At 40.7% G+C, this 121911-nt stretch overlaps 9 protein-coding genes, 1 long non-coding RNA gene and 1 pseudogene across 21 annotated transcripts; 7 read left to right on the forward strand and 4 right to left on the reverse strand.

Moving 5' to 3' along the window:
• The first annotated feature begins 14088 nt into the window (after window positions 1–14088).
• Window positions 14089–69196, forward strand: LOC104416399 (putative disease resistance protein At3g14460). 3 transcript variants are annotated; one of them, XM_039300523.1, is made up of 2 exons: window positions 14089–18163; window positions 67411–69196. In XM_039300523.1, the coding sequence occupies exon 1, from the start codon at window positions 14234–14236 to the stop codon at window positions 18113–18115; it is 3882 nt and encodes a 1293-aa protein (XP_039156457.1). In that variant the 5' UTR covers window positions 14089–14233; the 3' UTR covers window positions 18116–18163; window positions 67411–69196. The 3 variants fall into 3 exon arrangements, with proteins under 3 accessions (XP_039156457.1, XP_039156459.1, XP_039156458.1); XM_039300525.1 differs by lacking the exon at window positions 67411–69196 and adding an exon at window positions 26354–26384; XM_039300524.1 differs by lacking the exon at window positions 67411–69196 and adding an exon at window positions 19342–20948.
• On the reverse strand, window positions 21779–22771 carry LOC104456692 (bZIP transcription factor 53). The gene is made up of 2 exons (XM_039299618.1): window positions 22697–22771; window positions 21779–22542 (listed from the first exon to the last, which is right to left on the reverse strand). The coding sequence occupies exons 1-2, from the start codon at window positions 22769–22771 to the stop codon at window positions 22099–22101; spliced, it is 519 nt and encodes a 172-aa protein (XP_039155552.1). The 3' UTR covers window positions 21779–22098.
• On the forward strand, window positions 47894–52690 carry LOC104416393 (putative disease resistance RPP13-like protein 1). Its single transcript, XM_010027794.2, has one exon. The coding sequence runs from the start codon at window positions 47993–47995 to the stop codon at window positions 50105–50107; it is 2115 nt and encodes a 704-aa protein (XP_010026096.2). The 5' UTR covers window positions 47894–47992; the 3' UTR covers window positions 50108–52690.
• On the reverse strand, window positions 56527–57743 carry LOC104456691 (bZIP transcription factor 53-like). The gene is given in 2 exon segments (XM_010071546.3): window positions 56527–57166; window positions 57169–57743. Coding segments are annotated over 2 exon segments (441 nt in total). The 5' UTR covers window positions 57260–57743; the 3' UTR covers window positions 56527–56816.
• On the forward strand, window positions 62504–67444 carry LOC120286994 (putative disease resistance RPP13-like protein 1). Its single transcript, XM_039299619.1, has 4 exons — window positions 62504–62990; window positions 63119–63789; window positions 63956–65184; window positions 67411–67444. Exons 1-4 carry the CDS (start codon window positions 62504–62506, stop codon window positions 67442–67444), a joined length of 2421 nt encoding a protein of 806 aa, XP_039155553.1.
• A 651-nt stretch (window positions 69197–69847) lies between the features above and the next one.
• Window positions 69848–71134, reverse strand: LOC104456690 (bZIP transcription factor 53-like). Its single transcript, XM_039300527.1, has one exon. It carries the CDS (start codon window positions 70608–70610, stop codon window positions 70167–70169), a length of 444 nt encoding a protein of 147 aa, XP_039156461.1. The 5' UTR covers window positions 70611–71134; the 3' UTR covers window positions 69848–70166.
• Window positions 71135–74111: 2977 nt separating this feature from the next.
• On the forward strand, window positions 74112–85923 carry LOC104456688. Of its 9 annotated transcripts, none has more exons than XR_005545755.1 (4): window positions 74113–74332; window positions 75534–75704; window positions 85255–85423; window positions 85500–85923. XR_005545755.1 is itself a non-coding variant. In XM_018860728.2 (4 exons), exons 1-3 carry the CDS (start codon window positions 74237–74239, stop codon window positions 85336–85338), a joined length of 351 nt encoding a protein of 116 aa, XP_018716273.1. In that variant the 5' UTR covers window positions 74113–74236; the 3' UTR covers window positions 85339–85380; window positions 85500–85923. The 9 variants fall into 9 exon arrangements, 5 of the variants coding, with proteins under 5 accessions (XP_010069843.1, XP_018716273.1, XP_010069845.1 ...); XR_005545756.1 differs by having other exon boundaries at window positions 85255–85400; XM_018860728.2 differs by having other exon boundaries at window positions 85255–85380.
• Window positions 79195–80932, forward strand: LOC120287600 (putative disease resistance RPP13-like protein 1). Its single transcript, XM_039300526.1, has one exon. It carries the CDS (start codon window positions 79228–79230, stop codon window positions 80764–80766), a length of 1539 nt encoding a protein of 512 aa, XP_039156460.1. The 5' UTR covers window positions 79195–79227; the 3' UTR covers window positions 80767–80932.
• Window positions 85924–96921: 10998 nt separating the features above from the next.
• Window positions 96922–100925, forward strand: LOC120285926 (putative disease resistance RPP13-like protein 1). Its single transcript, XM_018866639.2, has one exon. It carries the CDS (start codon window positions 97064–97066, stop codon window positions 100247–100249), a length of 3186 nt encoding a protein of 1061 aa, XP_018722184.2. The 5' UTR covers window positions 96922–97063; the 3' UTR covers window positions 100250–100925.
• Window positions 100924–103608, forward strand: LOC104429356. Of its 2 annotated transcripts, none has more exons than XR_005545759.1 (4): window positions 100924–100995; window positions 102277–102446; window positions 103091–103216; window positions 103336–103608. It is a non-coding gene; the product is annotated as an uncharacterized LOC104429356 (long non-coding RNA). The 2 variants fall into 2 exon arrangements; XR_005545760.1 differs by having other exon boundaries at window positions 103101–103216.
• A 7874-nt stretch (window positions 103609–111482) lies between these two features.
• On the reverse strand, window positions 111483–112844 carry LOC108953894 (annotated as a pseudogene).
• Window positions 112845–121911: the final 9067 nt, after the last annotated feature.

A 121911-nucleotide genomic window follows, 5' to 3' on the forward strand; every position in this document is an offset into this window, starting at 1 on the left:
TATCAAAAAATATATTTCAAAACTTCACCGCTACATATTTACAATACCCCGCAACATTACACGAGAAGTAGCAAGCTTTTGCTGTTCACATTCCCGTCTGAGCACCTGGGAAAGCCTACTCTCCCATCTAATACTGTACAATTAAGTTAGGTCAATAGATCCAAGTTCCATGATTTTAGGTATGTGAATGTGAATACACCAGTTGCCAAATGAAGGACACGAAAGAAAAAGGAAATAAGTTAACCACACGGGCAGGATTGAGAGATGCGTATTTTTGCAGGCTACGTAATGTCTCCGAATATATAGTCATGAGATACGGTCCACAAACATATGTATGACCATACAGTACCCATTTTCCCATTTGTGTTAGAAAACAGAGTGGAAGCGAGAAGAATGTCGAGAATAGAAGAGAATGTATTCTGTGCACTTCATTAATTGTTTCAATGTACAGGGGGAATTAAATAATACAAAGGATGTTTAATGAATAAGGAAGTATATCAAATCTAATCCTAGTATATCAGATCTAATCCTAGATTGATACAAAATAATCAATTACAATCTCGAGTATATATCCACCATAATCCGGCGTATCTTCGGCATATCTTCTAACACTCCCCCTCAAGTTGGTGGCTTGTATATGTCCAAGACGCCTAACTTGCTTAGGAGATATGCATGTTGCCTTTGACATAAAGGTTTGGTGAATATATCTACAGGCTGTTCGGTAGTCCCGATTTCTCTTGTTTTGATTATCCCTTCTTGAATCTTCTCTCGAGTAAAGTGGCAATCGACCTCTATGTGTTTTGTTCTTTCATGTACTATTGGATTTGCCGCAAGTTTAAGTGTGGAATCATTATCACAGAACAGTAAGGTTGGTCCCTTGACTTGTACTCTGAGATCTAGAAGTAAGCCTCGTAACCAAACTACTTCACACATGGTCTTGGCCATGGAGCGATACTCAGCTTCAGCTGATGATAGAGAGACAGTGGATTGTTTCTTTGTCTTCCATGAAAGTAACGATTCCCCATGTTTGATGCAGAAACCAGTGATAGATCTTCGACGCATATGATAAGTCACATAATCTGCATCACAGTAAGCTGTCATTTCCATGTTGCAATCACGAGAAAGGAGAATCCCAAGTCCTAGCCATTTCTTCAAATATTTTACAACTTTCAATGCAGCATTCATATGAGACTGTTTTGGACTATACATGAACTGACTCAGTCTCTAAACCGCATAATATATATATGGTCTGGTCATAGTGAGATAGATGAGTTTCCCAACTAGTCTCTGATAGCTTGATGGATCTTTGAGCAACGAGTCATTATCTGTAGATTGTAGACTTGCATCATAATTAGCAGTTGAGTCATTATCTGTAGATTGTAGACTCGCATCATAATTAGTAGTGGTCAACTTGACATTCTGCTCAATAGGGAAAACTACTAGTTTGCATCCTGATAGACCTACCTTCGATATAATCTCCAACACAAATTTCCGTTGGCTAAGTGAGATCCCTTGATTTGAACGAGCTATCTCAATTCCAAGGAAGTATTTTGGTGGTCCCAAATCTTTAATATGGAAAGTGAATGTAAATATTTCTCGAGACTTTTCATGGCAGATTCATCATTTCCCATAATAAGTATGTCATCGACATATATCATTAAGTAGATAGACAACATACCTTTTGTCCACATGAATAAGGCATAATCATGTCTGGACAGCTTGAATCCTGCTCCCATAAGTGCATCCGTAAATTTGGCATACCACTATTGAGAAGCCTGCTTGAGACCTTATAGGGATTTGTGGAGACGACATACTCTAAACTCCCCCTTTCTTCGTAATCCCGGTGGAAGGTCCATATAGATTTCCTCATCCAAGTCACCATGAAGGAAAGCATTGTGGATATCCATTTGGTGCAATGACCAATCACAAATGCAACAATTGCCAAGAAAGTGCGAACTGTAACATCTTTCGCTACTGGAGAAAAAGTTTCATAATAATCGAAACCTTCTCGTTGAGTGAAACCTTTGGCCACCAATCAAGCCTTATATCTTTCTATTGAGCTGTCGGCTTTATATTTAATCTTGTAGACCCACTTGTAGCCCATTGGTTTTCGATGAGACGGTAAAGGGACAATGTCCCATGTATGATTCTCCATTAAATGCATGCAATTCTGTCTCCATAGCTTTTTGCCATCGTGGGTCATTCATTGCCTCGTTATAATTGGACGTCTCTGTTTCTTCATATACACGACTGATGTAGCACATATGGTCTGACGATAACTAATGAAAAGAGACATATGAGGAGATAGGGTAACGAGTACCTAGAGAATTTGAAGCAACACAGACATAGTCTTTTGTCCATGTGGGTGGACGCGTAGCATGCTCGGATCGCCGTGGTGGATTATCCTGTGGTGCTGGCTGAGAGGGTACTGAAGAAACTGGCGATTCCTCAGTGGATGCTGAAGATGCTGCTATTGGTGAAGAAGTATGCTCCTCCTTACTTATGGTGGAAAAATGTATAACTGAAGTATCCACGGCTACTATTGGAGAGGAAACTGTACCTTGTGGCAGATATGTTGGAGGGGCAATGAGATATGATTGTCCAGGAGATCAAATAAAAATCGATGAGTATCCAAGCCCCTATCAGATTCATCGAGTGAAGATAATTCATCACCAAAGGGAAATACATTCTCATGGAAAATAACATCTTTGCCGACAGAGAAATCCCTAGTGGATGGATTGAAAACCCGATATCCCTTTGTGAGACTCGGATATCCCATAAATATGCATTGGCAAGCTCGTGGACTTAATTTATCTCGCGGCCCCACCGTAGTCACATAGGACAAACAACCAAAAACTCTCAAATGCTGAAGTTTGGTTTCTTTCCATAGAGCATCTCAAAAGGCGTTTTCTTGTTGAGAACACGACTTGGCATTCGATTGATCAAGTAAGCTGCAGTGACCACACAATCTCCCCAAAAAGTCTCAGGAATGGAAGCTTGAAATTTAATAGCATGGGCTACTTCTAAGAGATGACGGTGTTTACACTCGATAATTCCATTTTGCTGTGGGGTGTAAATGCAAGAACTCTCATGCAAAATTCCATTTGAAGAGAGAAAAAAAGCACATTCACTGTTGAGAAATTTCCTTCCATTGTCAGTACGAATACGTTGGATTGATTTTCCAAATTGATTTTTGGAGAGGGAGAAAAAAGTTCTTAGATGAGAAAGAACTTGACTCTTTGATTGCATGAGAAATACCCATGTGGACGTTTGCAATAATCGCAGTATAACTTACCTTTTCCTTTAAAATTTTGCCCATTATGCTTTGATGACGTGGCAAAAGGTGGCCTATTGGATGGTTTAAAAAACGAAGCCATCGCGACCTCATTTGGGCCGTTGGATCCATGTGTGGAAAAAGAGCTCTATGAGACGTCCGATCTTGTTGAAGAGATTCCTCGTGGATCATTAGATGGCGGACAGAGTGAGCCCTCGTGAACCGTTGGATCGCATCATTAGATCCTGGCCGTTCGTTCCCTTCTTGAAGGATTTAGGGTTTGCTCCTGCAAACCAAACTTGCGGCCACTTTCCTTTGTGTTCTCTGGTCGCAGCTCCTCCCCGTGGGTGATTTGCATGAGCTGCGAGTGCCATCTCGTCGCTGTCTTTGTGCAAATCGGAGGCAACAAGACGTTGGCTTTCCTCTTGGACGGCGAGCTGGTAAATCTAGCCAAGTGTCGGCATGGGTTCCATGGCCAAAATATGAGATTGAAAGGATTGGTAAAACTCATTCAAGATCAACAGGAATTTAGTGACTTTTTCCTATCTCTTATGGCGCAGTACTGCTGCAAGGTTAGATCTGGGGCTTCTAATTTCTCTTCGGCTGCTTCCAATTCGTTCCATAAAGCAGGGAGTTTGTTGTAGACCGCGGCGATGCTCATATTTCCTTGCTTTAGATCCGAGAGTTGTTGGGTCAAAGATAAAATTTTCACCCTGTCTAATTTACCATACATTTCTTTGATATTTTCCCACATTTTTCTCAAATCTTCTGTTGAAGGGAGTCTAGCCGTGACTTCAGAGGTGATGCAATTGCTGATCTAGGTTCGGACTAATTGATTGCATTTCCTCCATAGTCGCGCCATTCGCTCATCTGACGGAATCGGTAACGTGCCGTCGATAAAAACCTCTTTGTCCTTCGTGACCAACGCTCGCTAGAACTCCACTGACTAGCTAGAATAATTGTTGGGGCTTGACAGTTGTTGGGTGATGATTCGCAGCTTCGGTTTGTCGCCCGTCATCATGTAGAGCGGATCACCGGGCTCCGGTCGACCGATGGCGGTGACAAACAGGTACGATAAGAAACTGGGTTGGGATTTAGTCCCGAACCCGAAATACTCGGTTCGGACGAATAGCCCGCATTCGTTGAATTCAGCCCAGTGGTTGGGCTTGCCCCGAAGACGGTTGGTGGGCCTCCATTGGGCTGGACTGGTTCTCCGAGGCCTTAACCCATCAACCATGGGCTTGTTTGTGTGGGTCGATAGATCCATGGGCCAGGTGCCATTTGAACAGGCAGCTACTGGATGGATTGCCTTGAAGCATGCTGGGCTGCGATCGGTTCCTCCGAAGTGGCCTGGCCCGTGATGGGCTATCCTTGGTTCGGCTGGGCCTGAATTCTTTGCTCTTGGTCCACGACGTGTTCTTGTTGTACAGTTGACTCCTCTGGGGTTCTTCCTTCATAAGTCGATGAATCCTCCTTAACCATGGTGTTGGTAAGAGAGAAAACGGTAAGAAGAAATTGTTTTTTCTGATTTTTGAAGTGCTTAGATACTAATTCATACACCGGAGTGCTAACCTTGTTTTGCAGGTTTAGTATTCCTACAACAACGAAGGTAAGAAAAGTCCAAAAGGCAATCAAAAGGTGCGGAAATCAAAAGAAAAAGAATGCTCGCTCTAATACCATATCAGAAAACAGAGTGGAAGCGAGAAGAATGTCAAGAATAGAGAAGAATGTATTATGTGCACTTCATTGATTGTTTCAATGTACAGAGGGAATTAAATAATACAGAGGATGTTTAATGAATAAGGAAGTATATCAGATCTAATCCTAGATTGATACAAAATAATCAATTATAATCTCGAGTATATATCCACCATAATTTGGCGTATCTTTGGCATATCTTCCAACAATTTGGGACACATAATCAACTAGGCATATTGCTGCATTACTCAATTGCATTCATTTAACTATATGGTAATTTATTGTTGGATGACGTACACATTGCATTGTATAATGTACATGGAAATTTCAATATTGTTACCAGTATCCACATGATCTCATGAGATAATATTTCGAACAATCTTCTAAATCTTATTGATATATATGCCATGCACTTGGTACCAAACTAAAAGGCATTCTGCAACTCTCCCGCTATATAAACATAGTCGACTCGCTATATTACCATCTTTACGAGCTTTTGGAGAATCGAGGTCACAGTGTCATCCAATGGCAGGGGATCGAGGAGCAAGAAAAACATATTTAGCAAAGCATGGAACGTGCTTAAGGGGAAACAAGATCTTGAGAAGTCTCGTCGATCAGGACCTATCGGGACGTTGCCACATCCCCGGTGAGCTGGAGATCCTCGAGCAAGTCCCAGTCACGAGCGAGTTCTCGGAAAAGCTCTGAGAAGAGTCTCGGTGGAGATCCTCGAGCGTCAGCCAAAGCGACAACCATTATTACAATTCTAGTGAAGACGATCCATGGTGAGCAAGCTACAGGCATGGCGCTCTGGCCTATTCTGGTGATTACAATCAAGGGTGAGTGAGATTGTACCGGCGACCACTCCAGTAGGAATATGATTATTCTTATCACACTAGCAAGGGGCAGTATCATTCTCGGGGTCTTGACAATGTCAATAGTTATGTCCGCGACGATGAGTCAGTTCCATCATATCTGCCCCTGCATCTCTTATGGTTATCATTGTCCATCCGAGTCTCCCCCGAATAATTGTGCGATGGTGTGAGATGCCTAATATATTGTGGCTATAGTTGCTATTTACTAATATCTTGTGAAGTACGTGATGAGCTAGGGGCATGGTTGAGCCATTGGTTTGTTAGCTTTCGCTTGTGAATCTCAGGGAACTTTCTTGTTTTAGTTAATGGTTTCGAACGTGAAGGAGATTGATTGAAATGGCTTTGCCAGTTAATGAAGGTTATATAATTATTTTATGAGGTTTCATCTAGTTCGTAGATGCTGAAAAGTTCTATTAAAATTTTACTAAAATTAAGGGCACTTAATTCCATCTATTGTCTAGGGTTCTACTTCTATGAACAGATGTTCCCTAACCAATCATTTATCACAAAAACTAAACCAAATGAAAAACGATTTATAAAAATAGTTTAAAAAAGAAAGAAAAAAAATTGGCCACGCCATTCCTTGGAAATTCTTCATTCTTCGAGGAAGACCTTCGAGGATCAAGCTTTTTGTGATCATTCGTGTTCAAATTTGGCACGGAGGGACACTTAAGAGGAACACTTAAGTACCAAAAGTTAGGAAAGTGACACTTAAGTGTCAAAATCAGAAGCAAAATTGATTACTTAAGTGCTACTCCGACGAAAAAATCCAGCCAAAATGTTGACGTAGCGATTTTTGGCGAAATAAGTGCAAAACATCGTTATTTTGCATGTTGACGTGGCTTGACATGGCTAGATAATACAAAAATGACGTTTTGATGTTGACGTGGTAAAATATTAATATAAAAATTAATAAAATTAAATTTAAAACTAAATTTATTTAAAACATTTAAAAATAAAAATAAAAATATTACAAATAAATAAATAAATATTTAAAAAATAAAAGGGAAGGGGCGCTGAAGGTGAGCCCTCGTTGCCACCGCCGGGAAGGGCCGACGATGGAGGGGGTTAGCCGGGGTCGCCAGCCCTTCCCGGCGACGGTGAGGAGGTGGCGGTGGCGGTGGCGAGGCTCGGCCCTCGGCCGCCCATTCCCTTTTTTAATTAATTAATTAATTATAATATTTGTATTTTTAAATGTTTTAAATAAATGTAGTGTTAAATTAAATTTAATTAAAATTTATATTAATTTTTTACTATGTCAGCATCAAAACAACGCCGTTTTGCACTTATTTCACTGGAAACTTGCCACGTCAACATTTTGGCTGGATTTTCACTGGAGTGGCACTTTAGTGATCTATTTTGCTCCGATTTTGGCAAGTGTCAATTTCCTAACTTTTGATACTTAAATATCCCTCCGTGCCAAGTTTTGGCACTCCAAGTATCCGGCACTCCATTGAAATTCGTCTTTCCAAATGCTTATGGCATCTCCATTGAGATGCATATACTTGGAGGAAAATTTTTTCAAGCTCATCCATTTAAAAATTGGGCTCCTTGCTTGATGAAATTCTGTGGACGAAGACGAAAGAAAACGCTTTTAGTTAAAAAGATCAAAACCAAAAATAATCTCCACTCAGTCCGTCGAAAGCAATTGAATTGTTGATATATCAACATAATAATGAAGCAGGAAAGAGATTTATTTATTTCAATATCTTCTTTAGTGAAGATTATAGTAATATGTTTATCAATTTCATGAAGTGACTATCTGAAAAAACAAAATATTACACATATCAATGATGATCAATGAAAACCATTCGACGATATGCACAATCAAATGAACATAGTGCACAGTTCTGAGAGATATACAAAATCAATGGAGATCTAAAGAATATACTTTATATAAATACATAGAAGAAGTCAATTGCAGATTGGTGCCTTAGTGAATATATTAACCGTCTTATCAACCTATGAAGTGGAGACAAGATGCACAATGTCATGAAGCACGTGATAACACGTGAAACAATAGTCTCTTTCAATATGTTTGGTGCTTTCATAAAATAAAATAAAAAACATTACTATATGCTTTTTCGGTCCGATTGTCATAATAAATAAGTATTATGCCGTTAAGATGACACTTGTGACATCTTGAATTTTTGACCCCGTATCGATAAAATAAAATGGGCTTTTCACCAATGCGCCTATGGTCATTTTTCTCTGAGTTAATCACTCACAAGTTAACTAACTTATCAGGTGAAGCCGTTAAGGAATAATCATGATAAAATCCTTAAAAGCTACCTAGTAGGTTAGATTGGACTAAAATCGCGTTCGATCAATTTTAACCACGAAATTGAACTCGCTTTCGAGAATTGAACGTTCGAGCGTGTCACGATTTATTTTTAGGATCTCGTCTCATATTTTGAAGAAATTTCGTCGAGTCAGGAATTTTTATGGAAAATCGAATTCGTCAAAATTAAATGGGAGGAAATTTGAATGGGCAGAATTAAGGGATTTTTGGGCCACCAACTTGAGTTGGTTTGTGAAGAAATTAGGCCATTAAATGGAAGTTGTTTGTGATGAATTGAGAAGTAAATGGGTGGAAATTCGTATGGCTAGCCAGGGAGACATTTTAGGCCATCAAATTGGGTTTGTTTTGTGGAAGTTTGAAGGAAAATCATCTATTGGAGGGTTGGTTGACAAAGAGGGCAGAAGACTTATGTGCTTGGTCACTCAAGTGGAAGATATTTGGGCATGGAAGGCTATTGGCTGTGTGGGAGACTTTTTGGCCCTCTTGTCCCCTCTCTCCTCCCCCTTATGCGACCAAACTAGCCCCCTTCCCAGCAGAACAACTTCTATTTCTGCTTTGCTTCATCTTCTTCTTCCTCACTTCCATTTCCCCTTTCTCTAGATCTGTTTTATCTCATTTCCCTTGCTGTCTCAAACCACCAGCTCAAGGCCAGCAACAAACATCGCCACACGACCAGTAGCAACACTGCCACTCGACCAGCCAACCCCTTCATGTCTCACCACCTTTTTGTCTAGCTCGCCTCCTCCACGTTTCAGCTAGCCCTACCCCTCACGCCGTCGCTGCTTCCACCGCTGCTTGACCACCCGTCCCAGCTCCTCGCTGCTTGACCACTCGTCCCAGCTCCTCACGCCTCATGGTTCGCCTCTCCTCCACCTCAGCCCGAGACACCGACTTGCCATCCCAGCTGCACCACTAGCTCGACTAGTAGCAACAAAAACCAAAGTTCCAGTGGTAGCAGAAGCTTGCAAGGTTGCTTTTCAGACCATTCTAGGCCTCCTTTGGAGTCACTGTAGGCTTGGGTCTTAGGGTGCATTTGTTTGCGTTTCTGTTTAAAAATTGTTAGAGCAACGAAATAGAAAAAAGTGTTTTACATTTAGGGGAACAATTTTGAATAAAAATGCATTTGGTAAACTTGTTGGGAATAAAAAATAGAAACACATTTGGTAAATTTGTATAATTTTATTTTATTTTATTTTTTTCTTATTTTTCCTTTTTTTTTTTTCTTCTTTTGGCGGTCGTCGGCCTCGGCCATGGCCGGCGACCGGCCGACGAGGGCGGCCTCACCCATGGCCGGCGACCTCGCCCGGCCATGGCGAGGCTTGCCGACCCTCGGGCCGAGCTTGCCGGTGGTCGGCGGGGCTCGGCCTCGCGGGCCACCACCGGGCGGCGCCGGCTCGCCCCAGATCGGCGAGGCCGAGCTCGCCCGGCGGCCGGCGAGGCTCGGCCTCGCCGTGGTTGGGCGAGGCCGCCGGTCCTCGTCGGCCGATCGCCGGCCATGGCGGCCGGCGACCGGCGAAAAAAAGAAGAAGAAAAGAAGAAGAAAATAGAAAAGTGTTCCTCAAATGTGTTTGAAATAAACACAAATTTGTTGTTTCTTATTTCTGTTTTTTTTGTTCCGGGAACAAAAGAACAAAAAAACGAAACGCACCCAAACACGTTTCTGTTCCTTTTTTGTTCGAGGGAACAAAAAAAAAAAAAAGTGTTCAAAAACAAAAAAAGAAACACAAACAAACAGAGCCTTAGTTGCCTTCACGCTACCGTCGCCGTGGACTCGCCAGCTCACAAATCCGGTGAGTTAACCTCATAATCCTTGATTAGATTATTAATTACACTTATGAGGTTAGATTAGTGTTAATTAGCTTAGTTAAATTAATACTAAGTGAGATTAGCCTTAAGTTGGATTAGTGATAATCTAGTTTGGTTATATTAGTCTTAATATGGATTAGTGTTAATCTAATTGGTTAGGTTAACACTAATGAGGGTAGTTTAGTTTAATTTAGTGGATTTCTCTTGGATCTGTTTTTTGTACTCTTGTCGTTTGCCATTTTTGTGGATCGAAATGTGTTAAGATTTTGAGATTAATTCCTTATTAAAAAATGTTTTAGATATTTTCAGCTATGACATATATTTTATTCAAGATTTTAGGGATTTAAAAGAATAATATTTTGACTTCGTTAAAAACAAAACAGAACCTCTGTTTGTGCTGGAATTTGTGACCTTTTGGTGTTGCAAGGATTTTTATCAACTCTTAGGACTTGATTTTCAAAAGAATTTCTTCACAAAAGTTGTTTATCACATCTTGTAGTTTAATATAGTCAAATCTTAGATCAAACAGACAAGTTTTAGGTCTCTAACTAAACTAGTTTTGGAAAACAGACTTTCTAGTAACGGACACAATTTTTATAATGGTTTAGGCGATTTATTGCTCTTAATCTTGGAGGATTTGGTTAATGTGTCTCCATGAAATTTTTATTTTAAGTATATTTTATAACATATTCAAATTTTAGAATTTTATGAGCTCATTTAGTTAGGTTTTGGATTTAAACTTGGAGGTGCACAAGTGGCCCGGTTTATGCCAATTATAACCGATTATGATTTTGTGGTTGTTCTTGATGTTGTACTAAATAAGGTGTATTTAGTGATGTGCTGGACTTGTGACATGCTTAGAACTTAAGTATGATGATATGTGAGTGGTTGTGCTATGGTATTGGTTTATTGTTCTTGCAAAAGATGACTATTGAAAGATGAGGTGTTGTGTTAAGGAAATCAAGTGTGTTGTTAACGGGTAAAGGACTAAATGCTACACAACAATGAAACTTCGTGTGAGTCACCTCTAGAGCCTTGTAGTCAAGAGCTAAGTACTAGATGGTGACTTGAGTCACATGGGAGCCACCTCTAGAGCTTTGCACTACTGTCATGTATAGTCGAGGGCTAAGTGCTACACAATAACATAACTTCGTGGAAGCCACCTCTAGAGTCTTGTACTGTTGCTAGATGTGGTAAAGGATTAAGTGCTACACGATAACGTAATTTCATGGGAGCCACCTCTAGAGCCTTGAGTTTGAATATTGAGTGTGGATCAAACCATTGATATGAGATATTCGCGCCTGATTATGAACGAAATTGTGTGGCACGAAATTGGACGTGTCATAACGATTTGGCCTTATAATCGGGATCCTTGTGAATTGTTTGATGAGTGATATGATGCGTTCTAGTTAATGAATGCATTTATTGTATGTACATATTTTATGAGATGCACTAATGTGCAGGAAGGTGTTGAGGTGAGATAAGTTCTAAGTGGTGTATGTTTAAGACGCCTCTGAGTGAATTCTCGTCCTAATCGAGATTTAGGGTGTTGACTTGCTGAGATTTATTCTCACCCCCATTGTGGTTTAAATATTTTCAAGTCCCTAGTGTGGAGAACTCGGAGCCTGAGGTTGAAGGGTCCGAGCATAGGTGGCTTAGTAGTTTCTTTATGGAGACAGACTGGTGTATAAACCTGTAGGTTGAATATGATATGTTTATAAAGTGTAATTGGTGAAATTTGGTTGTCCTGCTTTTCTTTTACATGTTGTTGTTGTTGTTGTTGTTGTTGTCTAGGTATATGTTTATTTTGCTTTTGCATGTGCATAAAATGAAAGGGTCGGCGACGCATTCTAAGAACGTCGCAAAATTCTATCGACCATTGAAGGATGTTCATGTGCTCGAGGTTCGGGGCATGACAACACCTATATGTCCTCTAATAACCATTACAAATACAGTAATTTTGATGTTGTATTAGCAAAAGCATGATATTCAACTTTCATACTAGATGAAGCGACGATGGTCTATTTATTGTTATGCTATAAGATAAGTGAGTTACTTAGAAAGAAGTAGTAGCCTGTAGTGAAGTAATAATCAAGAGGGTCTCCTGCCTAATGAGCTTCAAATTTAGTTAAAAAGATTGAACCAAAAATGATCTCCACTCAGTCCATTGAAAGCAGGCAAATCACTTAGTTCAATGGAAGAACCACTACATGAATAATGGGTAAGGAGTTTGTCTCGGGGAATTAACTATGAATCCATTAAAGCTCCATTCGTTTCGCGAAACACAATTTTCATAAATGTATTTTTCAGATTTTTCGACATTCATTTCTTGAAAAATTAACTAATTGTGGAAAACATTTTCCATCAACAAAAAGAGTTTTCTAAAATAGAGAAAATGTTTTCCACTTTTCAAGATGAAGAAAATATTTTTCTTACTCATTTTCTCTTATCTCATACTTATGTTAACCTTTTCATCTTTTTTTTCTTGAAAAAAATAGAATTTTCAATTATTGTTCTTTTCTTTTTCTTGTTTTTCTCTTTAAAGCTTGAGACTCATTGGAATTTGGTGAGCCTTAAGCTCGCCTTCTGCTAGTCGCTGGCCATCACCGTGGTTGATCAAAGAAGAAGAATAAAAAAAGGAAGGAAAAGAAAAATAAAAAGAAAAATAAAAAAATTAAAATTAGAGTTTAAGAAATAAAATTAAAAAAAATATTGAAAAAAGAGTGCATGGAGGAAAACATTTTTCTTACTAAACAACAAAAAATATTTTATAATTCACTTTCAAATTTTAGCTGCACACCACAAAATATGGCTACCTTCTTGAAAAATGGCTTCCTAGAAAACAACTTCTAGAAACATTACATTTTTCATGAAACGAATGGAATTTTAATTGAAAAATGATTCATTTGAAATAGCCTGGAGCTAGGCTTCTTTGTCCATTGGGCAACCAGGAATGCAACCCTAAAGTGCCATTATTATTATTTTGCCCTCGATTTCAAATGCAAGTAGGCCTTCTATTTATTTTAGGGAAAATTCCAAAAAGAGGGCTTGAAGTGTTCCCACTTTCCTAAATGAGAGCTCGAAGTGGACCTTATTTTAAATAAATGTCTAAAGTGCCATCATTTTTATCAAATAAGGGATTGAAGTAAATCTTGTTTTAAATAAGGGTTTGAAATGGCTATGTACGTCGTAAATAAAGGCTTGAAGTAATTATGTCTGTTTCAAATAAGAGTTTTCTCTTCTTTTTTTTCTCTCTTTTTTTCTGGTTCTTCTTCTTCCTCTTCACCGATAGCCAGAGGATTGGGTGAGGGTTGCCCTTACCCAATTCAACAAACGCCACCTATGTCGGCCACAAGTGAGGAATGGCCTCACCTGGGTGAGGCCATCCTTGCCCTGGGGGAGGCCGCCCCTTGCGGCCATCTGCAAGGGCTCAGCGACCTCGTTGGCCGCAGGCGAGGGTGGCCTCGCTCATAACCGGTGAGGGCTTGCAGGCCCTTGTCGGCCATTCCTAGTGGCCAACAAAATCATTGACCCCTTGCAAATAAAAAAAAAAAGAAAAAGAAAAGAACAAAAAATCTGGATGAAAACTACTTGACTGGTTGGAAAATTTAGCCACCAAAGACCGTTGAAGTTAGGCCTTTATTTGAAACAACAATGGCCACATCAAGCCCTTATTTAAAATAACCAGAAAGGCTACTTGTCTTATTTGAAATAATGTCTATTCGGGTCTTTATTTGAAAAAATGAGACACTTCAAGCCATTTTCTGAAATTTTCCCTTTATTTTGTTTTATGTTGCAATCTTGCCCATGGACTGAACTAAAATATACTCTTTTTCCCCCTCTTTTTTTTTCCACTTAAAAAAGCCGCTTGATCAAATATTTTTTTATCTTGAGCAAATGCACCTTGAATCAAGGAAATGACTTCGCATTTCTTCAGAAGTCTTCCAAACGCAAGTGCTCATGTCAACATTTGCATCAAGATTTCTAACCTTTCTGTTTCGAAAAATTATAGTTACTGCGATTTTTCTTTTCGTATTTTATTAAAAAAAGAGTCAAAACCACACTGTGAATCACGTTGACCCATCATCAGCCAATGCATGCGGATCAGCAGGCGCTGTCCATATCCCGACCTCATCGTCACAAGCGAAGAATGTGAACCAAGCGATCAACCATCGATCTTCGAAGGAGAAGACTTCACAGATTGGCGCTTCTTCCGTCGGCGATCGTCCTCACTTCCTCTCCAATTGCTTCTGGCTTCTCCTGGCACCCTGAAAATTCCCCATGGCGAACGCGCTTGTCAGCGGAGCATTTCTCTCGGCTTTCCTCCAGGTGCTCTTCGACCGGATGGCCTCTCGCGAGGTCGTCGACTTCTTCCGGTCGCGCAAGCTTGACAAGGGGAGGCTGCTGCAGAAGCTGAAGGCCGTGCTCCTGTCCGCGAACGCCGTGCTGGACGACGCGGAGGAGAAGCAGATGACCAACGACCACGTCAGGGAGTGGCTCGACGACCTCAAGGACGCAGTGTACGACGCCGACGACCTGTTCGACGAGATTGCCACTGAAGATCTGAAGCGCGAAGCCGGGGTCGAGCCTCAGGCTCTCGTCTGTAAGGTCTGGAGCTTTGTTGCAGACGCTCGCAGGAGTAAATTGAGGGATAAGTTAGAGAGGGTTCTGGAGAGATTGGAGAGCGTAGTGAAGCAGAGAGAAGTGCTGGGCCTAAGGGAAGGTTTTCGCGAGAGGACGGCTAGAGCTTTGCAGACCACTTCGTTGGTCGAGGAATCGGGAGTTTTCGGGAGGGAGAAGGACAGGGAGGCGGTGATCAAGTTGGTCTTGTCAGATCGGGGCGAAAAGAACACCAGCGTGATGGCCATCGTTGGGATGGGCGGTGTCGGTAAGACCACGCTATCTCAAGTCGTGTTCAACGATGGTGCGGTGAAGGGGAGTTTCGAGCTGAGGGCGTGGGTTTCCGTGTCCGACCAATTCGACATCTGCAAGCTGACGGCGACGGCTCTTGAGGAGTTCTCCTCCCCGTCTAAGAAGGAGACCGAAAATCTCAACCAGCTTCAGCTCCAGCTGAAGAACTTCTTGACAGGGAAGAAATTCCTATTGGTGTTGGATGATGTTTGGAATGAGGACTCAAATCTTTGGGATGCGTTCCTAGTTCCTTTTACCTATGGAGCAAGAGGCAGCAAAATCGTCGTGACGACACGAAATGAGAACGTCGCATCGGTTGCTCGTGCCGTCTCGACATACCCTTTACAGAAGTTGCAAGACGATGAGTGTTGGGACTTGTTCGCAAAACATGCGTTTGACCAGCATAACTTCGAGGCGCGCACGAGACTTGAAGATATCGGGCAAAGAATTGTAAAGAGATGTGATGGATTGCCTCTTGCGCTGAAGACTATAGGTAGCTTGTTACGCTGTGAGTCTGGTATCAGGAAGTGGGAAATAATTGCAGAGAGTGACATTTGGGATTTGGCACCTGGAAAGAATGAAATTCTCCCTGCGTTGTTGTTAAGTTATCATTACCTTCCTCCACTACTGAAACGATGTTTTGCCTATTGTTCAGTCTTCCCAAAGGATTGCATATATAAGAAGGACCAGCTGATCTTACTTTGGATGGCTGAGGGCTTGATAAAACAACCTAACGCCGGCAGGACATTAGAGGAAGTAGGTGATCAGTGCTTCTGTGACCTTGTGTCTAGATCTTTGCTTAATAGAGTAAGTGATGTTGAATCGAGCTTCCCGATGCATGACCTGGAAGAAAGCGACGTCGCATTGACCTTTTCGATGCATGACCTGGTCAATGACTTAGCAAGATATGTAGCTGGTCGATCTTTTTTTAGCTTGGATGGAGGCAATGCACGCCAGGTGTCCTCAAGCACTCGCCATTTGTCATTTGTAAGAACTGAGTATGATGTCGCTTCTAGATTCAGAGTGTTAGCCGGGGCAATGAATTTGCGTACTTTCCTGCCGCTAAACGTGGGTCATGTGAGACTTTACGAGTACAATTTGTTGACTGATGAGGTACTGCATGTTCTGTTGCCGACCCTGAGTCGGTTAAGGGTGCTATCTTTGTCTCATTATCAGAAAATCTCAACGTTGCCCAGTTCAATTGGATGTTTGAAGCATCTGCGCTATTTGAATCTCTCCAATAATGCTAGTCTAATCAGATTGCCTGATTCAATTACAGCTCTATGCAACTTGCAAACCTTAATTCTTGCTTACTGTCCGTGTCTCGTTGAGTTACCGAGAAACATGGGCAGCCTAACCTATCTGCGTCATCTTGATATAAGGTGGACATCCCTGGAGAGAATGCCGTGGGGGATGAACAGACTGAAGAATTTGCAGATATTAACTAATTTCGTGGTGGCCGAAAACGGTGGGACCAGGGTTAGGGAGCTAGGGGGGCTAGAGAATCTTATGGGTACACTCTCCATACAGGGTTTGCAGAATGTTGATAGTTACCGAGATGCCGAGATAGTCAATTTGCAGGGAAAGAGGTACTTGAAAAAGTTAGTGCTGGAATGGGGTTGTGATGACAATATTACGCAGCAAAATAGCTTAAATGTATTGAACAAGCTGCAACCTCATTGGAACTTGAGAGAGCTCATCATTATATCCTATGGTGGTAGGTCATTTTCCACTTGGCTGGGACACGGTTCATTCTCTAATATGTCAGTCGTGCGTCTTGAATCTTGCAAGCACTGTGTGTCATTGCCTCCTTTAGGACAGCTACCATCTCTGGAGAAGTTGATAATCGAAGGATTCGATGGAGTTACAAGTGTGGGTACCGAATTCAATGGTAGTAACTGTATACCTTTTCAGTCACTTAAGTACTTGGAATTTGCTGACATGCGCAGCTGGAAAGAGTGGGCTTCTTTTGCAATAGAGACAGGTAGTCTTGCCTTTGCACATCTGCAGGAGCTTCGTATTAGAAAATGCCCTGAGTTGAGTGGAGGTTTTCCCAACCATCTCCCTTCTCTAACAGCCTTGTCCATTGAAAAGTGCCCACAGCTGACCTCTTCTCTACCATTCGCACCGCTTCTCCATAAGATCAATTTGGATGATTGTGGAAAGGTTTCTGGAGTTGAGCCTCTCCTAAATGGCATTGAGTTACGAGATATGGAAATCATGAATCTTTCGACCCTTCCCTTGAGGTTTCTTCCTCCTAATATGACAAGACTCAATCTTAGAGGCAGTTGTGAAATAGAGTTGCCAATACACATATGCCATGAATCTCTCCAATATCTAAACTTGAGCCAGAGCTGCGATTCGCTTATATCCTGTCCTCTGGAAATTTTCCCCTCGCTTAAGAATATTCAGTTGACGGGGATTAAAAAATTGGAACATCTTTCAAATTCAGATGGTTCATCACTTCTTCTCCATTCGATGGACATTAGTTTTTGCCCTGAATTTAGATCTTTCCCTAGGGGAGGATTGGCTGCCCCATGCCTCACTTCGTTAGGGTTGAATAACTGCCGTCATCTAAAGTATCTGCCAGAAAACATGCAGGCTCTATTTCCTTCGCTTCAGGCACTGACAATATCCTCATGTCCACAACTCGAGTCATTTCTCATGCGGGGTTTACCCTCCAAGTTGGTTGCGCTTTCACTCTCTAATTGTGACAAGCTTATCACTGGCCGCAAGGATTGGGGTCTTCAATCACTATGCTCTCTACAAACTTTTACCATTGGGCAAGAGAAAAATATAGAGTCATTTCCTGAGATAGGGCTTCTTCCAACCTCTCTTACCTCTCTGAATATATCTGGCTTTGAGAATCTGACGTTCCTGAACTCTAAAGGGCTTCATAGCCTGAGCTCCCTTGAAAACCTCTCCATTAGCAGATGTCCTAAGCTCCATTCCTTCCCAAAAGAGGGACAAATTCTGCCCGCTTCACTTACCACTCTGTCGATTTATGGTGTGGGTCTAAAATCACTGGATAACTTAGGGCTCCACCACCTCACTTGTCTCAAAGAATTTCGCATAAATAGCTGCGGAAGTCTTCGATCCATGCCAGCAGAGGGCTTGTCATCCTCCCTTTCCAATCTATTTATCTATCGGTGCCCTTTGCTGGCAAAAAGATGCCAGCGGAAGAAAGGGAAAGATTGGCCCCTAGTTTCGCACATTCGCTGCATCGTGATTGATCGTGTGCTCGTCACATGATCGTATATCTTGCTTTACAATCCCTCCTTTTACCAAGATCTCACTCAGGTATCTCCCTTGGCCCTACACTAAGTAAGCCATTTATTTATTCACGACATACTTCAGTTGCTTTGTGGTCAAGCACTAACATCTGGCTGTATTTGCCGCATGCTACTCTAATAATGCTCCACAATGGAGATTATTTGTAGTTTCACCAGCTTTCCATCGTTGTTCCTACGATTGGGCTGCATAATTTTTTTTATTGGTTGCCAAGTTATTTAGCTGGAGCGTCTGCTTTTCCCCTTCTCCATTTTCTCTATATAAATCACACTCCCATACTTCAGCTAAGCATCTGTCATGGTCTTCATAGTCTCACCTGGGAATGATTATTTCATTGCTACCTTATGTCGCCATCAGATTATTTCAGCTTTAAGATCTCGCTATTGTCAACACCTACAAATGCCAACTTATAGAACTGTTTGTGCATGAGCTAACAATAGTAAATAGAGCAAAGAGATTCATGGCTACCTAAAGAAGGCATAGCCTTGATTAGGCTATCCAGATGAAATTATTTTTTTCTCGAACTCTGGCACGTCCTCAAGTTAAAAAGAGAGAAAATTTGCTCTTATCAACAGATGCTTTCTGTTGTGTAAAGCCGTATAATATTGCGAGGGAGACGTAAATTCTTAAGACCAAGCATGATTCATAACTGACCTCTATTACGCTTGCCAGAACAGTGTGGTGTCATGGGTGGAGTGTATTTCTATTTGCTTTGTATGTTTATTTGTCAATTTCAGCTTAACATTACTCTAAAGTCATACGGTTTAACAATTTCCCTGCCTACATGTGGAATTCTGATCCATGGAATGTGAAAATGGAACAGTTTAAGAGATGCGAGTGACTCGGCATTTTGTAGTGGCATATCCACTTTAGTCACTGATTATATCGTGACATCAACTAAATCCATCGAACTGAAGGACTAAAAAAAAGTATGTAAAAGTTAGGTTTTTATTTGTTGAAGTTGAAAGTTTGCATCTCAAAATGCAATTCAATCGAAATATATGAACCTATTGTAATTTACCCTGTTTTGTGAGAATATAGTTTCTTTGAGGGAACTCAAGCATTTTTATGTGCACGTACTGTTGAGGAGCTTCTGTGGATGGAGATAGAGCTGGAAATGTATTGCTAGCTTTTAGCTCGATTAGAGTATCCTTTAGTTGTTAATACTTGTCTTTCAATCATTGCAGGTGGAGTGCTTCTAGATGGGGCTAGACTAACTAATGTTCCAAAAATACATGATGCATACACAATAAGCAATATAGGCACATGCTGTGTTGAGATGCATGTATGGATTGTGACGCAGGATTAGTATGGTGTCGAATAGTTGATATATCTTAGTTGGCCAAAGCGTTTGAGTAAAATTGGCCTAACTGGATATGTTAAAAGGTTTGGACTTGGGCTCTCTCTTGGCTTTTGCTACGCGCTCCCAAGCCAATTGTTGATTGGTGGCAACCTGTTGGTGCAAAAGAATGCTTGGATTAAGGGAGAAGTATACTGAACATTGAGCTTACACATAAGAGGGAGATAAGAATTGATGCAGTGTGGAGTAAGAGAAAGACAAGAATTGATATGGTATGGAGTACTTAATATCTCCTAGTTGGCCCATGATTCATTGACTTAAGCTTTTGAGTATATGTTGGGTCCAACTATATTTGTTGACAGGGTCGAACTTGGGTGGTTTCTTGGCGATCTCCCATGGGATGGCATTGAATTTCTGCTAGGCACTACCAACATGCCATGGTGGATGTTGGATGCTGCTTTGGATGGACCTATTCTTCTCCCACAATATCAAGATAGTTTCAGTTAGAGGGTTGTGAGGAAAAAAAAATGGTGCTCAGTGGACGAGTGAATTATGAGGATCATGAGCAACATAGGCAGTGGGATAGTGGAATTCGGCAAGGAAAACAAATCCATTCTTCATGCTGTGAGCAAGCCAAGTGATTGACTCCTGGAAATGTCAGAATCAAGGTCAATTAGGAGTATCGAAATTCCATTGTCAGTTTGCAGCTTGTGAGAAATTGTTTACCGATAAGTGCGAGTGCAGGAGAGGCACTCCAATGCAATTGCAACGTTTAGTTGAACACAGTGACATGCCATGTGAGAAGTACTTGCCTAATGGTTTGGTTGGATTGCTGATTTAGCAAGCTGATACTTGTCGCAATGGAGAAACAAGAAACCATTCAAGGTGAAACGGAGCCAACACATGGTCTGTAGAGGTACATTCCAGGCGTTCGATGTTGTAGCTTTGGAAGCAAGGATCATATCTGAAACCGATGATGGGCATGAGATGAGTGAGTTATGGAGAGATTGTTTGATACAACTTTTCGATCATACCTGTGGCCGTAAAACTGGATGCTTCCGCTTTCGCAAGGTAACATCTCAAAGCTATCATCTGGAACCAGAAAGTTGTCCCGTCTAGCTTACAGCTGTCTCCGTGTGTTACCAAATGATCGCAACTATGATTGTACCAAATGGTCCTTGAGTGGAGCTTCATAGCCTATAAAGGATTAGGAGGGATTGGAGGATTGATTGAGTGATACTTCTTTCTCTTTGGTTGAGTGGTTCTTTTCTTCAAAAGCACCTCTAATTCTCCGGGACACACTTAAGCAAAGAGCGGGAATAACTCGTGCATGCAAGCATATACCCGTTTCATGCTATTGGAAGGTGTAACATATAATGAATTTTGGGGTCGTGTACGAGTCTTATTTATCATGTTCAAGTTTGAAAGTCGTCACATGTACATCAAAAGTGGCTACGTATGTATATAAAGGATATATAAGGACGAGCATTCTGATTCGTATGTATCACATGGTCAAGAAAGATGAATCAAATAACCTTCATTCCAACTTCAAAATCTGTAACTGACCCAAAAAAAAAAAAAAAACTTGGAAATCTGTAAAGACGTCATTTCTCAATATGGCGAACCAGTCCAGAAACCTTGTGGCTACGCAATAGACAGTTATTTTGAAAGGATGTGGTGTATTATACTAATCAACACTGGCACAACTAGCAGTAGATGCCGATGCTGATTTAACTCCCACAAATTCAATGAGCAAGAAGGGGAGTTGAAGCATCTAAGACGAAGAAAAACTAACTCGCTTGCTAAATGATTTGGACATAGAGAACAACAAGAATTGTGATCTTCATATCACTAGCGTTCATCCGACCAAAATAACAACAGCAACTTGGATGCAGATCAGGAAAAAAGACCTACTGCAAGAGAAGATACAGGACACAAGTCATATCTCGCAACATAATATCTTCAAAGCAGTCAAAAAATAGCATCTCCTGGTCTCAACTCGTCCAACTGAGGAACAGCATAGCATGAACACTAGGCTAGACTCATGCCCATGGAATGAAGTCGTACATGATTGTGCCACAAACAGAGCACAACAAGAAAACCACCTAATGATCCAACGGAACCTCAAAAACAAAGATGGTTATGGGTACATAAAATCATGAGGCAAACTCCTATCAGATTGTTCGAAAATGTCCCTCTCGTTCAATAAAGTTCTACAGTTTACCGTATCAATTGATGAACAGAAATTTACAAACCAATCTGTGTACCCTAGGTCCCCAGCATTCCTGTGGAAGAAATGAAGAAATCATATCCTGGCCCTAGCATGAAAATCTGACAAACCATATTCTGCTGAAAGAAGCACGGGGATACAGCATGGCAACATGTCTTTGTCCACAAACTGCAAATATAGGTTTCTTACAACCATTCATCATCATGGAAATTTCGAAAGCTAATGAGGGTGAAAACGACACCCCCTTGTACAAAAAAGAGAGCAAATCCAGTCATCAGACAGGGAACCGACATTTTACAACTGCCAAGAAGTATGAACATCAGAGACATCAGACAATATTCACATCAACCACAGAGGTAAAGAGAATCTAAAATCCAAAGCGCTCTTTCCACATTTGCGACGGTAATCGATACATCAGCACTCAAACAGGTCTGCAGATGCCATTATGGGCTGTATCGGACGAGGGATCTGCCAGGGCTTCATCAACGGGTCGGGAATCTCGGGAATATCAATCGCGAGCCCACTGACCACCTCCACGATCTCAAGCACCGAGTTCAGGGACCGGAGCCTGTCGGTAAGTTGCATCCTGAGGACATTGTTGGCCGATTCAACCTCAGCATACTTCTGCGCAGCCGCATTGATACTCGCCACGAGCTGAGCGTTAGCCTGCTGCAGTTGCCCCACTTCTCCGACCAAATCCTCCAGCTGCTTCTGCCTCCTCATCCGGGAGCGCCTGGCCGATTCCCTGTTGGACTCCATCCTCTTCCTCTTCCTTTCATCATCGGCCACCCCACCGAGCCTCAGGTCGCCATCGGATCCCAGCTCGCCTGACGCCGAACCGAACCCATTTTCGAGGGCCTTTCCCCGCGATCAATCAATCACTCGATTCAGAAAGCGACCGATCAGAGGGTCTCCGCGTACCGGGAGTTAACAACGAATTCCGATGGAATCAAAGGGAGGTACGAATCGCGATCAATCGGAGAGAGAGAGAGACGGGCGTTCATGAGAAGACGTAGAACCAGTAGAGGAACACCACCGAGAAGGAGTGGACGATCCGCACCCGGAACATGAGGATCGCGTAGTTCATGACTCGGTTTCCCACATCTGAAAACCCTAGACCATCTCCCACAAGCGCTCAACCAGTACCCTCCGATTCTCAACCCAACGCAACGAAGGGGAAAACGAAAACGGCGACAACGCAGCGGAAAGACAGCAGAGAGAGAGAGAGACAAAGATAGAGAAGGAGGACCTAAACTTAGCCGCCGCCGCCGCCGCCGCCGCCGCCGGCGGAACTCGCGAACCAGAGAGAGGTCGACGAATGTTGGCCAAGGAGGGGAGAAAGGGATTATATAGAGGAGGCTCGCGGGCTTCGATTGGTCCGCCGGGAAAACGAATACTTTCGGAATCTTTTTTTTGGGTGTAATTTGGGGGTTTAATTTTTTTTTTTTTTTATCGTAAGGGGGTTTAATTTATTAGGACGGATTTTGCTTGGGCGTGTCCCGATTGCCCAATCACATTCGGAAGCGTGAGATTATATTTCTTTCTTGAAAAAAAACTGAAATTACCTTTTTAACAAATCGATTAAAGAAGAAAATACATGAGATACTCGAGGAATAAACGAATTTGGAAATCTATATTGGAGATGTGGAAGAATCTAGAGATCCTCTTCTGATTTTATTTTGTCAGTTGTTTTTTTTTTAATCTTTTTATTTATCCATGGGACAACTAATATCAGACTTAATCTATTTTTTACTTTTTAGTACTTTTTTTTTTTTTTTTTGTGTTACCCTCTTTCTTTACGCAACCGTGTTAACCACAATACATGGGGGGAACAGATGTTATTAAATTTTAAAAAAAAATTGGTGGGGGAGGAATGACGTCATGGCGCACATCTGATGTGGCCGTGGGATTGGTCAGATCTCGTCGTCATCGTCGTAGTTGGTGCTGCCCATGTAATGCGCACATTGTTTGGGACGTTAGCAAGTAGCACCACACCTCACAGAGCAGGCAAAAACCGTGGGTTTGACCGGGTCAAACATCGGACATCGGATCTTCTTGGGATACATCCCCCCTAGAATAATGCACGCGAGCGCCAAGTTGTGATACGGAGAGATATTTATTTTAACGTTTTCTGTTTTGAGACATTAATTTCGCGATACCTTTTAATTTTCATAAAAAAGGACTTGCGCAATGGAAATTAGTCGGGATGTGTGAAATACGGGCTAAATCTTGGATTTCTGAAATTGAAATTGGATGAAAAGAAAATGCATGTGATTTGGTGAAAGCAGTGACCGTTTGGAAATTGATAATGAAAATATGTAAGTGGGTTCTTTGTGAGAAAATAGGGATAGAAATCAAAGTGGATAGTGCATTTTGGGATTGCAAACATTGCATCATGAAATAGTGCTAGAAAAATGATTATTGCAATCGTTTTATTCCACAAAAAATAAATGATTTGAAAAAAAAATTATTCTTTAATCTGTTTATTCCACAAAAAAATGAATGATTTGAAAAAAATGAACTCAATGAACAATACTAATCACAACCAAGAGCCAACTACTGGCTCCCAAGGAGCAAACCTAGGACACTGTGCCCAAAGTTGCGATCTTAACACTTTAATCGAGAATGATATATTTCATATCAAGGTTAAAACTACATGGTATCGGCACAAGATGCAACAAACTCGAGATGCATAACATATATAAGGCCGAACGACATAAGATTTGTAATACTTTTTTTTTTCAATCGATAAGAGTTATAATACATTGGCTAATCATTAATGCTGCATCATCACTACCAAATTTAGGGTCGATGACTGGGTGAGACTTGCCTCGCCAGCCTTTGGTCATGAGGAGAAAATATTATATTCAATTTTGATGTCAATTCAGCAAAATATTAGTCCATTCATCTCATGGCACGTGTCACGCGTGAGCCACTTACTGTCATCACCCATGTTTGGTTGCTTTCTTAAGGGGAAAATATTTTATGTTTGGCAACAATTTTGAAAGCTACTTGGCCAAATGTCAGCATTCCCCCGTCTTTGCCCAATGCTAATGTTGGGGAGGACCAGCTTTGAGCATTTGATATTTCGGAAATGCTCGTTCACTATTCATCTTCTTCCCCATTCTTCTCCGTTCGTCTTCTTCGTCTTCCTCGCCGCTTGAGAGTTCGGCTTCTCTGGCAGCCGCCATCGCCACGTGGGGGTCTCGCGTCCTCGGTGACCATCGCCTAGGGTGGCGGGAACCGCGACTTAGGCGGGGTCGCTTGGCAAGCGCGAGCCAAGCGACACCACCTGAGGTCCGAGTGACCAGGCGATGCCACCTGAGGTTGAGATCTGAGGCCGCCAAATTTGGCTGTTCGGCAGCCAAATCTGGTGGTCTTGAGGCCAGATCTGGCCATCGGATGGCCATATCTAGCCTTCGCGACCTCAGGCCGTCAAATCTGGTGGTCCGGCGGCCAAATCCAGTTGGCTAGCGGTTGGCTGACCGTCGGAATTTGATTTTCTAACTTAAATATAAAATAAAAAATAGCAAAAGTCAATTACAAAGGTGAATTTTACCAAACGGTGTTTATGCTAAGTTGCTTTTCAATGTTACAATTTACCAAACGGTGTAACATTTTCGCAAACCTCTTTATCTCAAAGGTATTTGCGTTTCACAATGGCGTTTCGCCCGAGCCAAACGGGCACGCTTCGTCACGATCTCTCTCTCCACTTCCTTTTGACCCCTTTTCCCTTCTCCAACTCTCTCTCTCTCCCCCTTCTTTTTGACCCCTTTTTCCTTCTCCAACCTCGAGCCCAAGCCATCGCCATTGCTGACCATGGCAAAGGGCACGCTTGGAGTCTCCAACAATGAGCTTGCCGCCAATGGATCCCTATTTCTTTGTAAACCTTATGGTGGGGAACCTTGAGTTGAAGATCCCCATCACTACCAAGCCCGCTGGCTCTACCGTCCACCCATCGTCCTCTCCTCGCTTCTGCACCGACTTTGTTAAATGGACGGGAGATGGCAAGAAATTTTTTTGAGTGCGAAAAGCCTAAGACTTTTTGTTTTCGAAGTGATTATTTTTTAATCGTGAATGCATGACATGCCTGTGACACATTCGCATTGAGAAAATATCAAGTGAGAGCAAGATTTGATGAAAAATACTTCATCAAACCTTTTAAGTTGCATCCCAAAGATACTAAAGCCCAAAATATGGGGGCAAAAACAAGAGGAAATAGAAAGAAGCAGGAGAAAGAAGTAAAATTTGTACTTATTTTTGAAAGCCCATACCCTTATGAAGCCCATCGATCCTCATCTTGGGCCATGAGAGACCCGCCGTTCACTCGACCCAACTTGATTTTCTTCCTCTTACGTTTTCCCGGGAAAACCCTTCTTCCCCTCTCTAGCTTTCTCCCGGAAAATTTTCCGATCCGTTGCAAACCGTTCATCATCTTCCGTTCTATAACAGATCTCGATGACCTGCGAGGCTGCGATGGAGATTCGCATTGGAAGAGGCTACGCGTGGGCCATTGCCGCCGGATTCATGGCCGCTCTTGCAGCCATCTCCGCCAAGTTCTTCTCCTCTCAGGTAACCCAACCTCATCCACGCACTTGTCCGTGCGAGCTAATCCATGATTGTCCCCCGCCGTTCTGCTTTGTCACTTGAGATTGTGCGATCGTTCTAGCTAATGCAAATCGAAATCTGGTGTGTCTGTTGGGCCGTGTCCCTAATGTATCTCCGGCTGAAGCACTTGATGTTGCGTGGCGCAATGTGAGCCGCAGCCGATAGCCGGTGTGCGGCGATACGTCCAATTTTTGGTTGTTTGAGGATTAGCGGGAGCTCTAATTGAGGAAATCTCCTGCCAATTCAACTACTTCTGTGGAGAGTAGTTGAATAGATTAGCGAGAGGGGAGGAGGGAGGGCGGTGCGTCTGCTCCTCGATCCCCAGACATGCCCGGGGAGGAGAGGGAGTTATGGGCTAGCTTATAAGGCTTTGGTCCATCTAACTGTATATACGCGTTTTCTTGAGGTAATATGGGCTAGTTTGAGAAGAACAAAACCGTAAGGACTTAGTGTTCAAGGCGAAAAATGTGTACAATGGAGACCTAGCCATTACAACAATGTCATCCAATGGCAGGGGATCGAGGAGCAAGAAAAACACATTTAGCGAAGCATGGAACGTGCTCAAGGGGAATTGGGTATCGGGACATCGCCATGTCACTGGTGAGCTCACTGGCAGAGCCTCAACGGAACTATCGGGATGCTGCCACATCCCCAGTGAGCTGGAGATCCTCGAGCATGTCCCAGTCACAAGCGAGTTCTCAGAAAAGCTCTAAGAAGAGCTCATCGGTGGAGTCTCAGTGGAGATCCTCCAGCGTCAGCCAAGGCGACGACCATTATCACAACTCTGGTGAAGACGATCCATGGCGAGCAAGCTACAGGCATGGCGCTCTTCGCCTATTCTGGTGATTACGATCAAGGGCGAGTGAGATTGTACCCGCAACCACCCCAGCAGGAATATGATTATTCTTATCACACTATCAGGGGGCAGTATTATTCTTGAGGTCTTGACAATGTCAATAGTTACGTCCACGACGACGCGTCCGTTCCATCATATCTGCCCCCGCATACTTCTTATGGTTATCACTGTCCATCCGAGTCTCCCCCGAATAATTGTGCGGTGATGTGAGATGCCTAATATAGTGTGCCTATAGTTGCTTTTACTAATATCTGGTGAAGTACGGGATGAGCTAGGGGCATGGTTGAGCCTTTGGTTTGTTAGCTTTCGCTTGTGAATCTCAGTGAAGTTTCTTGTTTTAGTTAATGGTTTCGAACGTGATGGAGATTGATTGAAATGGCTTTGCCAGTTAATGAAGGTTTATATATTTATTTTATGAAGTTTCATCTAGTTCGTAGATGCTAAAAAGTTCTATTAAAATTTAACTAAATTTAGGGGCACTTAATTCCATCAATTGTCTACGGTTCTACTTCTATGGACAGATGTTCCCTCACCAATCATTTATCACAAAAATTAAACCAAATGAAAAACGATTTATAAAAATAGTTTAAAAAAGAAAAAGAAAATTGGCCGCGCCATTCTTGAAAATTCCTCATTCTTCAAGGAAGACCTTTAAGGATCCGAGCTTTCTTGTGATCCTTCGTGTTCAAACTTCAAGTAGCTTTGAATGTGCAGATATACATTGAAATTTGTCTTTCCAGATGCTTATGGCATCTCCATTGAGATGCATATACATGGAGGAGAAACTTTTCAAGCTCATCCATTTAAAAATTGGGCTCCTTTCTTGATGAAATTCAGTGGACGAAGACGAGAGAAAACGTTTCCAGTTAAAAAGATCAAAACCGAAAATAATCTCCACTCAGTCCGTCGGAAGTAATTGAATTGTTGATATATCGACATAAAAATGAAGCAGGAAATGTTAGATTAAATGTAAACTAAAACCTTATGATCCCGATTATCAATCACAGATAAATTCGTACAGAATTTGGGATCGATTTGCTGAAACGTAAAAATCAACATACCTCCAGTCATCGATAAAAATTTGCAAAAGCGGAAAACTTCAAAACCTTGGACGGATTCACGCAACACGATCCGATCTTCAATATGAAGAACACCAGATCTGTACGTCATGTTCTACTAGCCAATACCCCTCAAATCTGATGGTGCGTTTTCTGTAATGATAGGGTTTGAATTAGACGACTTGACATTTTATTCCGTTTATTATGTTATAGACATCTTCCATCAAGACCGTTATGGTAACATATTAACGAGCAAATATCACGTAATAGATGTGGGTGATAAACTGGGCAATAAATCGGAACTAATTGAGAATATAATATTGGGATCATATTTAGAATAATAAATATATTACAACATTCTCCCACTTGATCCCAATATTCCATTAAATGAAATATTAACTCAAACCCACATAAACTTCGTACTAAAATAAAACACATGAATCATGATAATGAGTCCTCTTAGAGTAAGTATTATCTTTCATGTATCACAATGCATTTCATTAGCTCATATGCGATCAAATAACTTAATGAATAAATCTTCTGTTTACTCTAGGTCAAATGTAATTGTTTCTCTCAGAATAATTGAATGTATACAAGTGTATTGAGAAAAACATTATAAATGAATAAAAGTCTCACAATTCTTTCATATAATTTTTTTTTTACCTAATTGGGCCAATACCCATTCTAAATACATGATTCTTATAACTCATTGGTGGCATGCCTTTAGTTAAAGAATCAGCTATCACCAGTCCAGTGCTTAAGTGTTCTATGATCACTTTCTTCTCTTTAACACGTTCTCTGATGACTAAATACTTGATGTCGATGTGCTTGCTTCAACTACCACTTTTGTGGTTCTTAGCCACAAAAACTGTAGCTGAATTGTCGCAAAATATTCTTAATGGCCTAGCAATGGAATCCACAACTCTAAGCTCCGATATGAAACTTTTCAATCACACACCATGTGAGGTGGTCTCAAAATAGAAAACAAACTCTGCCTCCATAGTGGAAGTGGCAACCAAGGTCTGTTTTGCACTCCTCTAGGATACAGCTCCACCAACAAAGTTTGAATTCGAGTAACCAACTACCTCCAAGGTGTTCGTCCGTCTATACATAAGTATGTATCCCTTTGTTCCTTGAAGGTACCTCATTACCTTCTTTGCAGCTCTCCAACGGTCCATACCTAGATTACTTTATATATACTCAACATTCCCATAGCAAAGGCTATGTCAAATCGAGTGCAAACTTAAGCATATATCAAGCTTCTGACAGCAGAAGCATATGGAATGTTCTTCATTCGTTCCCTTTCAAAATCGTCCTTTGGGCATTGGTTTAAATTAAACCTATCACCTTTCACAATCGGTGCTATATCTGGTGAACAATCTTTCATCCGAAACCTCTCTAAGACCTTATTGATATAGGTTTCTTGAGATAGTCCTAATATATCTCGAGATCTATCTCTATGGATCTTAATGCCAATGACATAAGACGCTTTATCAATATCCTTTATATCAAAACTCTTAGAGAGAAATTGTTTCCCTTCATATAACAACCCCTTATCATTGGTTGTAAGTAAAATGTTATCTACATATAGCATAGGGAAACAAATTTTGCTCCCATTAACCTTTTGGTATATACATTGATCAATGATATTCTCTATAAAACCGAATGAAGAGATAACCTCATGGAATCTTAAGTACTATTGGCGGGATGCTTGTTTTAAGCCATATAGAGACATTTTAAGCTTGCATACCAAATGTTCACCAATATTAGAAAATAATCATTCTAGTTATTTCATGTAAACCACTTCTTTCAATTTTCTATTGAAGAACGCCATTTTCGCATCTATTTGATGTAACTTCATATCAAAATGAGCAACTAATGCCAAAATAATACGAAGAGAATCTTTCTTGAATACAGGAGAAAACGTCTCCGTGTAATTGATCCATTCCTTTTTAGTGAATTCCTTGGCAACGAATTTGGCTTTGTATCTCTCAATATTGCCTAATGAATCATTCTTAGTTTTGAAGACTCATTTACAACTAATAGCCTTCACACCATCGAGCAATTCAACTATATCCCAGACTTCATTTGATGCCATAGAATTCATCTCTTCCTTCATGGCCTTGTACCATAAATTGGATTTATCACAACTCATGACTTGTGAAAACGTCTCGGGATCACTTTCAGCTCCAACATTATAGTCAATTTTTTGTAGATACACAATGTAATCATTAGGGATTGCTGATTTCTTCATTCTAGTAGACCTTCTTAATGTTGCATCAACATCCTCCTGAGGAGTTTGTTGTTCAACTGAAAGTTCAATAGTATCTGGTAATTGCTGAATAGTTGGGTCTATCGAATCAACATTAGTAAGTTATGGATCTTCAATGATTGATTGCTCAACGATCGGTTGAATTGAAGGTGTATTGTAAACATTAACCAATCAAGTACCTGAGGTAGAAGGTTGAGTATCTAAATGATCTTCTTCGGGAACAAAGTCCCTGAATTGATCGTTCCCATTAACCAGGGCATTCTCAAGAAATTTAACATTTCTTGATTCCACAAACCTAATGGTGTGAGATGGACAATAAAATCTGTATTATTTGGACTTTTCGGCATATCCAAAGAAATACTCATTTATAGTCTTTGGATCTAACTTTTTTTTTTCCTGTGGATTGTAGACTTTTACTTCAGATGAGCATCCCCAAACACGTACATGTCACAAACTCGGTTTTCAACATTTGAATAACTCAAAAGGCGTCTTTGGAACAGCCTTGGTTGGAACTCGGTTTAATATGTACACAACCGTTTTAAGAGCCTTAGTCCACAAAAATTTAGGAAGTTTGGAGCTGCTGAGCATACTCCGCACCATGTCCAATAATGTTCATTTTTTTTTCTGCGACACCATTTTGGTCTAGTGAACTAGACATAGTGTATTAAGCAATAATCTCATGCTCTTCAAAAAACTTCGCAAATGAACCAGGTGCTTATCCATCTTCAATGTATCTACCATAATATTCCCCACCTCTATCTGATCTTACGATGCCGCATTGTTTTTCTACTTCGGTTTTAAATACTTTAAAGGCATTTAACGCTTTGTGCTTATTACAAAGCATATAAATACATGAATCGTGAACAATCGTCTATGAAAGAAATGAAGTATCTGACCATTTGAGTCCATATCCGGACTACAAATATCTGTATATATGATTTTTAATATTTTTGTATTCCTCTTAGCACCTTTCTTTGACTTGTTGGTACATTTTCCCTTTATACAATCCACACAAGTGTCATAATTAGTAAAATCCAGAGTATTAAGTACTTTATCATTTACTAGTCGCTTAATTCTATCAATAGAGATATGTCCCAACCTCCGGTGCCACAACATAGATGAATCCTCATTTACAGCACATCGTTTTATACTAGCATTATCGTGAACATGCATCGCATTATTAATTACATTGTCTAGTAAATTAATTCGAAAGAGACCGTTAAACAAAATACCACTCTCAACAATTTCAGATTTATACGATAAATTGAATGTTGAATATAAAAATTCAAAGGAGTATCCCTAAGGCACAAGTCTTGAAACTGAAATTAAATTCCTAGAAAAACTAGGAATATAAAGGTCATTTCTAAAATTAAAACAAAACCACTACCGAGAACTAATCTGCATGTCCTAATAGCTTCCACGCGCGAGCACATCTTGTTTCTTGAATAGATGCTTTGTTCACTTTCCACTTGTTTCCACCGGTTCTAAAAACCCTACAAGGAATTCGAAATGTGGATTGTAGAACCAGAATCAATCCACCAAGTGTTGTGACCCACATCAACCATATTAGATTCATAACAAACAGATGAGAGTTGGTTATCTTTCTTTTTTAGCAGGCCTTAAATTTGGCACAATTCTTCTTCACGTGCCCCTTCTTTTTACAGAAGAAACGCTTGAATTTCTTTTTAATGCCAACTCGGGGAGGTAGAGGCATGTTACCTTTTCCCTTTTGCTTGCCTTGCTCTTTATACTTATCATGTGTTGTCATATGGTCATGAGTTCATTGATTGACCATTTAGTTTTATGTGTATTGTAAGAGATTTTGAAATGGGCATACTCTTGTAGGAGAGTATTTAGAATATAATATACAAGAAAAAAATATGATATCCCAACCTGAAGATTTTTCAGCTGAGCTGCAATGTCCCTCATCTTCATGATGTGCTCACGCGCACCTCTTACACTGGTAAGTTTCAAAGATGAGAACTTCATAATCAGGGTCATGGCATGCACCTTCTCTAAAGACTCAAATTGTGCATTAATAGCCTCCAGCAATTTCTTGGCATTGTTATGCTGAATGACTAAACCACGAATACTAGCAGAGAGTTTTATCTTTATGTACATCACACTGGGACGGTTGGACCGCTCCCATTGTGCATAATGTGTATGTTCAATATGAGTACTATTTTCAATAGATTCAGGTGGTTCGTCAGACCTTAGTACATAATCAAGATCCATGCACCCCAATTGAAGAAGAATCGATTCCTTTCATTCTTTATAGTTATTCCTATTAAGCTTGGAAACAATTATACCAGAACTAATCGTAGGTGGTAAAACTGCATCATAATTAAAGAAAACTTATGTATCAACATATTTGAGGCAAATAAACTTAAATAAAACATGTTATAAAATATGGATCACATAACATCAATAACTATCTGTGGGCTAAGTTTCTAATTTAAATTGATTCATAATTACTTAATGATGAAACTATCAAATTATATTCTCTTCTTTAATCCCTATGGGTAACTTAAGAAAGATAAAATAATATTTCATCATAATTAATCACATTAATATATTGAAAATTCCCGTGGGATAAAATTCATAATATTAATATGACTAATCACAATTATAATATTTGACTATATGTGATCCAAAGGCTTTTAATGTATATAACTTAATATAATCAAAGATGCTATGGCTAATCTTTAATTAATTAAATATATACGGATCACTAGACATTTAATTTTATGAGAAAATATTCATAAAATTGCACGTTAGGGTAAAACGGTAAAATCACGTGCAAAGGGGTAAAACTGGAATTTTGCACGCAAGGCCGGAATAGGAATTTTACTTTTAAGGGGTAAAATAGGAATTTGCACGCGCCTAAAGCCTTCTTTTCGGGCTTTCTTCTTTTCCGCCGTTCCTTCCGCCGCGACTAACTTTGTTCTGCTGCCTGGATTCCTCCCACAGCCCATGTCCGACCAAATTGATTGATGGGTTTCGAAGAGAACGTCGGGACGAACGAATAATTTCAAGATCAGGCAAAAACGACCAACATATTGACTGGAATTAAGCCTAAAACAATCTGCCCTAAAAACCCTAACCACCAAAATTTCACTGTTCGATTAACCTCCGATGATCAATAATATGCCGAAAAATTTAAGGGCTTTTCTTCCTAATGGCAGTGTGGCCATGCAGATCCATTATCGTGTGGTGGGTCGCCCAAATTTGGCCAAAATTTTAAATTCTGTTCTAAGTCATAAAAATCCGAATTTACCCATACATAATTCAATGAAAATAAATAAAAATTCCAAAAATTTCACCAAGGTAGAGATTGTAAACATGCTTTGATACCAACTATTAGATTAAATGTAAACTAAAACCTGACGATCCCAATTATCAATCACAGATTATTTCGTACAGAATTCTGGATCGATTTGCAGAAACGTAAAGATCAACATACCTTAAGCTCTTCACCAAAAAAAAACATACCTTAAGCCATCAATGAAAATTTGCAAAAGCAGAAAACTTCAAAACCTTGGACGGATCCACGTAGCACAATCGATCTTCAATATGGAGAACACCAGATCTGTACGTCATATTCTATTAGCCCATACCCCTCAAACCTAATGGTGTGTTTTCTGCAGTGATAGGGTTTGAACTAAACGACCTGACGTTTTATTCCATTTCTTATGTTACCGACATCTTTCATTAAGACCGTTACAGTAACATATTAACGGGCAAATATCACGTAATAAATGTGGGTGATAAATTAGGCAATAAATCGGAACTAATTGAGAATATAATATTGGGATCATATTTAGAATAATAAATATATTACAACGGGAAAGAGATTTATTTATTTCAATAGCTTCTTTAGTGAAGATTATAGTAATCTATTTATAAATTTTATGAAGTGACTATCCGAAAAAACAAAATATTACACATATCAATGACGATCAATGAAAACCATTCGAAAATATGCATAATCAAATGAACATAGTGCACAATTATGAGAGATATACAAAACCAATGGAGATTTAAAGAATCTACTTTATATAAAGACATAGAAGAAGTCAATTGTAGAATATATTAGCAGTCTTATCAACCAAAGAAGTGGAGACAAGATGCACAATGTCATGAAGCACATGATAACACGTGAAACGATAGTCTCTTTCAATATGTTTGGTGCTTTTATAAATAAATAAAAACATTATTATATGCTGTTCGGGTCCAATTATCATAATAAATAAGTATTTTGTTGTTAAGATGACACATATATGTCCTTTAATAACCATTACAAATACAGTAATTTTGATGTTGTATTAGCAAAAGCATGATATTCAGCTTTCATGCTAGATGAAGCGACAATGGTCTATTTATTGTTATGCTATAAGATAAGTGAGTTACTTAGAAAGTAGTGAAGTAATAATCAAGAGGGTCTCCTGCCCATCAAATTTAGTTAAAAAGATTGAACTAAAAAATGATCTCCACCCAATCCATTAGAAGCAGGTGAATCACTTAGTTCAATGGAAGAACCGCTACATGAATAATGGGTAAGGGAGTCTGTCTCGGGAAATAAACTACGAATCCATTAAGGCTCCCTTCGTTTCGTGAAACACAATTTCTAGAAAAAGTATTTTTGGATTTTCCGACATTCCTTTCCTGAAAAATGAACTAATCGAGGAAAACATTTTCCATTAGCAAAAAAGAGTTTTCTAAAATAGAGAAAATGTTTTCCACTTTTCAAGATGAAGAAAACATTTTTCTTACTCATTTTCTCTTATCTCATACCTATGTTAACCTTTTCATCTTTTTTCCTAAAAAATCCAATTTTTAATTATTTTTCTTTTTTTTTTTTTTTTTTTATTTTTCTCTTTCAAGCTCGAGACTCATTGGAATTTGGCAAGCCTTAAGCTCACCTACGGCCAATCACTGGCCATCACCGTGGTTGATCAAAAAGAAGAATAAAAAAAAAGAAAGAAAAAATAAAAATAATTTAAAAATTGATTTTAAGAAATAAAAAAATTATTGAAAAAGAGTGCATGGAGGAAAACATTTTCCTTACCAAATAACAGAAAATATTTTATAATTCATTTTCAAATTTCAGCTGCAAACTACAAAATGGCTATCTTCTTGAAAAATGGCTTCCTAGAAAACAATTTCTAGAAATGTTACATTTTCCGTGAAACAAATAGAATCTTAATTAAAAAATGATTCGTTCGACATAGCTTGGAGCTAGGTCTCTCTGTCCATTGGGCAACCAAGAATGCAATCCTAAAGTGCCATTATTATTATTTTGCCCCCGATTTCAAATGCAAGTAGGCCTTCAAAAAAGGGGCTCGAAATGTTCTTATTTTCTTAAATAAGAGCTCGAAGTGAACCTTATTTCAAATAAACGCCTGAAGTGCCATCGTTTTATCAAATAAAGGACTGAAGTGAATATTATTTTAAATAAATGCCTGAAATGGCTATGCCAGTTTCAAACAATAGCCTAAAGTAATTATGTCTGTTTCAAATAAGAACTTTCTCTTCTTCTTCTTCTTCTTTTTTTTCTGGTTCTTCTTCTTCCTCTTCGCCCTTTGGCCGAAGGGTTGGGCAAGGGTTGCCTTACCCAATTCGATGAGCACCACCCATGTCGGCCACAAATGAGGAACGGCCTCACTTGGGCGAGGCCACCCTTGCCCTGGGGGAGGCTGCCCCTTGCGGCCATCTACAAGGGCTCGTCGACCTCATCGGCCACGGGTGAGGGTGGCCTCGCTCACAACCGGCGAGGGCTTGCAGGCCCTTGTCGGCCATTCCTAGCGGCCAGCAAGATTGTTGACCCTTTGCAATGAAAAAAGAAGAAAAAAGAAAAGAAAATGTGGATGAAAACTCCTTGACCGGTTGGAAAATTTAGCCGGCCAACAACCGCCGAACTCGGGCCCTTATTTGAAACAACAATGGCTACATCAGACCCTTATTTAAAACAACCAAGACCACTTCAAGTCTTTATTTGAAACAAGGTCTACTTCAGATTTTTATTTGAAAAATGAGGCACTTCAAGTTAGGGGTGTGCATGGTCCGGGCGGGCGGTTCCCGATCTAGAACCGGGAATCGCTTTGCTAAAGACCGGTTCGAAAAATTGGAACCGAGATTCACTTGTTTATTGCATGGATCCACATGGGAACCGGACTGGCCAGTCCAGGTTCCCTGTGTGGATCCATGGAACCGGTCTTGACGCGAAATAATTTTGGTTTTCAACAAAGAACGACTATGTAACATCAAGGCAAGCCAAAGAAAGAAAAACCAAATTTAAGTACGTGGAGATGCGGACGGTGGGAGAAATAAACGCAGCAAAATGGCGATAGGATTAGGAGCCGAAGACGAAGGGAGTGAGATGAGATCTACGATTTATTTTAGTAATTTTTTTTTAATATTAAAAGGTTCCAGTCCGGTTCGGGTGGGCGGGCGGGCGGATCCGCCCATGGGAACCGGGAACCGGACCATTACCCACCGGTTCCCATAAAGTGGAACCAGGAACCGGACCAATTCTCTCAAGAACCGCAAGTTCCGGCAGTTCCGAGTCCGGTTCGGCGGTCGGGCGGTTCCGGGTATTTTGCACACCCCTACTTCAAGCCCTTTTTGAAATTTTCTCTTTATTTTATTTTAGGTTGCAATTCTTGCCCGTGGACTGAACTAAAATATACTCTTTTTCTCTCTCTCTTTTTCCACTTAAAAAAGCCGCTTGATCAAATATGATTTATCTTGAGCAAATGCACCTTGAATCAAGGGGAAATGACTTCGCATTTCTTCAGAAGTCTTCCAAATAAAGTCAACTATTATGCATCTAATTTTTTTAATCAATATTTGTTACTAATAGGTATTCCAAATAAAATCAACTTAATAAATTTTCTTATTTTTAATTAATATTTTTTACAAATAGGTATTTCAAATGAAGTCAACTCAATAAATTAGTAAAAAAATTACAGAAAAACGAAAAAATTAACTCAACCAAAATAGAATAACTACTCAAAGTACCTTTACTTTAAAATATAAATAAGAGTGCACAAATTGCCAAAACATCATTACAAATGATAAATTGAAGAATTAAAAATGATAAAATTGATACACCCCTTCCATACAAAGGGTGCTCAGACCGTCAACTTTTATTTAGAGATCACCGAAACAGTGCTTTACCCCTAGATGTCCTAGTGCGTTTAAAATTCTAAACTCATGGCAAAAGTGTAACTAAAATTTAAAATTTTAGATAATATAATCAAATCCGAAAATTTACCAAATTGAAGCAATCAAAATTTAAGATGCTTAAAATATTACTATAATATAAATCAATAATATGTGTTGTGTTGAATGCTAAACGCGAGACAAATCGTTGATGCATGATATCACTCATTGATTGTGTAGAATTTAGGCAACATTTTTTCTTTTTTAATTTGAAACTTAGGCAACAGTTCAATAAGCGGATTTGATAATTACAACGATCCCCATAATTGTTTCATCAATATGTGATGGATGGAAAGTGAAAAAAAAAATAGAAAAAGGAGTAAAAAGAGAATAAATACATAACATTTTTTTCATAGTGTGGTGTTACTGAACTTGATGTTGACCGAGAGCAACTAAATTTCCACAAGGTGTCCAGACTGCAGCATTAATTTTACTACATATTCTCCTTGGGAGAAAATATTGGTTGTGCAGATTGTGCCAGCGTAACAAATTGAAAGCTCATCCATTGAGCAACATGTGTTCATCTTCTTGCCCTCTCTCTATTCTCCCACTTTTTTGCAAGCCACGGATGCCTCTCTCCTCCATAAACCCCTTCTCCTTCGGCCCTCCCCCTCACTTGCACGGGGCACAACAACGTTATTCAACCCACCTCTCCTTCACTTGAGCTCGACCTTTGTGCCTCCCCCACCGACAACAGTTCCACCATTGAAATCTTCCACTGTCCCCGCAGCCCTTGGATCCAAGAACAAGCCTAAGTCTCCCGTGCTCCTTGTTATCACTCACGAGCCCAAGTCCCTCCACATCTTCGGGATTTGACAAGGGCTCAGTCCTTGCCAGATTCAGCACGAGCGACCCTTGCCCTAGCTGGGGGCGTCAACCTCATCGAATCCTCTTGTCAAATTCGGCGAGAGCGACCCTGGCTTGTGGGTCAAGTACTGGCCATAGGTCAAAGGGAAAGAAAGTAATTAAAAAAAAAGAAGGTAGGAATGGCAAAGAAGAAGAAGAGAAATGGAGGTGTGATTCTGCAAGAGGAGAGAAACAAAGGAAGAATAGTATGATAAGTAAGTTTTTTAGGGACACATATCACTCAATGGATGGGCTTTCAATTTGTTGCATTGGCACAACTTGTGCGGCCAATATTTTCTCCATGTCTTGATATGGTTTAAAAATAAGTAAATGCTCGGCCCATGAACGCATGCGTGTCCATACACATGTTTTCACAATTTTATTAGTATCAGCTATATGAGATTGTGCTATAAATATAATAACGCAAAGAGGCCTAAAATCGGAAAAGCTCACCTAGAGAAACCCCGCATTATCTTGAATCAATCCCCTGGAATGGGAATGGAAGCTTTCTTGGCATCGTTTGGTTGATTGGAGCGAGGTGGAATGGAAATAAAATTGGGAATAAATTCATTACTGCATTTTTCGTTGACACGTGGGAAAGTGGAAATGAGCGATAAGGCATGGGAATGAGTTGACAGTCAAGGGTAAATTGACATGTGCACTAAGCTTTGTATTTGGTTACTGTTGTTTGGACATAATATGGCAAACATACTTACCTAATTTACTATTATATAGCAATTTAAAACGATAAAATTCCACCCATTACTACATACGTTCTAATTCCAATGTATTACCAAATGCAGTGATCTTCAAATCAATCGCTATTCTGATTCACTACAAGCAATTCCATTCCCTTCAAATTATCTCTTGCTTATGTAACAAATGGGCCAAAGAAACAAGTTAAAACTCATATGGACAACATCCTCATCTAAAATTAAGAACATATCAAAGTGCATGAACCGCAAAAATTAAGACCATGAGCGCACGCATGTCTAGTCTGTCTAATTCTATATGTATATAGTGGTAGATATGTCCAATATGACCTCACTACGTACATCCAATTTCCACTCTGGAAAACGTAATTAATTGTTTAGGCTTGTTCTTCGCTACTTATTTTTCCTCCAATTGTCTTCATGTTACCTCTTTTGGAAGCATTCAGTTGATCTACATGCATTGTTTGGATATGAAGAAATGTTTTAATAGTTCAGTTTTCATAAAAATATACCAGCTCGAGATTATCAATGGTTCGTGTATATGTAATCTTGTGTACTCAAACTAGCTAAACTCGAATGATGTTCCAATTTGGATCTAAAATACCATTGCCGGATAATTTCAATGGAATGCCATCAAATTGTTTTCCCCTAATGCTACGTTAAAGTACGTATTGCATAACTTAGATACTTTTACCCAAAATCATTCCGAAAAAAATATATCAGGACAAATTCAGAAGTTTTATAGGCGATAATCGTGGATTAATATAGTTTCGTTCCATTCTTATAGGAACTATCCAAAGGAATTCATTTCTTCACGTGGAAAGCAAACTCTGCCTTTTTTAGTCAATTGTTGACTTGGCTTTTGATTAATTATACATGACTAAATTCATTTTTGCTCAAGGTTTGCTGTTTGACATATAATATCAAAAATATATTTCAAAACTTCACCGCTACATATTTACAATACCCCGCAACATTGCACGAGAAGTAGCAAGCTTGTGCGGTTCACATTCCCCTCTGAGCACCTGGGAAAGCCTACTCTCCCGTCTAAAACTGTACAATTAAATTAGGTCAATATATCCAACTTCCATGATTTTAGGTATGTGAATGTGAATACACCAGTTGCCAAATGTAGGAAACAAAAGAAAAAGGAAATAAGTTAACCACACGGGCAGGATTGAGAGATGTGTATTTTTGCAAGCTACGTAATGTCTCCGAATATATAGTCATGAGATACGGTCCACAAACAAATGCAAGACCATACAGTATCCATTTTCCCATTTGGGACACATAATCAACTAGGCATATTGCTACATTATTCAATTGCATTCATTTAACTATATGGTAATTTAGTGTGGGATGGCGTACACATTGCATCATATAATGTACATGGAAATTTCAATATTGTTACCAGTACCCACATGATCTCATGAGATAATATTTCGAACAATCTTCTAAATCTTCTTGATATATATGCCATGCACTTGGTACCAAACTAAAAAGCATTCCGCAACTCTCCCGTTATATAAACATAGTCGACTCGCTATGTTGTACTTAATTAGTACGTCTATAATGGGGTGTGATGAGAACGTACCATTTCGTCTTGATATGCTACGATGGAAAAACATATAAAAGACTCCTAAAGACAACCGTTAAGCGTGTTGACAGAACACCGTTGAGCATGTTGGCAGAATGTACGCTCAAAGAGAAAGTTTTCATTTTCTTGTCCCATTTCCATCAAAAGAAAAAGAAGCATTTCATTTCTCTTTTACGAGAACAATTGACATTTACGCTGTGGAAACTTTCCTCGTGATTGCATTTAGACCAACGTGAAGTATTTTTGTTCGTGATTCATTCGTAATTTAACGATTGTTCCGCAGTAAATTGTTGACTGCACATCGAGAATAGGTATGTCGTCTTCCGCTGACTTTCTTCCAACACGCTATATTACTATCTTTACGAGATTTTGGAGAATTGAAGTCACAATGTCATCCAATAGCAGGGGATCGAGGAGCAAGAAAAACATATTTAGCAAAGCATGGAACGTGCTCAAGGGGAAACGGGGATCTCACGAAGCCTCATCAAGCAGGACCTATCGGGATGCCGCCACGTCACCGGCGAGCTCACTGGCAGAGCCTCAATGGAACTATTGGGACGCCACCACGTCCCTGGTGAGCTGGAGATCCTCGAGCAAGTCCCAGTCACGAGCGAGTTCTCGGAAAAGCTTTGAGAAGAGCTCACCGGTCGAGTCTCGGCGGAGATCCTCGAGCGTCAGTCAAAGCGACGACCATTATCACAATTCTGGTGAAGAAGATCCATGGCGAGCAAGCTACAGGCATGGCGCTCTGGCCTATTCCGGTGGTTACAATCAAGGGCAAGTGAGATCGTACCCGCGACCACCCCAGCAGGAATATGATTATTCTTATCACACTAGCAAAGGGCAGTATTATTCTCGAGGTCTTGACAATGTCAATAGTTACATCCGCGACGACGCGTCCGTTCCATCATTTCTGCCCCCGCAAACTTCTTATGGTTATCACCATCCATCCGAGTCTCCCTCGAATAATTGTGCGGTGATGTGAGATGCCTAATATAGTGTGGCTATAGTTGCTATTTACTAATATCCGGTGAAGTACGGGATGAGCTAGGGGCATGGTTGAGCCTTTGGTTTGTTAGCTTTCGCTTGTGAATCTCAGTGAAGTTTCTTGGGAGATTGATTGAAATGGCTTTGCCAGTTAATGAAGATTATATATTTATTTTATGAAGTTTCATCTAGTTCGTAGATGCTAAAAAGTTCTATTAAAATTTTACTAAAATTAAGGGCACTTAATTCCATCAATTGTCTAGGGTTCTACTTCTATGGATAGATGTTCTCTCACCAATCATTTATCACAAAAACTAAACCAAATGATAAACGATTTATAAAAATAGTTTAAAAAGAAAAAGAAAATTGGCCACGCCATTCTTGAAAATTCTTCATTCTTCAAGGAAGACCTTTAAGGATCCAAGCTTTCTTGTGATCCTACGTGTTCAAACTTCAAGTAGCTTTGAATGTGTAGATATACATTGAAATTCGTCTTTCCAGATGTTTATGGCATCTCCATTGAGATGCATATACATGGAGGAGAAACTTTTCAAGCTCATCCATTTAAAAATTGGGCTCCTTGCTTGATGAAATTCAGTGGACGAAGACGAGAGAAAGCGTTTCCAGTTAAAAAGATCAAAACCGAAAATATCTCCACTCAGTCCGTCGCAAGTAATTGAATTGTTGATATATCGACATAATAATGAAGAAGGAAATGTTAGATTAAATGTAAACTAAAACACGACGATCCCGATTATCAATCACAAATAAATTCATACAGAATTCAGGATCGATTTGCAAAAACGTAAAGATCAACATACCTCCGGCCATTGATGAAAATTTGCAAAAACAGAAAACTTCAAAACCTTAGACGGATCCACATAGCACGATTGATCTTCAATATGGAGAACACTAGATATGTACGTCATGTTCTACTAGCCATTACCCCTCAAACCTAATGTGTGTTTTCTATAGTGATAGGGTTTGAACTAGATGATTTTGTTCCAACTCTTAGACATCTTCCATCAAAACCGTTATTGATAACTCTATAAAAATAGAGTTATTTGACCTATTTTAGGCAACAATTAATGCATTATCTATGAAAAAATATTTGGATTTCCTTTTGATTATTTGAATTTTCCTTGTTTATGCAGAATAATAAGATATGGAGAAGATAAGGAAAAGAATGGCAATTATCAGTAATTCAAATAAAAGCGGTAGTGGAAAAGTGGAAATATCAAATCAGGAAATTCTTGATTTTATTCCCTAATGTTATCTATAAGCATTGGGAGATAGATATTTTAGATTTCCTATAAATAGGAAGAGAGACAGCTAGGGTTTTTAGGGTTGGAGTTAGATCGTTTTTCATTCTTCTGAGAGTTTTTTCAGATCGTTTTTCATTCTTCGAGAGTTTTTTCAAGTATTTTGAAGAAAAGACAAAAGTGGTGACAGAATTCTTGTCCTTTGATTCAAGATGCTAGGTTTGATCTATATTTTTATTTTTATTTCTTATTCTACTATGTTCTAATTTTCTTTTGTTAGGCTACGATGTAGCCTAACCATGATAATATGAATTTCATGATTTTTATATTTTACAATTGATTTTATTCATGTGAGTTATATATTATTGCGTTTAATGCTTTTGAATGACTGGCCACCACTTGAATGATTTGATGTGCATGTTTGAGACGAGAGGTGATAATATGCAATTGCTCATTATAATATATAACCATGAATTAAACGTGGATAGAAATAACCGCGTTATTTGTGTAACTTTCGGTGATAAGGTGATCCAAAAGACTCATTGTAAACCGGGAATATTCATAGTTTTTAATGCACTCATGTTTATTTTAATTCACATAGAGATATAGTGGATTAATAAGCTGAGTAGGTTTGCTATACCTAGAGATAGGATAGTAAATAGATTAGGAAATTCCGCTATCACATGTTTGATATCGTTCTTGTATTCACAATAATCTGAAATTCATATCTAGTGGTTATGGTGAAATCGGATGCTTTAACATATTTATCTGATTGATTTTATTGCATTTAGTCTTCAAGTTTTGTTTTTAATTTATTCTAAATTATATTTTGATTTGTTAGATAAATTTTAGAATTAATCTATTTTAGTATTTCATTAGTTTATTAATCATCGATCTCCGTGGGACGATACTTTTTCTCATCATTATATTACTTATTCGATACGTGCACTTGCGTTTAGAATTTCACGAACAGTTATGGTAACATATTAACGGGCAAATATCACATAATAGATGTGGGTGATAAATTGGAAAATAAATCGAAACTAATTGGGAATATAATATTGGGATCATATTTAGAATAATAAATATATTACAACAGGAGAGAGATTTATTTATTTCAATAGCTTCTTTAGTGAAGATTATAGTAATCTATTTATAAATTTTATAAAGTGACCATCCGAAAAAACAAAATATTACACAAAGTAATGACGATCAATGAAAACCATTTGAAAATATGCATAATCAAATGAACATGGTGCACAATTCTGAGAAATATACAAAACCAATGGCTATGAAGCACGGACACGTTGCCCGTGCTTCGTGTCGTGTCGACATGTGTCGGAGCGTGTCGGACATGTCGACATGCTCGGACACGCCGGACACGCGGTCAACTTTTCTTGACACGCGTGTCAATGCGTGTCCGGGAAGACTCCGGGTGGAGGCGAGGGAGGGGAGGGAGCAAAGGCCGCGAGCAACGGTGAGAGATGGCCAGAGAGAGGAAGAGAAGAGGAAGGGATCGAGGCCCGAGGGGGCGGTGGCGGCGACGGCATCTCCTCCTCCTCAGCGTCGCGTCCACTCCATCGTCGGAAGTTGAGAAACGATACGAGGTGCGAAAGAGGGGAGTGAGGTCTGCTGTCTGCGTGTTTGTCTTGGTCCAATGTTTTTTGTGCGAGCAGTAGAAGGAGGAAAAAGAGGGTCGCTAGGGTTTGTGATAATGGAATAAAAATAATAAAAGAGGGGGACGATGGCGTGTCTTTTGAGTTTTGGGGGAGGGGAAGTGAGGCTAACAGCTTGTCGTCGGTGGTTTCGGGAGGGAAAAAAGTAAAATAAGTTTGGGGTGGAGGGAAATGGACAAAGAAAAGAAAGAGTGGATTTGGGAATTTTTTTTTTATAGAAAAATTAAATAAATGAAATTGAAAAATAATTTCGAAAAGTAAAAGTATTGAATTTTGAATAATCATAAATTTTGATCATTCTAAAAATCATGAATTTATTATTAGTTTTATCAATAACTTTTGTTAAAATTAAAAACATGTTTCGCCTTAATTATGAATATATCTTTCGAATTTTAAATGAATTGATTTATTAATATTATTAGTATAAATTTATTATAGGCTTTTTTTTTAATTAATTAATTATTTATGAATTTGAATCAAATTAATTAAAAATAAAAATATACATTTAATATTTAACGCGTCGCAATGTGTCGGAATTTTCTATTTTTTATAAATGACGTGTCGACGTATCGTGTCGTGTCGGACACTCATGTCGTGTCGCGTGTCCGTGCTACATAGACCAATGGAGATTAAAAGAATCTACCTTATATAAAGACATAGAAGAAGTCAATTGTAGAATATATTAGTAGTCTTATCAACCAATGAAGTGGAGACAAGATGCACAATGTCATGAAGCACGTGAAACGATAGTTTCTTTCAATATGTTTGGTGCTTTCATAAAAAAATATATATTATTATATGCTGTTCGGGTCCAATTGTCATGATAAATAAGTATTATGTTGTTAAGATGACACCTATATGTCTTTTAATAACCATTACAAATACAATAATTTTGATGTTGTATTAGCAAAAGTGTGATATTCAGCTTTCATGCTAGATGAAGCGACGATGGTCTATTTATTGTTATGCTATAAGATAAGTGAGTTACTTAGAAAGAAACAATAGCCTGTAGTGAAGTAATCATCAAGAGCGTCTCCTGCCCAATGAGTGTCCGATTTAGTTAAAAAGATTGACTAAAAACTGATCTCCACCCTATCCATTGAAAGCAGGTGAATTACTTAGTTCAATGGAAGAACCGCTACATGAATAATGGGTAAGGGAGTCTATCTCAGGAAATAAACTACGAATCCATTAAGGCTCCCTTCATTTTGTGAAACACAATTTCCAGAAAAAGTATTTTTTGGATTTTTCGATATTCCTTTCCTGAAAAATGAATTAATCGAGGAAAACATTTTCCATCAGCAAAAAAGAGTTTTCTAAAATAGAGAAAAAAATTTCTACATTTCAAGATGAAGAAAACATTTTTCTTACTCATTTTCTCTTATCTCATACCTATGTTAACCTTTTCATCTTTTTTCCTTAAAAAATCAATTTTTTAATTATTTTTCTTTTCTTTTTCTTGTTTTTCTCTTTCGAGCTTGAGACTCATTGGAATTTGGCAAGCCTTAAGCTCGCCTACGGCCAATCGCTGGCCATCACCGTGGTGGATCAAAGAAGAAGAATATAAAAAGAAATAAAAATAAATAATAAATAATAAAAATAATTTAAAAATCGATTTTAAGAAATAAAATAAATAAAAAATTATTGAAAAAGAGTGCATGGAGGAAAAATTTTCCTTACCAAATAATAGAAAATATTTTATAATTCATTTTCAAATTTCAGCTGCAAACTACAAAATATGGCTATCTTCTTGAAAAATGGCTTCTAGAAAAAAATTTCTGGAAATGCTACATTTTTCATGAAACAAATAGAATCTTAATTGAAAATGATTCGTTCGACATAGCCTCGGAGCTAGGTCTCTCTCGTCCATTGGGCAACCAGAATGCAACCCTAAAGTGCCATTATTATTATTTTGCCCCGATTTCAAATGCAAGTAGGCCTTCTATTTATTTTAGGAAAATTCCAAAAAGGGGCTCAAGTGTTCTTATTTTCTTAAATAAAAGCTCGAAGTAGACCTTGTTTCAAATATAACGCCTGAAGTGCCATTATTTTATCGAATAAGGGACTGAAGTGAATATTGTTTTAAATAAGGGCCTGAAATTACTATGCCAGTTTCAAATAATAGCCTAAAGTAATTATGTCAGTTTCAAATAAGAACTTTCTCTTCTTCTTTTTTTCTTTTTTCTCTCCTTTTTTTTTTGTTCTTCTTCTTCCTTTTTGCCAATGACCGAAGGGTTGGGCGAGGGTCATCGTTACCCGATTCAATGAGCGCCACCCATGTCGGCCACAAATGAGGAATGGCCTCACCTGGGCAAGGCCACCCTTGCCTTGGGGGAGGCTGCCCCTTGCGGCCATCTACAAGGGCTCGGTGACCTCATCGGCCACGGGCGAGGGTGGCCTCACTCACAATCGGTGAGGGCTTGCAGGCTCTTGTCGGCCGTTCCTAATGGCTAGCAAGATCATTGACCCCTTGCAATGAAAAAAGAAGAAAAAAGAAAAGAAAATTTGGATTAAAACTCCTTGATCGTTGGAAAATTTAGCCAGTCAATAACCGCCGAAGTCAGGCCCTTATTTGAAACAACAATGGCTACATCGATCTTTATTTAAAACAATCAAAGCCACTTCAAGTTTTTATTTGAAACAATATCTATTTCGAATTTTTATTTAAGAAAATGAGGCACTTCAAGTCATTTTTTGAAATTTTCTCTTTATTTTATTTTAGGTTGCAATTGTTGCCCGTGGACTGAACTAAAATATACTCTCTCTCTCTCTCTCTTTCCACTTAAAAGCCGCTTGATCAAATATGATTTATCTTGAGCAAATGCACCTTGAATCAAGGGGGAAATGACTTCGCATTTCTTCATAAGTCTTCCAAACGCAAGTGCTCATTTCAACATTTGCATCAAGATTTCTAACCTTTCTGTTTCGAGAAACTATAGTTACTGCGATTTTTCTTTTCGTTTTTTATTTTTTAAAAAAGTCAAAGCCACACGGTGCATCACGTTGACCCATCATCAGTCAACGCATGCCGATCGGCAGGCGCTGTCCATGTCCCGACCTCATCGTCATAAGCGACTAATGTAAACCAAGCGACAACCATCGATCTTCGAAGGAGAAGACTTCACAGATTGGGGCTTCTTCCGTCGGCGATCGTCTTCACTTCCTCTCCAAATCGCTTCCGTCTTCTCCAGGCACCCTGAAAATTCCCCATGGCGACGGCGCTTGTCGGCGGAGCATTTCTCTCCGCTTTCCTCCAGGTGCTCTTCGACCGGATGGCCTCCCGCGAGGTCGTCGACTTCTTCCGGTCACGCAAGCTCGGCAAGGGGAGGCTGCTGCAGAAGCTGGAGGTCGCCCTCCTGTCCGCGAACGCCGTGCTGGACGACGCGGATGAGAAGCAGATGACCAACGACTCCGTCAGGAAGTGGCTCGACGAGCTCAAGGACGCCGTGTACGACGCCGACGACCTGTTCGACGAGATCGCCGCCGAGGATCTGGAGCGAGAAGCCGGGTCCGACCCTCGGGCCCTCGCTTGTAAGGTCTGCAGCTTCGCTTCGGACGCTTGTGCGAGTGGACTAGGAGATAAGTTAGAGAAGGTTCTGGAGAGATTGGAGAGCGTGGTGAAGCAGAGAGAAGTGCTGGGCCTAAGGGAAGGTATTCGCGAGAGGACGCCTAGAGCTTTGCCGACCACTTCGTTGGTCGAGGAATCGGGCGTCTTCGGGAGGGAGAAGGACAGGGAGGCGGTGATCGAGTTGCTCTTGTCGGATCGGGGTGAAAAGAACACCAGCGTGATGGCCATAGTTGGGATGGGTGGTGTTGGTAAGACCACGTTGTCCCAGCTCGTGTTCAACGATAGTGCGGTGAAGGGGAGTTTCGAGTTGAGGTCGTGGGTTTGCGTGTCCCACCAATTCGACATCTGCAAGCTGACGGCGACGGCTCTCGAGGAATTCTCCTCTTCCAAGAAGGAGACGGAAAATCTCAACCAGCTTCAGCTCCAACTGAAGAACTTCTTGACAGGGAAGAAATTCCTATTGCTGTTGGATGATGTTTGGAATGAGGACTCAAATATTTGGAATGCGTTCCTAGTTCCTTTTAGCTATGGAGCAAGAGGCAGCAAAATCATCGTGACACCAAGAAATGAGGGCGTCGCATTGGTTGCTCGTGCCTTCTCGACATACTATTTACAGAAGTTACAAGACAAGGAATGTTGGGACTTGTTCGCACAACATGCATTTGAAGAGCATAACTTCGAGGCGCACATGAGACTTGAAGATATTGGGCAAAGAATTGTTAAGAGATGTGATGGATTGCCTCTTGCACTGAAGACTATAGGTAGCTTGTTACGCTATGAGTCTGATATCAGGAAGTGGGAAATAATTGCAGAGAGTGATATTTGGGATTTGGCACCTGGAAAGAATGAAATTCTCCCTGCGTTGTTGTTAAGTTATCATTACCTTCCTCCACAACTGAAGCAATGTTTTTCCTACTGTTCAATCTTCCCAAAGGATTGTAGATATGAGAAGGACCAACTGATCTTACTTTGGATTGGTGAGGGCTTGATAAAACAACCTAAGGACAGCAGGACATTAGAGGAAGTAGGTGATCAGTGCTTCTGTGATCTAGTGTCTAGATCTTTGCTTCATAGAGTAAGCAACGTTGAATCAAGTTTCTGGATGCATGAACTGGTCAATGACTTAGCAAGATATGTAGCTGGTCGATCTTTTTATAGCTTGGACAGAGTCAATTCCCACCAGGTGTCCTCAAGCACTCGCCATTTGTCATTTGTAAGAACTCGATATGATGTCGCTTCTAGATTCGGAGTGTTAGCCGGGGCAATGAATTTGCGTACTTTCCTGCCACTAAACGTGGATCACGTGACATCTAACGCGTACTTTTTCTTGACTGATGAGGTACTGCATGTTCTGTTGCCGACCTTGAGTCGGTTAAGGGTGCTATCTTTGTCTCATTATCAGAAACTCTCTATGTTGCCCAGTTCAGTTGGATGTTTGAAGCATCTGCGCTATTTGAATCTCTCTTATAATAGAAGTCTAGCCAGATTGCCTGATTCAATTACTGCTCTATACAACTTGCAAACCTTAATTCTTGCTTACTGTCAGTCTCTCATTGAGTTACCAAGAAACATGGGTAGCCTAACCTGTCTGCGTCATCTTGATATAAGGGAGACATTCCTGAAGAGAATACCGTTGGGGATGAGCAAACTGAAGAATTTGCAGACATTAACTAATTTCGTGGTGGCTGAAAACGGTGGGACCAGGGTTAGGGAACTAGGGGAGCTTGGGAATCTTATGGGTACACTCTCCATATAGGGTTTGCAGAATGTTGATAGTTACCAAGATGCAGAGATAGTCGATTTGCAGGGAAAAAGGTACTTGAAAAAGTTAGTACTGGAATGGGGTTCTGATAAAAATATTATGCAGCAAAATTGCTTAAATGTATTGGACAAGCTGCAACCTCATTGGAACTTGACAGAGCTTATCATTATATCCTATAGTGGTAAGTCGTTCTCTGATTGGCTAGGACATGGTTCATTCTCTAATATGTCAGTCATGCGTCTTGAATCTTGCAAGCACTGTGTGTCGTTGCCTCCTTTAGGACAGCTACCATCTCTAGAGAAGTTGATAATCAAAGGATTTGATGGAGTTACAAGTGTGGGTACTGAATTCAATGGTAGTAACTGTATACCTTTTCAGTCACTTAAGTACTTGGAATTTGCTGACATGTGCAGTTGGAAAGAGTGGGCTTCTTTTGCAATAGAGACGGGTGGTCTTGCCTTTGCACATCTGCATGAGCTTTGTATTAGAAATTGCCCCGAGTTGAGTGGAGGTTTGCCCAACCATCTCCCTTCTCTATCAGCCTTGTCCATTGAAAAGTGTCCACAGCTAACGTCTTCTCTACCATTTGCACCACTTCTTCGTAAGATCAATTTGGATGATTGTGGAAAGGTTTCTGGAGTTGAGCCTCTCCTAAATGGCACTGAGTTACGAGATATGGAAATCAAGAATCTTTCAACCCTTCCCTTGAGGTTTCTTCCTCCTACCATGATAAGACTCAATCTTGAAGACAGTCATGAAATAGAGTTGCCAATACATAGATGCCATGAATCTCTCCAATATCTAAACTTGAAGCAGAGCTGCGATTCACTTATATCCATTCCTCTGGAAATTTTCCCCTCACTTAAGAATATTCAGTTAGTGGAGATTCAAAAATTGGAACATCTTTCAAATTCAGACAGTTCTCCACTTCTTCTCCATTCGATGAACATTAGTGATTGCCTTGAATTTAGATCTTTCCCTGCGGGAGGATTGGTTGCCCCACGCCTCACTTCATTAGAGTTGAATGATTGTCATCATCTAAAGTATCTGCCAGAAAACATGCATGCTCTCCTTCCTTCGCTTCGGTCACTGAAAATATCCTCATGTCCACAACTCGAGTCATTTCCCGAGCAGGGTTTGCCCTCCAAGTTGGTTGCGCTTTCACTCTCTAATTGTGACAAGCTCATCACTGGCCGCAAGGATTGGGGTCTTCAATCACTATGCTCTCTTAAAACTTTTGTCATTGAGCAGGAGAAAAATATAGAGTCATTTCCTGAGATAGGGCTTCTACCAAGCTCTCTTACCTCTCTGTATATCTTTAACTTTGAGAATCTGACATCCCTGAACTCCAAAGGGCTTCATAGCCTGAGCTCCCTTGAAAAATTGTTCATTGGCGAATGTCCTAAGCTCCATTCCTTCCCAAAGGAGGAACAAATTCTGCCTGCTTCTCTTACCACTCTGTTGATTTATGATATGGATCTAAAATCACTAGACAACTTAGGGCTCCACCACCTCACTTGTCTCAAAACCTTTCACATAATTGACTGCCGAAGTCTTCGATCCATGCCAGTTGAGGGCTTGTCATCCTCCCTTTCCAATCTATTTATCTATGGGTGTCCTTTTCTGGAGAAAAGATGCCAACGCAAGAAAGGGAAAGATTGGCCCCTAGTTTCTTACATTCGCTGCATCGTGATTGAAGATGTGCTCATCACATAATCGAATATCTTGCTTTACAAGCCCTGCATTTACCAAGATCTCACTAGGGTATCTCTCTTGACCCTACACTAAGTAAGCCATTTATATATTCACAACATGCTTCAGTCGCACTGTGGTCAAGCAGTACCATCTGGCTGTATTTGCCGCAAGCCACTCTGGTAACACTCCACAATGGAAGTTATTTGTAGTTTCACCAGCTTTCCATTCTTGTTCCTACTATCGGGCTGCATGATTTGTTTATCGGTTGCCGAGTTATTTAGCTGGATCATCTGTTTTTCATTTGTTTATTGGTTGCCGATTTATTTAGTTGGATCATCTGCTTTTCCCCTTCTCCATTCTCTCTATATAAATCACACTCCCATACTTCAGCTGAGCATCTGTCACGGTCTTTATACTCTCAACTGGAAATGATAATTCCATTGTTACTTTTTGTCATCAAGTTATTTCAGCTTTAAGATCTCACTCATATCACGATTGTCAACACCTACAAATGCCAACTCATGGAACTGTTTGTGCATGAGCTAACTAATGTAAATAGAGCAAAGAGATTCGTGGCCATATGAAGAAGGCCTAGCCTTGATTAGGCTATCCAGATGAAATTATTTTTTCACAAACCCTGTGGCACATCCTCAAGTTATAGAGAGAGTAAATTTGCTCTTATTGACAGATGCTTTCTGTTGTCTAAAGCCTTATAATATTGCAAGGGAGACATAAATTCTTAAGGACAGGCATGACTCATGACTGACCTCTATTCCACTTGCCAGAACAGTGTGGTATCGTGGGTGTAGTATATTTCTGTTTGCTTTGTATTTTTATTTGTCCATTTCAGCTTAACATCACTCTAATGCTGTACAGTTTAACAATTTCCCTGCCTACACGTGGAATTCTGATCCATAGAATGTGAAAATTGAACAGTATTAGATGCAAGTGACCCGGCATTTTGTAGTGGCATATCCACTTTTGTCACTAATTATATCACGACATCAACTAAATCCAAACTGAAGGACTAAAAATGCAATTCGATCAAAATATATGGACCTATTGTAACTTACCCTATTTTGAGAGAATATCGTTACTTTCGAGTAGACCTCGTTAAACGGGTGGGTTGGGTCGGGTTTGGGTCGGGTCATAAATGGTCTGACCCAAATCGACCCATTTAACCCATTTATGACCCATTTATTATAGTGCAAAATTTTTGACCCATACCCGACCCGATCCATACTCGACCCATACCCGACCCATTTAATGAAACCAAAAAAAGCTTATATATATATTTTTAAAATGATATTGCTAAAATGGTTTTATACAACACAAATTTAATGGATAATTTTTATAATTTTTAAAATAATTATTTTAAAAAAATCGAATTTTAATTATTTTTTAATTTTTTAAAAAATTATTTTTTAATTATTTTTAATTTTATTTTTAAGAATATAATATTTCTTTTCTTTTTCTTTTTTTTTTTTTTCTTCTTCTTCGGTCAGCCGCCGGCCACGACGACGCCGGCGGCCGGCCACGGGCGAGCCTCGAGCTCGCCCGGCTCGCCGACGACGCCGAGCTCAAGGCTCGCAGATCCAGCCGAGCTCGAGCTCGCCGACGCCGGCGAGCTCGAGTCTCGCCAGATCCGGCGAGCTCGAGCTCGCCCGACGCCGGCGAGCTCGAATCTCGCGCCAGATCGGCGAGGCTCCAAATCCGGCGAGCTCGAGGCTCGCGGCAAAGACGGGCGAGCTCGAGCTCGCCCCGCCGGATCCGGGCGAGGCTCGAGCCTCGCCGGATGTCGGCGAGGCCTCCGCCTCGCGATCCGGCGAGCTCGAGGCTCGCCGGCGAGTTGGAGTCTCGCCGGATCGGCGAGGCTCGAGCTCGCCCGGCCGGCCGCCGCCATCGCCGCTTTCGGCGACCTCGGAGAGGAAGAAGAAAGAAAAAAATAAGAAGAAAGAAAAAATAAAAAATAAAAAAATATTTATAATTATAATTTCGGTTTTTATAAATAAAAAAAATTATAAAGTTAAAGAGATGAGAGAGATGGTGGGGTTTTGAGTTAAAATAAATAGGTTCATTTTTAATGGGTTAATAAATGGATCATAAATGGGTCAACTCTTTAACCCATTTAAAATCCATATATCTTAGTATTAACCCATTAAAACTCATTATATGTGCTTTATGAAAGAAAGCTTGACCCATTAATGACCCATTTAACCATAAATGGGTCTATAAATGGGTTATGCAACCCATTTAACACCTCTACTTTCGAGGGAACTTAAGTGGTTTTATGTGCACTAACTGTTGAGGAGCTTTTGTGGATGGAGATAAAGCTGGAAATGTATTGCTAGCTTTTAGCTTGATTTGAGTATCCTGATACTTGTCTTTCAATCATCGCAAGTGGAGTGCTTCTAGATGGGGCTAGACTAACTATTGTTCAAAAAATACATGATGCATACATGGTTAGCGAGATGTACGTATAAGTTATGTTAGAAAAAGTCCAATGAAGTGGGATTGTTATGGTGTGAAATAGTTAATATCTTAGTTGGCCAAAAATTCATTGCATTAAGTTTTTGAGTAAAAGTGGTCTAATTGGATATGTTAAAAGGCTTGAACTTTAGCTACTTTAGCTCTCCCTTGGCTTATGCTATATGCTCCCAAGCCGATTGTTGATTGGTGGCAACGTGTTAGTATACTTGGATTAAGGGGGAAGTATACTTAACATTGAGCTCACACGTAAGAGGAGATAATAATTGATGTGATATGAAGTAGTTAATATATCCTAGTTGACTCATGATTCATAGATTTAAGCTTTTTAAGCATATATTGGTCCAACTATATTTGTTGGCAGGTCAAACTTGGGCTCTCTCTTGACGATCTCCTATGCAGTGATATTGGTAATATTGGGTTTCTACTAAGCGTTAACTATAGTGGATGTCGGATGCAGCTTTGGATGGACCTATTCTTCTCCCACAATATCGAGATAGTTTTAGTAACAGGGTTGTGGTGAGTAAAAAAAATGGTGCTAAGTCTTCACAAGACAAGTGGATTATGAGGATCGGGAGCAGCATTGGCAATGAGATGGTGGAAATCGGCAAGGAAAATAAATCCATTTTTCACGCGGTCAGTAAGCCAAGTTATCGACTCCTAAAAACGAAAGAATCGAGGTCAATTTAGAAGTTTCGAAATTTCATTGTTGGTTTGCAGCTTGCGAGAAATTGTTTCTCAATGAGCGCAAGTGCAAGAGAGGCACTCCAATGCAATTGCAATGTTTAGTGTAACACAGCAACACACCATGTGAGAAGTACTCACCTAATGGTTTGGCTGAATTGTCGTTTTTGCAAGCTGATACTTGTCGTAGTGAAGAAACAACAAACCATTCAAGATGAAACGGAGCCAACGCATGATCTGTAGTTGTACATCCCAGGTGTTCAATGTTGTAGCATTGGAGGAAAGGATCATATCTGAAACTGATGATGGGCATGAGATGAGTGGGTTATGGAGAGATTGTTTGATACAGCTTTTCGATGGTAGCTATGACCGTAAAACTGGATGCTTCCGCTTTCGCAAGGTAACATCTCAAAGCTATCATTTGGAACCTGTCCCGTCTAGCTTTTAGCTGCTATGTGTTACCAAATGATGCAACTATGATTATACCAAACGGGCCTAAGTTGAGCTTCATAGCCTATACGGGATCAGGAGGGATTGGAGAATTGTGTCAGTGATACTTCTCTCTCTTCGGTTGAGTGGTTCATCTCTTCTTCAAAAGGACCTCTAATTCTCTAGGGGCAGACTTAAGCTAAGAGCGGAATTGACTCTTGCATGCAAGCGTGTACCAGTTTCGTGCTTTAGGAGGGTATCACATATGCTGGATAAGTGAAATTTGGGGTCACGTACGAGTCTCACTTATTATCCTGTTCGAGGTGGAAGTCGTCATACGAGAAAGATGAATCAAATAACCTTCATTCCAACTTCAAAATCTGTAAAGGCATCATTTCTCATTATGGAGAACTAGTCCAGAAACCTTGTAGCTACGCATTATAGACAGTTATTTTGAAATGATGTGGTCTATTATGCTAATCAACACTGGCACAACTAGCAGTGGATGCTGATGCTGATTTAACTCACACAAATTCGCTGAATGAGAAGGCGAGATAAAGCATCTAAGACACAGAAAAACTACCTAGCTAGCTAAATGATTTGGACATATAGACTAACAAGAATTGTGATCATCATATCACTAACGTTCATCTAACCAAAATAACAGCAGCAACTTGGATGGATGCGGATCGGGAAAAAAAGACCTACTGCGAGACAAGATACAGGGCACAATTCATATCTTGCAACATAATATCTTCAGAGCAGTTAAAAAATAGCATCTCCTGGTCTTAACTCGTCCAACTGAGGAACAACATAGCATGAACACTAGGCTAGACTCGTGCCCAAGGAATGAAGTCGTGTATGATTATGCCACAAACAGAGCACAACAAGAAAACCACCTGATGATCCAACGGAACCTCAAAAACAAAGAAGGTTATGAGTATGTACAATCATGAGGTGAACTCCTATCAGATTGTTCTAAAACGTCCCTCTTGTTCAATACAGTTCCATAGTTTACCGTATCACTTGATGAACAGCAATTTACAAACCAATCTGTATACCCTAGGTCCCCAGCATTACCGTGGAAGAAATGAAGAAGTCGTATCCTGGCCCTAGCATGAAAAACTGAGAAATCCATATCCTACTGAAAGAAGCACAGGGATACAGCATAGCAACATGTCTTTGTCCACAAACTGCTAATATAGGTTTGTTACAACCATTCATCATCATGCAAATTTCACAAGCTAATGAGGGTGAAAAACGACACCCCCTTGTACAAAAAAGAGAGCCAATCCAGTCAACAGACACGAAAACGTCAGAGACATGGGACAATATTCACATGAAACACAGAGGTAAAGAAACTAAAATCCAAAGCGCTCGTTCCAGATTTGCAACAGCAATCAATACATCAGCACTCAAACAGGTCTGCAGATGCCATTATGGGTTGTATCGGACATGGGATCTGCCAGGGCTTCATCAACGGGTCGGGTATCTCGGGAATATCAATCGCCAGCCCACTGACCACCTCCACGATCTCGAGCACCGAGTTCAGGGACCGGAGCCTGTCGGTAAGCTCCATGGCCTGGGCCCTGAGGACATTGTTTGCCAACTCGACCTCGGCATACTTCTGCGCAGCAGCATTGATACTCGCCACGAGCTGAGCATTAGCCTGCTGCAGTTGCCCCACTTCTCCGACCAAATCCCCCAGCTGCTTCTGCCTCCTCATCCGGGAGCGCCTGGCGGATTCCCTGTTGACTCCATCCTCTTCCTCTTCCTTTCATCATCGGCCACCCCACCGAGCCTCGGGTCGCCATCGGATCCTGAGCTCGCCTGACGCCGAACCGAACCCATTTTCGAGGGCCTTTCCACGCAATCAATCAATCACTCGATTCAGAAAACGACCGATCAAAGGGTCTCCGCGTGCCGGGAGTTATTTCGCTTTTGCTTCTCAGACAACGAATTCCGATGGAATCAAAGTGAGGCACGAATCGCGATCAATCGGAGAGAGAGAGACGGGCGTTCATGAGAAGACGTAGAACCAATAGAGGAACACCACCGAGAAGGAGTGGACGATCCGCACCCGGAACATGAGGATCGCGTAGTTCATAACTCGGTTTCCCACATCTGAAAACCCTAGACCATCTACCACAAGCGCTCAACCAGTACCCTCCGATTCTCAGCCCAACGCAACGAAGGGGAAAACGAAAACGGCGACAACGCAGCGGAAAGACAGCAGAGAGAGAGAAGGGGGACGTAAACTTAGCTGGCGGCGGCGGCGGCGGCGGCGGAACGCGCGAACCAGAGAGAGGTCGAAGAAGGTGAGGAAAGGAGGGGAGGAGGGGTTTTTATAGAGGAGGCTCGCGGGCTTCGATTGGTCTGCCGGGAAAACGAATATTCCCAGAATCTTTTTTTTTGGGTGTAATTTATTAGGACGGATTTTGCTTAGGCGTGTCCCAATTGCCCAATCACATTCGGAAGCGTAAGATTATATTTCTTTCTTTAATTAAAAAAAAAACTGAAATTGCCTTTTTAACGAATCGATAAAAGAAGAAAATACACGAGATGCTTCAAGGATGAACGAATGTGAAAATCTATATCGGAGATGTGGAGGAATCTAGAGATCCTCTTCTGATTTTATTTTGCCGGTGGTTTCTTTTTTTATCTTTTTATTTATCGATGGACAACTAATATCCGACTTAATCTATTTATAAAATCTCTTTCTTTACGCGACCGTGTAACCAAAATACAGGGGGAACAGATGTTCTTAAATTTAAATTGTTTTTGGTGGGGGAGGGAAAGAATGACGTCATGGCGCACGTCTGATGTGGCGTGGGATTGGTCGGATCTCATCGTCGTCGCGGTAGTTGGTGCTGCCCATGTTCAATGTAATGCGCACGTTGTTTGGGATCTTATCCAGTAGCATCACACTTTTTTTTTTTTTTTTTTGAGCAACAGTAGCATCACACTTTACAGAGCAGGCCAAAACCGTGGGTTTGACTGGGTCAAACATCGAACGTCGGATCTTCTTGGATACATCCCCTGGAAAAATGCTCGCGAGCGCCAAGTTGTGATAAGGAGAGATATTTATTTTAATGTTTTATGTTTTAAGACATTAATTTCCCGATACCTTTTAATTTTCGTAAAAAGGACTTGCGCAGTGGAAATTAGTCAGGATCTGTAAAATACGGGCTAAATCTTGGACTTCCAAAATTGAAATTGGATGAAAAGAATACGTAAGTGATTTGGTGAAAGCAGATAGCCGTTTGGAAATTAATTGTGAAAATATGTAGGTGGGCTCTTGGTGAGAAAATAGGGATAGAAATCAAAGTGGATAGTGGATTTGGGGATTGCAAACATTGCATCATGAAATAGTACTAGAAAAATGATCATTGCAATTTGTTTATTCCACAAAAAATGAATGATTTGAAAAAAAAAATTATTACTGCAATCCGTTTATTTCACAATAAATGAATAATTTGAAAAAAATGAACTCAATGAACAATACTAATCACAACCAAGAGCCAACTATCGGCTCCCAAGGAGCAAACCTAGGACACTGTGCCCAAACTTGCGATCTTGACACTTTAATCGAGAATGATATAATTCATATTAAGGTTAAAATTACATGGTACCGGCACAAGATGCAACAAACTCGAGATGCATAACATATATATAAGGTCGAACGACATGAGATTTGTAATACCATTTTTTTTTCAGTCCAATCAGAGTTATAATATGTTGGCTAATCATTAATGCTGCATCACATTAATGCTGCATCATCACTACCAAATTTAGGGTCGATGACTAGGCAAGGCTTGCCTCACCAGCCCTTGGTCATAAGGAGAAAATATTATATACAATTTTGATGTCACTTCAAAGAAAATATTAACCCATTCATCTTCATGCAGATGTCACACGCGGCCCCACTTATCCGTCACGATCTCTCTCCCTTCCTTTGACCCATTTTTCCTTCTCCAACTCTCTCTCTCCCCCTTCTTTTTGACCCCTTTTCCCTTCTCCAGCCTCAAGCCCAAGCCATTGCCATTGCCCACCATGGCAAAGGGCATGCTTGAAGTCTCCAACAATGAGCTTGCTGCCAATGGATCCCTATTTCTTTGTGCACCTTATGGTGGGGAACCTTGAGTTGAAGGTCCCCATCATTGCCAAGCCCATCGGCTCTGCCGTTCACCCATTGTCCTCTCCTCGCTTCTGCACCAACTTTGTTAAATGAATAGGAGATGGCAAGAAATTTTTCAGTGCGAAAAGCCTAAGACTTTTTGTTTTTGAAGTGATTATTTTTTAATCGTGAATGCATGACGTGCCTGTGACACACCCGCATTGAGAAAATATCAAGTGAGAGCAAGATTTGATGAAAAATACTTCATTAAACCTTTTAAGTTGCATCCCAAAGATACGAAAGCCCAAAATATGGGGGCAAAAACAAGAGGAAATAGAAAGAAGCAGGAGAAAGAAGTCGAATTTGTTCTTATTTTTGAAAGCCCATACCCTTATGAAGCCCATCGATCCTCATCTTGGGCCGTGAGAGACCCGCCGTTCCCCCGACCCGACTTGATTTTCTTCCTCTCACGTTTTCCCGAGAAAACCCTTCTTCCCCACTCTAGCTTTCTCCGGAAAAATTTTCCGATCCGTTGCAAACCGTTCATCATCTTCCATTCTACAACAGATCTCGACGACCTGCGAGGCTGCGATGGAGATTCGCATCAGAAGAGGCTACGCGTGGGCCATCGCCGCCGGATTCATGGCCGCTATTGCCGCCATCTCCGCCAAGTTCTTCTCCTCTCAGGTAACTCAACCTCATCCGCGCGCTTGTCCGTGCAAGCTAATCCATGATTGTCCCCCGCCGTTCTGCTTTGTCACTCGAGATTGTGCGATTGTTCCAGCTAATGCAAATCGAAATCTGGCGTGTGTTGGGCTGAAGCACTCGACGTCGCGTGGCGCGATGTGAGCCGCAGCCGATAGCCAGTGCGCGGCGATATGTCCAATTTTTGGTTGTTTGAGGATTAGCGGGACCTCTAATTGAGGAAAGCTCCTGCCAATTCTACTACTTCTGTGGAGAATAGTTGAATAAATTACCGAGAGGGCAAGAGGGATGGCGGTGCGACTGCACCTCGGTCCCAGACATGCCCAGGGAGGGGTGGGAGTCCTGGGCTAACTTATAAGATTTGAGTCCATCTTGCCGTGATGACTTAGTATTCAAAGCGGACAATATGTATAAGTAGAGACCCGGGGCGTTACAATAATATCATCCAATGACAGGGGATCAAGGAGCAAGAAAAACACATTTAGCAAACACATGAAACGTGCTCAAAGGGAAACGGGTATCGGGACGCCGCCACGTCATCGGTGAGCTCACTGGCAGAGCCTCAACGGAACAATTGGGACGCTGCCACATCCCCGGTTAGCTGGAGATCCTCGAGCAAGTCCCAGTCACGAGCGACTTCTCGGAAAAGCTTTGAGAAGAGCTCACCGGTGGAGTCTCGGTGGAGATCCTCGAGCGTCAGCCAAGGCGACAACCATTATCACAATTCTGGTGAAGACGATCCATGGCGAGCAAGCTACAGGCATGGCGCTCTTCGCCTATTCTGGTGATTACAATTAAGGGCGAGTGAGATCGTACCCGCGACCACCCCAGCAGGAATATGATTATTCTCATCACACTAGCAGGGGCAATATTATTTATCATGAGCAAATGCATAAGGGGAAAATGACTTCGCATTTCTTCAGAAGTCTTCCAAACGCAAGTGCTCATGTCAACATTTGCATCAAGATTTCTAACTTTTCTGTTTCGAAAAAGTATAGGCTTTGTTTGTTTGTGTTCCTTTTTTTGTTTTGAACACTTTTGTGTTTTCTTGTTCCTTAACAAAAAGTTTAACAGAAACGTTTGGGTGCGTTTACATTATTCCTTTTGTTCTTTGTTCCCAAGAACAAAGAAATAGAAATAAGAAACAATAAATTTATGTTTCTTATTTTCAAAGATTTGAGAAACACTTTTCTATTTTCTTATTCTTTTTCTTCTTATTTTCTTCTTCTTTTTTTCTTTCGCCGGCCGCCGGCCTCGACCATGGCCGGCCACCCGACGACGAGGGCTCGGCGACCTCACCCACCACCCGGCGAGGCTCGCCATCCCGGCGAGGCCGAACCTCGCTATAGGCCGGGTCAAGGCCGACTCGCCCGGCCGGCCGCGAGCTCGATCCGCCCAGATTCGGCGAGGCCGAGCTCACCCAATCGGCTAGCGAGGCTCGGCTCACCGGATTGGGCGAGCCCGGCGTCACCGGCGGTGGCCCGGTGAGGCCGAGCCTCGCCGCCGCTGAGCAAGCTCGGCGCCTCGCTGTGGCTGGATGAGGCCGTTGGCCCTCGTCGGCACGATTGCCGGCCATGGCCGAGGCCGGCGACCGGCCAAAAGAAGAAAAAAAAAAAATAAGAAAATAATAAAAAATAATAAAAGAAATAAAAAAATTATACAAATTTACCAAACGTGTTTCGTTTATTTTTATTCTCTAAAAGCTTTACCAAACGCCTTTTTTTTGTTCAAAAATTGCTCCCTGTAATGTAAATATTTTTTTCTATTTTTGCTTTCGAAATAATTTTTAAACGTAAACGCAGACAAACGCACCATAGTTACTGCGATTTTTCTTTTCGTACTTTATAAAAAAAAAAGTCAAAACACACGGCGCATCTCGTTGACCCATCATCAACCAATGCATGCCGATCAGCGGGCGCTGTCCATGTCCCGACCTCATCGTCACAAGCGAAGAATGTGAACCAAGCGATCAACCATCGATCTTTGAAGGAGAAGACTTCACAGATTGGCGCTTCTTCAGTCGGCGATCGTCCTCAATTCCCTCTCCAATCGCCTCCCAGCTTCCTCCTGCATCCTGAAAATCCCTATGGCGGCGGCGCTCGTCGGCGGAGCATTTCTCTCGGCTTTCCTCCAGGTGCTCTTCGATCGGATGGCCTCCCGCGAGGTCGTCGACTTCTTCCGGTCGCGCAAGCTCGACAAGGGGAGGCTGCTGCAGAAGCTGGAGGCTGCGCCCTGTCCGCGAACGCCGTGCTGACGACGCGGAGGAGAAGCAGATGACCAACGACTCCGTCAGGAAGTGGCTCGACGAGCTCAAGGACGCTGTCTACGACGCTGACGACCTGTTCGACGAGATCGCCATTGAAGATCTGAAGCGCGAAGCCAGGGTCGAGCCTCGGGCTTTCGTTTATAAGGTCTGGAGCTTTGCTGCAGACGCTTGTAGGAGTGAATTGGGGGATGAGTTAGAGAGGGTTCTGGAGAGATTGGAGATAGTGGTGGAGCACAGAGAAGTGCTGGGCCTAAGGGAAGGCATTCACGAGAGGACGGCTAGAGCTTTGCCGACCACTTCGTTGGTCGAGGAATTGGGAATTTTCGGGAGGGAGAAGGACAGGGAGGCAGTGATCGACTTGCTCTTGTCAGATCTGGGCGAAAAGAACACCAGCGTGATGGCCATCGTTGGGATGGGCGGTCTCGGTAAGACCACGCTATCTCAGCTCGTGTTCAACGATGGTGTGGTGAAAGGGAGTTTCGAGTTGAGGGCGGGTTTGCGTGTCCGACCACCTGACATCTGCAAGCTGACGGCCACGGCTTCGAGGAGTTCTCCTCCTCGTCTAAGAAGGAGACCGAAAATCTCAACCAGCTTCAGCTCCAACTGAAGGACTTGTTGACAGGGAAGAAATTCCTATTGGTGTTGGATGATGTTTGGAATGAGGACTCAAATCTTTGGGATGCGTTCCTAGTTCCTTTTACCTATGGAGCAAGAGGCAGCAAAATCGTCGTGACGACACGAAATGAAAGTGTCGCATCGGTTGCTCGTGCCTTCTCGAAATACTATTTACAGAATTTACAAGACAGGGAATGTTGGGACTTGTTCGCAAAACATGCGTTTGACCAGCATAACTTCGAGGCGCGCACGAGACTTGAAGAAATCGGGCAAAGAATTGTAAAGAGATGTGATGGATTGCCTCTTGCGCTGAAGACTATAGGTAGCTTGTTACGCTGTGAGTCTGATATCAGGAAGTGGGAAATAATTGCAGAGAGTGTCATTTGGGATTTGGCACCTGGAAAGAATAGAATTCTCCCTGCCTTGTTGTTAAGTTATCATTACCTTCCTCCACAACTGAAACGATGTTTTGCCTATTGTTCAATCTTCCCAAAGGATTGTATATATGGGAAGGACCAGCTGATCTTACTTTGGATTGCTGAGGGCTTGATAAAACAACCTAACGACAGCAGGACATTAGAGGAAGTAGGTGATCAGTGCTTCTGTGATCTTGTATCTAGATCTTTGCTTCATAGAGTAAGTGATGTCGAATCGAGCTTCTGGATGCATGACCTGGAAGTAAGCGATGTCGAATCAAGCTTTTCGATGCATGACCTGGTCAATGACTTAGCAAGATATGTAGCTGGTCGATCTTTTTTAGCTTGGACGGAGGCAATGCACACCAGGTGTCCTCAAGCACTCGCCATTTGTCATTTGTAAGAACTCGATATGATGTCGCTTCCAGATTCAGAGTGTTAGCCGGGGCAAAGAATTTGCGCACTTTCCTGCCGCTAAACGTGGGTCATGTGAGATTTCGCGGCACTGTTTGTTGACTGATGAGGTACTGCATGTCCTGTTGCCGACCCTGAGACGGTTAAGGGTGCTATCTTTGTCTTATTATGAGGGAATCTCTGCGTTGCCCAGTTCAATTGGACGTTTGAAGCATCTGCGCTATTTGAATCTCTCCTATAATGAAAGTCTAAGCAGATTGCCTGATTCAATTACAGCTCTATATGACTTGCAAACCTTAATTCTTAGTTACTGTCAGTCTCTCGTTGAGTTACCGAGCAACATGGGCAGCCTAACCTGTCTGCGTCATCTTGATATAAGGAAGACATCCCTGAAGAGAATGCCGCAGGGGATGAACAGATTGAAGAATTTGCAGATATTAACTAATTTCGTGGTGGCCAAAAACGGTGGGACTAGGGTTAGGGAGTTAGGGGAGCTAAGGGATCTTATGGGTACACTCTCCATACAGGGTTTGCAGAATGTTGATAGTTACCGAGATGCTGAGATAGTCAATTTGCAGGGAAAGAGGTACTTGAAAAAGTTAATACTAGAATGGGGTTACGATAACAATATTATGCAGCAAAACAGCTTAAATGTATTGGACAAGCTGCAACCTCATTGGAACTTGAGAGAGCTTATCATTATAACTTATAGTAGTAGGTCATTTTCCGATTGGCTGGGACACGGTTCATTCTCTAATATGTCAGTTGTGCATCTTGAATCTTGCAAGCACTGTGTGTCATTGCCTCCTTTAGGACAGCTACCATCTTTGGAGAAGTTGATAATCAAAGGATTTGATGGAGTTACTAGTGTGGGTACTGAATTCAATGGTAGTAACTGTATACCTTTTCAGTCACTTAAGTACTTGGAATTTGATGACATGTGCAGCTGGAAAGAGTGGGCTTTTTCTGCAATAGAAACAGGAGGTCTTGCCTTTACACATCTACAGAAGCTTTGTATTAGAAATTGCCCGCAGTTGAGTGGAGGTTTACCCAGCCATCTCCCTTCTCTAACAACCTTGTCCATTAAAGAGTGCCCACAGCTAATGTCTTCTCTACCATTTGCACCACTTCTCCGTAAGATCAATTTGGATGATTGTGGAAAGGTTTCTGGAGTTGAGCCTCTCATAAATGGCACTGAGTTACGAGATATGGAAATCGGGAAATTTTCAACCCTTCCCTTGAGGTTTCTTCCTCCTACCATGACAAGACTCTGTCTTCTATACAGTCATGAAATAGAGTTGCCAATGGACGGATGCTATGAGTCTCTCCAAAATCTAAGCTTGATGCGGAGCTGTGATTCACTTATATCCTTTCCTCTCGAAATTTTCCCCTCGCTTAAGCATATTTACTTGACGGAGATTAAAAAATTGGAACATCTTTCAAACTCAGATGGTTTATCACTTCTTCTCCATTCGATGGACATTAGAAATTGTCCTGAATTTAGATCTTTCCCTGCGGGAGGATTGACTGCCCCATGCCTCACTTCATTATGGTTGGTTGATTGCCCTCATCTATCTGCCAGAAAACATGCAGGCTCTCCTTCCTTCGCTTCAGTCACTAGATGTATTCTCATGTCCACAACTCGAGTCATTTCCCAAGCGGGGTTTACCCTCCAACTTGGTCAGGCTTTCACTCTCTAATTGTGACAAGCTCATCGCTAGCCACAAAGACTGGGGTCTTCAGTCACTATGCTCTCTTGAAACTTTTGTCATTGGGAAAGAGAAAAATATAGAGTCATTTCCTGAGATAGGGCTTCTGCCGACCTCTCTTACCTCTCTAAGGATCGTTGGCTTTAAGAATCGACATCCCTGAACTCCAAAGGGCTTCATAGCCTGAGCTCCCTTGAAAACCTCTTCATTAGCGACTGTCGTAAGCTCCATTCCTTCCCAAAAGAGGGACAAATTCTGCCCGCTTCTCTTACCACTCTGACGATTCATCATATGGATCTAAAATCACTGGATAACTTAGGGCTCCACCGCCTCACTTGTCTCAAAGAATTTGACATATTTAGCTGCCGAAGTCTTCAATCCATGCCAGCGGAGGGCTTGTCATCCTCCCTTTCCAATCTATTTGTCCATGGGTGCCCTTTGCTGGAGAAAAGATGCCAGCGGAAGAAAGGAAAAGATTGGCCCCTAGTTTCGCACATTCGCTGCATTGTGATTGAAGGTGTGCTCGTCACATGATCGCATATCTTGCTTTACAATCCCTCCTTCTTTTACCAAGATCCCACTCAGGTATCTCTCTTGGCGCTACACTAAGTAAGCCATTTATTTATTCAGGACATACTTTAGTTGCTCTGTGGTCAAGCACTAACATCTGGCTGTATTTGCCGCATGCTACTCTAATAACGCTTCGCAATGGAGATTATTTGTAGTTTCACCGGCTTTCCATTGTTGTTCCTACGATTGGGCTGCATAATTTCTTTATTGGTTGCCGAGTTATTTAGCTGGAGCGTATGCTTTTCCCCCTTCTCCATTCTCTCTATATAAATCACACTGCCATACTTCAGCTAAGCGTCTGTCGTGGTCTTTATAGTCTCACCTGGGAATGATTATTTCATTGCTACTTTATGTCGCCATCAGATTATTTCGGCTTTAAGATCTCACTATTGTCCACACCTACACATGCCAACTTATAGAACCGTTTGTGCGTGAGCTGACAATAGTAAATAGAGCAAAGAGATTCATGGCCATCTAAAGAAGGCCTAGCATTGATTAGGTTATCTAGATGAAATTATTTTTTCTCGAACTCTGGCACTTCCTCAAGTTAAAAAGAGAGTAAATTTGTTCTTATCAACAAATGCTTTCTGTTGTGTAAAGCTGTATAATATTACGAGGGAGACGTAAATTCTTGAGACTAGGCATGACTCATGATTGACTTGTATTACGCTTGCCAGAACAGTGTGGTATCATAGGTGGAGCATATTTCTATTTGCTTTGTATGTTTATTTGTCAATTTCAGCTAAATATCACTCTAAGGTTGTACAGTTTAACAATTTCCCTCACTACATGTAGAATCTTGATCCATGGAATGTGAAAATGGAACAGTTTAAGAGATGCGAGTGGCCCAGCATTTTGTAGTGGCATATCCACTTTTTTCACTAATTATATCATGACATCAGCTAAATTCATCAAACTGAAGGTCTAAAAAGAGTGAAAAAGTTAGGTTTTTATTTGTTGAAGTTGAAAATTTGCATCTCAAAATGCAATTCAATCAAAATATATGGACTTGTTGTAATTTACCCTATTTTGAGAGAATCTAGTTTCTTTTGAGGGAATTTAAGCGGTTTTATGTCCATTAACTTTTGAGGAGCTTCTGTGGATGGAGATAGAGCTGGAAATGTATTGCTAACTTTTAGCTCGATTAGAGTATCCTTTAGTTGTTAATACTTGTCTTTCAATCATTGCAGGTGGAGTGCTTCTAGATGGGGTAAGGCTAACTAATGTTCCAAAAAATACATGATGCATCCATGATTAGCAATATAGGCACATGCTGTGTTGAGATGGACATGTGAATTGTGTTAGAAAAAGTCCAACAACATGGGATTAGTATTGGTGTGAAATAGTTAATATATCTTACTTGGCCAAAGCTTTTGAGTAAAAGTGGCCTGACTGGATATGTTGAAAGTTTTGGACTTGGGCTCTCTCTTGGCTTCCACTACGCGCTCCCAAGCCAAATTGGTGGCAACCTATTGGTGCAAAAGAATGCTTGGATTAAGGGAGAAGTATACTGAACATTGAGCTTACACGCAAGAGGGAGATAAGAATTGATGTGATATGGAGTAAGAGGGAGATAAAAATTGATGTGGTGTAGAGTACTTATTATCTCCTAGTTGGCCCATAATTCATTGACTGAAGCTTTTGAGTATATGTTGGGTCCAACTATATTTGTTGATAGGGTTGAACTTGGGTTGTTCCTTGGCGATCTCCCATGTGATGGCATCGAATTTTTGCTAGACACTACCAACATGCCATGGTGGATGTCGGATGCTACTTTGGATGGACCTATTCTTCTCCCACGATATCAAGATAGTTTCAGTAAGAGGGTTGTGGTGAGAAAACAAAATGTTGCTCAGACTTCACAAGACGAGTGAATTATGAGGATTAGGAGCAACATAGGCAATGGGATGGTGGAAATCGGCTAGGAAAACAAATCCATTTTTCATGCAATCAGCAAGCCATGTGATCGACTCTGGAAATGTCAGAATCGAGCTCAATTAGGAGTATCGAAATTTCATTGTCAGTTTGCAGCTTGTGAGAAATTGTTTACCAATGAGTGCGAGTGCAGGAGAGGCACTCCAATGCAATTGCAACGTTTAGTTGAATGTAACGACATGCCATGTGAGAATTATTTGCCTAATGGTTTGGTTGGATTGTTGATTTAGCAAGCTGATACTTCTCGCAATGGAGAAATAAGAAACCATTCAAGGTGAAACGGAGCTAACGCATGGTCTGTAGAGGTACATCCCAGGTGTTCGATGTTGTAGCATTGAAACCGATGATGGGCATGAGATGAGTGGGTTATGGAGATATTGTTTGATACAGCTTTTCGATTGTAGCTGTGACACGTAAAACTACGTGCTTCCGCTTTCGCAGGGTAACATCTCAAAGCTATCATCTGGAACCAGAAAGCTGTCCCATCTAGCTTTCAGCTGTCGCCCGTTTGTTACCATTTGATGGCAACTATGATTGTACCACATGGGCCTTGAGTGGAGCTTCATAGCCTATACAAGATCAGGAGGGGCTGGAGGATTGATTGAGTGATACTTCTCTCTCTTTGGTTGAGTGGTTCTTCTCTTCTTCAAAAGCACCCCTAATTCTCTGGGACACACTTAAAGCAAAGAGCAGGAATAACTCGTGCATGCAAGCATATACCCGTTTCGTGCTGTCGGAGGGTGTAACATATAGTGAATAAGTGAATTTTAAGGTCATGTACGAGTCTTATTTATCATGTTCAAGTTTGAAAGTCGTCATATGTAAATCAACAGTGGCTGTGTATGTATATATAAGGACAAGCATTCTGATTAGTATGTATAACATAGTCGAGAAAGATGAATCAGATAACCTTCATTCCAACTTCGAAATCTGCAAAGACGTCATTTCCCAATATGGCGAACCAGTCCAGAAACCTTGTAGGGAAATGACGAACCAATCCAGAAACCTTGTGGCTACGCAATATAGACAATTATTTTGAAACGATGTGATGTCTTATACTAATCAACACTGGCACAACTAGCAGTAGATGCCAATGCTAATTTAGCTCGCACAAATTCGCTGAGCAAGAAGGGGAGTTGAAGCATCTAAGACAGAAAAACTAACTCGCTTGCTAAATGATTTGGACATATAGAACAACAAGAATTGTGATCTTCATATCACTAGCGTTCATCCAACCAAAATAACAACAGCAACTTGGACGCGGATTGGGAAAAAGACCTACTGCGAGACAAGATACAGGACACAAGTCATACCTCACAACAAAATATCTTCGGAGCAGTTAAAAAATAGCATCTCCTGGTCTTAACTCGCCCAACTGCGGAACAGCATAGAACGAACACTAGGCTAGATTCGTGCCCAAGGAATGAAGTCGTGCATGATTGTGCCACAAACAGAGCACAACAAGAAAACCACCTAATGATCCAGCGGAACCTCAAAAACAAAGAAGGTTATGAGTATGTACAATCATGAGGCAAACTCCTATCGGATTGTTCTAAAACGTCCCTCTTGTTCAATGCAGGTCCATAGTTTACTACATCACTTGATGAACAGCAATTTACAAACCAATCTGCATAGCCTAGGTCCCAAGCATTACTGCGGAAGAAATGAAGAAATCGTATTCTGGGCCTAGCATGAAAAACTGAGAAATCCATATCCTACTGAAAGAAGCACGGGGATACAGCATAGCAACATGTCTTTGTCCACAAATTGCTGATATAGGTTTGTTACAACCATTCATCATCATACAAATTTCACAAGCTAATGAGGGTGAAAAACGACACCCAATTGTACAAAAAAGAGAGCCTATCCAGTCATCAGACACGAAGTCGACATTTTACCGCTGCCGATGAGACGGACATCAGAGACATCGGACAATATACACATGAAACACAGAGGTAAAGAGACTAAAATCCAAAGTGCTCGTTCCACATTTGCAACAGCAATCGATACATCAGCACTCAAACAGGTCTGCGGACGCCATTATAGGTTGTATCGGACATGGGATCTGCCAGGGCTTCATCAACGGGTCGGGTATCTCGGGAATATCAAACGCGAGCCCACTGACCGCCTCCGCAATCTCAAGCACCGAGTTCAAGGACCGGAGCCTGTCGGTAAGTTCCATGGCCTGGGCCCTGAGGACATTGTTCGCCGACTCGACCTCAGCATACTTCTGCGCAGCCGCATTGATACTCGCCACGAGCTGAGCGTTAGCCTGCTGCAGTTGCCCCACTTCTCCGACCGAATCCTCCAGCTGCTTCTGCCTCCTCATCCGGGAGCGCCTGGCGGATTCCCTGTTGGACTCCATCCTCTTCCTCTTCCTTTCATCATCGGCCACCCCACCGAGCCTCGGGTCGCCATCGGTTCCCGAGCTCGCCTGACGCCGAACCGAACCCATTTTCGAGGGCCTCTCCCCGCGATCAATCAATCACTCGATTCAGAAAACGACCGATCAAAGGGTCTCCGCGTGCCGGGAGTTAATTCGCTTTTGTCTCAGACAACGAATTCCGATGGAATCAAAGGGAGGTACGAATCGCGATCAATCGGAGAGAGAGAGAGACGGGCGTTCATGAGAAGACGTAGAACCAGTAGAGGAACACCACCGAGAAGGAGTGGACGATCCGCACCCGGAACATGAGGATCGCGTAGTTCATGACTCGGTTTCCCACATCTGAAAAATCCTAGACCATCTCCCACAAGCCCTCGACCAGTACCCTCCGATTCTCAGCCCAACGCAACGAAGGGGAACACGAAAACGGCGACAACGCAGCGGAAAGACAGCAGAGGGAGAGAGAGAGAGAGAAGGGGGACGTAAACTTAGCTGACGGCGGCGGCGGCGGCGGCGGCAGCGGCGGCGGAACGCGCGAACCAGAGAGAGGTCGAAGAAGGTTGGGAAAGGAGGGGAGGAGGGGTTTATGTGGAGGAGGCTCGCGGGCTTCGATTGGTCTGCCGGGAAAACGAATATTCCCAGAATCTTTTTTTTGGGTGTAATTTATTGGGACGGATTTTGCTTAGGCGTGTCCCGATTGCCCAATCACATCCGGAAGTATGAGATTATATTACCTTTTTAATGAATCGATAAAAGAAGAAAATACATGAGATGCTTGAGGAATGAACGAATTTGGAAATCTATATCGAAGATGTAGAGGAATCAAGAGATCCTCTTCTGATTTTATTTTGTCGGTGGTTTTTTTTATCTTTTTATTTACCAATGGACAACTAATATCCGACTTAATCTATTTATAAAATCTCTCTAGTTTTTACTTGTTAGTACTTGTGTTTCCCTCTTTCTTTACGCGACCGTGTAACCATAATACGGGGAGAACAGATGTTCTTAAATTAAAAAAAATTTCGTGGGGGAGGGGAAGAATGACGTCATGGCGCACGTCTGATGTAGCTTGGGATTGGTCGGATCTCATCGTCGTCGCGGTAGCTGGTGCTGCCCATGTAAATGTAATGCGCACGTTGTTTGGGACATTAGCCAATAGCATCACACTTTACAGAGCAGGCAAAAATCGTGGGTTTGACCGGGTCAAACATCGGATATCGGATCTTCTTGGGATACATCCCCCGAGAGTAATGCACGCGAGCGCCAAGTCATGATAAAGAGAGATGTTTATTTTAATGTTTTCTGTTTGGAGACATTAATTTCTCGATACCTTTTTATTTTCGTAAAAAAGGACTTGTGCAATGGAAATTAGTCGGGATGCGTAAAATACAGGCTAAATCTTGGATTTCCGAAATTGAAATTGGATGAAAAGAAAACGCAAACGATTCGGTGAAAACAAATAATTGTTTGGAAATTGACGGTGAAAATATGTAGGTGGGCTCTTGGTGAGAAAATAGGGATAGAAATCAAAGTGGATAGTGGATTTGGGGATTGCAAACATTGCATCATGAAATAGTACTAGAAAATGATCACTGCAATCTTTTTTTTTTTTTTTTTTTTTTTTTTGTGCGGGAAGAACTAGCTTGCACCGACGGTGCGCCGTAAACCCCGATGACGCTAGTGGGGAAACCACCACCCCAACGTCACGCTTAAGTCACCATGTAGCTAAGATCGCTCTCCTCGCAGGCTTCAAACCTTGGCCTCCAAGGGGGAGGGCCAAGGATCTACCATCCACGCCACCTTGGTGGTATCACGCAATTTGTTTATTGCATAAAAAAATGAATGATTTGAAAAAAATAATAATTACTGCAATTCGTTTATTCCAAAAAAAATGAATGATTTGAAAAAAAAATTATTATTGCAATCCATTTATTCCACAAAAAATGAATGATTTTGGAAAAAAAGAACTCAATGAACAATACTAATCACAACCAAGAGCCAACTATCGGCTCCCAAGGAGAAAACCTAGGACACTATGCCCAAATTTGTGATCTTGACACTTTAATCGAGAATGACATATTTCATATTAAGGTTAAAATTACATGATATTGGCACAAGACGCAACAAACTTGAGATGCATAACATTTATAAGGCCGAACGACATGAGATTTATAAATACTTTTTTTTTTCAATCCAATCAGAGTTATAATACGTTGGCTAATCATTAATGTTGCATCATCACTACCAAATTTAGGGTCGATGACTTAGTGAGGCTTGCCTCACCAGCCCTCGGTCATAAGGAGAAAATATTATATACAATTTTGATGTTAATTGAGCAAAATATTAGTCTATTCATCTTGTGGCACGTGTCACACATGAGCCCACTTATTTATCACGATCTCTCTCTCCCCTTCCTTTTGACCCATTTTCCCTTCTCGAACATCGAGCACAAGCCATCGCCGTTGCCAACCATGGCAAAGCGCACGCTTGGAGTCTCCAACAATGAGCTTGCTGCCAATGGATCCCTATCCCTTTGTGCACCTTATGGGGGGAACAATGAGCTTTGCTCAAGCGATCTCTTTATGACTTTAAGCAATGCCATAGTGGTGCAAGCGATTTGACTCCATTCAACGCTATGATAAGAGTGCTGATAAAAATTGCATGTACTTTAGGAGGTTATATGATGGTAGTTACAAAATTTTATACGGCCTTGCCTTGCTTCCACACCTAAGTCACCGGCAAACAAGGCTAGGTCCATCAAGGTCGGGCCTGAGAACTCAATGCTCCCATCAAAGTCGCCAACGGTCCATGCCCAAGACCTCGGTACTGGTCCATGGGTCCTAGACCGCCATGCTTGGGTAAGTGACTTCCACACCCAAGTCACTAGCTCCCAAGCTCCCTTAACAGCCAACCTCCCTCAAGACCGTGCCAAAGACCTAGGTATCTATGCCCAAGTCCTTGATACCGTTGCTTGGATAATGCTCATGCCGCCAGGACGCAGTTGGGTATCTCTTATATACTATGAATAGTGCATGACTTTTTAGGAAAATAAAATCAAGTTTTTCTTTCTAAATGATATAATTTTCAATTCATTTTTAAATTTCAGTTAAATACCATAAAATATTCTTATTGCTGAAGATCCCCATCACTGCCAAGCTCGCCGGCTTTGTCGTCCACCTATTGTCCCCTCCTTGCTTCTACACCAACTTTGTTAAATGGACGGGAGATGGCAAGAAATTTTTCTGAGTGCGAAAAGCCTAAGACTTTTTTGTTTTCGGAGTGATTATTTTTTAATCGTGAATGCATGACGTGCCTGTGACACGCCCGCATTGAGAAAATATGAAGTGAGAGCAAGATTTGATGAAAAATACTTTAAACCTTTAAGTTGCATCCCAAAGATACTTAAGCCCAAAATATGGGGGCAAAAACAAGAGGAAATAGAAAGAAGCAGGAGAAAGAAGTCAAATTTATACTTATTTTTGAAAGCCCATACCCTTATGAAGCCCATCGATCCTCATCTTGGGCCGTGAGAGACCCGCCGTTCACCCGACCCGACTTGATTTTCTTCCTCTCATGTTTTCCCGGGAAAACCCTTCTTCCCCTCTCCAGCTTTCTCCGGGAAAATTTTCCGATCCGTTGCAAACCATTCATCATCTTCCGTTCTGTAACAGATCTCGACGACCTGCGAGGCTGCGATGGAGATTCGCATCGGAAGAGGCTACGCGTGGGCCATCGCTGCCGGATTCATGGCCGCTCTCGCCGCCATCTCCGCCAAGTTCTTCTCCTCTCAGGTAACCCAACCTCATCCGCGCGCTTGTCCGTGCGAGCTAATTCGTGATTGTCCCCCGCCGTTCTGCTTTGTCACTCGAGATCGTGCGATCGTTACAGCTAATGCAAATCGAAATCTGGCGTGTGTGTTGGGCCGTGTCCCTAATGTATCTCCGGCAGAAGCACTCGACGTCGCGTGGCGCAATTTTTGGTTGTTTGAGGATTAGCGGGAGCTCTAATTGAGGAAAGCTCCTGCCAATCCTACTACTTCTGTGGAGAGTAGTTGAATAGATTACCCAGAGGGAAGCTTGGAAGCTATCCGAGCGGCCTGTCGTGGCAATCAGCGACGCCTGCTCAGTAGCAGAGGAGAGTTTCGAAAGTTGAGGGGACAAGCTTAGGAAATTCGTGCAAAATCTCAGTTTATGAGATGGGGATGTGGACAGAGATTCTTGGTGAAATTTAAAAGAAGATAGCATAGGAAATAGGAAACGCGCCAACGCCTAGCAGGCTAGCAGGCAGGCCAGGCGGGGCGGGGTTGGGGCATCCGGAGAACTCTGACTGGATATTTAGAAGGGGTTACTATTGTACAAGCATCTTCTCGAATGTGAGCTTCGCAGAATGGGTTGTTATCTGTCAGGTTTATATCTTCACTGGGACGAAGAAGAATAGCAAAGAGAGAGAAAACAGAGAATCTGTTGCTCTTCTTTTCCCCAGTGGGTAAGTGCATCTGTTATTTGTGGTGTCATTAGCTGCGGTTGTCAGCATTTCCTAGTCAACTCAGTCTGAGATCTGGTGCTTTTGCAGTGAACTAGTTAAGTCCTACCATAAATGGAGTTCATTTGGTCGTATCTACCTTAAACGTTTGATTCTCTTTGCGAGAAAAATGTTTCAATGTCTGAGTCCAGTTAATTAGATTCCTATGACTTGACCAATGAGTGGTTACTGCACTGCACTAAAGCCTGTTATTTGACAGGAATCTTTTCCTCATGCTACTCCTTTTCCTCCATTTCTTGACTGTAGGGGCAGATTGTTTAAAGATATTTTTCATGTGTTTACTGATTGTCTAAGATGCACAGTTAAGCATTTATTCTGTCATGATACATCTTCGATGAATTTTCCCAGTAACTGTTGCCATTAGATGGGTGTTGTTAATAAATTGTGCAGTTCATGAACTCGGACATATTTTTCCTGGACTAACACCCAGACATCTGAATTTGTTAACAGGTCATTAAGTATGGTTTTGTCATACTGTTCAATGTTACAATGTGGGGATGTTATGTCAACAGCCTAAAGAGTCTCTCGTCTCTTCAAGCCACAGTTACGAACTTTGCGACAAATTTCCTCACTTCTGGATTAGCTGGGTTCTTTTTGTTTGATGAGTCATTGAGATACCAGGTACTTTGATTAACTATTTTCCTGCCCTGTTCTGCAAAGTTATATACTTCAAGGTTTGATTTTTACTGTGTTTAAAATAAGAGGCAAGCTCTTATTGTTACAGCCGGAGCTGTCAAAAGTGTTTTTCACTGATACAAGTAATATCATGACTGCATTTAGTTCCCTCGAGAGATAAATTCTCTCTATGGAATCGGAACTGGTTATCTTGAAAGTGGCAAGTAGGCTAAAATTTAGGAGTCAAGTTATGCAATAGATAACTTCCGAGTTTATTATCTCATGAATGCATTGAGGGTAATTATGCCATCACAAACGGGGATAATAAAATGGAGGAGGGTTTTATATTTCAGATGAAAGCTTCTGAGATCAATGTGGTTGCCAAGGAAAAGAGCTAGTTTGCTTCATGCAAACCTGTTGTTCAGGGATTCTTGGCGTAGTCTCCACCTTGCGATAAAAGGTGTCGAGTACTTCCTAGTTCCTGATAATGACTCGAGTTTTAGGTTTAATCATTGCTATCTTGACTCACATTATGGTTGTGATATGGTTGTGAAATTGTGATTAAAAGGATGCAGTGATTCGAGATTCTCACTCTACTTAGTCTATGAATGCAGATTTCACAAAATTCACATGAAGTCCCGTTCTTAGTGGTTTGCAGGTGCACTTTTCATAGTGATTGGCGTGCTAATTCTCAGCAAATCAAGTATTGAGAAGAAAACTAGAGTTGATTGAAAGTTCTCAGTTTATGAGAGATACCGTACGCCATGCTTGAAGGTTGCCCCCTTTTGCTACTGACAACAGTTGCTCTGCTGCTCTGGTTTATGCTTTTCTTTCCCTTCTCCCTTTTAAGTGCCCGAACTGCCTGTTCTCATTTTTTTTTTTTTTTGTGGATTTGCAGGTGACTTAGTAGAGATCAGAAGTTCCATTCTTGTGCCACTCTCAAGGAAAGGAGAATGAAGTTGAGAATTGAGGATATAAAGGGTGTTTCCTTCCTGGCCGGTGATTCCGTGTGAACGATCACTACTTGTCGTGACTGGCAGCACCGAGGATGCTAAGCCAGGATTGCTATGTTACTGTTAATGGTGACTATACAATATAGCTACAAGGCAAGCTGCAAAGAAGACAGATTTGTGTTTAGAGATGGGATCCTATGCTACCTTTTCACCATGCCAAACGAGTAGGCTAAAACATTGGTAAGTGAACCCTAATTTAGGCGCTGTCGAAAGGCTGAATGCGTCGTGCGCGCTTCGTGAGCGTTAAGCTAAAAGATCATCTTTACATTGATATAAATCAAGGCCTTGATGTGAGCTTACGCCGACATGTGCTATAATTTTTATTTTATTTTTTTGAATGCGGAGGATTTAATGGACATCGGGCATTACTGGGGCAAGGTCGTCCTCTAACTTACCCCGAACTGCTCTTTCTTTAACACCGTCCATTCTTTTTGCTCTTTATTAATTTATAAAATATGAAAAAAAATTGATTTTATTGTATAATTGAAATTTTATCGAGAAAAAGATCCTTTTTTTTCAATTTCTGCTTTGACAAAAGAGAAATACGCGAGTTGGATCTTTCAATTACTTTGTCGAAAAGGTAATTACGTTATAGCGTGTGGTACTCATTGCTATAATTGGATAACAAAAATATATCCATGGATGTGGCTCTATAGATGAAATCATGCTGTTATATTGTTATCGTGGTAAAGGAAATAATAGCTTTTCCTCAAAAAACTCGGTTAAATGTGTGATTTGAAACATGACAATGTGCGGCGAAAATAATAGCTTTTTTCATCACCAACCTAAACTTAAAATTCATAAAATCAATTTGGCGAAAAGATCGGGAAATTGTTAAACTGTACGACTTTTTGGGTTCAATTGTTGCAATAAATAATTATTCCGCCGTTTAGATGACACCTATATGCCCTCTAATAAACATTGCAAATACAATAATTTTGATGTCGTATTAGTGAAAGCATGATATTCAACTTTCGTGCTAGATGGAGTGATGATGGTCTATTTGTTGTTATGCTATAAGATAAGCGAGATACTTAGAAAGAAATAGTAGCCTATAATAAAGTGATAATCAAGAGGGTCTCGTGACTAATCAGTGTCTAAATATTTTGATGAGTCCTTTTAGTTAAAAAGATTGAACAAAAAAAATGATCTCCACTCAATCCATTGAAAGTAGGTGAATCACTCAGTTTAATGGAAGAACCGGTACATGAATAATGGTTAAGGGACTTTTTCTCGGGGAATACACTCAAATCCATTAAATTACCAATTTTTATCCATGTGTTTTCCTATTTGTTTTGTTTTTTTTTTGGTAACTGAGGAGCCGTTATGGGGTCACACCGCCCTGCCCGATGGCACTATTGGACGTCGTCGCAAGTCACTATTTAGATGTAAAACCTCGAAAAGATGACCTAGTAATCCACCCTAAGACCCCCAGTTAAGTCATAAAATGCAATGAGAGAGTTCAAACCCTCGACCTCGGTGATGAGAAAGAGTATGCATACCATCCGCGCTGCCCATGGGTGGGTGTGTTTTCCTATTTGTTGATCGTCAATTAATACATTATATATGTGCATTACTAATACTCACCAATCTCTTCTTCACAATCCATTTATAACATATGACTTTAGCTAGCTACATGTTGAGTCCTTGCTTAGGAGCACGATGTAACTAATATTAAATTTAACCATAAAGTTATTAAATAATTAGGCAAAACTAAATTGCTTGATTAGGATAGATTGTTTTGTGCTATAGGCTTTTTGTTGGCTTGGCAGTCGTTGGGCCACCAAACTTATGATTGACTTCAATTCGATTGATCTGCGTGCCTCGTTTTGACATGGAGAAATATTTTACAAGGTCATCTTTCATGAGAATACACGAGCTCAAGATTATTAAAGGAGCGTGAAGTACTCTTATATGCTTGACTAGCTATATTTCCATAAATTTGCAAATTGCATTAACGGTTGTTCGATTTGTGAATAATCTATCTTTAATAAAGAATCATTTGTTTTAGCGTGCCAAAATTAGATCCGGCAAACTGGTAAGTTGAGGGTTGAGTAAAAAATGATCCGAATCAAAATCAACCAATTTTATGTGTAATATAAATTTAGTGATTGGTATGTGACTTAAGATCAATTCTAAATTTATTTTTTCATTAGATTATTGATTTTTGAGAAAACGAGCGGTTTCATAAATCGACTCGTTGAAGAAGAAAAAATTTAATTCTCGTTAAAAAATTTAAATTCTTTCTTGTTTTTGCTTCAAGTTCTCGTCCCGTGACCCACCGTGGGAACGAGGGCATGAAATTTGATGAAAAGTCCAAGGAGAGATAAAGGGCGAAGGATTTAAACCTAACGTGCAGATCGGACGGTCAGCAGGTTCTAAGCAAATCGAATCTAACGGAGGAGACAGCAGCGTCGGCTTAAAGCCATGTTAGATAGAAGAAAAAAAGAAAAAGGGAAAATTAGCGTTGACCACTCCGCATTTCTTCAAAATTCTTCCAAATTTGCAAATTCCCTATGGCGGGGGCGCTCGTCGGCGGGGCATTTCTCTCGGCTTTCCTCCAGGTGCTCTTCGACCGGATGGCCTCCCGCGAGGTCGTCGACTTCTTCCGGTCGCGCAAGCTCGGCAAGGGGAGGCTGCTGCAGAAGCTGAAGGCCGCGCTCCTGTCCGCGAACGCCGTGCTGGACGACGCGGAGGAGAAGCAGATGACCAACGACCACGTCAGGAAGTGGCTCGACGAGCTCAAGGACGCCGTGTACGACACCGACGACCTGTTCGACGAGATCGCCACTGAAGATGTGAAGCGCGAAGCCGGGGTCGAGCCTCGGGCTCTCGTTTGTAAGGTCTGGAGCTTTGCTGCAGACGCTCGTGGGAGTAAATTGGGGGATGAGTTAGAGAGGGTTCTGGAGAGATTGGAGAGCGTAGTGAAGCAGAGAGAAGTGCTGGGCCTAGGGGAAATTATTCGCGAGAGGACGCCTAGAGTGACGACTTCGTTGGTCGACGAATCGGGAGTTTTCGGGAGGGAAAAGGACAGGGAGGCGGTGATCCAGTTGCTCTTGTCAGATCGGGGCGAAAAGAACACCAGCGTGATGGCCATCGTTGGGATGGGCGGTGTCGGTAAGACCACGCTATCTCAACTCGTGTTCAACGATGGTGCGGTGAAGGGGAGTTTCGAGTTGAGGGCGTGGGTTTGCGTGTCCGACCAATTCGACATCTGCAAGCTGACGGCGACGGCTCTCGAGGAGTTCTCCTCCTCATCTAAGAAGGAGACTGAAAATCTCAACCAGCTTCAGCTCCAACTGAAGAACTTCTTGACAGGGAAGAAATTCCTATTGGTGTTGGATGATGTTTGGAATGAGGACTCAAATCTTTGGGATGCGTTCCTAGTTCCTTTTATCTATGGAGCAAGAGGCAGCAAAATCATCGTGACGACACGAAATAAGAGGGTCGCATCGGTTGCTCGTGCCGTCTCGACATACCCTTTACGGAAGTTGCAAGACGAGGAATGTTGGGACTTGTTCGCAAAACATGCGTTTGACCAGCAAAACTTCGAGGCGCGCACGAGACTTGAAGAAATCGGGCGAAGAATTGTAAAGAGATGTGATGGATTGCCACTTGCGCTGAAGACTATAGGTAGCTTGTTACGCTGTGAGTCTGATATCAGGGAGTGGGAAAGTATTGCAGAGAGTTATATTTGGAATTTGGCGCCTGGACCAAATGGAATTCTCCCTGCGTTGTTGTTAAGTTATCATTACCTTCCTCCACAACTGAAACGATGTTTTGCCTATTGTTCAGTCTTCCCAAAGGATTGTATATATGAGAAGGACCAGCTGATCTTACTTTGGATGGCTGAGGGCTTGATAGAACAACCTAACGACAGGACATTAGAGCAAGTAGGTGATCGGTGCTTCGATGATCTTGTGTCTAGATCTTTGCTTCATAGAGTAAGTGATGTCGAATCGAGCTTCTCGATGCATGACCTGGAAGTAAGCGATGTCGAATCGAGCTTTTCGATGCATGACCTGGTCAATGACTTAGCCTGGTCAATGACTTAGCAAGATATGTAGCTGGTCGTTCTTTTTTTAGCTTGGACGGAGGCAATGCACACCACGTGTCCTCAAGCACTCGCCATTTGTCATTTGTAAGAACTCGATATGATGTCGCTTCTAGATTCAGAGTGTTAGCCGGGACAATGAATTTGCGTACTTTCCTGCCGCTAAATGTGGGTCGTGAGAGATTTTACGAGTATAATTTGTTGACTGATGAGGTACTGCATGTTCTGTTGCCGACCCTGAGACGGTTAAGGGTGCTATCTTTGTCTCATTATCAGAAAATCTGTACGTTGCCCAGTTCAATTGGATGTTTGAAGCATCTGCGCTATTTGAATCTCTCCAATAATGATAGTCTAATCAGATTGCCTGATACAATTACAGCTCTATACAACTTGCAAACCTTAATTCTTGCTTACTGTGAGTCTCTCATTGAGTTACCGAGCAACATGGGCAGCCTAACCTGTCTGCGTCATCTTGATATAAGGAAGACATCCCTGAAGAGAATGCCGTTGGGGATGAACAGACTGAAGAATTTGCAGATATTAACTAATTTCGTGGTGACCGAAAACGGTGGGACCAGGGTTAGGGAGCTAGGGGAGCTAAGGGATCTTATGGGTACACTCTCCATACAGGGTTTGCAGAATGTTGAAAGTTACCGAGATGCCGAGATAGTCAATTTGAAGGGAAAGAGGTACTTGAAAAAGTTAGTACTGGAATGGGTTTATGATAACAATATTATGCACCAAAATTGCTTAAATATATTGGACAAGCTGCAACCTCATTGGAACTTGAGAGAGCTTGCCATTAATTTCTATAGTGGTAGGTCATTTTCCGATTGGGTGGGACATGGTTCATTCTCTAATATGTCAGTCGTGTGTCTTGAATCTTGCAAGCACTGTGTGTCATTGCCTCCTTTAGGACAGCTACCATCTTTGGAGAAGTTGATAATCAAAGGATTTGATGGAGTTAGGAGTGTGGGTACTGAATTCAATGGTAGCAACTGTATACCTTTTCAGTCACTTAAGTACTTGGAATTTGTTGACATGTGCAGCTGGAAAGAGTGGGCTTCTTTTGCAATAGAGACGGGAGGTCTTGCCTTTGCACATCTGCAGGAGCTTTGTATTAGAAATTGCCCTGAGTTGAGTGGAGGTTTACCCAACCATCTCCCTTCTCTAACAGCCTTGTCCATTGAAAAGTGCCCACAGCTAACGTCTTCTCTACCATTTGCACCACTTCTCCGTAAAATCAATTTGGATGATTGTGGAAAGGTTTCTTGGAGTTGAGCCTCTCCTAAATGGCACCGAGTTACGAGATATGAGAATCAAGAGACTTTCAACCCTTCCCTTGAGGTTTCTTCCTCCTACCATGACAAGACCTAATCTTGAAGACAGTCCTGGAATAGAGTTGCCACTGCACAGATGCCATGAATCTCTCCAATATCTAAACTTGGAGTGGAGCTGCGATACACTTATATCCTTTCCTCTGGAAATTTTCCCCTCACTTAAAGATATTCAGTTGTCGGGGATTAAAATTTTGGAACATCTTGCAAATTCAGACGGTTCATCACTTCTTCTCCATTCGATGGCCATTTGTAATTGCCCTGAATTTAGATCTTTCCCTGCGGGAGGATTGGCTGCCCCATCCCTCACTTCATTAGAGTTGCATAATTGCCATCATCTAAAGTATCTGCCAGAAAACATGCAGGCTCTCCTTCCTTCGCTTCGGTCACTGACAATATCCTTATGTCCACAACTCGAGTCATTTCCCGAGAGGGGTTTATCCTCCAAGTTGGTCGCGCTTTCACTCTCTAATTGTGATAAGCTCATCACTGGCCGCAAGGATTGGGGTCTTCAATCGCTATGCTCTCTTGAAACTTTTTCCATTGGGGAACAGAAAAATATCGAGTCATTCCCTCGAGATAGGGCTTCCGCCAACCTCTCTTACCTCTTTGCATATCTCTTTCTTTGAGAATCGACGTCCCCGAACTCCGGAGCGCTTCATAGCCCGAGCTCCCTTGAAAACCTCTCCATTATCGGATGTCCTAAGCTCCATTCCTTCCCAAAAGAGGGACAAATTCTGCCTACTTCTCTTACCTCTCTGTCGATTTATTTTACGGGTCTAAAATCACTGGATAACTTAGGGCTCCACCACCTCACTTCTCTCAAAGAATTTCGCATAGATTTCTGCTTCAATCTTCGATCCATGCCAGCGGAGGGCTTGTCATCCTCCCTTTCCAATCTATTTATCAATAAGTGCCCTATGCTGGCGAAAAGATGCCAGCGGAAGAAAGGGAAAGATTGGCCCCTAGTTTCGCACATTCGCTGCATCGTGATTGAAGGTGTGCTCGTCACATAATCGAATATCTTGCTTTACAATCCCTCCTTTTACCAAGATCTCACTCAGGTATCTCCCTTGGCCCTACACTAAGTAAGCCATTTATTTATTCTGGACATACTTCGGTCACTCTGTGCTATCCTTCCAGCTAATGCAAATCGAAATCTGGCGTGTGTGTTGGACCGTTTCCCTAATGTATCTCCGGCTGAAGCAATCGACGTTCTTATGGCGCAATGTGAGCTTCAGCCGGTGCAATCTTGGCAATACGTCCAATTTTTGGTTGTTTGAGGATTAGCGGGAGCTCTAATTAAGGAAAGGTCCTACCAATTCTACTACTTCTGCGGAGAGTAGTTGAATTACCGAGAGGGAAGCTTGGAAGCTATCCGAGCGGCCTGTTGTGGCAATCGGTCGACGCCTGCTCAGTAGCAGAGGAGAGTTTCGAAAGTGGAGGGGACAAGCATAGGAAATTCGTGCAAAATCTTGGTTTATGAGATGGGGATGCGGACAGAGACTTTTGGTGAAATTTAAAAGAAGATAGCATAGGAAGTAGAAAATGTGCCGAACACCTAGCAGGTGGGCCGGGTGGCTTTGGGGCATCCGGAGAACGCAGACCGGATATTTAGAAGCGATAACTATTGTACAAGCATCTTCTCGAATGTGAGCTTTGCAGACTAGATTGGTATCTGTCAGGTTTATATCTTCACCGGGATGAAGAAGAATTGCAAAGAGAGAGATCATAGAGAAGCATCATTTGATTATTTACTGTTGCTCTTCTTTTTCCCAGTGGGTACATGCATCTGTTGTTTGCAGTGTTATTAGCCGGGGATGTCAGCATTTCCTAGTCAACTCAGTCTGAGATCTGGTGCTTTAGCAGCAAACTAGTTAAGTTCTACCATGAATGGAGTTCATTTGGTTGTATCTACCTTAAATGTTAAGTCGTCATTCCCTGGCAGAATTACGTGAAAAGAAGTAGATGTTTGTTTCTCTTTGTGAGGGAGAAGTTTCAATGTCTGAGTCCGGTTAATTAGATTCCTAGGACTTGACAATGATTGGTCACTGCACTGCACTGAAGCCTGTTATTTGACAGGAATCTCTTCCTCATCCTCTTCTTCTTCCTCCATTTCTTTGGACTGTTGGAGCAGATTGTCTAGTGATATTTTCATGTGTTTACTGATTATCTAAGATGCACAGTTAAGCATTTATTCTGTCATGATACATCATTGTGACAAATTTTTCCAGTAACTGTTGCTGTTAGATTGGTGTTGTTAATAAATTGTGCTGTTCATGAACTTGGACATATTTTTCCTGGACTAACACTCAGAGATCCGAATTTGTTAGCAGGTCATTAAGTATGGTTTTGTCATACTGTTCATTGTTACGATTTGGGGATGTTATGTCAACAGCCTAAAGAGTCTCTCATCTCTTCAAGCCACAGTTACGAACTTCTCGACAAATTTCCTCGCTTCTGGATTAGCTGGGTTCTTTTTATTTGATGAGTCATTGAGATACCAGGTACTTTGATTAACTATTTTCCTGCCCTGTTCTGCAAAGTTATGTACTTCAAGGTTTGATTTTTTATTGTGTTTAAAACAAGAGGCGAGCTCTTATTGTTATACCTGGAACTATCAAAAGTTTTTTTCACGTACACAAGTAATATCACGACTGCATTTAGTTCCCTCAAGAGAAGAATTCTCTCTATGGAATCGGAACTGGTAATCTTGAAAGTGGCAAATAGGCCAAAAGTTGGGAGTCAAATTATGCAATAGATAACTTCCGAGTTTATTATCTCATGAATGCATTGAGGGTAATTATGCCATCATAAGTGGGGAACAACAGCATGGAGAAGGATTTTATATTTCAGATGAAAGCTTCTGAGATCAATGTGGTTGCTAAAGAACAGAGCTAGTTTGCTTCATGCAAACCTGTTGTTCAGGGATTCTTGGTTTAGTCTCCAGCCTGTGATAAAAGGCATTGAGTACTTCCTAGTTCCTGATAATGACTTGAGTTTAGGTTTAATCATTGCTATCTTGACTCGCATTATGGTTGTGATATGGTTGTGAAATTGTGATTGAAAGGAGGCAATGATTTTTGAGATTCTCACTCCACTTAGTCTGTGAATGCAGATTTCACGAAATTCACATAAAGTCCCGTTCCTAGTGGTTTGCAGGTGCACTTCTTATAGTGATTGGTGTGCTAATTCTCAGCAAATCAAGTATTGAGAAGAAAAGTAGAGTTGATTGAAAGTTCTCAGTTTATGAGAGATACCATACGCCATGCTTGAAGGTTGCCCCCTTTTGCTACAGGCAACAGTTGCCCTGCTTCTCTGGTTTATGTTTTTCTTTCCCTTCTCTCTTTTAAGTGCCCGAACTGCCTGTACTCATTTATCTTTTGTGGATTTGCAGGTGACTTATAAATGAGAAGTTACATTCTCGTGCCACTCTCAAGGAAGGAAAAAAAGGAAGCTGAGAATTGAGGATAGAAGAGTGTTTCCTTCCTGGCCGGTCATTCCGCGTGAATGATCACTACTTGCTGCGACTGGCAGCACCAAGGTTGCTATGTTGTTAATGCCAGGATTGCTATGTTACTGTTAATGGTGACGGTAAGATATAGCTACAAAGCAAGCTGCAAACGAGTAGGCTAAAACATTGGTAAGTGAACCTTAATTTAGGCGCTCTGGAAAGGCTGAATGTGTCGTGCGCGCTTTGAGAGCATAAAGCTAAGACCCAACAAAGATCATCTTTACATTAATATAAATCAAGGTCTTAATGTGAGCTTATACCGACATGTGCTATGACGTAATAGAAAACTTGCGGAGGATTTAATGGACATCGTGCGTTACGGGGCCGAGGTTGTCTTCTAACTCACCTCGACCCGAACTACTCTTGCTATAAGACCCTCCATTCCTTTTGCCCCTTATTAAAAGTTTGTTACTTGTATGATCTAAAACACGACAACGCATGGCCAAAGTAATAGTTTTTCTCATTACCAATCTAAACTTAAAATTTGTAAAATCAATTCGGTGAAAAGATCGGTGCACCAAATTTATTGGCGATCTTGAAAAACTAGATATCCGTGGAAAGGGTGTTCCCCTCAAAATGTGGATTTTTGGCTGGCACAATAAAATAATCAAGTAACCTAACATTATATATATAAAGCATTTTTTGGGGTTAACTTATTAGATTCATGTTTAATGAGTTTATAATGCAGCATCGTAGCACGACGTGAGAATACAATAATTTTGAGTGTGTTTGTTTCGTGGAAAAAGAATAATTTGAAAAATATATATTTTTAAATAATCGCTTAAAAGAATTAATGAGTGGAAAATATTTTTCATTGTTCATGAAAATATTTAGACATAAAATTATTAGTAATAAAAATATTTTTATTGATTAATGATTATAAGCAATATAAACGCAGGCCTTAACGAGAAAATGTGGCTTATTTTTTCATTTCTCATTGAACTGTCACTGTTCAGGTAAGGCTCCGCCCGACAAATGGGCTCGAGGCCGGAAACTGAGGATGAATCAGGACCGTTGCTCAAAGGCGACGGGCTCGCCGACTAAAATGCGTCCGCGCACACCGGATCGCGGCTCACCGTCTCTCTCCTTCGCATTTTCCCGCCAGAAACCCATCCCCGTCGACCTTCATTTACCGCCAAGTCTCTCTCTCCCGCCCTCTTCCCTGACCTAAACCCTCACTCGCGAGGCTCTGCGCGTAATTAATTGGCGTTGTGTTTTCGTGGCTATGCGCGTAATTGATCGGCGGCGTTATGCGAATCCGGGATCCAATTTGATGTTGTGATGAAGCCGACAGCAATCGCGAAGGATTTCCTCTCGAACTTCGCCAACGCGAATGGAGAAGCCAAGTACATGACATCATCATACTATAAAGTTACTTTCGATTCCGAGTAATAAAAGCAGCACACATCCTCTCTCTCTCTCACTCACTAACACAGTGGTCGAGGCGTCAGACGTGGTCGAGGCCCCCCTCATTGTTGCATGGCTGCTCCCGCTGGCCTGGTTCATGAGCCGGAGGGGCCGGCAAGTGGATGATAGGCGCCGCAAGATGAAGCGGCTGCTGCGATTGGCTTCGGAAGAAGCCGTGCGAGTCGAGCTCAAGGCGTGGATCGTGGCGTGGATAGGCCCGATTGAGGCCCTCATCCTCTGCATCATATGACTGCTACCACTGGTGGCATTCCTCATCCAGAGGAGTCGGTGATGATCGGTCAAGAGGAGCCTCAAGATTGAGCGGCTTTGGAAGCTCGCTTCGGAGGAAGCTCGGAGGGCCGAGACCGGAGGCTCCATCGGGTACATAAGGTCGTCTCCCCTTTGCTACTGTCACTGTCCCGTTTGCTATGGACGTGATACCTATAGATGCTCGCACCACCAAGCGACGCGATGCTAGTGATTTCGATAGTTTGATATCTAACTCCATTATGTACATATTATTTATTTAGGAATAATCAATAGCGAAAAATTTACTATGCCTAATTTGGTTATGTACATACTAGTCATTTAGGAAGAATCAATCAGTCATGGCATCTGGTGTATGATCAATGAACAATTACTAGGGAAATTTCCATTGTTTATTACAATATTTCCTATATACATTCGCCGTACCGTCGTCGCTCTCGCCCGTGGTTGCCCACGGTCGCGACCAACTCTCGTTGCCATGGAGGGAGAGAGAAGGGCCGTGGCGACTGAGGGGACTGTGGGGACAGCGCTCCTGAATTCGAGCAATTCTCGAGACGGAGTCTAAGCTCGAATATGTCCGCGAAGGACGCGATTTTCTTCGCTGCTGCGGCTAACGAAGTGGAATCCTTACGCGAAATCGCGTCGGGAAGTCCCACCACCAAGTACGAACCTGTCTCTTCGCTGATGGATCCTCCCGATCAGCGGAAGGAGTCGAAGTCGAAGTTCGTCGTCGCCCATTGTTCGCGACCACCCCACTCTCAAGACTCTCCATTCAGCCACGGGTCCAATTCTTCGCTGCCTGCGATCGTAACTCGTTCCTACCAAAATCTCAAGGGAGATTTGACTACCAACGTCTCTCTCGTCCAGCGGTCTGTGTCTCTCCCTCTTCCCTCGAGCTTGCTCTATGATCATGGGAGAGCGTGCGGGCCGATGCTTCGCTTCGCTCCTCCGCTCGTAAGAAGGAAAGGAAAAAAAGAGCGAAAAAGAGAGGGAAAATCACAAAAAAAAAAGGAAAAAAAGAGGGGAAAATAGGGAAGTTCCCAGGTTTGGTAGTTTGTTAGGGGCGTTGGCGGATGATATGCCCACTTAACATTTTGGATCATCATCTCTACTGCGGTGAATCATTCATCATCGAATGAGGATTCACCATCGAATGAGGAGAGACTTGTGTCTGTGGAGACATACATGACATTCATGATCTAATCTACTTAAAATATGCTTGATGATTGTGCATTTCTTCAAGCTTTAATGTGATGATATCTACAAAGGACATATATGTTTCACCAGGGGAGCTCCAAATATGCAAATGTCAATGTTAACTGCAAAATCTTTCTGCTTGGAGAGCCTGCTAGCCATCACTAGCCAAAATGAAAAGAGGAAAAATTTTAAAAAGAATTAAAAAATTTCCACGTCAATGCGAATCACACCTTATAAGATAGCTAACTTTCAAATCAATGGATTGGACTCAATTGTCACAAATATAAAAAATCAATGATTAAATTAATCTAATCTAAAGATTTAAAAGTGAATTAGTATTAATATAGTATGTTTAAATATTTTTTTAGTACTTTTCCCTTAATTGTCATTTCAATCTTTTTGATAAAACACAAAATTGTACCATGAAATGTCACATCACAAAATTGAAGAACACTACAAATAAGTAAAAATCATAAAAATTGAAAAATAAACATCAAATATGAAAAACAAAAAACAAAGAAAAGATGAAGTTTGCAAAGAGACAAGAGCTTGGGAATGGATTGGGGATCCTCATCGAGGTCCAATTGAGGGCAGCGAGCCCTCACACAATAGTAGTTGCAATAACCATCATTGGGCCCCAACAAGGGTCTATCCAACAAATTGTGCCCCACCGCTGTGAGGGGCATTACCTCCGTCCATCTCTAGGCGAGTCGCCCTCACGGATGCAAAGCCACCCCCTTATTGCCCCTAACATTTTTTACTTTTCTGAAATCATTTCAATCCTTTTTTTTTAATATTTATGCTATTTCGTCCTTTTTTTTTTCCTTTTTAGCATTTGTCTTTTTGACACGGTGCCTATTCGACAGCGAGAGAGGAAGAGTGAACTCTCCATTTTTGGGTCCACCGTTGGCTTTCTTTATGATTATCTTAGGATGGTTTGACAGTCCCATTAACTCAATGAGAGAGAGAAACTCTCACTCTTCACCTTATATGAACTTAATTTGACCAATCTTTTTTGCCTCTCTTTCTTTTTCCACTTTTTCCAAGAAGCTTCGCGGAAGCATCTCGGGTCATTAGTTTCGTCGAATTTAATGTCTGAAAAGGAAACTCCACGGCTTCTTGCAATACCCGTCCTTGATTTCCTTTGAAATGAAGTTGCTCTCTTGAGCAAACCCTCTTCGAAGTAGTACTCAGGGCTGTCAAATGATTGGTTCGAAAATGGTTAAGCCCTAATTGTCCATGTAATTTTGATAAAAAATGACCTATATAACTTCTTTTTTTTACTCATTTATATGAAATACAAAGTTAATGTCCCAATATAGAGCCATAATTTTGACTGACGGAAGTGAAATTTTCACTGTTATGCATCTTAATTTTTTTTTCTAATATTTGTTACTAATAGTTATTTCAAATGAAGTCAACTCAATAAATTAGTAAAAGAAATTACAGAAGACTGAAAAAAATTAACTCAACTAAAATAGAATAACTACTCAAAGTACATTTTTTTAAAAACAAAAGTAAGAGTACCAAAATTGCCAAAACATCATTACAAATGATAAATTGAAGAATTAAAAATGGCAAAAATTGATACACCCCTTCCGTACAAAGAGTGCTTAGGCCCTTTCAACCTTTTCTTTTAATTGAGGAGAGTGGGAAGCAATAACACTTAGACCGCCAACTTTTTTGAGATTAGTGCATTTAAAATTTTAAACTCATGGCAGAAGTGTAACTGAATTTTAAAATTTAAGATAATATAATCAAATATGAAAGTTTGCAATCAAAATTGAAGATGCTTAAAATATTACTCTAGTACAAATCATCAATATGTGTTGTGTTGAATGTTAAACGCAAACAAAACCTGAAAGTGTGATACCACTCATTCATTGTGTAGAGTCACTTAGGAATTATTATTATTGTTATTGTTGTTATTATTATTATTGTTATTGTTGTTGTTATTATTATTATTATTATTATTATTATTATTATTATTATTATTATTATTATTATTATTATTATTATTATTATTATTTGGGTTTAAATTTAGACAACATTTCAATAAGCAGATTTGATAATTGTAATGTCCCCGTAATCGTTTCATCAAATATGTGATGGATGGAAAGTGTAGAAAAGAAGTAAAAAAAGAATAAATGCACACAACAATTTTTTTCTTGGCATGGGAAAGGAAGCTTTCTTGGCATCGTTTGGTTGATTAGAGCGAGGTGGAATGGAAATAAAAATGGGGAATAAAAATTGCTTCATTACTGCATTTTTCGTTAACACGCAGGAAAGTGGAAATGAGCGATAAGGCATGGAAATGAGTTGACAGTGAAGGGTAAATTGACATGTGCACTAAGCTTCGTATTTGGTAAGTGTTGTTTGGACATAAAATGGCAAACATACTTACCTAATTTACTATTATATAGCAATTTAAAACGATAAAATTCCATCCATTACTACATACGTTCCAATTCCGATGTATTATCAAATGCAGTGATCTTCAAATCAATCGCTATTCTTCCATTCCCCTCTAGTTATCTCATGCTTATGTAATAAACGAGCCAAAGAAACAATTTAGAACTCGTATGGACGACATCCTCATCTAAAATTAAGAACCGATCAAAGTGCATGAACCGCAAAAATTAGGACCATGAGCGCACGCATGTCTAGTCTGTCTAATTCTATATGTATATAGTGGTAGATATATCCCATATGACCTCACTACATACATCCAATTTTCACTCTGGAATACGTAATTAATTGTTTAGGCTTCTTCTTCACTACTTATTTTTCCTCCAATTGCCTTCATGTTACCTCTTTTGGAAGCATTCAGTTGATCTACATGCATTGTTTGGACATGAAGAAATGTTTTAATAGTTCAGTTTTCATAAAAATATACCAGCCCGAGATTATCAATGGTGTGTGTATATGTAATCTTGTGTACTCAAACTAGCTAAACTCGAATGATATTCCAATTTCGATCTAAAATACCATTGCCGGATAATTTTAATGGAATGCCATCAAATTGTTTTCCCCTAATGCTGCGTTAAAGTACGTATTGCATAACTTAGATACATTTACCCAAAATCATTCGAAAAAAAAAAAATATATCAGGGCAAATTCAGAAGTTTTATAGGTGATAATCGTGGATTAATATAGTTTCGTTCCATTCTTATTAGAACTATATAAGGAATTTATTTCTTCACGTGGGAAGCAAACTCTGCCTTTTTTAGTCAATTGTTGATTTGGCTTTTGATTAATTAGACATAACTAAATTTTATTTTTGCTCAAGGTTTGCTGTTTGACATATAATATCAAAAATATATTTCAAAACTTCACCACTACATATTTACAATACCCCGCAACATTGCACGAGAAGTAGCAACCATGTGCGGTTCACATTCCCGTCTGAGCACCTGGGAAAGCATACTCTCTCATCTAATACTGTACAATTAAATTAGGTCAATATATCCAACTTCCATGATTTTAGGTATGTGAATGTGAATACACCAGTTGCCAAATGAAGGACACGAAAGAAAAAGGAAATAAGTTAACCACACGGGCAGGATTGAGAGATGTGTATTTTTGCAAGCTACGTAATGTCTCCGAATGTATAGTCATGAGATATGGTCCACAAACAAATGTAAGACCATTTGGGACACATAATCAACTAGGTATATTGCTACATTACTCAATTGCATTCATTTAACTATATGGTAATTTATTGTGGGATGGCATACACATTGCATCGTATAATGTACATGGAAATGTCAATATTGTTATCAGTACCCACATGATCTCATGAGATAATATTTTGAACAATCTTCTAAATCTTCTTGATATATATGCCATGCACTTGGTACCAAACTAAAAAGCATTCCGCGACTCCCCCGCTATATAAACATAGTGGACTCGCTATATTACCATCTTTACAAGCTTTTGGAGAATCAAAGTCGCAATGTCATCCAATAGCAGGGGATCGAGAAGCAAGAAAAACATATTTAGCAAAGAATGGAATGTGCTCAAGGGGAAATGGGGATCTCGAGAAGCCTCATCGAGCAGGACCTATCGGGACGCCACCACGTCACCGGTGAGCTCACTGGTAGAGCCTCAATGGAACTATCGGTGGAGTCTCAACAGAGATCCTCGAGCGTAAGCCAAAGCGACGACCATTATCACAATTCTGGTGAAGAAGATCCATGGTGAGCAAGCTACAGGCATGGTGCTCTCGCCTATTCTGGTGATTACTGTTGACACCTAAATTTTGACGACCCATTTAGTCATTTATCTTATTAAAAATTAGGATTTAATTTTATCCCTAAAATATATATATTAATCGCATAGCATATAGATTTAGGTGCATTTTATTTTAATTTGCATTTTATCTATTGGATCGGTGCGAGATGGGTTCAAATTAGTTGGACTAAGTCATAAAAAGCGACGAAGTTGGCGCCTCACGTTTTTTATTAATTGAAAATTATCTTGTGAGAAAATAGAAATTTTGAAATTTTTCCGGAAAATAAATCTTTTGGATAGGGCATATGTGTGAAAAAATATTGCGATAATATTTATCGTAAACTTGAATTCTTATCAATATGTGATCAGTTGGTGAAAAAATATCGCGGATGTAGATTTGAAGGGAGAATCGAAAACCCATCTCCTAGCCCCTATAAAAGCAACAGTGTACGAGGACCTGGGGGGCCTTTTGGATCGGAAAAAGAAGAAACACCAAAGTAAAAAGCCAAAAACAGAGAGAGACAGAGACGTGTGAAAGGAGGAAAGGCAGTTCACTGTTCATCTTCTCCTTCCCCCTTGCGTTCGCTGTCTGCATCTGCCTTCCGGAGCTTGCACCGCCGCCCATCCAACCGCCGTGACCTCCAATCAGCGACCCAGGTCGCAAGCCAGGTGGACCCGCGCCACTCGATCCGACCTGCCGCTGCTGCTCCGCCCGAAGCCAGTCGCGACCGCCGCGCCACCCCGAGTCCCCGACGCCTGAGTCTTCCTCCGCCCGAGCGCCCCCGGTTGCCATCCACAAAGCCAACGCCGGTGGTCGTCCGCCCTCACGTGATCTGTGCTACGCATCCCTCTGCTGCCGCTGGTTCACTGGCTCACCTCTGTCGGAGTTCCCTCGCCGGACTAATCAACCGGCTGCCCTTGGAGACCCAAGGATACACGTGGGAAAGGAAAGAAGAAAAAAGAAAAGAAAAGGGAATTAGGTAGATTTTTTATTTTATTATTGCTTATCCAGTTATAGTTTTTTTTTTTTTTCCTTTATATCTAGTTTTGCTTAGTGGAATTGTTCCTCTTAAATGTTTGATTGAGATTCCAACATAAAAGTGCCCCTCAAATTAGGGATTGACAATTCGATTTTCGTCCGAAATCCGACTCGCAATCCCGCAAAATCGACAATCCAATCTCAAATGCGAGATTCGATTCGCGATTTAATTTAAAATGGCCAACCCGATCTCATGCGCGAGATATGATTCGTCAATTTGGATATCAATTTTATCTTGTTTGATTTCTTTGTCGTGGTGTTTGGTTTAATTTTATTTTCGTAAAAGAAAAATCCAAAAAATATTTGAGTTAGGATTGGATTTGCTTTAGAATATTTCTTGTTTTAGGGTTAAAATTGCAATCTTATTTCGAATTTTAAATAAGAAAATCCAAAAAAATGTTGAATTAGGATTAGGTTTGTTTTGTTTATTATCTTTTATATTTAGAATAAGAATTTTATTTTGAATCATGGAAAAGAAAACCAAAAGAAAAAGCACATTCATTTAGGATGTTAGTTTTATCATTATTTGAATTGCATGTGAAATTTTAATTTCGAAATTAATATAAAAACACAAAAAATCATCATGCATATATCATATTGAATTAAGGCATTCTTTGCATGTCATTGCATGTTAGGGTTGCATGTTTATCAATTATAGGTAGATAATCTCTCCTAGATAAATTGCATGTTTTTGTTAGGAAAATAAAAATGCCCATATCATATAGAATTAGGTTCATGAAATGCACGTCATTTATTGATTGTTGTTAGGTCCATTTAATTAGAAATTGCCCGTCATTAGATTAGGTCATTTAATAAATATCGCGTGACATATAGCTCACATATTAAATTGCATGTTGCATTACATTGCACATCATTAGAATTAAGTCATTTTGGCTAATTTAGATTGCATATTTAACAATTGCATGTTCATTAAGAGATCACAAAATTTTTATTCATATAGTTTAGGACATGTTGCCATGCCATATCATTTCATATTAGATTAAAAGCATTGCATTGCATATGGATTATAGTCTCGTTAAAAAGTGAAAACAAAAAAAGAAATTGCGTGTTAATTAGAAACTATATCTAGGGTTGTTAATGTGGATTTTAATTTAACACTCTAGATGCTTTCGTTGCTTTGAGGTAAGTCCTGCATTATTTAATTGCTTTCTTGGGTGTTAAATTGGTGGTTTGCGCACCTGCATGAACACCTCACATGTTAGGGAATTAGTTTAAAATCAATTCAAGCTTCAAAAAATAAAAGAAATGGTACCGAAAGGATGTTAAAGAAATCTAGCGTAATCAAGTCCCCATACCCAAATTTCTGGTTCGTAAGAGTAAAATGAATCTCCCGTTACTTTATTTGGGTTTCTAATCGACCCACCAAAAAATAGATTAGTGGCGACTCCTAGTTAAAAATCAATTGCATGTTAAGAACTTGAACCTAAAGTTGCAAATTGGTATGGGCTTGAGAGAGCCCGAGTTAAGTCTAGGCTTAATCCATTAGCCAAACCATAGGTGGTTCACACCCGAAAAAATTGGTTGCGACAATTACGATCAAGGGCGAGTGAGATCGTACCCGTGACCACCCCAGCAGGAATATGATTATTCTTATCACACTAGCAAGGGCAGTATTATTCTCAGGGTCTTGACAATGTCAATAGTTATGTCCTCGACGACGCGTCTATTCCAGCATACCTGCCCCGCATACCTCTTATGGTTATCACCGTCCATCCAAGTCTCCCCTGAATAATTGCTTGGTGATGTGAGATGCCTAATATAGTGTGGCTATAGTTGCTATTTACTAATATCTGGTGAAGTACGTGATGAGCTAGGGGCATGGTTGAGCCATTGGTCTGTTAGCTTTCGCTTGTGACTCTCAGTGAAATTTCTTGTTTTAGTCAATGGTTTCGAACGTGATGGAGTTTGATTGAAATCGCTTTGAAATCACGAGTGAGGAACGGCCTCACCGGGGCGAGGCCACCCTTGCCCTGGGGGAGGCCACCCTTTGCTGCCATTTGCAAGGGCTCAATGACTTCGTCGGCCACAAGCAAAGGTGGCCTAACAGGCCCTTGTTGGCCATTCCTAGCGGTCAGCAAGATCATTGACCCCTTGCAAAGAAAAAAGAAAAGAAAATTTGGATGAAAACTTCTTTACCGATTAGAAAATTTAGCCGGCCGACGACCGCCGGAGTTAGGCTCTTATTTGAAATAACAATGGCTACATCAAACCACCGTCTGCGGTGGCCCAGTTGGATAAGGCTCCCATGATCCTTTGCAAGAAGGAGAGAGGGTCATCAGCCTGAGCTCGCAGAACCCTAGAAATCGGCTTCACCCAAGAGAATTTCCGAGAGGAGTTGCAGAGAGAGAAAAGAGTATCCCCGCGAGCGAGCCCCCGTGAGAGAATCTCCTTTCTTTTTGTTTCTTTTTTTCTTGTTTTTTATTCTTTTTCTTTCTTTCTTTCCTCTCCTTTTTCTTTATTTCTCTCTTTTTTTCTTTTTCTCTTTTTTTTTTATTGATTCCTTTACTTCTTTTTCTTTCTCTCTCTCTCTCTCTTTTCTCTCCTGCTGGCCGCACGGGATCTTAAGTGTGACGTCGGGGTGGTGGGACCTCCGCTAGCATCACCTCGGGTTTACCTCACCGGTTGCCACTGCACGAGGTTAGGGTAAAAAAAAAATGGCTACATCAAGCCCTTATTTAAAAAAATCAAGGCCACTTCAAATCCTTATTTGAAACAAGGTCTACTTCGAATCTTTATTTGAAAAAATGACACACTTCAAGCCCTTCTTTAAAATTTTCCCTTTATTTTATTTTAGGTTGCAATTCTTGCCCATGGAATGAACTAAAATATACTCTTTTTCTCTCTCTCTTTCCCACTTAAAAAAACCGCTTGATCAAATATTATTTATCTTGAGCAAATGCACCTTGAATCAAGGGGGAAATGACTTCGCATTTCTTGAGAAGTCTTCCAAACGCAAGTGCTCATGTCAACATTTGCATCAAGATTTCTAACGTTTCCGTTTCGAAAAATTATAGTTACTGCGATTTTTCTTTTCGTATTTTATAAAAAAAAAGTCAAAACCACACCGCGCATCACGTTGACCCATCATCAGTCCATGCATTACGATCAGCAGGCGCTGTCCCTGTCCCGACCTCATCGTCACAAGCGAAGAATGTGAACCAAGCGATCAACCATCGATCTTCGAAGGACAAGACTTCACAGATTGGCGCTTCTTCGGTCGGGCGATCGTCCTCACTTCCTCTCCAATCGCTTCCCAGCTTCCTCCTGCATCCTGAAAATCCCTATGGCGGGGCCGCTCGTCGGCGGAGCATTTCTCTCGGCTTTCCTCCAGGTGCTCTTCGACCGGATGGCCTCCCCCGAGGTCGTCGACTTCTTCCGGTCGCACAAGCTCGACAAGGGGAGGCTGCTGCAGAAGCTGAAGGCCGCGCTCCTGTCCGCGAACGCCGTGCTGGACGACGCGGAGGAGAAACAGATGACCAACGACCACGTCAGGGAGTGGCTCGACGACCTCAAGGACACCGTGTACGACGCCGACGACCTGTTCGACGAGATCGCCACTGAAGATCTGAAGCGAGAAGCCAGGGTCGAGCCTCGGGCTCTCGTTTGTAAGGTCTGGAGCTTTGCTGCAGACGCTCGTAGGAGTAAATTGGGGGATGAGTTAGAGAGGGTTCTGGAGAGATTGGAGAGCGTAGTGAAGCAGAGAGAAGTGCTGGGCCTAAGGGAAGGTTTTCGCGAGAGGACGGCTAGAGCTTTGCAGACCACTTCGTTGGTCGAGGAATCGGGAGTTTTCGGGAGGGAGAAGGACAGGAAGGCGGTGATCGAGTTGCTCTTGTCAGATCGGGGCGAAAAGAACACCAGCATGATGGCCATCGTTGGGATGGGCGGTGTCGGTAAGACCACGCTATCTCAGCTCGTGTTCAACGATGGTGCGGTGAAGGGGAGTTTCGAGTTGAGGGCGTGGGTTTCCGTGTCCGACCAATTCGACATCTGCAAGCTGACGGCGACGGCTCTCGAGGAGTTCTCCTCCCTGTCTAAGAAGGAGACCGAAAATCTCAACCAGCTTCAGCTCCAACTGAAGGACTTGTTGACAGGGAAGAAATTCCTATTGGTGTTGGATGATGTTTGGAATGAGGACTTAAATCTTTGGAATACGTTCCTAGTTCCTTTTACCTATGGAGCAAGAGGCAGCAAAATCATCGTGACGACACGAAATGAGCGTGTCGCATCGGTTGCTCGTGCCTTCTCGAAATACTATTTACAGAAGTTACAAGACAAGGAATGTTGGGACTTGTTCGCAAAACATGCATTTGACGAGCATAATTTCGAGGCGCGCACGAGACTTGAAGAAATCGGGCAAAGAATTGTAAAGAGATGTGATGGATTGCCTCTTGCGCTGAAGACTATAGGTAGTTTGTTATGCTGTGAGTCTGATATCAGGAAGTGGGAAATAATTGCGGAGAGTGGTATTTGGAATTTGGCACGTGAAAAGAATGAAATTCTCCCTGCGTTGTTGTTAAGTTATCATTACCTTCCTCCACAACTGAAACGATGTTTTGCCTATTGTTCAATCTTCCCAAAGGATTGTATATATGAGAAGGACCAGCTGATCTTACTTTGGATGGCTGAGGGCTTGATAGAACAACCTAACGACGGCAGGACATTAGAGGAAGTAGGTGATCAGTGCTTCTGTGATCTTGTGTCTAGATCTTTGCTTCATAGAGTAAGTGATGTCGAATCGAGCTTCTCGATGCATGACCTGGAAGCAAGCGATGTCGAATCAAGCTTTTCGATGCATGACCTGGTCAATGACTTGGCAAGATATGTAGCTGGTGGATCTTTTTATAGCTTGGACGGAGGCAATGCACACCAGGTGTCCTCAAGCACTCGCCATTTGTCATTTGTAAGAACTAAATATGATGTCGCTTCCAGATTCAGAGTGTTAGCTGGGGCAATGAATTTGCGTACTTTCCTACCGCTAAACGTGGGTCATGTGGGATTTTACGGGTACAATTTGTTGACTGATGAGGTACTGCATGTTCTGTTGCCGACCCTGAGACGGTTAAGGGTGCTATCTTTGTCTCATTATCAGAAAATCTCTACGTTGCCCAGTTCAATTGGATGTTTGAAGCATCTGCGCTATTTGAATCTCTCCTATAATAGAAGTCTACTTAGATTGCCTGATTCAATTACAGCTCTATACAACTTGCAAATCTTAATTCTTGCTTACTGTCATTCTCTCATTGAGTTACCGAGCAACATGGGCAGCCTAACCTGTCTGCGTCATCTTGATCTAAGGTGGACACGCCTGAAGAGAATGCCGTTGGGGATGAACAGACTGAAGGATTTGCGGACATTAACTAATTTCGTGGTGGCCGAAAACGGTGGGACCAGGGTTAGGGAGCTAGGGGAACTTGGGAATCTTATGGGTACACTCTCCATACAGGGTTTGCAGAATGTTGATAATTATGAAGATGCTGAAATAGTCAATTTAAAGGGAAAAAGGTACTTGAAAAAGTTAGTATTGGAATGGGGTTATGATAACAATATTACGCAGCAAAATAGCTTAAATGTATTGGACAAGCTGCAACCTCATTGGAACTTGAGAGAGCTTATCATTAATTTCTATAGTGGTAGGTCATTTGCCGATTGGCTGGGACACGGTTCATTCTCTAATATGTCAATCGTGTGTCTTGAATCTTGCAAGCACTGTGTGTCATTGCCTCCTTTAGGACAGCTACCATCTCTGGAGGGGTTGATAATCAGAGGATTTGATGGAGTTACAAGTGTGGGTACTGAATTCAATGGTAGTAACTGTACACCTTTTCAGTCACTAAAGTACTTGGAATTTGCTGACATGTGCAGCTGGAAAGAGTGGGCTTCTTTTACAATAGAGACAGGAGGTCTTGCCTTTGCACATCTGCAGGAGCTTTGTATTAGAAATTGCCCCCAGTTGAGTGGAGGTTTACCCAGCCATCTCCCTTCTCTAACAGCCTTGTCCATTGAAAATTGCCCACAGCTAACATCTTCTCTACCATTTGCACCACTTCTCCGTGAGATCAAATTGGATGATTGTGGAAAGGTTTCTGGAGTTGAGCCTCTCCTAAATGGCACTGAGTTACGAGATATGCAAATCATGAATCTTTCAACCCTTCCCTTGAGGTTTCTTCCTCCTAATATGACAAGACTCAATCTCGAAGGTAGTCGTGAAATAGAGTTGCCAATACACAGATGCCATGAATCTCTCCAGTATCTAGACTTGAAGCGGAGCTGCGATTCACTTATATCCTTTCCTCTAGAAATTTTCCCCTCGCTTAAGAATATTCAGTTGGTGGGAAGATTCAAAAATTGGAACATCTTTCAAATTCTGACGGTTCTCCACTTCTTCTCCATTCGATGGGAATTACCAATTGCCCCGAATTTAGATCTTTCCCTGCGGGAGGATTGGTTGCCCCATGCCTCACTTCATTAAATTTGAATGGCTGCTGTCATCTAAAGTATCTGCCAGAAAACATGCAGGCTCTCCTTCCTTCGCTTCGGTCTCTGACAATATCCTCATGTCCACAAATCGAGTCATTTCCCAAGACGGGTTTACCCTCCAAGTTGGTCGCGCTTTCACTCTCTAATTGTGACAAGCTCATCACTGGCCGCAAGGATTGGGGTCTTCAATCACTATGCTCTCTTGAAACTTTTTCCATTGGGGATGAGAAAAATATAGAGTCATTTCCTGAGATAGGGCTTCTGCCAACCTCTCTTACCTCTCTGAATATATATCGCTTTGAGAATCTGACGTCCCTGAACTCCACAGGGCTTCATAGCCTGAGCTCCCTTGAAAACCTCTCCATTAGCGTATGTCCTAAGCTCCATTCCTTCCCAAAAGAGGGACAAATTCTGCCCGCTTCTCTTACCTCTCTGTCGATTAATCTTATGGATCTAAAATCACTCGATAACTTAGGGCTTCGCCGCCTCAATTGTCTCAAAGAATTTCGCATAAATATCTGCGGAAGTCTTCGATCCATGCCAGCGGAGGGCTTGTCATCCTCCCTTTCCAATCTATCTATCAATGAGTGCCCTATGCTGGCGAAAAGATGCCAGCGGAAGAAAGGGAAAGATTGGCCCCGAGTTAAGCGCATTCGCTGCATCGAGATTGAAGGGGTGCTCGTCACATGATCGTACATCTTGCTTTACAATCCCTCCTTTTACCAAGATCTCACTCAGGTATCTCCCTTGGCCCTAAACTAAGTAAGCCATTTATTTATTCAGGACATACTTTAGTCGCTCTGTGCTATCCTTCCAGCTAATGCAAATCGAAATCTGGCGTGTGTGTTGGACCGTATCCCTAATGTATCTCCAGCTGAAGCACTCGATGTTCCGTGGCGCAATGTGAGCTGCAGCCGGTAGCCGGTGCGCGGTGATACGTCCAATTTTTGGTTGTTTGAGGATTAGCGGGAGCTCTAATTAAGGAAAGGTCCTGCCAATTCTACTACTTCTGTGGAGAGTAGTTGAATTACCGAGAGGAAGCTTGGAAGCTATTCCGAGCGGCCTATCGTGGCAATCGGTTGACGCCTGCTCAGTAGCAGAGGAGAGTTTCGAAAGTCGAGGGGACAAGCATAGGAAATTCGTGCAAAATCTCAGTTTATGAGATGGGGATGCGGACAGAGATTTTTGGTGAATATTTAAAAGAAGATAGCATAGGAAGTAGAAAATGTGCCGAACACCTAGCAGGTCAGGTGGGTTTGGGGCATCCGGAGAACACAGACCAGATATTTAGAAGGGATCACTATTGTACAAGCATCTTCTCGAATGTGAGCTTTGCAGACTGGATTGTTATCTGTCAGGTTTATATCTTCACCGGGATGAAGAAGAATTGCAAAGAGAGAGATCATAGAGAAGCATCATTTGATTATTTACTGTGCTCTTCTTTTTCCCAGTGGGTACATGCATCTGTTGTTTGCGGTTTTATTAGCCGAGGATGTCAGCATTTCCTAGTCAACTCAGTCTGAGATCTGGTGCTTTAGCAGCAAACTAGTTAAGTTCTACCATGAATGGAGTTCATTAGGTTGTATCTACCTTAAATGTTAAGTCGTCATTCCCTGGCAGAATTACGTGAAAAGAAGTAGATGTTTGTTTCTCTTTGTGAGGAAGAAGTTTCAATGTCTGAGTCCGGTTAATTAGATTCCTAGGACTTGACAATGATTGGTCACTGCACTGCACTGCACTGCACTGAAGCCTGTTATTTGACAGGAATCTCTTCCTCATCCTCTTCTTCTTCCTCCATTTCTTTGGACTGTTGGAGCAGATTGTCTAGTGATATTTTTCATGTGTTTACTGATTATCTAAGATGCACAGTTAAGCATTTATTCTGTCATGATACATCATTGCGACGAATTTTTCCAGTAACTGTTGCTGTTAGATCAGTGTTGTTAATCAATTGTGCAGTTCATGAACTTGGACATATTTTTCCTGGACTAACACTCAGAGATCCGAATTTGTTAGCAGGTCATTAAGTATGGTTTTGTCATACTGTTCAATGTTACGATTGGGGATGTTATGTCAACAGCCTAAAGAGTCTCTCGTCTCTTCAAGCCACAGTTACGAACTTCTTGACAAATTTCCTCCCTTCTGGATTAGCTGGGTTCTTTTTTTTTGATGAGTCATTGAGATACCAGGTACTTTGATTAACTATTTTCCTGCCCTGTTCTGCAAAGTTATGTACTTCAAGGTTTGATTTTTTATTGTGTTTAAAACAAGAGGCGAGGTCTTAATGTTATACCTGGAACTATCAAAAAAAATTTCACATACACAAGTAATATCATGACTGCATTTAGTTCCCTCGAGAGAAGAATTCTCTCTATGGAATCGGAACTGGTAATCTTGAAAGTGGCAAATTGGCCAAAAGTTGGGAGTCAAATTATGCCATAGATAACTTCCGAGTTTATTATCTCATGAATGCATTGAGGGTAATTATGCCATCATAAGTGGGGAACAACAGCATGGAGAAGGATTTTATATTTCAGATGAAAGCTTCTGAGATCAATGTGGTTGCTAAAGAACAGAGCTAGTTTGCTTCATGCAAACCTGTTGTTCAGGGATTCTTGGTGTAGTCTCCAGCCTGTGATAAAAGGCATTGAGTACTTCCTAGTTCCTGATAATGACTCAAGTTTAGGTTTAATCATTGCTATCTTGACTCGCATTATGGTTGTGATATGGTTGTGAAATTGTGATTGAAAGGAGGCAATGATTTTTGAGATTCTCACTCCACTTAGTCTATGAATGCAGATTTCACGAAATTCATATAAAGTCCCGTTCTTAGTGGTTTGCAGGTGCACTTCTTATAGTGATTGGTGTGCTAATTCTCAGCAAATCAAGTATCGAGAAGAAAAGTAGAGTTGATTGAAAGTTCTCAGTTTATGAGAGATACCATACGCCATGCTTGAAGGTTGCCCCCTTTTGCTACAGGCAACAGTTGCCCTGCTTCTCTGGTTTATGTTTTTCTTTCCCTTCTCTCTTTTAAGTGCCCGAACTGCCTGTACTCATTTATCTTTTGTGGATTTTCAGGTGACTTATAAATGAGAAGTTACATTCTCGTGCCACTCTCAAGGAAGGAAAAAAAAGAAGTCGAGAATTGAGGATAGAAGAGTGTTTGCTTCCTGGCCGGTCATTCCGCGTGAATGATCACTACTTGCTGTGACTGGCAGCACCAAGGTTGCTATGTTGTTAATGCCAGGATTGCTATGTTACTGTTAATGGTGACTGTAAGATATAGCTACAAAGCAAGCTACAAAGAAGGCAGATTTGTGTTTAGCGATGGGATCCTGTCCCACCTTTTTACCGTACCAAACGAGTAAGGCTAAAACATTGGTACGTGAACCTTAATTTAGGCGCTCTGGAAAGGCTGAATGTGTCGTGCGCGCTTTGAGAGCATAAAGCTAAGACCCAACAAAGATCATCTTTACGTTAATATAAATCAAGGTCTTAATGTGAGCTTATACCGACATGTGCTATAAGGTAATAGAAAACTTGCGGAGGATTTAATGGACATCGTGCCTTACGGGGCCGAGGCTGTCTTCTAACTCACCTCGACCCGAACTGCTCGTGCTATAAGACCCTCCATTCTTTGCCCCTTATTAATTCATAAAATATGAAAAAGAAAAAAATCGACTGAGGATTTTTTTTAATAGACTTCATGGAATATATTTTCTTCACTTGATGTTATTGTCGGATTGAAATTTTATGGAAAAAAAGATTCTTATTTTCAATTTCTGCTTTGACGAAAGAGAAATGCATGAATTTTATGGAAAAAAAAAATCTTATCTTCAATTTCTGCGTTGACGAAAGAGAAATGCATGAGTTAGATCTTTGATTACTTTGTCAAAAATAGTTAGTTATGCTATAGATGAAATCAGTACTCATTGATCTGATTGGATAATGAAAATATATTTCAACTTGTGTAAAGGGTGCCATAGATGAAATCATGTCGTAGTAATATTGCTATTGCGGTAAACTTAAAATGGTACCTTTTCCTCGGAAAACTTTGTTACTTGTATGATATGAAACACGACAATGCGTGGCCAAAGTAATAGTTTTTCTCGTTACCAAACTAAACTTAAAATTTGTAAAATCAATTCGGTGAAAAGATTGGTGCACCAAATTTATTGGCTATCTTGAAAATTTAGATTTGTGAGGAAAGGGTGTTCGCCTCAAAATGTGGATTTTTGGCTGGCACAATTTGATGTTGTGATGAAGCCGACAGCAATCGCGAAGATTTCCTCTCGAACTTCGCCGATGCGAATGGAGAAGCCAAGTACATGAACGTCCTCGTAAGTTCCTCCTCTCTCGGCTGTTGTTTTTATACTCGGACATCCTATTAAGCGCTGTAGAATTGAGGCGAAATCAATGTTAAAGGTGCGTGCTTGATCGCATGTCGTGCCCTATCCTTTTCTGTTGTCCATGAACTGCGGCTGCGGAGTCTCTTCCGTGTGCAATAATGCTCCAGTACTCATAAAATGATTAACCCTAGATTTCACTTTTGAGTCGAGCGTAGTTCCCTTTTTATTTGCAATTTAAATGGCTCGCATGAGGGTCGCCATTCCTGATTTCAGCAAGAAGTTGCAAATTGAAAAATTCGTGATGTCCGTTTTATTATTCAGTGATATCTTTCATTCATAAGCTATATGTTTAAAATAGATAGTAATTAGCCAAATAATTGGTGACACCAAATGCTAAATATTTACCTAACATCATCATACTATAAAGTTACATTCGATTCCGAGTAATAAAAGCAGCACACGTTCTCTCTCTCTCACTCACTAACACAATGGTCGAGGCGTCAGACGTGGTCGAGCCCCCCCTCATTGTTGCATGGCTGCTCCCGCTGGCCTGGCTCATGAGCCGGAGGGGCCGGCAAGTGGACGATAGGCCCCGCAAGATGAAGCGGCTGCTGCGATTGGCTTCGGAAGAAGCCGTGCGAGTCGAGCTCAAGGCGTGGATCGTGGCGTGGATAGGCCTGATTGAGGCCCTCATCCTCTGCATCATATGACTGCTACCACTCGTGGCATTCCTCATCCAGAGGAGTCGGTGATGATCGGTCAAGAGGAGCCTCAAGATTGAGCGGCTTTGGAAGCTCGCTTCGGAGGAAGCTTGGAGGGCCGAGACCGGAGGCTCCATTGGGTACATAACGTCGTCTCCCCTTTGCTACTGTGACTGTCCCATTTACTATGGACGTGATACCTATAGATGCTCGCACCACCAAGCGATGCGATGCTAGTGATTTCGATAGTTTGATATCTAACTCCATTATGTACATATTATTTATTTAGGAATAATCAATCGGTCATGGCATCTGGTGTATGGTCGATGAACAATCACTAGCAAAAAATTTACTGATGTCTAATCTGATTATATGTGTACATACTAGTCATTTAGGAAGAATAAATTAGTCATGGCATCTGGTGTATGATCAATGAACAATTACTAGGGAAATTTCCATTGTTTATTACAACATTTCCTATATACATTCGCCGTACCGTCGTCACTCGTCCGTGGTTGCACACGGTCGCGACCAACTCTCGTTGCCATGGAGGGAGAGAGAAGGGCCGTGGCGACTGAGGGGACTGTGGGGACAGCGCTCCTGAATTCGAGCAATTCTCGAGACGGAGTCTAAGCTCGAATATGTCCGCGAAGGACGCGATTTTCTTCGCTGCTGCGGCTAACGAAGTGGAATCCTTACGCGAAATCGCGTCGGGAAGTCCCACCACCAAGTACGAACCTGTCTCTTCGCTGATGGGTCCTCCCGATCCGCGGAAGGAGTCGAAGTCGAAGTTCGCCGTCGCCCGTTGTTCGCGACCACCCCACTCTCAAGACTCTCCATTCAGCCACGGGTCCAATTCTTCGCTGCCTGCGATCGTAACTCGTTCCTACCAAAATCTCAAGGGAGATTTGACTATCAACGTCTCTCTCGTCTAGCCGTCTCTGTCTCTCCCTCTTCCCTCGAGCTTGCTCTATGATCATGGGATAGCGTGCGGGCCGATGCTTCGCTTCGCTCCTCCACTCGTAAGAAGGAAAGGAAAAAAAGAGCGAAAAAGAGAGGGAAAATCACAAAAAAAGAAAAGGAAAAAAGAAAAGGGAAAATAGGAAGTTCCCAGGTTTGGTAGTTTGTTAGGGGCGTTGGCGGATGATATGCCCACTTAACATTTTGGATCATCATCTCTACTGCGGTGAATCATTCATCATCGAATGAGGAGAGACTTGTGTCTGTGGAGACATACATTACATTCATGATCTAATCTACTTAAAATATGCTTGATGATTGTGCATTTCTTCAAGCTTTAATGTGATGATATCTACAAAGGACATATATGTTTCACCAGGAGAGCTCCAAATATGCAAATGTCAATGTTAACTGCAAAATCTTTCTGCTTGGAAAGCCTGCTAGCCCTCACTAGCCAAAATGAAAGGAAAAAAATTTTTTAAAAAGAATTAAAAAAATTTCACGTCAACGCGAATCACACCTATAAGATAGCCAACTTTCAAATCAATGGATTGGACTCAATTTTCACAAATATAAATAATCAATGATTAAATTAATCTAATCTAAAGATTTAAAAGTGAATTGGTATTAATATAATATGTTTAAATTTTCTTTTTAGTACTTTTCCCTTAATTGTCATTTCAATCTTTTGATAAACACGAAATTATTCCATGAAATGTCACATCACAAAATTGAAGAACACTACAAATAAGTAAAAATCATAAAAATTGAAAAATAAACATCAAATAGGAAAAACAAAAAACAAAGAAAAGGATGAAGTTTGCAAAGAGACGAGAGCTTGGGAATGGAGAAATAATGGGGGTTTATATGTCGTCCCAATAAGGGCTGACGATCCTTGTGGAGGTCCAATTGAGGGCAGCGAGCCCTTACACGATAGTAGTTGCAATAACCATCACCATCATTGGGCCCCGACAAGGGTCTATCCAACAAATTGTGCCCCACCGCTGTGAGGGGCATTACCTCCATCCATCTCTAGGCGAGTCGCCCTCACGGATGCAAAGCCGCCCCTTATTGCCCCCAACATTTTTTACTTTTCTGAAATCATTTCAATCCTTTTTTTTATAAATATTTATGCTATTTCGTCCTTTGTTTTTTTTTTTTTCCTTTTTAGCATTTGTCTTTTTGACGCGGTGCCTATTCGACAGCGAGAGAGGAAGAGTGAACTCTCCATTTTTGGGTCCACCGTTGGCTTTCTTTATGATTATCTTAGGATGGTTTGACAGTCCCATTAACTCAATGAGAGAGAGAAACTCTCACTCTTCACCTTATATGAACTTAATTTGACCAATCTTTTTGCCTCTCTTTCTTTTTCCACTTTTTCCAAGAAGCTTCGCGGAAGCATCTCGGGTCATTAGTTTCGTCGAATTTAATGTCTGAAAAGGAAACTCCACGACTTCTTGCAATACCCGTCCTTGATTTCCTTTGAAATGAAGTTGCTCTCGAGGAAACCCTCTTCGAAGTAGTACTCAGGGCTGTCAAATGATTGGTTCGAAAATGGTTAAGCCCTAATTGATCCATGTAATTTTGATAAAAAATGACCTATATAACTTTTTTTTTACTCATTTATATGAAATACAAAGTTAATGTCTCAATATAGAGCCATAATTTTGACTGACGGAAGTGAAATTTTCACTGTTATGCATCTTAATTTTTTTCTAATATTTGTTACTAATAGTTATTTCAAATGAAGTCAACTCAATAAATTAGTAAAAGAAATTACAGAAGACTGAAAAAATTAACTCAACTAAAATAGAATAACTACTCAAAGTACATTTTTTAAAAACAAAAGTAAGAGTACCAAAATTGCCAAAACATCATTACAAATGATAAATTGAAGAATTAAAAATGGCAAAAATTGATACACCCCTTCCGTACAAAGAGTGCTTAGGCCCTTTCAACCTTTTCTTTTAATTGAGGAGAGGGGGAAGCAATAACACTTAGACCGCCAACTTTTTTGAGATTAGTGCATTTAAAATTTTAAACTCATGACAGAAGTGTAACTGAATTTTAAAATTTAAGATAATATAATCAAATATGAAAGTTTGCAATCAAAATTGAAGATGCTTAAAATATTACTCTAGTACAAATCATCAATATGTGTTGTGTTGAATGTTAAACGCAAACAAAACCCGAAAGTGTGATACCACTCATTCATTGTGTAGAGTCACTTAGGAATTATTATTATTTTTATTGTTGTTATTATTATTATTATTATTATTATTATTATTATTATTATTATTATTATTATTATTATTATTTGGGTTTAAATTTAGACAACATTTCAATAAGCAGATTTGATAATTGTAATGTCCCCGTAATCGTTTCATCAAATATGTGATGGATGGAAAGTGTAGAAAAGAAGTAAAAAAAGAATAAATGCACACAACAATTTTTTTCATAGTGTGATTGTTTAGATATAACTGAACTTGTTGACCGAGAGCAACATAAGTGTCCACTGGGTGTCTGGATTGCAACGCTAATGCTAGATGTGTCGGTGTAACAAATTAAGTGACATGTGTTCTCTTTGAGAGAAAATATTGAATATACAAGTTGTGTCGGTGTAACAAATTAAAAGCTCATCCATTAAGTGACATGTGTTCTTAAAAAATGCACTTGAAATGGGAACGCTCATGTTTCAAAATGGCATGCAAGTCGCTCTCTCGAGGAAACCCTCTTCCTAAGTAGCACTTGGGCTATCGAATGGTGGATTGGTTCGAAAATGATTAGACTCTAATTGACTCATGTGATTTTGATTAAAAAATAATCAATATAACCTGTTTTGACTCATTTATATGAATTACGAACTTAATGTTCCATAATAGCACCACAATTTTGAGTGGTGGAAGTGAATTTTTCACTATTATGCATCTAAATTTTTTAATTAATATTTGTTACTAATAAGTATTCCAAATAAAGTCAACTCAATAAGTTTTCTAATTTTTCAATTAATATTTTTACAATAGGTATTTGAAATAAAATCAACTCAATAAATTTTCTTATTTTTAATTAATATTTGTTACAAATAGGTATTTCAAATGAAGTCAACTCAATAAATTAGTAAAAAAAAATTACAGAAAACCGAAAAAATTAACTCAACCAAATTAGAATAAGTACTCAAAGTACCTTTATTTTAAAATATAAGTAAGAGTGCACAAATTGCCAAAACATCATTACAAATGATAAATTGAAGAATTAAAAATGATAAAAATTGATACACCCCTTCCATACAAAGAGTGCTCAGACCGTCAACTTTTATTTATAGATTAGTGCATTTAAAATTCTAAACTAATGGCAAAAGTGTAACTGAAGTTTAAAATTTTAGATAATATAATCAAATCTGAGAATTTACCAAATTGAAGCAATCAAAATTTAAGATGCTTAAAATATTACTCTAATATAAATCAATAATATGTGCTATGTTGAATGCTAAGCGCAAAATAAATCCTCGATGTGTGATATCACTCATTGATTGTGTTGAATTTAGGCAACATTTTTTTTTTTTTGGGTCGAAACTTAGGCAACATTTCAATAAGTAGATTTGATAATTACAACGATCCACATAATTGTTTCATCAATATGTGATGGATGGAAAGTGAAAAAAAAAAAAGGAGTAAAAAGAGAATAAATATGCAACATTATCTTTTCATAGTGTAATTGTTTAGATATTATTGAACTTGATGTTGACCGAGAGCAACTAAATTTCCACCAAGTGTCTGGATTGCAGCATTAATGCTACTACATGTTCCTTGGGAGAAAATATTGGTTGTGCAGGTTGTGCCAGCGCAACAAATTGAAAGCTTATTAATTGAACAACATGTGTTCATCTTCTTGCCCTTTCTCTGTTCTCCCACTGCTTTCTTCGTTCTTTTTGCAAGCCACGGATGGTCTCTCTCCTCCGTAAACCCCTTCTCCTCCTTCAGCCCTCCCCCTCATTTGCACGGGGCACGACAACGTCATTCACCCGGCCTCTCCTTCACTTGAGCTCGACCTTTGTGCCTTCCCCACCAACAACAGCTCCACCATTGAAATCGTCCGCTACCCCTGCGGCCCTTGGATCCAAGAACAAGCCTAAGTCTCCTGTGCCCATTGTCATCACTCATGACCCCGAGCCCCTGCATCCTTGAGATCTTCTGTGCTCTGAGTCATCCCTCCCTCCATAGCTTCCGGATCTAACAAGGGCTTAGTCCTTGACAGATTTAGCGCGAGTGACCCTTACCCTAGTTGGGAGAGTCAACCCTCATCGAATCCCCTCGTCAGATTCGGCGAGAGCAACCAAGCTTGTGGCCAGTCACTGACCACAACCAAGTACTGGCCATAGGCCAAAGGGAAAGAAAGTAATTAAAAAAAAAAAAAAGGAAGGGAGAAATGGCAAAGAAGAAGAAGAGAAATGAAGGTGCAAGTCTATGAGAGGAGAGAAACGAAGGAAGAATAGCCTGATAAGTAAGGGCGCGATTGGTAAGGTTTACGTTTCAAAATTGTTTCGAGGGAATAAAAAAAAAAAAAAGAAATGTTTCGTTAAGGGAACAGTTTTTAATAAAAGTTAACGCGTTTGATAAGTGTAAAAAAACTGTTCTTGAAATAAAAAAGGACGAAACACGTTTGGTAAGCGTACTCATTTCTGTTCCTAGAATAGAAAAGAACAGAAATACGTTTGGTAACGGTACAAAATTTATGTTTTAAATTTTTCAAAAAATGCTTTTTTAAAATAAAGTTTAAATTTGATATTGAATTCTCATTCTCATGAAATGCTCATTAATTTAATTGTGTTCATGATGAATGAAGACAAACATTCTGAACATGATCATATGACATACTTGGTAGAAAATTTTGTAAGTAAAGTTTGTATCGAATTTTTTTCAAATACTTTTTTTTTTTATATCATATCTAAATGTTCATAAACAATCTCCATTATCCAATTTGTTCCCTAGGAAGTTAATTGACGTGAAAATAATCAAAATCTAGATGAGTTCCAGATTCAGACTTTCTTTTGAAGGCTAAACTCACTGTTCTTGATAATATAGCCCCCTTATTCGGAATCACTCAAACTGCAGGTGGGTGATTGAAGCCTACATCAGTCTTCGTTATAAATTTCGACCATCACATTCTATAACAGAATTTCTTTTAGGTATGAGTCATTTTATATCATACCAATTACTTGATACGAAATAACGTTTTGTCTTATAGACATATAATTAGAATGACACAACAACATTAGAACTACATCGGCAAAGCCACAAAGTTGAAAATATTCTAGATTATATTGAAACACCTACAATGAATATAAGACTGAATTAATAATTTCTCTTTGGTGACTGCACTAAGAGTCTTAAAATTTGCACTGCAAGTGTACTCAACGGGCTCAACGCAGAGCCATGCAGACTCTGCATCTTCAAGCTCGCTCTCTTGCGGAGTTATCCCTGAGACCGCATTGAATTGGATGTCTACGGGAGTTAAAATCATCGGAATCCTGAGCCGGCCATCCCCCACCGACCTGTCTCAATGAAAGCTCCCCTTTTCCGTTCTTCGCTTCCAGAATCCTCAATGTTTTTGACTTCCCACGGACAACCTCTAGCCCCTTCTTTGAGTACTTGGGTGCCACCATAATCTCGCAGAACATCCGAGTTTCACCATCCGTTGGGCTTGTGAACTCCTGGACTTCCCTCGCCAAGTTCTATATGCACAATAGGACATTGCAAGGTTAGTGTTGACGTTCAACTCAATCAACTTTATCAAGTGAAGCATTACAATACTGACTCAGCAATAGGAGACCCGCACCCACACCAGTGTTGTTTCAATTTTGAGGGAAGCCCTTGCTGAATGAGGCTTAAAGTTTTAAAAGCTCACACTCCTTTTTATTTATCAGAGAATTATAATATATTATGGAATGTGACCATGGCATAACATTTAGCCTAATTCGCTCAAACTAGTTGACTCAAGAATGAGCTTCAATATGGAACTCTATGGATTTAAAAATGAGGAGCCTTTTTCAGTTTATTATATTTGGACTCGGTGGGTGTACTATATAAGGAAATTCGAATTTTCACTTTGTAACTTGCATAATGAAATAAGCATATACCTCATCAATTTCTATGTTGAAGGCCACGATATCACCAAATGCACTGACTGGATCTGCTTTGACTGCTAATCTGTATGCTTGAAGAATATCGGCGGGGGAAGCCACCCCATGAGGATTTGTATGCTTTATGACAATGCATGTAGATCACTAAACTCGGATACACGATTCCAGGCAGCATCAACATCCAGATAGTTATTATATGACATTTCCTGCAACACCAATACATAATTCACAACAAATGAGAGATAGATATGCTATTGTTACCACGATCTGTCAATGGTTTAAACGAACTTTGCAGAACAAACTACTATTGCAGTTGCTCAGAGACTTCTAAACAGCATCCAGTCTCATCTCAAAAACACATGGTTATGATACTAGAAGGCAGCCAATTAGTCCCCTGTATCGCTAATCTCCTTTGCAAAACATTGTTAGTGTTTCATTATACCTAAACCTTTTGCACGCTCAAATACACAGATAGTTATGTTGAAGAAGCAAATAAAGTGCCATAGAGATTTGAATTGAGTACCTCCTCTTCTAATAACATATTGACTTCTTGAAGCCTTTGTTAATTTATCAAAAAGCTTTAGCTATAACATGAAGATACTATCTATTATTTAGATTTAATAACAAGATTCCATTTTAGAAACTGCCTCCTCTATCTAATGAAGTTTTCAAAGCTAGATAATTACTAGATCCGCTGCAATTTCAACTTCCTCAAAAGATTGACCTTGATGTAAAAATATGACATCAAGGAATCGCCTTCCATGATGTTGGATTGCAGTTGCAATACCACCTCCATTAACCTTAGCAAGACTCTTGTCCACATGCAGCCTTATGGTGGGGATTTTCACCAATATGAAGAGAACTTTTAAGAGATAGAGGCAATGTTAAGCTAGGAGGGAATTTCTCTATCAAAAGGAAGAGTCGTCAACCTCCACATTTTCGGTTAAAAAACTAATAGGGTAACAGAACCTACTGAAATTACTGATTTCCAAAAGAAACAAACAAAAGGATACCATCAGAACCAAGTCTCTAAAAAGCCCCTCACTTGCATGTGTTTAGACCTACATGCATTTTTAATTGCCTTAGTGGCTATGACATTAATTGAGAACACGAACTAGACGAATACCTCCAGTTGTTTGTCTCCATAGCCACTCTGACACTGCAGAATCATAGGAAGCAACACTTTGAAAGGCCTTTCAAGCAAGTTTTCTACGGAACTGTTGATCATCTCCATTACTCTTCAGGAACTCTAGCAGTGCAGGGTAGTCGTGTGAATCAACCACAACAAGGACATCTGATGATTCTGTTAGAAGACAAATGCCAACATCAATTCAAATTAAGGGCATATAATGGTTCTTGACGCAAAATTACAGAAAAATTTACCACATGCATATTGATACATAGAGGCGCAAAGCAAGCAACAATTCTACAAAAAAAGTGCAACATATTGGACATACCTACTTTAGTTTATAATTTAACAAGCATCACAAGAGCAATTGTTTAGTTTTAGCATAAAAGCATGAGAGAAATCATTACCCAAATAGTAAGAAGATAATCTGGAGCCGCAATCTCAATGTAAAAGTTAACATGCTTTCAGTCAATTACATGCCTCGGTTACAAGTGCCGTTGTAGCAAAGTTTGCATGATATCCGTGAGCCTAGAGTAACAGAAGACACCAATACAATCATAATCCCTCACATGTCCAAATTTGGGCGAGCAACGCTCGCTTGGGGCTCGAGCACGAGGGCTCGCTCGAGTGAGCAGAAAAGCTCGAGCGAGCGTCGTTGCTCTGCCGAGCGACCAAAGCAGCTCGAGCTCGGCAGAGCAGCTCCAACGAGCAACGCTCGCTTGGGGCTCGAGCACGAGGGCTCGCTCGAGCGAGCCTCTCGCAGATCTGGGCAAGCGCTGGCTCGAGCGAGCTGTCGCGCTCGAGCCCCGAGCAGCCGTCGCCCAGATCTGTGAGGGGTGGCTCTCGCTGAAGCCCTCGTCGAACGGAGAAGGAGGAGCAGCAGAAACTAACCTCGATTCAGAAGCTTCAGCCGGTAGGAGCAGCAGCTGTTGGCGCCGGAGAGTCAGCCGAGTGGGGAGGCGCCGGAGAGTCAGCCGAGTGGGAGGCGCCGGAGAGTCAGCTGGTGGTGAACTTGTGAGAGACGCCGGAAAAGGGAGAGCGTTGTTTCGGGTAGGGCATGAACGAAAGAGAAAGGGCACGAACGAAGGAGAAAGGGCACGAAAACGAAGCCCGAAACACTTTTTTGTTTGTGTTTCTTTTTTTTTGTTTTTGAACACTTTTTCTGTTTTTTTTTTTCTTTTGTTCCCAAGAAAAAAAAAAAGAAACAGAAATAAAAATAATAAATTTGCGTTCTTATTTCAAACACATTTGAACACTTTTCTATTTTCTTCTTATTTTCTTCTTTTTTTCTTTTGCGGGTCGCCGGCCTCGGCCATGGTGGCGGCCGCCAACGAGGGGCCGACGGCCTCGCCCGGACGGCGAGGCTCGCTCCCCCGCGAGGCCAAGCCTCGCCGTAGGCCGGGCGAGGGTCGGCCTCGCTTTGGTCGGGGCGAGCTCGAGCTTGCCGGATCCGACGAGGCCGAGCTCGAGCCTCGCCGTGGCCGGGCGAGGCCGTTGGCCCTCGTCGGCCGGTCGCCGACCATGGCGAGGCGGCGACCTAGCCAAAAGAAGAAAAAGAAAAAAGGAAAAAGGAAAAAGAAAAAAAGGAAAGATAAGAAAAAAAATAGAAAAAATAAAAGAAATAAAAAAATTATACAAATTTACCATATGTGTTTCGTTTATTTTTATTTCCGTTCTACAAGTTTACCGTCGTTTTTGTTCAAAATTGTAGGAATGTAAACACTTTTTTCTATTTCGTTCCGAAACGATTTTTAAACAAAAACACAAACAAATGCACCTTTAGGTTTTGTTTTTTTGTTTTTGTTCTTTTAGGGCTTCAAGAAGTGTTTCGGATTCCAGAAATAAGTTTTTTTTTTTGTTTCTTTTCTTGTTTCAATTTTGTTCCGAGAACAAAACTGCATTTTGAACGGAAATACAAACAAACGCATTTCTGTTATTTTTTTGTTCCTAGGAACATAAAAACAGAAAAAACTGTTCTTAAACACATTTCAGAAACAAAAACATGCAGGGCCTAAGCTTTTATGGATACATATTGCTCAATGGATGGGCTTTCAATTTGTTGCGATGACACAATTTGTGTGGCCAATATTTTCTCCATGTCTTAGTAGGGTTTAAAAATAAGTAAATGCTCAGCCCACGAACGCATGTATGTCCATACACATGTTTTCAGAATTTTATTAATATCAGCTATACGAGATTGTGCTATAAATATAATAACGCGAAGAGGCCTAAAATCGGAAAAGCTCACCTAGAGAAACCCCGCATTATCTTCAATCAAATCCCTAGAATGGGAATGGAAGCTTTCTTGGCATCGTTTGGTTGATTGGAGCGAGGTGGAATGGAAATAAAAATGGGGAATAAAAATTGCTTTATTACTGCATTTTTCGTTAACACGCGGGAAAGTGGAAATGAGCGATAAGGCATGGGAATGAGTTGACAATCAAAGGTAAATTGACATGTGCACAAAGCTTCGTATTTGGTAACTGTTGTTTGGACATACTATGGCAAACATACTTACCTAATTTACTATTATATAGCAATTTAAAACGATAAAATTCCACCCATTACTACATACGTTCCAATTCCGATGTATTATCAAATGCAATGATCTTCAAATCAATCGCTATTCTGATTCACTACAAGCAATTCCATTCCCCTCTAGTTATCTCATGCTTATGTAACAAATCGGCCAAAGAAACAATTTAGAACTCGTATGGACCACATCCTCATCTAAAATTAAGAACAGATCAAAGTGCATGAACCGCAAAAATTAGGACCATGAGCGCACGCATGTCTAGTCTGTCTAATTCTATATTTATATAGTGGTAGATATATCCTATATGACCTCACTACATACATCCAATTTCCACTCTGGAATACGTAATTAATTGTTTAGGCTTGTTCTTCACGACTTATTTTTCCTCCAATTGCCTTCATGTTACCTCTTTTGGAAGCATTCAGTTGATCTACATGCATTGTTTGGACATGAAGAACTGTTTTAATAGTTCAGTTTTCATAAAAATATACCAGCTCGAGATTATCAATGGTGTGTGTATATGTAATCTTGTGTACTCAAACTAGCTAAACTCGAATGATATTCCAATTTGGATCTAAAATACCATTGCCGGATAATTTAATGGAATGCCATCAAATTGTTTTCCCCTAATGCTACGTTAAAGTACGTATTGCATAACTTAGATACTTTTACCCAAAATCATTCCGAAAAAAATATAGCAGGACAAATTCAGAAGTTTTATAGGAGATAATCATGGATTAATATAGTTTCGTTCCATTCTTATAAGAACCATTCAAAGGAATTTATTTCTTTACGTGGGGAGCAAACTCTGCCTTTTTTAGTCAATTGTTGACTTGGTTTTGATTAATTAGACATAACTAAATTCATTTTTGCTCAAGGTTTGCTGTTTGACATATAATGTCAAAAATATATTTCAAAACTTCACCGCTACATATTTACAATACCCCGCAACATTGCACGAGAAGTAGCAAAGCTTTTGCTGTTCACATACCCGTCCGTCTGAGCACCTGGGAAAGCCTACTCTCCCATCTAATACTGTACAATTAAGTTAGGTCAATATATCCAACTTCCATGATTTTAGGTATGTGAATGTGAATCCACCAGTTGCCAAATGAAGGACACGAATGAAAAAGGAAATAAGTTAACCACACGGGCAGGATTGAGAGATGTGTATTTTTGCAGGCTACGTAATGTCTCCGAATATATAGTCATGAGATACGGTCTACAAACAAATGTACGACCATTCAGTACTCATTTTCCCATTTGTCAACTAGGCATATTGCTGCATTACTCAATTGCATTCATTTAACTATATGGTAATTTATTGTTGGATGACGTACACATTGCATCGTATAATGTACATGGAAATTTCAATATTGTTACCAGTACTCACATGATCTCGTGAAACAATATTTCGAACAATCTTCTAAATCTTCTTGATATATATGCCATGCACTTGGTACCAAACTAAAAAGCATTCCGCAACTCTCCCGCTATGTAAACATAGTCGACTTGCTATATTACTATCTTTACGAGCTTTTGGAGAATCGAAGTCGCAATGTCATCCAATAGTAGGGGATCGAGAAGCAAGAAAAACATATTTAGCAAAGCATGGAACGTGCTCAAGGGGAAATGGGGTTCTTGAGAAGTCTCGTCGAGCATGACCTATTGAGACATCACCACGTCATAGGTAAACTCACTGGTAAAGCCTATTAAATTAATGTCTCGAGCTTGAATTCGGATAATGATTTGTTAAATCGAATTTGTTGATAAAATTTTTTTAAATAAATTTTAAATTGGATGAAAAGAAATTCGTTGGATTCTTGAAGATTTACGAAGGAGGAAATAATAGTATAAAGAAAAAAGGGGAGCAAAGTTTTCTTTATCTGAGGAGGTGGCCGAATAAGGTTTGTTACATGGGGCCAAAGTCAAGTCTTGACTTTTGGGCACACATATAAATAAAAGGCAAGTCTCCGGGAAGAAAAGCTGCCCAAACCTCTCTGCACGTGGAGCCGAAAAAGAGCTGGTGTGCCCAAGTCAGATATTTGAAAAAGAATTGGTGAGCTCAGGTCAAATATTTGAAAAAAAGAGTGGTGAGCCAGGTCAAATATTTGACCTTTGGGCACACGAATTTCCCTTTTGGTGTGCGTGAAACGGCTTAAGAAAAACCCCCACGAAATAAAAGGAGCCGCCGCAGTCGTACAAGTGAAAAAGGAGCCGCACGTGGGAGAATATAGAAGCCACGGGAAGCTGTACATAGAGCGTTTTGTTTTGAGCTTTGATAATTTTATGCCATGAGTTTATGTTTAAGTGAGTTATTTATTTATAAAAACTTTGGTTTTGAAGTTAAATCTAAGTATAGAAAATACTTAAGCGTGAGTGATTTGTAAACTTTGATTCTCCGATTATAGTGGATTATTTGTCATTTTGAATCTCCCTAGACGTAGGTACCGATACTCGGACCAAATTACATAAATTTCGGGTATCCTTATTATTTCTCGTTTATTTCTTTGGTGATTTCGCGTTGATGTAAATTGCAAAATCATGTTGTTTCCGCGTATTATATTTCAACAGAGCCTCAACGGAACTATCGGGATGTTGCCACGTCTCCGGTGAGCTGGAGATCCTCAAGCAAGTCCCAATCCCGAGTGAGTTCTCGGAGCTCACTGATGGAGTCTCAGCGGAGATCCTCGAGTGTCAGCCAAAGCGACGACCATTATTACAATTCTAGTGAAGACAATCCATGGCGAGCAAGCTACAGGCATGGCGCTCTCGCCTATCGTGGTGATTACGATCAAGTGCGAGTGAGATCGTACCCGTGACCACTCCGGCAGGAATATGATTATTTTTATCACACTAGTATGGGGCAGTATTATTCTTGGGGTCTTGACAATGTCAATAGTTACGTCCATGACGACGCGTCTGTTCCACCACATCTGCCCCGCATACTTTTTATGGTTATCACCGTCCATCCGAGTCTCCCCCGAATAATTGTGCGGTGATGTGAGATGCCTAATATAGTGTGGCTTTAGTTGCTATTTACTAATATCTGGTGAAGTACGGGATGAGCTAGGGGCATGGTTGAGCCATTGGTTTGTTAGCTTTCGCTTGTGAATCTCAGTGAAGTTTCTTGTTTTAGTTAGTGGTTTCGAACGTGATGGAGTTTGATTGAAATCGCTTTGCCAGTTAACGAAGGTTATATACTTATTTTATGAAGTTTCATCTAGTTCGTAGATGCTAAACATTTCTATTAAATTTTTACTAAAATTAAGGGCACTTAATTCCATCAATTGTCTAGGGTTCTACTTCTATGAACAGATGTTCCCTAACCAATCATTTATCACAAAAACTAAACCAAATGAAAAACGATTTATAAAAATAGTAAAAAAAAAAAGAAAAAGAAAAATTGGCCACGCCATTCCTTGGAAATTCTTCATTCTTCAAGGAAGACCTTTAAGGATCCAAGCTTTCTTGTGATCCTTCGTGTTCAAACTTCAAGTAGCTTTGAATGTGCAGATATACATTGAAATTCGTCTTTCCAGATGCTTATGGCATCTCCATTGAGATGCATATACATGGAGGAAAAACTTTTCAAGCTCATCCATTTAAAAATTGGGCTTCTTGCTTGATGAAATTCAGTGGACAAAGACGAAAGAAAACGTTTTCAGTTAAAAAGATCAAAACCGAAAATATTCTCCACTCAGTCCGTCGGAAGCAATTGAATTGTTGATGTATCGACATAATAATAAAACAGGAAAGAGATTTATTTATTTCAATATCTTCTTTAGTGAAAAATATAGTAATCTATTTATAAATTTTATGAAGTGACTATCTGAAATAACAAAATATTACACATATCAATGACGATCAATGAAAAACCATTCAATGATATGCATAATCAAATGAACATAGTGCACAATTATGATAGATATACAAAATCAATGGAGATTTAAAGAATCTACTTTATATAGAGACATAGAAGAAGTCAATTGCAGGTTGGTGCCTTAGTGAATATATTAGCAGTCTTATCAACTGAAGAAGTGGAGACAAGATGCGCAATGTCACGAAGCACGTGATAACACGTGAAACGATAGTCTCTTTCAATATGTTTGGTGCTTTTAAAAAAAAAACATTATTATATGCTTTTTGGATCCAATTGTCCTAATAAATAAGTATTCTGCCGTTAAGATGACACTTATATGTCCTCTAATAACCATTACAAATACAGTAATTTTGATGTTGTATTAGCAAAAGCATGATATTCAGCTTTCATGCTAGATGGAGCGACAATGGTCTATTTATCGTTATGCTATAAGATAAGTGAGTTACTTAGAAAGAAGCAGTAGCGTGTAGTGAAGTAATAATCAAGAGGGTCTCCTGCCCAATGAGCGTTAGATTTAGTTAAAAGATTGAACTGAAAAATGATCTCCACTCAATCTGTTGAAAACAAGTGAATCACTTAGTTCAATGGAAGAATCGCCACATGAATAATGGGTAAGGGATTTTGTCTCAGGGAATAAACTATGAATCCATTAAAGCTCCATTCGTTTCATGAAGCACAATTTCCAGAAAAGTATTTTTTGGATTTTCTGACATTCATTTCCTAAAAAATGAACTAATTGTGAAAAGCATTTTCCATCGACAAAAAGAGTTTTCTAAAATAGAGAAAATGGTTTCCACTTTTCAAGATGAAGAAAACATTTTTCTTACTTAGTTTCTCTTATCTCATACCTATGTCAACCTTTTCATCTTTTTTCCCTGAAAAAATCAATTTTCAATTATTTTTCTTTTTCTTGTTTTTCTCTTTCGAGCTCGAAACTCATTGGAATTTGGCGAGTCTTAAGCTCGCCTTTGGCCGTCGCTGGCCATCACCATGGTTGATCAAAGAAGAAGAATATAAAAAGAAAGAAAAGAAAAAGAAAAATTAAAATAATTTAAAATTCGATTTCAAGAAATAAAATTTAAAAAATTTTATTGAAAAATAGTGCATGGAGGAAAACATTTTTCTTACCGAACAACATAAAATATTTTATAATTTATTTTCAAATTTTAGTTGCACACTACAAAATATAGCTACCTTCTTGAAAAATGGTTTCCTAGAAAATAACTTTTGGAAACAAATTTTATGTGAAAAGAATAGAATCTTAATTGAAAAATGGAGATAGGCTTCTTTGTCCATTGGCAATTAGGAATACAACCCCAAAGTGCCATTATTATTATTTTGCCCCAATTTCAAATGCAAATAGGCCTTCTATTTATTTTAGGGAAAATTGCAAAAAGGGCTCGAAGTGTTCTCATCTTCTCAAGTAAGAGCTCGAAGTGGACCTTATTTCAAATAAAAGTGCTATCACTTCATCAAATAAAGGATTGAATTGACTTTTCTTTTGAATAAGGGCTTGAAATGGTTATGCCCGTTTCAAATAAGAGTCTAAAGTAATTATATTTATTTTAAATAAGGGCTTTCTCTTTTCTTTTCTTTTTCCCTTCCTTTTTTATGGTTCTTCTTCTTCCTCTTCACCGGTGGTCAAAAGGTTGGGCGAGGGTCGTCTTCACCCAATTCGGCGAGTGCCACTCGTATCAGCCACAAGTGAGGAACGGGTTCACCTAGGTGAGGCCACCCTTGCGGCCATTTGCAAGGGCTCGACGACCTCGTCGGCCACGGGTGAGGGTGGCCTCGCTCACAATCAGCAAGGGCTTGCAGGCCATTGTTAGCCATTCCTAGTAGCTAGCAAGATCGTTGACCCCTTGCAAAGAAAAAATAAGACAAAAGAAAAGAAAATTTGGATGAAAACTTCTTGGCTGGTTGGATAATTTAGTTGGCCGACAACCGCCGAAGTCGG

This window comes from Eucalyptus grandis, chromosome 8 (genome assembly GCF_016545825.1).
Source record: "Eucalyptus grandis isolate ANBG69807.140 chromosome 8, ASM1654582v1, whole genome shotgun sequence".
In the NCBI taxonomy this organism is placed as follows: domain Eukaryota; kingdom Viridiplantae; phylum Streptophyta; class Magnoliopsida; order Myrtales; family Myrtaceae; genus Eucalyptus; species Eucalyptus grandis.

Coding starts and splice junctions, on each gene's coding strand:
- LOC104456690 (XM_039300527.1), bottom strand. CDS start 70,610: ATGGGTTCGGTTCGGCGTCAGGCGAGCTCGGGAACCGATGGCGACCCG.
- LOC120286994 (XM_039299619.1), top strand. CDS start 62,504: ATGACCAACGACTCCGTCAGGAAGTGGCTCGACGAGCTCAAGGACGCT. Junction 62,991..63,118: donor GAGTTTCGAGTTGAGGGCGG/GTTTGCGTGTCC, acceptor ACTTGTTGACAG/GGAAGAAATTCCTATTGGTG. Junction 65,185..67,410: donor TTTTCAACCCTTCCCTTGAG/GTTTCTTCCTCC, acceptor CAATCATTGCAG/GTGGAGTGCTTCTAGATGGG.
- LOC104416399 (XM_039300523.1), top strand. CDS start 14,234: ATGGCGAACGCGCTTGTCAGCGGAGCATTTCTCTCGGCTTTCCTCCAG.
- LOC104456688 (XM_010071541.3), top strand. CDS start 74,237: ATGGAGATTCGCATCGGAAGAGGCTACGCGTGGGCCATCGCTGCCGGA. Junction 74,333..75,533: donor CCAAGTTCTTCTCCTCTCAG/GTAACCCAACCT, acceptor ATTTGTTAACAG/GTCATTAAGTATGGTTTTGT. Junction 75,705..76,312: donor ATGAGTCATTGAGATACCAG/GTACTTTGATTA, acceptor CTATGAATGCAG/ATTTCACAAAATTCACATGA.
- LOC104416393 (XM_010027794.2), top strand. CDS start 47,993: ATGGCGACGGCGCTTGTCGGCGGAGCATTTCTCTCCGCTTTCCTCCAG.
- LOC120287600 (XM_039300526.1), top strand. CDS start 79,228: ATGGCGGGGGCGCTCGTCGGCGGGGCATTTCTCTCGGCTTTCCTCCAG.
- LOC120285926 (XM_018866639.2), top strand. CDS start 97,064: ATGGCGGGGCCGCTCGTCGGCGGAGCATTTCTCTCGGCTTTCCTCCAG.
- LOC104456692 (XM_039299618.1), bottom strand. CDS start 22,771: ATGAACTACGCGATCCTCATGTTCCGGGTGCGGATCGTCCACTCCTTC. Junction 22,543..22,696: donor TGTTCCTCTACTGGTTCTAC/GTCTTCTCATGA, acceptor TCGCGGGGAAAG/GCCCTCGAAAATGGGTTCGG.